This window comes from Sander vitreus, chromosome 16 (assembly GCF_031162955.1).
Source record: "Sander vitreus isolate 19-12246 chromosome 16, sanVit1, whole genome shotgun sequence".
Lineage (NCBI taxonomy): Eukaryota > Metazoa > Chordata > Actinopteri > Perciformes > Percidae > Sander > Sander vitreus.
The window spans coordinates 27,778,215-27,922,393 of NC_135870.1; the positions used below are offsets into that span (position 1 = coordinate 27,778,215).

The following is a 144,179-nucleotide window of genomic DNA, read 5'->3' on the forward strand; positions in this document are numbered from 1 at the left end:
ACATGTAAATGGGTAAATTAGGGGTTTATTTCAACCAAACTAGAGTGGTGATTTTTGAAACAATGGAAAGATGAACCAAGACGGCATGTTGATCATTTTATTTTGTTTCTGTCGACTTTGAATGAAGTGTGTTTTACAATGATAAAGTTACTGTTTATTTAAATAGAGTCTGGTGGGTTTGGCGATAGGGATTTTGGGGATGTTTTTAAAAAGGATCTCACTTTTTAAAAAAGATCAACCTCTGTAGGCATCCTTTCCATAATGTTGTCGGACACTAGATCATCATTAGAATAATAATCTGAGCATGTCAATGGTAAAACAAGCACTTTTTGTGGACATACATTTAATTTCCAATTAACTTACATTGTAGCTTGTTTCAGCAGCGGTCTTGCTTTATACTGGACCAATTTAAAAGATTGTTGTTCCCATCAGTCACTTAGACACAAAAGCATAGGAAAATAGGGTCCAGGTTGAAAAAAAATAACTGTAGTTAGCCTTTAAGTGACTTGGATGTCCACAGTAAATATCTGGGATTCTCTTATAGGGTCAATTTCTGCTACTACCGATAACAACCTAAATACATTCCTGTTACTTAAGTTTGATTTATTTTCACGATTCAGTTTTGACAGTAGTAAATCATTAGGGCCCGAGCTCCAACAACGTCAGTCAGCGAAGACCCTATTGAAACTGATAGGATTATTATAAGGGCCTGAGCATAAAAGTGCCAGAGGTCCAACGGTCCCTGCCATGAGACAGGAAGCTGTTGTAACTTGAATTTTACGTAGTCCAATCTCTCATGCTGGATAAGATTCCTGGCCTGAAAACATTTACACATCCATATTAAGTCATAGTCATGACGCCACCTACTGACAAGAAGACGTCAACCTTGTGGAACAAAGATAATCCAATTTACATGAAATTTACATTGTGTGGTCAACACATGATACACAGCAACATGACATATAATTAGTGTGTTTTCCATTGCCACATAGTGGACAGAGGAAGTGGTACCATTTTTTCAATAAGTAATTTCCAGTGCCACGCACTCCACAAAGGAAATAATGTCAGACTAGTCGATCCGCCAAGTAAGTAAGTAAAATGTATTTATACAGCACTTTTCACAGACAGGGTCACAAAGTGCTTTACAATGTGCATAGACAATAAAACATACTAGGAAAATAGTCTAAGAATAAAATAAAGTAAAAATACAACAGGTAAAATTATCAATAAATAAAAGACAGAGGTTACCCAAAAATAGCCTGAACAAGTGAGTTTTCACTTGTCCCTTAAAACAGTCCACATTCTCAGCAAACCTAATGCTGGTTGGCAGAGCATTCCAGAGTCTGGGTGCCATAGCGGCAAAGGCTCTATCCCCACATGTCTTCAGACAAGTGCGTGGCGTGGATAGCAGATTTTGGTTGATAGACCTGAGAGACCGGGAGGGGGTGTGTAGGTGAATTATGTTGGCAAGATAAGCAGGGGCCTGACCATGTAGATCCCTATAGGTTATGGTGAGACTTTTGAATTGGGTCCTGTAGGTTACAGGAAGCCAGTGAAGAGAGCAGAGTAGAGGGGTGATATGGGTGCGCCAAAGATGGCAGCGGACAATGACCTCCCATAAAGATTACACTCTCCTCTCTGGTCTACCTTTCAAACTTCTCCATAAACTCCAACTGGTCCAGAACTGCCCGGACCATTACCACAACTCCCTCCATAGATCACATCACCCCTGTCCTTCAACATCTCCACTGGCTCCCTATCAAATATCGCATTGACTATAAGATTCTCCTTATTTTTAAGGCTCTCCACAACCTCGCACCTCCGTACCTTTCTGATGTCCTGAACACCTTCAAATCACAGCTCAAAACATTTTTTTTTTTTAGATTAGCATATTCCGTCTGTCCACGCCATTCTCACTTCTCATATTTTGCTGTTTTTGTTCGTTTTGTTTTTATGCAGATGTCTGTGTTCTTGTTTTTAATTACTTTTTTTTTTACTGCTGTAAGGTAACTTTGAGTAACGTTAAAGGCGCCCATAAATAAAATGTATTATTATTATTATTATTATTATTATTATTATTAACTTGCACGTAAATGCACAGATGCATCAACCGGTGTCGCCAGCACTCCCGATGTGCGGGAGGGTGCGAGGGCCCAGTCATCACTGCTTGCAGCTTTAAATATTACTTTGCAAATAAATTGAATTTTACAGGGGCTAAAGGTGTGTTGAAATGTGAAAATCTGCACACCCATCAGAACCGGTAACATTTCTGATATTTTATGGGTGTTATGCTTTAGTATAGCCCCCCTACAAAGAAGTAGTCCTCACAGTAGTTTAACCTAGATGTATGAAATTTGGTAGGCATATGAATCATGTCCATAAAAAAAAGCCTCTTGGAGCTACAGCGGGGAAAATAAGTATTGAACGCGTCAACATTTTTCTCAGTAAAGATATTTCTGATGACATTTTCACCAGATGTCAATAACAACCCTAGTAATCCACACATACAAAGATATCAAAACAAATAAGTCCAGAAATTAAGTTGTGTGTAATAAAGTGAAATGACACAGGGAAAAAGTATTGAACATATATAAATGATGTTCTTTCCACTTCTGGATAATGGCCCCAACAGTGCTCACTGGAACTTTCAGAAGTTTTGATATTCGTCTGTAACCAATGCCATCTGTATGTTTTTCTACAATAAGCTTGCGAAGGTCTTGGCACAGTTTTTACTTTTACCCATCATGAAATGCTTCTTGAGTGACACCTTGGTAATGAGAATTATTTTTATAGGCCATCAATTAGGACTAACCAGCTGGTATTAATTCACACTAATAGGGGGCAGGATTGCTTCCTAAATACTGACAGATTTCAGCTGGTTTATTGGCTTCCCATGCCTTTTTACACCCCTTTTTCTTCATGTGTTCAATATTTCTTCCCATTATCATTCCAGTTTATTACACATAACTTTTGTCATGGACATACATGTTTTGATTTCTTGTATGTGTGGATTACTTGGGTTGTTACTGACATCTGGTGAAAATTTCATTCCAATAGCCCCATCGGAAATATATTTACTGGGATAAATGTTGACGCGTTCAATACTAATTTTCCCCGCTGGTATACCCTAAATGCAACAGTAAATCAACCATATTTAATTTACTGTCCAATCTTTGGATGTTTTTGACCATTTGCATGCATTGCAAGTATCAGGCCTTCTTAGAGTCTCTGGCTAGGGTCTTAAAAAAATACCACTCCGGTGGTCATTTGAAGATTCAAGATGTTTATTGTCACACCGGTTATACAAGTACAAACGTGTGAAAAGAGTATGCTGGGAGGCTCCATTTAAGAAAAACTGTAAATGTAAGGAACATATAACATAATAATAAATTGGGTTAAATCTCTAGGAAGAGTACTGTAAAAAAAAAAAAGCGCTTAGAAATGGTATAAAACGTCCAAAAATGGCACAGTAAAATGAATATGGCTGACCTTTTGTTGGGTTTAGGGGATGACTCCAAGAGGCTTTTTTGTCTGGACATGATACCTGGGACTACCACATATCGTACATCTAGGAGGGCTACTTCGTTGAAATTTTGTAGGAGGACTTTGGAGCCTATTTGCCACACCCAAGCCGGAAAACTCATGTCAGATTTAATTTCTACCACTTCTGATTTGTGTGCAAATTTGATTAAGCTGAGCATTTTAGGCCCTCAAGTGCAATTAATTTTGGTTAAAAACAATAAAGAACATAGCGATTTCAATAGGACCTTTACTGACCGACATTGTCGGTGCTCGGCCCTAACTATATGAAGCAATAAAAAAATAGAATTTATATATTTAAGGCATATTTAAAAACACAGTGACAATTGTACACAGAGTGAATATTGCACAAAAGGATGAAATATATATTCAAGATGGTGAGTACATAGGCAGAAATCGCCTACAATTGCAAGGCAAGGCAAGGCAGCTTTATTTGTATAGCACATTTCAGCAACAGGGCAATTCAAAGTGCTTTACATAAAAACATAAAAAAAAATGAAAAACAGATAAAATACGAGAATAAAAGTTGCGGTGCAGTATAAGAAATTAAAGATCAGTTAAAACAGTTAAATATATAAAGGCAGATAAAATAGGAATTTCTCTTTATATGCTTATATAGATTATCATACAGTTTGAACAATGCAACTTAAGAGATAAGAAATGAACAGTTATTTAAAGAAAGGCAACATCAAAAAGATAGGTCTTCAGCCTTGATTTAAAAGAACTGAGAGTTGCAGCAGACCTGCAGTTTTCTGGGAGTTTGTTCCAGATATGTGGAGCATAAAAACTAAATGCTGCTTCCCCCTGTTTTGTTCTGACTCTGGGGACAACAAGCAGACCTGTCCCAGACGACCTGAGAGGTCTGGGCGGATCATAGTGTAGCAGCAGATCAGAAATGTATTTTGGCCCTAAACCATAGTGATTTATAAACCAGCAAAAGTATTTTGAAATCAATTCTTTGAGGCACTGGAAGCCAGTGCAAAGACTTCAGTACTGGAGTGATGTGATCCAATTTCTTGGTCTTAGTGAGGACTCGAGCAGCAGGGTTCTGAATCAGCTGCAGCTGTCTGATTGATTTTTTAGGGAGACCTGTAAAGACACCGTTACAGTAGTCAAGTCTACTGAAGATAAAAGCATGGACAAGTTTTTCCAAATTCTGCTGAGACATAAGTCCTTTAACCCTTGATATATTTTTAAGGTGGTAATAGGGTGACTTTGTAATTGTCTTAATGTGGCTGTTAAAATTCAGACTTTAAGATTTCTGGCTTTGTCTGTTGTTTTTAACATTGTCGTTTGAAGCTGAGTGCTGACTTTTAATCGTTCCTCTTTTGCTCCAAAAACAACCACCTCAGTTTTTTCTTCATTTAATTTAAGAAAGTTCTGGTACATCCAGTCGTTAATTTGTTTAATGCACATATTCAGTTGTTGTATTGGACTATAGTCCCCTGGCGATAAGGTTATGTAAATTTGTGTGTCATCCGCATAACTATGGTAACTTATTTTGTTGTTTTCCATAATCTGAGCCAGTGGAAGCATGTAGATGTTAAACAGAAGAGGCCCCAGAACTGAGCCTTGGGGAACTCCGCACGTCATATTTGTATGCTCAGATGTATAATTACCTATAGACACAAAGTAGTCCCTATTCTTTAAATAGGATTCAAACCACTTTAGTACTGAGCCAGAAATGCCAACCCAGTTTTCCAATCAGTCTAGTAATATGTCATGGTTGACCGTATCAAATGCAGCACTGAGATCAAGTAATACTAAGACTGTAGTTTTGCCACTGTCTGTGTTTAAGTGGATGTCATTAAAGACTTTAACAAGAGCCGTCTCAGTACTGTGGTGTGGTCGAAAACCCGACTGGAAGGCATCAAAACTGTTGTTTAGTGACAAGAAAAGGTCGAGTTGTTGAAAAAACACTCTTTCAATAATTTTACTTAAAAATGGAAGGTTTGATATCGGCCTATAGTTGCTCATTAGTGACGTGTCTAGATTGTTCTTTTTTAGGAGTGGCTTGATGACTGCAGTTTTCAGGGCCTGTGGGAAGATACCTGCACAAAGAGACATGTTTACAATCTGTAGAAGATCAGAAGCCAAACAATTCGAAACATTTTTGAAAACACCCGTTGGTAGAATATCAAGACAACAGGAGGAGGTTTTCAGATGTTGTATAATGTCATCCAGGTTTTTATGGTTGATCGTATGAAATTGTGTCATATTGGAATTTGTTTTGCGTGAACACTGTGACAGCACATATCCTGTACTTGATACAGAGGCACTGACTCTAATTTTCTGAATTTTGTCTTTGAAGAAGGAGGCAAAGTCATTGCAAGCCTTGGTAGACAACAGTTCAGATGCTACTGGTACTGGAGGGTTTGTTAACCTATCGACAGTAGCAAACAAAGCAAGTGGATTATTATTGTTTCTGGCAATAATGTCAGAGAAGAAGGACCGTCTTGCATTCCTTAGTTCCAAATTATAAATGCGAAGTCTCTCTTTATAGGTGTTATAATGGACCTGGATATTAGTTTTTCGCCATCTGCGTTCAGCTTTTCGACACTCTCTTTTTTCTGTTCTCACCACTATAACATTTCTCCATGGAGATCTTTTCTTTCCAGAGACAGCTTTGACCTTAGTGGGAGCAATAGCATCAATAACATTTGTAATTTTACAGTTGAAATTATCTACAAGCTCAGTCCCAGTGAGGGCGGGTGTAGAGGAGAAAAGCTGAATGAATGTTTCACTGGTGCTTTCAGTGATATACCATTTTCTGATTAACTTAGTTTGAACACTTTTGGCCACAGAGATAGTGCCGTTAAAGAAAACACAGGAATGATTAGAGAGAGCAACATCAGTCACCACAACCTTGGAAATGTTTAGACCCTTGGAGATAATCAAGTCCAGAGTGTGCCCCTTATTGTGTGTGGGCTGTGTCACATGCTGAGTCAGTCCATAGTTCTCAAAAACACAACACAGTTCTGACAGCACAGGTTTCAGTTAAAAACATAAAATCAAGACTGTGCTTAATAATAAAATCATTGATTAAAAATGATTTTCCTGCCAAAGACCTGAAGTTTAGTAGGACTAGTGTTTTCATTTTTTGGGACAGGCTGTGGCTGACGAGGAATGGATGCTAAATTTGCTAAGTTTGCAGTTAAGTGCTTATTTGCCATTCTTTTTCTATTACCTATCACAACATAAATTGAGGAAGAATTTAATACACAGGGCCCAGGCTTGTCTTGGAAAGAGTCATGAGTGCTACTAGGCGTGCAACCTGGACCCGGCCTTGCATAGAAAACTATGCTTTGTATTGTAAATAACATAATGATATATACTTTAAATAATCGTGTAAGTAGTAAAACAATATTTGTATTGTTTTTGCTCTGCGTGAAGCCTCCGCAGAACCATAAATCACGCTTTACACCAAGGTGACCGCTGCGTCGGCCTTTTTTTGGCGAACTGGCGTCAGCTGCGTTTGGCCCTTGGCCGACTAGTAATGTAACTAGTAGTGTAACTAGGTACTTTCAGCAGTGAGTAATGTAGTAAAGTAAGGTATTACTTTTTTTTTAAGTAATTAGTAATGTGTACTTTATTACTTTAAAAAAAAAAACAGGAATCAGGAATCACAACTTGCCTAGTCGCTTTCCTCTAATTCTTGTGATGCTGAGGTCATTAGGACTGATACTTGTGCTGCTGCGTTTATAGGTCTATAGTCGATGACTTGGCTTTGTTAATCCTTGCTGTAGAGAGCTCAAGCATAACTATGTCCAGAGAATACACCAACCACTGTTTTATACAAAGCGGGTGTGGGGGGGGCAGCGCTGAGCTATCATTTTCTTGGTCGCGGTTGATCCAGCTAGACAAATTTTCTTCTGTCAAGTAGATGTAATTTAGAGTCATCATTAAGTAACAAAACAATCGGGTCAGTAGGAATTCGACATCCTATCACATCATATATTATTGATGTTGTTTTATTCCAAAACTCATGCACCTGTTCACACTCCCAGACCATGTGCAAGAAAGTTCCAGTTTGTTCAGGTTGGCAAAACGTGCAATAGGGAGTAGGAATGGCTCTTCTGAGGAGTCCAATATGTCCTATGGCATATGATGAAGTGAATCTGCTGTTGATTTGGGTTCTTGGAACAATGGGAAATGTTGTCCCAAACTGTCTCCCAATTAATTACGTTCCCCTCTGGGCTCAGCTCTCGCTCCCATTTCTGTATTGTATTGGGAGTTCTCCTACAGATACTTGCATCAGTTTAGCATAAATCCTGGACACTAAGCCTCTCACCGCAGAATCAACATGCCATTTAATGATTAGGTGCATCTCAAGACTGTTCCCCCATGGCACTCCATAACATTTTAGGGCTGATCTTAAGCGAAGATAAAGGAAGAAGGATGTCCTAAGGACCTGTAAAGCTAGCTCTCAGGTTTTCCAAACTTAACATACCTTCATCATTGAATAGCTCGTCTAAAGTATAAATACCTCTGTCACTCCACTGGTTATAAACAAAATGTTTGTTACCAGACATTAAGTGTATGTTGTGCCAAATTGGTGTGTTCAAATGCCACTTATTGGTGTAGCGTAGTTGCTCCTCGACCTGTTTAAAGTTGGTCAATGTGTTGGTGATAATAGGGCCATAGGCTAGCATACACTTTTTTGGACACACACCTGTAAAGGCAAGGTCTTGCAGTCTTAGACTGCTCTATTTCTCTCCATGGGACTGTAGATGAGGGGTCCATCCACACTCGGAGGGCCCATAGCTGAAAAGGTCTGTGGTACACTTTAAGGTTGGGGAGGGCCAGGCCTCCCGTATTTGTGGTACGTTGCAGGGTAGAGTATTTTAGCCTAGGTTGTTTATTATTCCAAATATACTGCCGAATTAAGGTATCAAGTTTCTTCCAGAAATTTATTGGTGGGGGTAAAGGGATCATTGTACTTAAGAAATTCACACAAGGAACTATGTCCATTTTAATGACAGCAATCCTGGACCGTAGCGATGCCGGCAGTGCAGACCAATTGGCCAGATCTCTTTGAACACTACTTAGTATAGTTTCATAGACAACTCGCTGTAGCGATGCGTGAATGGTGATGCCCAAATATGTAATTTTGCTTTGGGTTGGTATTGTATCACTAATAGCTGATGTCACCTGTCTGTTGTTCAACAGAAAAATATTAGATTTATTCCAATTGATTTTATAGCCGGAGATTGAGCCAAATTCGTTAAAGATCTTAAGAATTTTTGGGACAGAGTCCTCAAGGTCAGAGATGTACAGCAAAATATCATCTGCAAATAACGATATTGAGTTGTTATTGGATTTAATCTGGACATTACATATTTTATTTTGCCTTATGGCTTGGGCTAACGGTTCAAGAGAGATCGCAAATAGCATGGGAGATAGTGGGCATCCCTGTCTCGAGCCATTGGTTGAGACTATGGCTGTGGGATTCGCATATAAAGTACGTACCATGTCAATGAATTTGGCTCCCAAACCAAGCCTCTCCATTACTTGCCACAAGTCCACGCTAGGCAGTCAAAAGCCTTTTCCGCGTCAAGTGATAAAATTGCTGCTGTTGTTGGAAGGTTTTTTGCTTGTTCTATTACATAGAATAATCTGCGTATATTGTCTGCAGCGTGACGCTTTGGTATAAACCCTGATTGGTCGGTGTGGACTAGCTTCTCAATAAAGCATTCTAGGCGTAGTGCCAAGACTTTGGAATAGAGGTTAATATCCGTCCCAATGAGGCTGATGGGCCTGTAGTTTGAGCACTCCGTAGGATCTTTGCCCTTTTTGTGTATGACCGAAATTAGTGCAGTGTTGGTTTGTTGATGAAAGGTGCCCCTCTCTATGGCCGAGGTTAAAGTTTGTAAGATGGTAGGTCCTAGTATGTCAAAGTATTGTAGCAGAAGTCCTGATGGAATTCTGTCCAACCCCGGTGTTTTCCCATTCTAAGCTGTTTTTAACCCTGATTTAAGTTCCTCTAACGTTATAGGTTGACCCAGTTGTTCTGCCTCACTCTGTGCATTATGAATTCAGCTCTCCTTCTTAGCAAATCATTTAGCTCTGCTCGATTTGTGACTAAAAAAGTATGTATAGATTTAGAAAAACACGTCTTTAGAGACTGTTCTTTAAACGATTTACAACGTTCTTCAAACTCCACAATCCTTGCCTCTCTCTTTTTCTTCAAATTGACCGCAAAGGAAGATGTGAAATCTCTAATAAATCCTTTAGTGGCTTGCCAAATGTATGCTGGGTCCGAAACTGAGTCAGTATTAATTGATATAAACTCCGCCAACTTGGCTCTAAACTCTGTATCAAAAGCGGTGTTTTGGAGAAGGGAATTGTTAAATTGCCATCTCCTAGATCTTTCTCCTAACATATAACAACGAAATGTGGTTATCAGCGCATTGTGATCAGGCAGAATTGCTGGTTCTATTGCTATCGTGTGGAACATTGCCTTAAGCTCACTGGAGCACAAAATATAATCAATGCGGGAATGGGTGAGGTGACGTGTGGAAAAGAAGGTGTAATCCTTGCTAGTAGGATTGTGCATCCTCCATATGTCTGTAAAATGGTGAGATTCCACAACTGCTTTAAACATGTCCGATATGCGTTTTTGGGCTTTTGTGTGATTGACCCCTGATCTATCCTGGTTTAAATCTAGTACTGCATTCATATCTCCCCCTATAATTAGTGAATATTCATTGAGAAAGAGCAATTCATTGGTTAGGCGAGGGAAGAAACTTTCATCATATGTAGCCGGTGCATATACCGAGACAAAGGCTATTTTCATACTCCTTATCGTGGTACATATATAAGATATCCTGCCTGAAGAGTCTTTACTGCTTTTGTCTACGGTAAGTGCGGATTTCCGCAACAGCAGCATGATGATGCACTTGGTTTTGGTGTCATCACTAGATGAGGCAGCAACCTCAAAGTATTTATTTTGTAGATGATTTATATCTCTTTTACGTAGGTGTGACGCTTGTATAAGTGCCACGTCTATGTTTTTCCTTCTTAAATAATCGAGGAATTTAGCTCGTTTGATCGGCCCGTTTAGCCCCCTGATGTTAACTGAAAGGATTGAAAGCTCAGCCATCTTCAAAATTGAAACGCATACGTGTCTCAAGTACCCTACCGGATTTTGCTGACAAATCTGTAGCAAAGGTTGAACTGTTGAACTGAGCAAGGTGTGACAAAAACATAAAAAATAAAATAAATCCCCTAACCCTCTGAGACCGCAGACCCTCTCCCCTATTTGTAAGATGCGTGACCACATCAAACGCAGTTTGCACAAAACTCCAGCTCAAAACTACACCTCCTGTCTTAAGTCACAGTTTAATTGAAACAGGTCTAGTGAATTCTTATGTTAAACATGAACAATATTATAAACACCTTCAAACAATTTCTGGACTAAGCTGTGTGAAAAACAGACCAATCTAGTTGGAGCAATAAGCAGACTATGAGCTGAACAGACCGTATCGCTCATGTTCTTTCAGTCTAGCTTAATTGTTAACTATGTGTGAATTGATGATTGTCTGTGCGCCAGAGGACTTAACTTTTCTCTGCGTGACGCCGTTCTGTGTATAACGCATTTTATGTACCTAAAAATAAGGATGTACTGGCGGTCGCCGGGACCTGTGCAGTAGAGAAAGATGTTTATAAAAGTCGCTATGTGTACAGCTCAGTTATATGGAAGAGGATAAAGGCAACATGTGAAAAAATGTATTAGAGTTCTGAGTTTAAAGTCAGAATTCTGAGAATAAATTCAGAATGTGTCTCTGGTAAATGCTGCCTTTGTCAAGGTTGAAAGTAGCCTAATAAAGTTTGAAAGTTTCGGACAGCAGGCTCCTGTTGTATTATGATCCAAATAAGTAAAAATTACAATGTGATTGGTTGATGTCTTTATTCATGATGAAAGCTGAGAAAAATAAATAAATGGAATGCAATATAATCCCTGTCACTATCTCACTCGCTCTACCACACACACCCCAGCATCCCCTCTGCTGTTCTCTTAAAGAGGGCAGCGAAAGCTCTGGTAGAGAGTAGAGTCCCCAGAACCATAAATCCCGCTTTACCCACCTCTGCTCAGACTTTGTGGACGGTCCCTAAATGGCCCCATGAGATCTGAGACGTTGACGGAGCCGCTCTGTTGTTGAACTCTACTGGGGTGGGAAAAGTTGGTGAAGATGCACTGAAACCGACGAAACTGCCAAGAACCCAGACTTCAGTTATCTGCAGCGGTACACAGTTGTAGGCTACTATTTTACAAGTATGAGGAGCATTAGACCGACGAAACGGTAAGGTTTGTGAAAGTTTATACGAAAGATTATTCTAGTGAGCCGCCGAGTGGTGGTTTCGGTGTTTGCGTGGCAGCTATCTGCACTGAGAGAGTCTGTAAATGTTACCAACTTTAGAGAAAAGACAAGCAAACGATGTTTTGTATCAAAAACTATTAGAAAACACTAAATTCATTAATCAAAACTGTATGTATGTAGGAGGTGTTGTCTTAGGCTATATCTGCAACTGGGGGATAGAGAAATCTACGGACCACATGATTTCTACAGCTGTCATTGCTGCAAAAAACGTAACACGCAGTTGCGAATGAAACCGTGTTCATCTTTATGTATAACTTCAACAAGTGTATTCTTTTCAATTCCAGGTCTAAACAATTCTTTAGAGATGGCTGACGTTGAAGCAAAGAAGGATTTTCGGCGCCCACTTTAAAGCCAAAGAGAGTATATTTCTGTTTTGTCCATTCATTGGTGTTCATCATACCATGAGCACACTCCAGCAGCTGGGAACAATGTCTTTTTTGATAAAAAAGAAGAAGTTCAAGTTTCAAGTGCACTTTACATTGGAGGAGCTTACAGCAGTGCCTTTTGTTAATGGAGTGCTTTTCTGCAAGATCCGGCTGATTGATGGTGGGGACTTTGCCATTTCGTCATCCAGGTAGGCTATTTGGAACAACTTGCCACTTCCTTGTTGTAACCCACTAAAACCACTATTGCGTGCATTCGACACTTGTGGTTAATCTCCTTCCACACACTTACTGACCTTTCTTTTACAGATGTTAAATGTACTTGTTTTCCCATTTCTATAGTTGACACTCTGCTGGACTACATTATGTAAATAACTCTGTTACAAAGGAGTTGCCCTCTGTTGTTGGTGTTCCACCTCAGATAAGGGGTGGTTAAAGCCATAAAACTGGTATGAAACTGCATGTCCTGTTCTAGTAGTATACCACAGTGTTATTTCACCCTCATGTTTCCAGGGAAAGTTGCCTTTGTGCTGTTTCTCAGCTCCACCCTGGAGTACATTCACACTGGGAGCTGCCCAGCACTTCTGCTGCACCTCTTTGAACCTCACAGTATGTTGAGGTTAAGTGGTTTGCTCAAGGGCTCCTGGGCAAAGTTGTTGAGGGAGCAAATATCATTCACTATCCTGCTAGGATTCAAACTGTCCAGCTTCTCTTAACATCTAGATCTCTGCAGGGTTGCTTAACTTAAACTACAAAAACATAGGGACTCTATCTTTGGAAGAAAGTTGTTCTAATAAAAGCGGTCCAATGTGATGAGGTCTGTCGATTGTCTCAAGTAACTACGACAATGTGTCTAAAAAAAACAGGTTGCTGTTGTATTTTCTAAATCTAACTTTTTAAATATGGAATTCTGTTTGCACTGGCCTGACTTCAGTAAGACTCTAATTACATGTGTGGCTCAATATGAGTAAGCTGTGGGGAAGTGTCATGACAGGTCTGCAGGTTCCAAGAATAATAGACATGCCTACGGACCACACCAAGGTTTTGCATGTTTTAACCCATTTAGAGCATACCATCATGTTTAGGATTTTTCAACGTGTTTTTTTTCTCCCCTGGTTCTCATTCTTTTTAAACCAGCTTGCAGAGACTACATTTCATTACCTGAGATAGATAGGTATGAAAATAATCACTAATAACAACTTTTATGACAGTTTAAGAACAGCTCAACATTCAAGGAAATGCACGTATGTGCTTTCTTTCTGTAACTGAGATGAGAAAGTCAATATCAATTTTGTGTGTGGAGTTGGAGTCAGGTTATGTGGTTAGCTTATCTTAGAATAAAGACTGGAAGAAGGGGGAAACAGCTAGCATAGCTCTGTCTGAAGCTAGATACAAATTAAGTTGTTGTATTTAGGTTCTTTTGTTTTGTATGAAACAGAAATATAAAAATGACGTGTTTGTGGCAAAGTGGCACAGTCTGATGGTGAGACATACAGAATAAAGTAACAGATAAGGCAACATGGATGAAATGTAAAAATATTTTAGAATGGACTTGAATGAGTCTGAGTCTCTTCAAGCAAGCTGCAGAGTAGAAGTCCTGTCATTTGTAGCCTTTAACCTAGACACAGGAGTGGCCAGGAGGTTCCTGCATGGAATCAAAAGACAGATAACTGGGTCTGTAGGGCAGTGCATAAACAAACAGGCAAGCAGCCCATTTGCTTGCATGCAAATAACTCAGTTTCAGTGAACACCAGGTATTTTTGGCTGACAGTTACCTAACAAATGGCTCGAAGAATGTGCAGTGAATAAATGTGTTATTGTATATGGGAATAGGTTAATTTGATCCAGGAAGAATGTAGATGTGAGGAGCCCTCTGGGTACAGTGTTAACGCTAACTTTTTAAAGTGGTTGCCAGCTTGGCAACCAGACATCAGCTTTTGGTTGCCGAAATTAACAATAGGGTTGCCATGTTTGAAACTGCCTTTATTTGGAGCAATTCATTTCTTATGTAACTATCCCACATATTTTAATTATGAAACGACAGAATGGCTTGCAATATACAGTCATTTCCTAGCCCTCTCAATAGGTGTGCAACGGATCACAAAGCTCACGGTTCGGATCATGGTTTTGAGTCACGGATCGGATACATTTTCGGATCAGCACAAAAAAGGGGGGAATTTAAATGATAATTGAAAATGTAATAAGAACTTTTAACAATAATTACTTCTTTCACCAGTAAATTGCTGTTAAACGGCAAAAACAGATCAGAAAAGGGTATTTTACAATAACTTTGAATGCACCACGAGGTTTACCAGTTTTAAGTAAACGCAACATTTAGTCCCATCTATGTTGTTTCTCCGATAACAGCAGTGACCAAGTGCTAGTTTGTGTCTTTTAGCTCATAACTTTAGCGGCATCATGGTGGTACGTCCCGCTGTTGTAATCCTCTACAGTGAAATACAGTCACTCTTTTACACCATTTAACTGTCAGCATTTTAACCGTGTTTAATCCAGTTACTACTGTAGCTAATGGTAGGCTAATGTTACCTGCTGCCAAGTGTAACGTGTTATTAGTGTTTACTAGTGTGACATGCAGTGATGCTTCTGTTGCCTCTAACATCTGTTTCGGAGCATCAGAGAGCATCGCAGACAATGAAGTGGCACCGTAATGAGGCTCTGAAACCAGATTTTAACATGCGCTGTTAACGTGAACGGAAAAATGCGTTGACTGTATCTTTTGAAATAACATTTTCCAGTGTGGTTAAATTTTGATTTGTTTTTATATATTAAAAAAACACAAATATTGAACAGGCCATGAAACGGTTGCCAATTGACTCAATCCTGTTGCCAAGGGCAACCATTACTGTCGAGCCCTGCCTACTGCTATGGTTTACTGAAAAACATCTGTCTGTCTGTTATTCAACATTCCAACCAAGAACATAATCCACTAATCAAAATGGAAAGTGGCCAAGAATGGGCCACTTTATTACACTTCTGTATGTCTTTAGGATTTGTTTGTATTTAACATTATATAAAGACCATTGCTCACTAAATGCTTGTTGGAGGTAGTGCTAACAGTGATCTGTGCAATATTCCTTTACAGTGTTTTTGGTCAGCAACATTCTTCCTGTCACCAAGCCTTTCTTGCTTCAATGCCTCATGGTTTTGGATGTATCTAAGTACATCCTCCCTTTGGCCTAACATATATTGACGATTTCACACTATTTTTTTTTTTTTTTTTTTTTTACACACAATAATAGGAGTTCTTTGTATTTGAAGGCCTTGAGGAATTTGTTTATTGTGCAAGTAATCGTTCAAGGTGTAACCATGCAGTTGAAGATGAATTTCTTACTTCTTCAGGCATATATAATATACTTCCACTGCTAATGGGTGACTTTTAAGAGGATTAGGGCCAATGTGAAAACTGTATTTGAGTTCTGTTTTTAAAGTCAGATGTCAGAATTCTGACTTTAAACTGAGAACTTAAATAAATGTTTCACATGTGGCTTTAATCTTCTTCCGTAGACTTTCTTTTGTGGAAGCATGTCATGTTAATAACACAGATGAAAAGAGCAAACTAACGATTAAATTTAACCTATAAAGATGACAGATTATCAAATAAAGGCTTGTTTCACTCATGATTTTATCGACTAAACGATTAGTTGATTCAATCAACACTTCTGTAAAACTTATCTTGTGTTTACCAGAGATGTGCTCACAAATTTATTGGAAATAAATTATTTAGCATGAAAAAGCATAAAAACCATGACAAATCGTTGACTAAATATTTTTTGTTGACTAAGACCAAAATGAGCAATTGATAATCGACTAAGATTGGGCAGCTCTATAACATAACTACTACAGCTTTAGGCGATGTTTTAAAGACACACACAACAGATAAGAAATAATAAGCTCTTTCCACTCTTTCTTTAATGTACTTAATGAGCGATGATACTCTCCATTTGCTGCCAACAGCAAAGTCATAGATGCACTGATAGCAGCAATACTTGGAAAAATTCCTCTCCTATACTTTTAATAGAGCACAGGCTTTGCCTACGACATCAGGCACTGTTGCACAACGGACAAACAACAGCTGAGAGAGGTTCAGTAAAGAGCTCCAGCCCCACAGCTTAACACACCAAGTGACTAATTATATCAATAGTATCCTTCACAGTGTATGTTCTCAAAAGCCTGCAAGGTTCTTCTTTTCTTTGTTGCAAGACAGTACTGATTTAACCTACATTAAGTAGCTCACGGTGTCTAGTTTGCCAGTATAAAAGAGAACTGACATTCTTTATCTTATATTTGCCTGTTGATTCATATCTTATACCTGACTGTATATTTTCTTTTACATACGGCAAGGGCCTCCAAGCCACCATCAGGCCGCACACATTTCCACAAACAGGGTTAATGGAAATACTAATCACGGAGTTAATAAATAGTGCCTGGGATTGATAATTACTTTGAAAATGCTTTGGAAAACATGCTTATTTGCTTACTTTCCAAGAGTTAGATGAAAAGAATAGATCCACATTCATGTCTGTTTGCTAAAAACAGCAGACAATTATCATAGCCTAGCATAAAGACTGAAAGCAAGGGGAAACTGCTAGCCTGGCACTGTCCAAAGGTTAAAAAACCTCCACCTACCAGCACCTCTAAAGCTCACACACTGTGTTATATGTTGTTCGTTGTTCAAAAAACGAAATGTAAAAATGTATGTATGGGGAGTTTTGCTGGAAGTATTTCTTGGCCAGGCCAGTTGTAGAGTCTTGTAATCACTGCAATATTACCAGTCAAACAGTGGAGAGCTTTGGACAGACTAGCTGTTTCCCCTTATTTCCAGTATTTTATGCTAAACTAAGCTAATCACCAGCTTCATATAGCTTCATATTTTGCATACAGACATGAAAGTGTGCCGATATTCTCTCTCCGCAAATAAACCTATCACGGATCACCGGGGGAACTGTCGTTGCCAGCTGATTGGCCTTGAGTGTCAGACCGGTGTTAACCCCTGGAGACCCGCGGGACCGCTGTCGATTTCGGCCAACATTACTGTCTTTACCAGGCTATAGCAAGCTCTAAAGTGAACATATTGGTATCATATAAAACTAGACAAGCTAAGAATCCATTGCTACCAATCATGTCATGCTAGCGTGTCAGGGAATGGGCTATATAATGCTCCATTAGGCAAGACCAAAGGGTTCCTTGACCTCTCACCTCTGAATATCTGAATGAAAAAATGGATTCTATGGGTACCCACGCATCTCCCCTTTACAGACATGCCTACTTTATGCTAATCACATGCAGTTTAGGGCAAAAACCATGCGTTTTTTTATTTTCACCCACAGAGACAGTGTCATACTCGGAAAAGCTACGCCCACCGGAGGGGAAAACAACTCCGCTCTCCGTCGACTTGTATTGCGTGAAGGTGCCTTATCATCAATTCCGTCTGCTAGCAAACAGAAAAATGCCTAAAAGCTGCTGTGTGGTGGGATGCACTACCGACAATGTAAATAACCCATAACTTAAGTTTTTATAAGCTGTCAAACCTAAAAACTGGGCTTTTATGATGACAAAAGCTGATACAGACGTAATGAATCAGCAGGGAGAATGGGAAGACTGGGATCCTAACAACATGCACAACGTAACTTTTGCAGCAAGCATTTTGTTACCAATTCAAATATCCAAATGTCAGTTTAAGGCTAACTATATTTCTGTGAATTAAGCTAACACATAACGTTAGGCATATCGTTAGTTTAGTGTTAGGATCCCAGTCTCTCCAATCTTCCTGCTGATTACTCACGCCTGTATCCACTTTTGTCTTCATAAAAGCTCTGTTTTTCGGGTCGGCAGCTTATGAAAAATTAAGTTATGGGTTCTTTGCATTGTTAGTAGTGAAAATCATCACACAGCTGCTTTTGGGTATTTTTCTGTTGTTTGCTAGCAGACAAAATTGACGAGGAGGCACCTTCACGCAATACAAATCAATGGAGAGCGGCAAGCTGTTTTCCTCTCCAGTGGGGGCGGGACTTTTTCTATTTAAAAATTGTGTATTCGAATTTTACTGCATACTGGAGTCCCTAAACAGTCTTGGCATTGCATAAATTGGGTATGACTGCAAAACTGAGACTCTTGTGGATTCAATAAACCCAATTGTATTCACATGTGATGATATTAGTCCCCAAAGTAGCCATTTCATTATAGTGAATCAATTTTTTTTTGAACTTGGCCTCACTGTTAAAAATGTCCTGCTAGAGATGAGAATGGCCATCGTAAGAGTAAACCGAAGTTACAGTAAGCTATACGTTGGCTGTTGTGAATGTGTGGGTAATGGCCTGGACTGCTGTTAGATTTCCAGCCTGAATTATTATCCCAGTTTGGCCCTGCTGTAGAGTGAGGTTTTCTCCCCAGGAACACACATTTAGTGTAATGAACGGGCCTGTAATACTACAATAATTAATCAAGCTTGTGTTCATTTACATTATATACACTGCCATTGACTCTCCGTGTAACAATTTGGCCACCATTTAGCACACTGACCATACAGGGTCCAGCCATATACTAGCTTTCCACTTAATCTTGTTTACATTAGTCTCCACAGCGCTGTGTCAGCACTGGTGTATGGTTTGGCTTAACCACTTATCTATTTTGGGATAGGGGAAAAAAAACGCTCTGGCTTGTTTGTATTTCTTAAAACCAATCACAACTGTCCTGGGCCCCAGATGTAGTGTCGGTGGCATGCAAAATAGATAATGGACAGGTTAGGGACGGATGTCAGGCTTTATCCCAGCATATACTGTACATCTGTTTAGCCAGACTATGTTAAAACTTACTGTACCTTAGTTGACGTTCTTGCTGCAGCATGGTTTATTTGCCAATGTGGCATTGCTGTACTGTACTGTCTCCTATAGTGTAGCTAACTGTGTTGGGCAACTTTGCTCAGTGGTTTCTAGTTGCAGTATTGCTCTAGAAAAGGGAAGTGTAACCAGTTGGATGGTCTCTAACCAGTGCATCTGCCCAGAGTCTCCTGTCTGCTTTGACTGTAAATAATGTGATTTTTCTGCGTTCACTATTCAGTGTCAGGTGTGTTTACACTTTTTTGAAAGATCAGACTTTGAATATAATACCAAGATATCCTATATGGTTACAATCAGAAAGGTCATATTATGCTTAGTAGACATTTTGCAAAACTGTGCAATATCAATATTTCCTATACTGTGAATTCAACTGTTCAGTCACTTTACTTAAGTTTTACTGTTTACTGCTTATTTTTTTATTTTTTATAGGGGAAATGGTTTAATTTGGTTCAGAGGAAATGAAACGCACCACACATGTACAAACATTGACCAAAAAAGGTTTCAGCTACACACCCTGCTATTGGAAAAAACAGCAAACTCTACACAGGTAAAAAGCAAGGCTCAAACCAAACAGTTAACTCCTCAACTTAAGACCCTGACACACCAAGCTGTCGGTCCTAGTTGGGCCTTTTTTCGGCTGACACTGATTGGCTGTTCAGCTTGAAAACGAGAGTGAGGAAAACAAACATACGACTGTGAAAGGCACACACGAGGCTCCTTTCATTTTTCATCTCATCTGATCAATCCAATACACATATAAAAGCTGTCAAAACGTCAAATGACGTTTGAATGTTCCTGTACATTATGTCCATAAAATGGCACAACATACAACAAGATATACATAACAACATTGTGTAGGTATATTTATTCCAACAATAACATGTCTTTTAAAAGATCTCTACATACCTACACATTACAAAATAAACGTTAATAAACTAATATCCTATACCTAGATATTTAATATAAAGACCGTAATAGACCTCTCTCTCTGCGCCCTCTGCACTGCTAAACAATTAGCCTCCTAGCAATAGCAATCAAGCTAGCTTTCTAGCCAGCCGGCTAGCCTCTAAATTAGTTAAATGTAACAACTCAATGTTTAATTGACATGCTCTTGTCACATCGTAGGAAAGCACATTGCTATCGCCAGATGAGTGACAAATTTTCTAACCAGTGTATGGTGAATGCATGATGTAAAAATGCATTGCCCCTTGGGGATTACATTTGTTTTCTGTATCTGTTGGGTGGATGAAATTAGCAAGCTAACGTTAGCTAACGAGCCAGTAACGGGCCAGTCGGTCGCTCCGCTCCCATTGTAGGGAGACTTATTTGCAGAGAAAACGGATGACAGCCCGGAAGAGGGACAGTCCAGTTAGCCATGTGTATGCTATCTTCCTGGTGGGGAGTGAAGCAGAGGGACCATAGGCTCTGTTCTGTTCTGCTGCTGCTCAAGCAAACGCTGTTTGTTGTGGGTATCATAGCAATGTTGTCCGGTTTCCCTTGTTAAATGTTGAATAGATTACCGCCGCCTGCTGGTATGGAGAGTTATTTCCTCTCACGCAGGCGCAGAACGTACGTGGTAGTTGGCCGTCGGCTGTAGTCTCTGCTGTGTGTTCCAGTGATAATTTTTGGCCAAGACAAGGGCAACAAGGGCTGATGTGAGGCGACGCCACTAGTCCCCGGCGGTCAAACTGGTGTGTCAGGGCCTTAAGACAATTATCCACAGAAGTTTTTGAAATCCTGATGACCATTAAACTATGTGGACAGCACAAAAACTAACATGAAACTTAACACGATTTACAGATGTTGATACCACTCTGTTACTCCCTCTTGCTGCTGGCTTAACAGCAGAACAACTCTTTGCCCCTATTCCGTGTCTGTACCTTTTATACAGAACGATGAGTCGGAATAACGGCACAACATTCCTACCTTGAACAGGCTGTGTAAAAGGGATTCATGTGTTAGCCCTGTAATAGTCTGGCGACTTGTTCAGGGTGTACCCCGCCTTAGTTGGTAGTTACATTTCTGGGGAGTTGCACGCCAGGGTACGGTGTAGGGTACAGCGTAGAGTCCGTATACACGTACCTATGTAAGAACCTACGTAAGTACCTACTAAAGTACCTACAGGGTAGATTTAGTGCAGAACCATAAATCAGGCTTTACCTTGTCTGCTATTATCAGTAATAACAGAAGTCAACTTTCACAGCCATGTGGAAAAAGGAACTTAACACAGCAAGTTTAATATGTTGGATCAAATGTTGTTACTTATCTTGATTGTTGTTATAAATCACATGTTCTATAAAACAAGAAATTAATTGAAATTACAAGGAGATAACGTATGTGAGTTACAAACTTTTATCTTTGGATTGCTTTCCACTTTTTCTTTTCTGTTTTCAGAACTGGAAATCTCTTGTGTAAATCTTGTTTGTGTAAATCAGTAAAAGAGTGAACTTTGCCATCATGCATACCCTGTTAACGTTCCCACCCGAAATGTGTCATATACTGTAGGCTTGACAGGTGGCTTTAAAAACATTAATCTGCAGCTGTAGTCAGCGTGGATTCACATAATTTACAGTAGATTTCAATGGTCACCCAGCTCACTTAAAAAAGATTCTCAAACCACTCCTGCAACATAGTTTACTTCTCTTTTGTCCATCTGTGTGTTCATTATGTACGGAACTCAAATATAGCTAAATAATTCTTTATCATTTATTGTACCAGCAGCTTTAGCTCAAAATAATTCTGGTGGGGAGAGACTTATGGACCTGTGTGTGTGTGTGTGTGTGTGTGTGTGTGTGTGTGTGTGAGAGCATAATTGTCATTTAAATTTGCTCCAGCTCGGGCGCCCTGGTAGCTCACCTGGTGCAGCGTGCGCCCCATGTACTAAGGCCTAGTCCACAAGAACACGGGTATTTTTATAAACGGAGTTTTTCCTCCTTTGATTTAAAAAAAATAAATAAATAAATCTCGTCCACACAAGCAAGGTTTAAAAAAAACAACTGTTCACATGAAAACGTAAAAACAGAATATCAAGTGCTGTCAAGAGCATGCCAAACCAACAGGTGGCGATATAACCCTAACTGTTAAGCCATGTTGGCCAATCAGAAGCCTGAAGTTCCTGTAGAGGTCCGACCGGGTCTCGTCCGTCTCGTCCAAGGGGGTAAGCTTCTCCCGGGACCGCGTAGCTCCTATGGCGCCATTTTGATGCTAACAAGCCATCACCTCCCGTTAGCATTCCATTGACTGCCATTCAGTTTGGCGCCATTTTGGTGCCACTTTGACAGCGAATAACTTTACATCTGAAGCGTTTCAAGACTATATTTGTCCATTGTTTATTTCTAAAGAAACACGACAATGTATAAAAGGCTCCATTACCTTGTACCTCACGTTATGGCTCCGTAGTAGACGTTTTTGTAAAAATAGGCTAACGATTGTGTCATAACCACGCGACTTACTGTCGCACAGTAGAGAAATAACGTACAGTACAGGAGAAGCATGCAGGCATCTCACATTAGCTGTTTAAGTGTAATTACTAATGTTAACTAGCATTTTAGTTAGCAATAATTAGCCTGTGTCCATGTTATCTCCTTACATATACCTACGCTCTCCGTCGCTGCAAGATTGGGAATGATTGAGATTTCTCTTGGCACAGCTACCAGAAGACTTACAACTTTCAGACAGGTTGCTCACGTCACATTTACGTCATCTCTCTCATTTGGAGGCTGCGCAGTAACGCCCAGCCATTACCGGAAATGTGCTTCTAATATCCTTCACTGGTCTCCGTCCAGAGCAACGGGATCTGTGAGAAATAATAGTTGCAGCAGTTTAGGGCCTAGCGTAGTGGGGCGATGCGGGGCGTAGCCTGGGCGTTGTGGGGCATAGTAGGGCGTAGCAGGGCATAGTAGGGCGAAGCGGGGCGTTGCGGAGCGTAGAAGGACACAGCAGGGTGTCGAGCAAGACCACGGCAGCTACAACCATGATTTAGGTGCCACCCCATTCCAAGGAAAACTGCGAGGCAAGAAAACATAAGGACTCCGGGGAATTAGCTCCCCGGGGATAAGTTAGTAACAAGCATTTCTGGAACATGGATGCATGCATATGGAAAGAGAGAGGAGATGAATGTGCTTAATTGTAGCCACATTGTTACAGGGATAGTCAGCGGTGGTGTCAATTAGAGCAGCAAAGATGAATCAATTAGTTGTCAACTATTAAATTAATGGCCAACTATTTTGATAATTGATTAATTGGTTTGAGTAATTTTTTTATTAAAAATTAAACATTCTCTGATTCCAGCTTCTTAATGTGAATATTTTGTAGTTGATTTACTTCTCTACAACAGTAAACTGAATATATTTGAGTTGTGGTGCAAGAAAATCATTTGAGGATGCCATATTGGGCTTTTAAAAACACTGATTGACATTTTTCACAGTTTTCTGACATTTTATAGACCAAACAACTAATCAATTAATCGAGAAAATAATTGACAAATTAATCAACAATTAAATGATTGTTAATTGCACCCCTAGTTTCTATAAATTGAAAATAGATATTAAATGATCATCTGTAGTGGTCCCAGTATTATTTGTTGTTCTGTACTGAAGTAGTATATCACATGAAAAGGTAAAGATATGTTTGAGACAATCTTGCCCATACAGTAGATACTACAGTAGAGACCACACTTTACAAAGACCCAACAATTCCCCCCAATATGGAGAAATATGATACATCATAATTATAGCAGTTGGTATGGTGAACAGTGGCAATTGTAGTACCAATAAAGATAATAGAACTATGACTAGAAATAATAGTAGTAGCATAGCAGGGCGTCGAGCAGGACCACGGCTACAGCTGCAAAAAACAATCCAGGGGATGATACAAGCTCGTCACCAAGCTCAGAGACCTGGGAACAACACCGCCTTCTGTGATTGGATCCTGAGCTTCCTGACGGGCAGACCCCAGGCAGTGCAGATAGGCTCCACTACATCCTCCATCCTGACCCTCAAGACCGGCGCCCCTCAGGGCTGCGTGCTCAGCACTCTCCTGTATTCCCTGTTTACACACGACTTCATTTAGCTCCAACACCATCATAAATTTTGCTGACAACATGTTGGTCATCGGCCTGATCACCGATAGCGACAAGACAGCGTACAGAGAGGAGGTCAGACCCCTGACATCTTGGTGCCCAGAAAACAACTTCATCTCAGCATCAGCAAAACAAAGGAGCTGATTGTGGACTACAGGAAGCAACAGAGAGAAGGACACCCCCCCCCCCATCTGTATCAACAGGACTACAGTGGAGAGAGTCAGCAGCTTCAGGTTCCTTGTTCCAGTGAGGAACTGACCTAAACTCACCACACTGACACTATGGATGTAACTCAAGTCAATATTCAATACGATTTTAAGTTCACAATACTTACTTTTTTAACAGAATGAGCTGCAGACAAATGACTGAAAAGTATTATTTATATAAATGGTGCAAAACAACAGATCCTCTTATCAAAATCTTAAATAACAAACATTTAATAAAAAATTAATTATTAAATTTTTAAAAACAAGTCAAATCAAAAGTAGATTACGCCCTAGGCCATTCAAATATTGCATCACAATTCATTATTTATCTCAACCGGTTGTAATCTTGACACATTTATATAGATTTTTAAACAATTCACGATGCATTGTTACATCCCTAACCAGCATTATTACAAATACTGCTAGACTGCGGCTCTTCTTCTTCTGCAGGCTGAGGAAGATACTCTGCAACTTCTACAGGTGCACCACCGAGAGTATCCTGACTGACATAACCACCTGATATGGCAGTTGTAGCGCCCTCAACCGTAAGGCTCTACAGAGGGTGGTGAAATGGGCTCAGCACATCACCAGAACAGAGCCAGGACACATCTTTGGGGGACCTCTACAATCAGCGGTGCAGGAAGAAAGCCATATGGATTATCAAAGACGCAAACTACCCCAGTCTGCTGCCGTCCGGCAGACAGTACTGTAGCACTTGGTCCCGCACCACCTGGCTCAGGGACAGCTTCATTCCAGACATAAGACTTTGTAACTCTTGAACTCTGAGCTCATCACGTAATTTTACCTCTAAACCGTCACTTTAGCTTATCACTTAACTTAGGAACTGAAGAAACACACACACACACACACACACACACACACACACACACACACACACACACACACAGTGGTGTGCCGTTCATCGGCTAAGCCCATGCATTAAAACGGATGGCAGCAACAACAACTACATGTATTGTATTGAGGAAGTTAATCAGCTGATTGATGGGTGATAGGGAAGGTGGACAGCTGCTATTGGAGAAACACCAACATTCAGTTGTAGCTATAGTTTTTCTTTTGGTGATAATTTCCGCTGGTCACTCACAGAGCTGTTAATTTCCCCCGCTCCATTCAAATTGCTCATTGTTGGCTCCAAAATGAATGAGAGTGTAGCTTAAACCTGTGGTTCCCAAACGTTTTCACATGTTAAAGTTGTATTAATGAGGATTGAAGCAAAGTGTTTCAAAGTTAAGGCCGACTTAAAACAACCTGTACAGGTGCGTCAATCTCACCACGCTTGCCACCATTTTGTGGCTCTGGCATAAGAATGCTGACATCCCCATTCTTAATCCTTCCACATTTCTGTTGTTTACTTCATTTCTGTGTAATTACCATATTTTTTTCAGCCAACAATGTCTACTGATATTTAAAATCATGTATTGGTCACTAAGTTACCTGACTACTACGTGACCCTTACGAACGTCGCTTTGAGGCTTTGACCAACTAGCTACATAAAGCAAAGCTTCATTGTGAGAGAAAGCGTTGCTTGTATCTACCTGCTGGACAATGGTGTGTTTGTAAAGGCAGGTAAGTCTGGCTGAAGAAGTGGTAGAACCTGTCTGGCCATTTTCTGCCTCAGCTAGCAGCCCCCAGGCTTGTTTTTTAAGAGCTGTAAACTTCAGGTCAGCCTGTTCCGCTGATAATTGAAAATAAGAGACACATAACTGTTTACTGTTCAGCAAGTTGAGTATCTACACGAGACCGTTAATGCAGCTTTAAAGCTTTAGTGCCTAACTTTTTTTATATTAATGAACGTCCGTTACATTTAAGCCATTGCCAAATGAGTTGCTACAAAGATAATTAAAACTATTTATTGATAGGACAGATTAAATCAGGAAAGTGGGAGAGAGAAGGGGATGACATGCAGCAAAGGGCTGCAGTTGGATGCGAACCCACAGCCTCTGCGACAAGGACTGAGCTCCTGTCCCGGAGTCTCGTCTTTCCCAAACTTCAGAGTGGGCCAAGGCCCAAATCGCAGAACAAGCATAAAAAAAAATTATTGCATTAATTTTGACAGGTTTAGCTTTCAAAAATTCAGTAGTATCACAGTGTGTATGTGGATTTGCATTTTGACATCACATTCCAAACAGCAAGTATGTAGGACTATCTGTTATCAGCAATGCAGCAGGCTGAGTCTGCACGTGTGTTGTGTAACTGAAGATCTGATCATATACAGAGCTGGGCGATTCTCATGTAATGTTTCCTCTGACATGAACTGGGCAGGGACCGATAACATCTAAATTTACCAGTCAAGTCGGGACAAGCCAAGCATGCTGATGGCATGTGTGTGTTGTGGTATTAAAGTGTGGAAAAATGTTAGTAACCCTGACAGCGTTAGTATAAGTTCCCTGATGATACTGCTGTGGTCTAAGCTGTTATGGCTTACCTTTGCTTTTTATTCATTAGTTCAGTAAGAAAAGCCTGTTTATAGACCGAGGGAGGGACACACTGGATCAATCCCATGAGTCCTCATTTCCCTCTGTGGCCTCCTAGATTCTACAAAAGAAGAGATAAAGAGCACACTCTTTTATTTCTCCAGCTAAAGTAGTCTTAGCTCCAGACTGGCTTCACTCTGCTTCACATTCACAGAACACTTTTAGGTTCACTGCCTTGCACAAGGAGCCGAAGAGTTACAGGAAGCATCTATGTTCAGTAAAGCAAAGCCTCTTTCAGACATGCACCTCATATGTAAATACGATTCTGAGTAAAATGTCAGCCTCATGTCTGAATTAGCTCCTGAGTCACTTTCACATAAAACTAGGTCGGACCTAATAACATAGGACGTCGTATGATAGCTTTTTATTGTATTGAATTCAAATCAAATACGGAATCCACTTATTGAATTTGTTTAATCCTTTATTGAATCTTATTATTATTATTATTATTATTATTATTATTATTATTATTATTATTATTATTATTATTATGTGTATGTACTGTAACTAAATGCTAAAATAACTCCAACTCAAAGATGTCAAATTGACATTTGGTGCTGAAAAGGCAGAAACACTCCCGCTTTTAATGTTAACATATGAAATGTTCGTTAAACTGTATGGTTTGTCAGATAGACAGTCGTGTGTGTGTGTGTGTGTGTGTGTGTGTGTAGGGAGGAGGTGCAGCAGAACTGTGTTCGATGGAGGAAGAAGTTCTCTTTCGTGTGTAAAATGATTGCTAATCCAATCACTGGAGTGTTGGACCCCTGCATCTGCCGGGTCTCTGTACGTAAGGTAAACTACAATTCCCAGCAGCCACATTTAAAGGCAATGCCATTTTACCCTACCCAATAATACAGGAAGGTTTCGGCTGCATGATGAAAGTAATGCACCGTATACTTGGTTTGTCCCACAGCACCTGTCCCAGGTCACATATCAGTTCACACTTATAATGTGATGTAATATGTTTATGGATATGACTGTGTTAGCAGTCTGACATAGACAGTTTTGTTTTCTATCTCTCCAGGAGCTCAAAGGAGGAAAAGCCTTTTCAAAGGTAAGATTATTTTCTGATGATGTAATTAGCAACTACTAAAATACAGATTGAAGAGCCCCTCCCCTCTCTACTCTCTCCTCATGTGCAGCAGGCAGGTAGAAGGGGTGGGGGGACAAGGTGCGGGGGCCGGTGTAGGTAAAAGAGACAGCAGGACGCGACGGGAGAAAGACGCCACTGAGCTGGCCTGGCCCTGGGCAAGCCAGCCTTCTTTGAGAATTCTTTATTGTTTTGTTTTTTTTAACTTCAAATATAGGCTGTCTAGTAATAATTATAAAATAAATTCCCATAGTGAGTTTGTGATTATTTGGCTAAAGATTTCTATTTCTTTCTATCTGCCTTGCTGACACAACCACTAAGCTTTATGCAAATTATTGCGTAATGACGTCACACATATGCAAATGAGCGTATGACGTCATCTAGCTACTTTTAGCGACTTTTGGAGCTGGTGCTAGCTACTAGTGGTGTGCGATACTGCAAAATTTGGTATCGATCCGATACCAAATAAATACAGGGCCAGTATCACCAATACCAATACATATCACCTAATGTGTGTCACATTAGCAGCACTTAGACAGACACCGACTGCCAGCCGCCTCTTTGATGAAACCGCAGCAGTGCATACTGGAGAGAAACTGAAACTAAAGTATCGATATCATTACACTGGTATTGCTCAATATCAATACAAACGTTAGTATCGATATTATCCATATTTGGATTGATCCGCCCACCACTACTAGCTACTTTCATTGGAAAAGAGTTGGCAACACTAGTTTCGATTACTTAACCGTAATCTCCGCCAAAATGACTGGCAGCTTGCGATGCTCTGTAACGTTACCCGCTCACAGTCACCTATTCTCGAATAACTGAACCACCAACTAACGCTGACCTGATGGAGCACCATGCAGAGCACCATGCAGAGCACCATGCAGAGCATCGGAGCCGGTGTTGCAGAGCTCTGTAGCGTCTCAACACATCTACTAAATGCCGCGGATACGACCGAGCTGTGACGGAGGTCTTAAACAACTAGCAACCGCCGCTTTGTAGCACGGAGCTCCTCGTCGACGTTTTTTACCGCTTGTTACTACGAAGTAGCTTGCTACAGGTATGCTACATTCACGAGACCATGGGATGTTAAAAATGTAGGGGAAACAGTCAAACCAATATATAGTTCCACAAAATTGGCATGGATAATCATAATGGTGTACATGCCCCATGTGTATGTGTGTGCGTGTGTGTATGAGTCAAAACAAAATAAAGTTAAAACTTGTTTTGAACAATTTCTTTGTCATCTGCAGGCTGATTTTAAGTAAAGGGGGGGGGGGGGTGAATCGAGTCCATTTCGCCCAGCACAAAATAATATATTATACTGTATATAAAACAGACTTTTACAGTGTCAGTGATGGTAAAAGCTGTGTTAAATATCAACCAGGGCTTTGTTACAGGGGCATGTGACAGGGCACAATCAGGGGGTAATGACCATAGAAATAAAATGGATAGAAAGGCCATTGAAGTGTTTGCTGTGGTCATTTGATTAGTACAAAACAAAATGGTGATTGTTGTTAGTTGTCACGGTAACAACACGCGTCAGTAGGGCCGTAAAGTGTCGCAGCTCGCTGGGAGGAAAGCCGGCCGAAGCAGCTCGGTAGACGTTCTCCGGAGCAGCGGACAGTGAGGAGGGACAGTTAGACCCAGAGGCAGCAGGTTAGCGGAATGTTAGCCCACTGGGTCTCATTTTCTGCATTCGCGCATTGCCAGACCTTCCTCCACAGCGCTGCAGACGAGGGTCTGGCTAGTCGACACAGCATTCTGGGATGGGAGAAAAACGTGCTCTGGTTTATTGGCATTTCTTTAAACCAATCACAATTGTCTTGGGCGGGCGCTAAGTGTGGAATGGAGCAACGGGGGGGGGGGGGGCGACAATAAACGTAACATTTCTTAAGAGCAATTATTGAAGGGGACACAGATAATACAGTCACAATTGTACTTGTATAGGAACTGTGTAGTTGTGGAACTCCAGTAAAGAGGCTGGGAAGACTATTTTGTTCACTTAAAACATCTACTGAAGTGATTTTTTTTCCTCTAATACAGATGTTACTGACCTGAGAACTGAGCCTCCTAGCAAGCAAGCTAACTAACTAGCCAGCCAGCCGGCCGCTAAATTAGTAAAGTTTAACTTAAATGGTTGATTCACACACTCTTGTCACAGCTTAGAAGAGCACAACGCTCTCGCCAAATGAGTGACTTTGTTCGGCTCATTTTCTGTAACCAGTGTTACCAAACAAGCTAAGTAACTTTATAACTGCTAACCTAGCGTACTCGTGGAAAATACATCATTTTTTTTTGTCATGACTAATTTATTAATGACTTAGCATCATCTGTAGAAAAAAAAAATCACTTGATCCGATGTTTAAAGGGAATAAAACAGCCTTGCCAGCCTACTTACTGACTACTTACTACAACTTCTGTGTACTGTTAACGTAAAGGAGGAAACCAAGCAAGTGGACCAAACCACAGTGAGGCAAGGGAGGGAGGACTCAAAATGTTTTTTTTTTGCCCCGTTTTTATTGTTTTACTACTTACACAATTATTTGAAGTATATATTAGGTACAATACACAGCCTGGTTTTAATGATATTTCTATGAGAGGACAACCAGTGGCGTAGGCAGAAATTGTATTTTGGGTGGGCCAGTACAAAAGTGAATGGGCCATCTTTTCCCAGAAAAAAAAGACTAAAATTAGAAGTAGCAAAAAGGACAAACATAGACAAACTGAAAATACAGCAAAAACAGCAAAACACTGTCTTTACAACATGCTCAACCAACAAAGCTCAATCTATAAAGGCTGTATACAACAGTATAGACAAAACCTGTCTATTCCTACTGTATTCAGGCTAAAATATATTTGCACTGGCAGAACCAGCAGCATTGTCTCTACAGTGCACGGCACTGTTAATAATTAACCATTTTATTGCACAAAGTGGCAACTAAACATAAATCCAAACAACAGAGAATGTGTTGACATACTGCATTACATAGGATACATCAGACAGAAATCGCACATGTAACATATCCCTCGTGCATTCATTACAGCCATTGTTGCATCAGAACTATGGTCAGCTCACAAGCAGCAAATGCGCTACCAGCTGAAAAACAAAGAATGAAAACTTTCAGCAGAGCATTGTTTGAATTAAGAAAGAGAGAATGAAAAGTAATCCACACAGCATCTGTGTATCGACTACATGGCAGTGACAGGATCAAAGAAAACAAAAACTTACAGATGAGTTATCTTCTTATTTAAGTTAGGACATTGTGTAAAACATAAATACAAGCAGAATACAATGATTTGCTAATCCTTTTCAACCTATATTCAATTGAATACACTACAAAGACAAGATATTTAATATATATTTATTGTTTTTTTGGAAATATTCACTCATTTTGAATTTGATGCTTGCAACACGGTCCAAAAAAGCTGGGACAGGGGCAACAAAAGACTGGGAAAGTTCCATCCATCCATCCATCTTCATCCGCTTATCCGGGGTCGGGTCGCGGGGGTAGCAGCTCCAGCAGGGGACCCCAAACTTCCCTTTCCCGGGCCACATTAACCAGCTCCGACTGGGGGATCCCGAGGCGTTCCCAGGCCAGGTTAGAGATATAATCCCTCCACCTAGTCCTGGGTCTCCTCCGAGGCCTCCTCCCAGCTGGACGTGCCTGGAACACCTCCCTAGGGAGGCGCCCAGGGGGCATCCTTACTAGATGCCCGAACCACCTCAACTGGCTCCTTTCGACGCAAAGGAGCAGCGGCTCTACTCCGAGCTCCTCACGGATAACTGAGCTTCTCACCCTATCTCTAAGGGAGACGCCAGCTACCCTCCTGAGGAAACCCATTTTGGCCGCTTGTACCCTGGATCTTGTTCTTTCAGTCATGACCCAGCCGGTCATGACCATAGGTGAGGGTAGGAACAAAAACTGACCGGTAGATTGAGAGCTTTGCCTTCTGGCTCAGCTCTCTTTTCGTCACAACGGTCTGGGAAAGTTGAGAAATGCTAAAAAAAACACCTGTTTGGGACATTCCACAGGTGAACAGGTTAATTGGTCATGATTGGGTATAAAAGGAGCGTCCCCAAAAGGCTCAGTTGTTCTCAAGCAAGAACGGGGCGAGGTTCACCACTTCTGCGTAAGCAAATAGTCCAACAGTTTAAGAACAACATTTCTCGATGTACAAGTGCAAGGAATGTAGGGATTTCATCATTTGCAGTCCATAATATCATCAAAAGATTAAGAGAATCTGGAGAAATCTCTGCACGTATCTTCAGCCTTGCCGCTTACCAACATTGAATGTCCGTGACCTTTGATCCCTCAGGCATTAAAAACCAACATCATTATGTAAAGGCTATTACCACCTGGGCTCAGGAACACTTCGGAAAACCATTGTCAGTTAATACAATTCGTCGCTACATCTACAAGTGCAAGTTAAAACTCTACCATGCAAAGCAAAAAAGCCATATATCAACAACACCTAGAAACTGGGCCTCTGGGCCGAGCTCATCTGAGATGGTCTGACGCAAAGTGGAAAAGTGAGCTGTGGTCTGACGAGTCCACATTTCAAATTGTTTTTGGAAATCATGGACGTCATGTCCTCTGGACCAAAGAGGACAAGGACCATCCAGATTGTTATTATAAAGCGATAAACAACGGCGACCCTGGACTGTTGAGTAACTGAAGTCGTACATCTGCTTTTATACAATCAGAATTTTCAGTCAGACTTACCTGCTATTTTTTTCTCACTTTTTTTCAAATTTTATTTCTGCTTATTAGAAATTTGCATAATAAAATACAACAAAGAAAAAATATTTTTTTGGTTAAGGCACTGGAGGAAAACTCATGAAAATGTCCAGAATCAAAAAGGTTTAGGCTCTGAGGAGCATGAATGAGCTCAGGAAATGTTGTGGCAATCTGTCTAATACTATACATAGGGTATTTGGCTTTTGTAACGACATGGGAGGAAAGGTCAAGGAGTCATTAACCCTTCCCGTCGACCATGCAACTTTTTGTTTTTCTGGGTCAAAATTTAACGTTGTTGTTTTAATTGGAGTATGCATTGGAGGGTGCCCAGATTAAGCCCCTCTGAGGTTTTTTTGCATCTCTCCATCACATCTTTTAATTAAATTTTATTTATAGTATCAAATCATAACAAGAGTTATCTCAAGACACTTTACAGATAGAGTAGGTCTAGACCACACTCTATAATTTACAAAGACCCAACAATTCCAGTAATTCCCCCGAGAGCAAGCATTATGTATGGCGAGGAAAAACTCCCTTTTAGGCAGAAACCTCGGGTGGTGGGGAAAACTTGGTAGGCGGTGTCTTAACGGTGCCGGTTGGGGGTGTAATGAACAGTGGCAATTATAGTAACAATAAAGATAATGTACACATTGATTATGTGTTTATTGATCTGTAGTATTTGTATATGTGTAAACCACTAAACTAAACTAAATGTGATGCCCGCGTTTTACAAATTAACTTTCAACTGGGTGTTGATGCTATTTGACATTGAACCGACTGAAAGTGAAAAGGAGCAAGCTGGCCGCAGAGTGGACATACCAACCAGCTTTTGGCACCCTTTGCACAAAAAAGGACAACCTTTTCAGGAAAGAATATTCAGTTTAATGACATTTTTAGATTCACTGAAAGCACAGATGGGACAAATCTGCACAAAATATGTTAATAGGATCGGCAATGATATACACTTCACACAGGCTCACACACACACACACACTATCACCACCATAAACTGTGACTTCTCAAGTGAGAAGCAGTGCTGACTGGGCAGAATAATCATGGATGAGGTTAAAGGAGGTTGTTGACTTCTACATTACATAAAGCCACTCTCCTGTTTCCTTCATTCACTTCCTATAAAAAACAAGTGGACCAGAGTTGACCTACAATGTATTCTTAATCTGTGTCTAACTTTTCACTTCCCACCTTAAATGTTTATTTTTTACTGTTTTTAAGTTTTCTGTTGTTTTCTCATGTCTGTCTGTCTGTCTCTGTCTGTCTCCAGCTAGGTTTTGCTGATCTCAACATTGCAGAGTTTGCTGGTTCGGGCTCCGCAGTTCGTTGCTGCATCCTGGAGGGTTATGACACCAAAAACACTCGACAGGACAACTCTATTCTCAAGGCAGGGCACACACACACACACACACACACACACACACACACACACACACACACACACACACACTCTGAATTGATCAGAACAGAGGTTTAGTAACACATTTGTTTTTTTATAGGTTACAATTGGGATGACTCTTCTGTCTGGGGATCCCTGCTTTAAAACGTGAGTTCCTCTTTTTCAGGGATTCGGACAGAGTGCCCCCCCTCAGACAAAATTAAGAGAACTGCTCTGTCTCACCCATGTCACCCCCTCCATGGGCATTGTCTGTGTCCACAGTTTTCAACACAGGGCAAGTCTGTCTTACTTTGATTTGGGGGATAATCAAGCTTTAGGTTGTGTAACTAGAGCATCCGTAATTTGCCCAAGAGTGTTTGGGGACTTTGGGGCATGTAAACAGGATTTTGGCAAAAATAATCTAAAAACAAAAAACTAAACAAAGTATATTGTATCCATGGGTGGATAGACAGACAACTATCACTGGAATATTGTGATACTGAAGAAAACTTAAAAATCGTGTCGTGATTAGTCTTGCATTGCCAGACCTATCTCCACAGCACTGTGTAGTAAGGTCTGGCTACACCACACATACATTCCAGGATAGGAGAAAAAAACACTCTGGGTTGTTTGCATTTCTTTAAACCAATCACAATTGTCTTGGGCGGCGCTAAGCTCCGTATGCAGAGACGGTGGCTCTGCAAAATAGTCTTGTATAACTAAAAAATAATAAATAACTAAAAACTTGTTTTGGTGGAAGATTTGCACCCCGCAAAAGAATGTGCCACATAAAATATGAAATGAAGTTAACTGTTCACACAAAACAGTAATGTGAGCTAATTAAATTAGCTGGATACATAATAAAACGTCATTTGCTCTTACCAGTGCATGGCCGTGTGTACTTCCTCCACAGCAATCCCACTAATCAGCCCCTATACGTCCCAGTTAGATAGTAAATAAACATATTCTTTGTAAATCTTTATAATCCTTCCCCAAAAGAACCAAGCAGGCCTGCCTTGTTGAACTGTCCAAATTATCTTCAAAACTTGCCATTTTCAAGATTATTTTTTGGGCATTTTAGGCCTTTATTTATATAGGACAGCTGAAGACATGAAAGGGGAGAGAGAGGGGGAATGACATGCAGCAAAGGGCTGCAAGGCGGAGTTGAACCTGCTGCTGCTGCGTCGAGGAGTAAACCTCTATATATGGGCGCCTGCTCTACCAGGCGAGCCACCCAGATGCCCAAAATTTGCCATTTTCAGCGGATAGCTTGCAACAACAAAAGGTGAGGGACATCAGGATCTGCCGGATGTGAGGCAATTGTCCTGGAAATGTACTGTTGTGGATCCAGACTAAGTTGTGATAGACATCAGAGATAACTATATCCTTAGATAGTGTATGTCACATTGAATTTAAAGCTCTCTGCGCACCGCTAGGTAGGGCGCAGAGAGCAAAGCAGAGAGCAAAGTGCAGAGAGCAAAGTGCAGAGAGCAAAGCGCAGCACAGGTATTTGTAATCAAGGGTGGCAAGGAAGCTATTTCCCTGTTGCTAGGTAACAACATGCTGTTATCTCATTGGTTGCACTTTTGAAAGGTCAGCGGCAACTAGGTTTAAGTAAGTTTAACTTTGATCCGAGCCAGGGGTAGTGCAGCGCCTAGTTCCTACTTCCCGTAGGAAATCAATGGAACAGCCGGCGCAAAGCGGTTTTGCCACCTATTGTGTGTAGTCGGCTTAAATATATGTGTTCAGATTTGACTAATTTATGATAAATAACCTCCATGAGTTTTGTGTCACAGCTGCTGTTGCTGCAACAACAGCTGACCTTGTTAATAATCGGGCCTAATTAGCAGCCAATCTTCAATATATAACTTTCTGTTTTTCGAACCCCAGCCTGCACCTGTTCCTTATCCCTCTCAGACTGACCCAAAAAAGTGAATGTGACTGTGGTGACTTTTTTTAATACTCATTGTTTGTTTTGTGCCTGTGTTTTTACCATTAGGCCTCCCAGCACGGCCAAATCTCTCTCCATTGGGGACGAGGACCCCACCCTGCAGCTGGACTGTAAGGGTGAGAGCACTGATTCCAAAGTGCAGCCACTAGGAGGCATCATGGAGGGTCCTCGCGCCTTCAAACCCAGACAGTCGTCAGTACGTAGCTCAGGTAACTGCTCAGTATTATTGTTCCCTGTCCTCTTTAACCAACTGGAATTGAAATGCGATTCTAACTCTTTACAACTTGGGTCTTATTTTTGTAGTTTTTCTATCAGTTTTGAGATTTGGGCACACAGTGACATGTCAACAGTGATGGGGAAAGAAACATGAGCAGTCAGACCATTATGCTATGTTTCCACTCTTATGTTAAGGCTCTGCTCTGCTCTGCTTGACTTGACTGAACTTTTTGGTACCAGTACTGCGGATAGTACCCTCTCAGTGCAGGCGAGAGTCTCAGCTGACCGGCATGATGCATGAAACTGCTGTGACATTATCTTCAACACAACACTCGCTGAATCTTTTAATTGGCAACTAAACAGACATTTTCGGGGGCAGGTGTTTAAATGAAAAAAAAGTGCACGTTTTAAGACCTTTTGAAAACACAGAAAGAAACATCTACAGTACATACTGATAATTAGCTCACCGTAATTTATAAATGCAACATTTTAGCCAGAAAATACCAGGCATTCCTTTTCATCTTTTTTAAATAAGTTCTGTTCACACAATTTGGTCTAAACCTTTGTAACAATGGTTGGCTGCAATGAGCTTACAACATCAAGTTTTTAGTTTTATTTATATATATATATATATATATAAAAAGTGACAGAGACAGTCTTTAGTATCTGGACAGTCTGACCAGATACTCTGTCTGAATTAGATCCTGCAGTCAGGTGTGTGTTGTTCCACTGCTGGAAATTCCGCCGGATGTCACTCTTTTCGGATGTCCGTTTTCGGATGTCCCGTTACCTTCCACTTTCTTTGTGTTGTCATTCTAAACTCTGGTGGATTTGTGAGGACTATGGTTAACTGCTCCTCAGATCTCTGCAGGGTAAATCCAGACAGCTAGCTAGACTATCTGTCCAATCTGAGTTTTCTGTTGGACGACTAAAACAACCTTTGAACGTACACGTTCTACCAAAACAAGTTCCTTCCCGAGGCTATTTTGCAGCAGCACTGTGGCTCCGCTCTGCGCTTAGCACCACCCAAGACAATTGTGATTGGTTTAAAGAAATGCCTGCACCACCCAAGACGATTGTGATTAGTTTAAAGAAAAGACAATAAACCCATCCCGGAATGCTGTGTGGACTTGCCAGGCGCAAGTTTTTTTAGCGCTGCAGAGTCTCCTCCGCAGCGCTGTGGAGGAAGGTCTGGCAATGCGAGACTAGGTGTGTGTGTGTGTTTACTGTGTGTTCCGCAGGGCTTCCTGAGGAGGGAGAGAGTGTGTCCAGCCCAGATGAGGTCTTTCACTCTGGACATTTCCGCAGCTCCAGCTATGCCAGCCAGCACAGCAAGATTTCAGGTCAGAGAGCTTCCTCATGCTACAACCAAAGTCAGGAGGGTTTACTTTCTTGTGCTAAGACCAGGGAGATGCTCTGATAGAACAACCTCAGTATTTGACCTGGGCCCTAAAAACTGAGATTGGGTGGACTAATAGAGGATAAATATAAACAAATGGTCGTACTGTGCATCCGTCTGTACACAAGGCTGGATTCGAACTGGGCCAGGGCACCGTAAGTCCAGGAGCCCTGAAAGCTCTAATGTTCGAGTTTTCGCTGTTGATTAGTACCGAAGCTCTGAAGCTCAAAAAATGGTATTCGGGACAGCCATGTACACTGTGTGACCAGTGGAGTGAAGAGTGCGAGTACAGTTTCCTTCTCTCTCTATCACTCCAGCTGTTGGAAAGTGGCAGAAAGGAGGAGATCAGCTGCTGCCTTTAAAAACCCACCTGGATGCAAATTTACCGTTCCTATGATGGTGAAGGCATGACCTTACCTACTCTGCCTCTGATTGGCTAGTACTCATTGCCTTCGCTGGTTGGATTGATTAGGTTTAGACACGAGGAGTGAGATTGGTTAGGTTTAGGGTAAGAATACCAGGGTAAGCCAATCAGAGGTGGATAGGGCAGGTTGTGCCTTTTTCATCCTAGAAATTTCCACCTGAACAAGTTTCAGGCTGCAGGGAAAGAAGCAGTCTACCAAATTTGCGTTACAGTTCTCAACATGCGCTCTTTGGCAGGGATAAAGTCAAGGTGTACTGAGTAGAGCCCGACCGATATATCGGCGGGCCGATATTATCGGCCGATATTAGGCATTTTCCAAACTATCGGTATCGGCATTTATAATGGCTGATTAAAAAAAAAAAAGAAATATTCATTCATCAGAATCATTTATAATGACAAATGACAAATGATTCTGATAATTTCATATTAAAAAAATAAAATAAAAACGGACGAAACACCCTTCAACCATGTTCTGAGTGTTGGCGTTGCATAGTTTGGCGTTGCATAGTTTGTCCACCCCTCTGGTGGACAAACTATGCAACGCCAACTACAACGTCCCTGTTGGCAACACTCTTTGAATTTTGTTTTGTTGTTATTGTCTTTTTGTTCAAAGGACTTCAAGTTTCATATCTTAAGTTTGTATTTTTATACATTTTATTTATCAGAACTTGTATATATTTTGATGTTCCTCTGTTCTGTTGAGACAGTAAAACAAATTTTTAAACTGCATTATCATATTATTTTAGTGAGTCTCATAAGTGGACTCATAAATAACTACAAATAACTAATGTTAAGGAAATCTGTTTTTCTGCATTTCTGGATTTAAAAAAAATATATATATCGGCTGATATATCGGATTTTTAAATCATCAAATATTTGTGGTCGGTATGTATCGGTATCGGCCTTAAAAATCCTTTATCGGTCGGGCTCTCGAGTTTTTTGGCCTAGACATTTCCCGGACAGCAGACCTGGATGCAGTGCACCTGGATTTTTGTGCTCCTTTCCTCTCCTCTCCTCTCCTCTCCTCTCCTCTCCTCTCTTCTCTCCTCTCATCTCCTCTGATCTCCTCTCCTCCCCTCCAGGCTACAGCACAGCTCACTCTCGCTGCTCCAGCCTGACAGACCTCAGTCACCATAGGAACGCCTCCTCCAGCAGCAATGTCTCCTGTGGGCTTGCCTCCAGCCCCACAGAGCCACACCGACAAGCAACTCCAACCAAACCAGAGAGACCTCCTCTACCCTCTGCAGCAGCCCTCATGTCCAACAGATCCTCCAGGTATATACACACACACACCTGTGCTTTTGACAAAACACATTTGCCCCTGCCAGTCAGTCAACAGGGACCTACCAGGAAGAGAGATGTAAACTATGACATGATATTACTAAAAGGCTGTGGGAGCACAAGCTGACAGAGGAGAGGAAATAGCTGTCAGTAAGAAAGATATCAAATCGGGAGAAAGTACCACGGACAGAATAAAAGAAAGTGAACTACTTGGCACTAGGATTGAAAAAGTAGATCTGAGACTGCATATTGCTCCATAAACAGCTGAATGACTTTAAATGATTTAGATCGAGCAGAGGCCTGAAAGGTAAAGTGAAGGCTCAAGACAGCAGTTAAAGCTGGCAGGAATTTAAGTCTTTGAAAAATATCCTATTGTCCCAATTTGGACAATACAAATTCGCCAACATCAGATTATTGCCCCAGATTTCCCCTGTATTGATAATAAAGCACCCATTGGAAAATGTGCTTACAAAATGTATGTTTAAGTGAAATGTGGGACAACAACGGGACACGCACTTCGGTCTCCTGGGTGAAAGTCTTGTGTTGTTTGACCCATCCACCACCTCAACCTGACTCCTTATGCGGATTTTCGGGCCCTTGATACTAATCGCTGCCGTTGTTGCTTTTCATCAACTACGTCATCTTACAGCGCCGGGGTCGAGCTGCTGCATCCCATACAGACGCTAAAGTATGCTGTTTGCGTCGGTATCTGAGGCGGAGAGCCACTGAACAAGCGGAATTTAATGGAACAGAGGAAGATACACAATACAGTACTTGTTGTAGGAGATACATATTGTTGGTTTGGGTATGCACATGGGTTTTGTTAATAAGAAAAATACAAAATATCACCCAACCAATCCTGATGAATTTCTGTATGAAGCAAAACCTTTAATATGTATGTCAAACATTAATCTCTCTCTGGTGGTATCCATCTTGCCCAACAACAGGAGAAAGAAGGACACTGTGGAGAGGCAGCCCAGCTGTGTGGACGACACCCGCATTGATGCAGATGACATTGTGGAGAAAATTGTACAGAGTCAGAACTTTTCTGACAGCAGCAACAAGGAAGGTAGGACAGAGTTAAGTTTTGGGGATTTAGTTTCAGCTCAACATTTGTGTTATCACAGCAGTACCTTCTCTTCCGGATTCCCTTCAGACAGCAACTTGAGACTGTTTGTGAGCAAAGATGGGACCACTGCCCTCAGCGGGACACAGCTCGCCAACAGGTACAGTTTTACAACAGGTACATTGATTTGCTGTCTTTTTACCAACCCACTTTTAACTAACTGATCTTGTGTTTCTGTGTTTTACCAGAGGAACACCTGGTATTTTTGAGCCGGTGGTCATCGAGACTCACTGAAAGATACTGTTCTTTAACATGTCTCCAGCCTCATCAACTGGTTAATGATTCTGTGACATCAGATTGTCTGTGACTGTATGTGCAAGTATGTGCATACTTTATCTTCAGTGCACACAGCTTTAAATAAGACTACTATGAGATATATATATATACACACACACACACACACACACACACACACACACACACACACATATGGAACCCTTTTTTAGTATATATTTAATTGGGTGGTGGGAGGTGTGTTACACATGATTACTGTATTTTCTCAAATAATGGACGGGCCTTTTTTTCTTTTTTACTTTAAATGAAAAAAGAATCAGGCCTTTATTTCTATATTATATTATGTATATTAGGTAAATTTGAAAATATTCCCATCTGCTCCCGGTTGCTATGTTAATTTACAGGTCTTGTTGTTTGCTGTTAATACAGGTTTAACACGTCCTCTACATATCTGTTTTACATTAAAACAATGCCATCAGTCCAAGGGGAATATTCCTCCTCTTTTATTGTGGACCATCTGCAGGAAGTGTTGAGTTTTACAGCAGCTTAACAGTGGCAAAGTACAGCAAAGTAGAATCAATCCAAATTAATTCAACGGTCAGTGAGAATTTCAGAGCCTGGCAGTCTGGAGCAACACATTTTTTTATCCTCATGCACAGGAATTAGTAATCTCTAAAATTACCTAATTTATGTGCACATATAAGCAATTTGTACTCAAGTTAGAATTAATATCAAGTTACTTTAACAGCTGGAATATGAGATGCCTAAAAATACTGAATGCATTTCTTCATATTCTTCATATTGGGAGGACATTACATTCATTTCAGTTGTCCTTGTCCCCTCACCACTCTTTTTTTATACAGTTGTGGTGCTACATCTAATCAATACTGGCATTGCAATTTTCAGCAATTATCCTCCGTTGCCTTAGAACATGCCAGGTCACTGATTTATCAATGTCCTAAATTTCAATAAAGCACTGACCCTATTCACTGTATAGGGTTTTACTACCTGCATTACTCAATAAAGGACCAGTCTGAAACACACCCAGTGAAACTTTGACCGTGCTAGGTGCACAAAATACTTGAACAATACCCTAAAAACCACTGCATTGTGGGAATTGTAGTGCAACACTGAAATATTTGTGCGTTCAGAAGGGCCTCGTCAACTCGTGAAACTGAACATTTCTGAGTTTGCCACCAGGAAGTAGCACCTGAGCAGCTTGCTAAATACAGGACAGACTATGATACCCAGTGTTTCACTTTAACACATGACGGACAACTGGAAACATTGTAGAAAAAGTGTATCAGGTTGATATCCATATAACTTGGATTTCTCTATCATAACAGTAACAGCCTGGTCAGTGTTTCTTTAGTCTGGATCAACGACAGTTCATTTCCAGGGGGTGTTCCGGCGATGTGTGTTGCCGTTGCCGTCTAACTCTGTTCTCTTTGAGGAAAAAACAACAAACTTCGAGCTTGCAAACTAAACGCTGAAAATGGCAAAGATGGAAGAAAATTTGGATCGTGCAACAAGGCAGGACTGCTTGGTTCTTTCAGGGCATGATTGTAAAGATTTACAAAGAATATGTTTACAGCATTTCCAATCTAACTGGGACGTTTTGGGACCGATTGGTGGGATTGCTGTGGACAAATACAAACGGAGATACACTGGTAAGAGCAAATGACTTTAACCATGTATCCAGCTAATTTAAATAGCTTACATAACTGTATTATGTTAAGTTCATTTAATATTGTATGTGACGTTCTTTTGCGGGGTGCAAATATTCCACCAAAACAAGTTCTTTCCTGAGACTATTTTTGCAGAGCTACTGTCGCTGCGTCCGGAGCTTATCGCCGCCCAAGACGATTGTGATTGGTTTAAAGAAATGCAAACATCCCCAGGGCGTTTTTTTCTTCTATCCTGAAATGTATCTGTGGAAGAGCCAGACCTTACTCCCAAGCGCAGTGAAGGTAGGTCTGGCAATGTGAGACTAGTGTTTCTCAAACCTTTTCAGACCAAGGACCACTTACCCAATAAAAAAAACCTCATGGATCTAACTGCCAGAATATCATATAACATATATAACAATAGGCCTCCTACTTTAACAGTATATTACAAATTAAATGACAGTTTTTACAAAAAAGCTTACTAACTTATTGTCTATGTTGCCATCTTGATGAGGAAGAATGCTGCTTCTTATGCTGAGACATCAGGGAAGCAATGTTTGTCTTAAGCCATCAATCCATCTTGTCAGTTGACAGTAACCGTAAACTTTATTCCTCCGTATTTCTTTCAAATGTCGTATCATTTGCGATGTAAATTGGAGGCAGCGTCGCAAAACGTTCAGTTTCATTGCTGAAGTCCAACAACACAGAAAAAACAGCCAATTCAAATAATAATTTAAGTAAGTTTGAATTTACGTATGAGTTTATTTTTTATTGAAAATGACACATCTATGCTCCTCACTATTAGGCTTTGGAGTTGCTGGCAGACTGTTTAGAATTTTAATTTAAAAACATGATATTTACCAAATGTACTCGTGGACCACTCTGAGAAATACTGGCCTATATCATGCTCAGGCTAATAATAGGAGAGTTTATGTCTAGTGTCCATTATTAACATCCCACTGTGGCTTTTTTACTAGTCCAGTTCATGTAAGATTTACTACTGACTACACAAGTCAAATATGATTTAATATGATTTCATCATGTCATCATTTTCTGGCTTTACGAGTTGATGAGGTCCCACCAAATGCAGCACAAGAGTTAGGAAAGGCTCTTACTGAGGGCAGACGTCCTCTGGACAGACTGAATCAAAATCAGACTGGAACTGAAATATAAGCTTTTATCCTCTTATTATATTTTGATGACTGTCTATTAATATACTATTTTGCACATGTGTACTCTATGAGGAGGATTGTTAGCTACCACTAAAAGGAAATTGCACGGTTGTCGAAAATGACATGACATGTTCAGTTTTAAAATGTCTTTCTTCGTTTCATTCCAATGCTCTTGTTATAGAACAAAATGTAATTTGGTGAATCTGTCGAAGGCTGCTCTAATGAGACAGCACAAAGCCTGATATATATATATATATATATATATATATATATATATATATATATATATATAATATATATGGCCATATGTAACCGTCCATTCTCTGCACTTCCTAAGTACTTTGAATTTGAATGTTCTTGTAAAATAATCAAGAATGTAAGATTTTGTGGTGATGTACTTGCTTGCTCACCTAGGAGCTCTTTCAAACTTTGGCCAGATTAACATATGTTTATTATCTATGTCACAACCAAAGCTAAATTGCAAAGGCTAATATGTTAGCAAACAGTTTTCTATTTTCACATTCAACAGACACAGAGCAACATCAACATTCAGTCAGAGTCTTGTTTCTGACCTTGTCTCACGTACCCCCTGCAGTACTCTAAAGTACCCCTAGGAGTACGCATACCCCAATTTGAGAAACACTGCTCTACAGTATACATGGGCCCAGTCCCTCTCTGTACTGATAGAGTATGTGGAGTTTCATTCAAAAACCATGGTTACACATGTAACCATCCAATATATTTTCAGACCAGCAGGCTGGTCTACAGATGTGTACAGACTTATATGTAAAAGCTAATATTTTATGTGAGAAAGGATAAGGAGCCATTAGGGTGTGGTCATGAGAGATATACAGTAAAGGGAACCGTTGTATTGGTGAATTGTCTACTACTGTGATTTCTTCTAAAATACTTTTGTACTGGACCGTGTGTAACCTGTGACCTTATTAATTACATTTATACAAATGTCTCTTTGCATGTGGTGAAAATGTTTTCCCCTACCTGATCATTTGAAATTAAACAGAATTGTTGCATAATAACATTAGGATTGTATTGCATTTATAGCTGTAATACTGATTTAATTTGCATAGGAATGAGATTTTGGTAAAAAGAATAAACATTATTTTAAGTTTTGTAACTTATTAAATACAAATTGGACCTACACTTGTCAAATTAGTAGAATTATAATAAATGCATATATAAAACACTTCTCTTAGCATGAATATGTTAAATAAACACCTTTCTGTCTACATGTTTGGTACACTTTTGTTGTCCTCAAAAGTTATTGGTTGTGATTATGTATGTACATGAACATATACATATTGTAACTCCAGATTTGTTTTCTCTCCTTGTATTGAAATGCAGGGAAATGTATATAAAAGGCACATCAAGAGTGGAGCAATGAATTATGATTTGCGTAAACCAAATAAAATGGTAAAGCATGGAATCTGAGTGGTGGAAGTAACAAAAGTTAATTGATAAAAATGGAGATGAAGAAAATGCATGTGAAATGAAAAATTACATTATGAATTAATTTGATCATTTTAAAGCTGATTTGATTGAAACAGAAGATAAAATGACAACAGCGCATCCATGACCAAGCCTTCTGTGATCGCGCACAGCCCCCACCCCTCTTCCATGCAGTTGCTTGTAACCAAAGAGGACACAGAGGATTAAAAACATATGATGGACTCTTTAGAAAACGTAATTATCTTATCTCGAGTTTAGTTGAGTGAGTTGAGTTTACCTGTCTTGTGTTACCTCGTTAACCTGTGTATTTAGTTTTTGTGTTCCCCTTGTCCTGAGTCAGATCATTGTGTGTGTCTTGTAGCCAGTTTTGCATTCCCGTGTGTTTTGTCTTCAGTTTGTTTGCGTGTTTTAGTTTCTGTTTTACTTGTATACTTTTATTTTTATTAAATCATCTAACGTTCCTCAGTTTCCGCCTCTGCATTTTGGGTCCACATTTTCTCCAGCTTTCCCTAACAGAATGATCTGACCTCTGTTAGGGAAAGCTGACAGGTGACGCAAGGGCTGGGAAACAGGTGAAACACATTAGGGCTGGGCAGAACAATCAAAAAAGGTGGGAAAACACAAGACAAAGTAAAACCAGACTAGACAAGACAGAAAACTAAACTATCAAAATAAAACAGGAAACTGAGCAAAATACAGAACAGAAACAGACTACCAAAATAAGATAAAACACACCAACCCCATAACAGGAACAATCTAACGTCTAATGTATCAACAACCACGCAACTAACTTTATGCACTCATAACAAAATGTTTGAGGCGTGGGCTGCATGCGTTTGGACTAAACACAGTGGTACATGATCTTGGAAAGCAATTTGACAACATTGTAGTTAATATATTTTGGTGTTGGCCCACCTGAAGGACATCACAGTCCCCTTGCTGGACCCCCTGCAGTTTGCCTACAGGGCTAACAGGTCTGTGGATGATGCAGTCAACTTGGGACTGCATTACATCCTGCAACACCTCGACTCTCCAGGGGCATGTGCAAGGATCCTGTTCGTGGACGTCAGCTCGGCGTTCAACACCATCATCCCAGACATCCTCAGCACCAAACTCACCCAGCTCACTGTGCCAGCCTCCACCTGTCAGTGGATCACAAACTTCCTGACTGACAGGAGTCAGCAGGTGAGGCTGAGAAACATCACATCCAGCTCCCGGACTATTAGCACTGGCGCCCCCCAAGGGGTGTGTGCTCTCCCCACTGCTCTTCTCCCTCTACACCAATGACTGCACCTCAGGAGACCCATCTGTTAAACTCCTGAAGTTCGCTGACGACACAACGGTCATCGGCCTCATCCGGGACAAGCTCAAAACAAGCTCAAAACTGTGGAGATGATCGAGCCCCCCTACACTCTTCCCCCCCCATCACCATACTCAACAGCCCTGTGTCTGCTGTGGAATCCTTCAGGTTTCTGGGATCCACTATATCCCAGGACCTAAAGAAAGTGGGAGCCCAACACTGACACCATCATCAAGAAGACCCAGCAGAGGATGTACTTCCTGCAACAGCTCAGGAAGCTCAACCTGCCTAAGGAGCTGCTGATCCACTTCTACACAGCCATCATCCAGTCTATCCTCTGCACGTCCATCACTGTCTGGTTCGGATCTGCCACCAAAAAGGACAGGAGCAGACTACAACGGACAGTTAGGACTGCAGAAAAAAATCATCGGTGCCAACCTGCCCTCCATTCATGACTTATACACTTCCAGAGTCAGGAAACGGGCAGGAAACATCACTGCAGACCTATCTCACCCCGGACACAACCTGTTCCAGCTTCTCCCCTCTGGTAGGCGCTACAGAGCACTGTACGCCAAAACCAACAGACTCAGGAACAGTTTCTTTCCACAAGCCATCACTCTGATGAACAGCTGACTTCTGACTCACAGTGTCAGGTTCAATTCCTGTGCAATAACCCAGCAACACTGTCTCTAATCAGCACCTGTTTACTGGTTCCACTTATTATTTATTAATCATTCTCTATTTCAGAGCTGTTCATACTGTTCATATTGTAATAGAATACTTATATAATAACATAATACTTATTTATTCCAGCATCCTTTGCACTATGCTCCATAATTAAAATAATAATAATTTATCACAAAAATAATTTACTCCTGCACACTTTGCACTCTTCATTGCACTACTGCCTCAACCTGTCTGTATTGTTTCTGTTTATAGTGTGTATATATTGTTTGTTTTTGTTGTTTGTTTTGTATGAGTAAGCACATTGTGAGCAATGTATAATTCCTCGTATGTGTCCTCATACCTGGCAAATAAAGCTGATTCTGATTCTGATATTCAGTGCATCAAAAAGCGTACTTGTTAAGATACCATCAGACAAGCTAATCCAGCACAAATTAGTGTATAAGAAGTCACCAAAATAAAGTATTTGAAACTCATAAGTAAATACAAATAGAGGGAAACTGCAATAAGGTCCACTTTTAAAAAAAACAACAACCTTCTACTAGTCTGGCTACGGGTCTGTATCATACATAGGCCACTGTACATGAAGTTGCAGTAGCTTCATTATCATTATAAAGTGTTTTTGCAGGTCAACCAGTAGGGGGCAGCAGAGACCCTCCGATCCATCTTGTCAGCCGGATTTATCAACAGGAAGAAGAACAGCAGGAAACGTCAGCAAACAGAAATGGTAAGAAAGATAAACTGATTAAACTTAAACAAGTGGATGTATTGCAGCTCTTTGAAGCTATAACGTTAACTGACTGATAAGCAGACTAAATCTTTGGCCTGTTTCATCCGATAATGAAGCTACGCTGGCTAAAGCATAGTTAACTAGCTAACGTTATAGACAGTAACTGTTAGCTAGCTAACGTTAATCTTCACGTTTATGAGAAACATCTTATATACAATAATGTTAGTTTATAACGTCAACGTTGGCTCTGTAGTTGGCGTTAAATCAATTATAATTCGCGTTTTAGTTTATAGCAAATGTAATTAACTAACTAACTTGCACTTGTACATAACCCGTAAACAACTTGTTAATCACGATTCCCTCAACTTTACAACAGGTTTTCCCAAAACGTTCCTTCGCAAGTCATTCATGTAACATAAACTAACATTAATAGATTTGACGCCGTTTCAATGTAGCATTGTTAATTCATGAACTAAATGTATCTGATGTTGTGCGACATGCGTATGTTTGCAAATTTATAAGCAAATCAACTGTTAACTAACAGATATGTGAATGGAGTTTGTTCTATAGTTTAGGACATCACGGATAGCGGCGTTTTTCAATCCATCTCAGTGTTTCCTTTAGGATTTTTTTTTTTAGCAGTGAGGGCAGGTCTGTCCGAACAACAACCCCCCTAAGAAAAATGTTTACCTGACAATATATTTACTATCATTACATCTATGATTATGTAAGGTAGTAGCCTTAAGTAGGCCACTAGGCGGCACTGTTGCCATCACTGTAACAGATGCATTTAGCAATTTTCGCTTCTTTGTACCTTACGAGACACCGTAGTTTACACTTGATCTGTGTAGGCCGCCGTGTTTGTTTTAAAACTATATGTACTCCGTTTAGGGGATGAGGGAACCAGCCTTCTCTGTGACAATAAAACCAGATGGTCTCAGCCACAATCTTCAACCCAGCGTCCCGTGCCCCCTTCTCTCTGCACTTCACCCCTAACATCTAACACAACGCAGCGTATCGCAGCAGTGCCGAGGGGTACCTCCAGGCGGCAGACGCACAGAGGGAGTGGGTTACCTCCTGTAGATAGATAACTATTTCCAATTTATATTATATTACATTGACTCACTTACCATTTTAATGTTTCAAGAGGTTTGATATCAGGACGATGAGCTGACAGAACTGACAAGTTGAACGTTGTCCAATTAGAACGGACCCACTGCGGTGACGTTTTTTGGTGGAGCTGTTCGTTTAATAGTCGACTTGGAAGAAAGCGAACATTTTGACAATAAACTACATCAACACAACAGTATGTGGAGTTAAACTGGACGGGCCCAATAACCTCTGAATAGTTCTACTTGTTGTTAAATTGCAATGTGAGCAGCAGCCAACGGCAGTGCATTGCGTCTAGTGTATAAGAGCCTTTATACACTAGATGCAGCCCAGCTTGCGCTGAGGCAAATGCCAAGGCCCTAATGGAGCTCCAGGGCCTGCAGCTAGCCCATAGGATGGAAGGGACACCAGCAGCTAACGAAACCCCTCAAATTCACAAAAATGCATTAAATTGAAATCGGACACAAGCGTTAGCTTTGTAAGACCTTAGGGTAGCTGTTATATAAGTGGCGTGACGAAATTCAAACTGTAAATATACTATAGTTATGCCGGCCAGCTCCGCGGAGCCCCGAGCCCCAGTTGTCCAGTAACCCAGAAACGGTGACTTTCTCCTGGGTATGGAGCGCAGCGGGGCTGCCGCTGTCTCGTCAGACTGTGGACCTCCTGAAGTCCGACACGTCTTCCCAAATTTGCAATTAGCCATCAGTTGTCGTGAAACGGCCCATATGTGAGCTTTATATTGATTTCTCGCATAAAAAAAGTCTCAGAAGTGAAGTTAGTAACGAAACATTGCAGTGTCTGAAATATGAGACCTGCTGTCTCGTCTCCAATGTATGTGTATGTGGTTCCTCAACCAATCAGCGCGCAGCTCATCTAAATATTCATGAGCATACCATATTTGGAAGAAAAGCTCTCGTTCCAAATAGAGCCAAAACACAGGGATGCATAAGGGCCCATAAAATAGCAACCGGGCAATTTTCAGCCCAACCAATGTTACATACCCTATTAGGAGACCTTAAGGAACAGTGTGAAATACCCTATATAATCATTCTATCACCCCTTTAAGTTAAAGATTATTCAGCTAGTAGCACCTAGGGCTGCTCGATTATGGGAAAAAAAAAACAACCTGTTATGTTGGTCAATATTGAAATCAGGATTATTTAACACAATATCATTGACTACTCATTGACTTTTGGAAAGATGCCTTTATTGAACTTGAAAAAGAGTAAAACAGGGCACCTGGGTAGCTTACCTTGTAGAGCGTGCGTCCATATATAGAGGTGTACTCCTGGACGCAGCAGCTGCGGGTTCGACTCCGACCTGCGGCCCTTTGCTGCATGTCGTTCCCCCCCTCTCTCTGCATGTCTTCAGCTGTACTGTACAAATAAACGCCTAAAATGCCCAAAACATTATCTTAAAAAGAAGTAGAAAAACAGTTAAACAAATCAACAGTGAAAACACCTTGAAATGTAATACTTTTCCCGTTGAATAAATAATCTAACATTGACTTTCTGAGTAAGTTTAGCCTTCGGTAGGGGCGAAAGTGTGTGTGTCATTCAGAAAACAAGACAAAATAAGAGTTTACTTGCAGATGTAATGTGTGAAATGTTTTTCTGGATTATATGGTTTTTGTGATCGCTTGGAGCCAAAATCGAAAATGCGATCAAAATTCGATTAATTGCTCAGCCCTAGTTATCTACACTGTTGTCCCACATTCATTCAAGTTCATCTGGACAATATTTCAAATAATTGATTTAAAGTTATGCCGCATATAACAACACCCAAATGCCTTCTGCTCAGTTTTTCTTTTGATCTTTTTTTACATTCAGGCTACAGGAGTGGATCAAGCAGTTGGCATGAGTCTTGTTGTCTTCAGCCTCCTGTTGTTCACATACTACTCTGTCTGGGTCATCATCCTGGTAGGTTCTGTTTACGTCCCTAAAACCCTTATAAGAGACCTCAACCTTTTTTTTCTTCCTTCTAAAACCATTCTGCTGTGTCCACACAGTACAGTTTATAGAACAACCAAAAGGAGGGAGGCTGTCAAAATACATGTCAAAATGATTTAAGTAAGCACATTTTTACCCCTGCAGTAGTCTATATCCACGACGTTCGACTTCCGGGATTGCTCCATTGCCGCCGGAAATTCCACCGGATTTCACTCTTTTCGGCCGGACGTTACCTTCTTCTTTCTTTGTGTTGGAATTTCAAACTCCGGTGGATTTATGAGGATTATGGTTAACTGCTCCTCAGATCCCTGCAGGGTAAATCCAGACAGCTAGCTAGACTATCTGTCCAATCTGAGTTTTCTGTAGCAACTTTTGAACGTACATGTTCCACCGAAACAAGTTCCTTCCCAAGGCTATTTTGCAGTGGCACCGTGGCTTAGTGCCACCCATGACAATTGTGATTGGTTTAAAGAAATGCCAATAAACCAGAGCACGTTTTTCTCCCATCACACAACGCTGTGTGGACTAGCCAGACCCTCCTCCACAGCGCTGTGGAGGAAGGTCTGGCAAAGCGAGACTACCCTTGCAGGATCATTTGAAAGGCCACCACCACCTTAATGCTTTTACTGTCTCACTTAATATTATTATTACATGCATAATTACCCTACATGTTTTATATGATTGCATTTTAATAGCAATTTCAGTCTTTTAAAAGCATGTTTAAGAAAACTTTTTAAATGATATATATATATATATGATGTGCTTTTTTTTTTTTCAGCCTTTCGTGGACAGTGATCACGTACTGCACAAATATTTTCTTCCTCGGGAATACTCAGTCATTCTGCCTGGCATTGCAGCAGTAATACTGCTCCTCTGTATAGGTGAGTAGACTGTCTAAAACAAAGCAGTCTGCAGATAACCCTCTAAATGCTCTACATATTAAACGTGGCGTGACAATGTGTGTAGTGTCAATGTTATTACCACTCTTATCTTCTCCACAGGGGCCTTCACTGCAGTTATCATGTGGAAGAATCGCAAGCCAAAAAAAGTGGACTAATCTCAGGATGTTGGCGTGACTGCTAAACCGTCTCTAGTGGCCCTGACGTTAATGCTCACAGAATGAGAATTGTACAGAAGAAAGTTTCCTGATATTTATTTTATATTTTGGTTCTATTTTCAGTTCTGTTCAAGTTGATAATTAGAAATCAGCTACTGTGTTTTAAAGCTGCTATGTGTCGAATTTGAAAACCTTCGACTTCAGTGAGTGGTAGATTATAAAAAGACACTGAGAATGAATATTGTGAAACAAAATATAGACTGCAACAATGACAATAACTTAAAAGATCCCATTAAAAAAAAAAAAAAAAAGACACAAAATGACTTTAAATGTGTCCAAAGCTTATGCGATTGCTCAGTGAATCACTGTTACTATGACTGGTCTGTACTGTAGTGTTCAGATCAGTCACAGTGTTCTCTCCTTTAGTAGGCAGTACACAGTGTTAACAGGAGTTCATTTAGCTGAAGGGTTTATGTCAATGACATATTTAATAGACCATTAGGATTTCATTGGGATCAAGTAGATAATGCCTCATAGAAACAAACTACTGTAAAAGGGAGATCTTATGTCAGTATCTTGAACTTCACAGGTGTCTCAATAGACTTTTACCTAATCAGATAGCATATCGGCTCCAAATTTTAGAAAACCCTGATTATAAGAAGACAGTCCCCTTGACAGTGAACATTAAGGCTTCAAACAACCCATAATGCATCACTCTCTGTAGGAGCCAGCATTACACCAGTACTCTCCCCATTCTAAAAAAACAATCTGACGCGAATACGTAAATGTCTTGTCCTCAATATATATAATACAACCCTCCCTATTTAAAACGTACTTTCCAGAATGTATTATGTTTGGGCCAATATGACAATTGACAGTAATATGGCAGGATGGAAGGAGGTGGAATATATGTCACTGTGTAAAGAAATGACAGAATTCCGACTTTATTGAAAGCAGTATGGGTCTTAAATTCTGTAAATACTGTGACAATGTGTCCATTTTTGTAGTCTGTGAAAGTATGAATGATGTTAATTGTATTTTTTTTTGGCTGCAAACCAGCATTTTATTTGATACAAACCAACAGTAAGGCTGGTAATGGGGCCAATGGTCCATTTTCTTTGATAAATAAAATGTTGATGCTGGGAAACAGTGTTTTTTTGAATTACAAATGCTTTGTTTATCTTGATAATTGCAGATCTGCAGTACAGTAGATGCTGTAGCTCTAATTGTAAAAGTCATCGTATTAGTAACACTAGCAAATAATACATATGTTAGTAGTAGGAGTAGGCTTATAAGTAACTAGTAGCAGTAAACTACTACTGGGAATAGTGGCTTATCCAAGTACTGTATCTTCCAGTGTTACATTTTCCTCCTGACTGCTGCCCTCTGTGGAAAATAATTACTGAAACAGTTTATGGACAGTCACACAATAATGGAGTTTATGTTTAGTTTTCAAACAGTATGTTTCTCGTGTACCATAGAACAGTTGTTCTCAACCTTTTCGAGGTTACCCCCCAGAGTAATGAGGTTTGTGTTTAGACCCCCCTCACCCCTATCGACAACGAAAGGGAGCTGCAAACCGTTGGAAACAGCTGTTTCTACACGTCTCCCCCTGCTGAATTTGAGTGATTTGATTTGACAAATGCTCTGATTAATACAAATAATGCTTTGCTTTAACAGAAGTTTAGTTTTAGCAGCTAGCACCTAGCCTTTCTCCCCAACCATCTGGTAACCCCCAGAAATGTACTTGCGACCCCCTTGGGGGTCCTGACCCCCAGGTTGAGAACCACTGCCATAGAAAATGATTCATGAGTGATGACAACTAACCAATGAGTTTTGCAAATACATTTTGTGATCTTTCCCAATTGCATACATTTTTGGACACTCAAATAAACTGGTGGACAGGAAATGTAGTGCACTATATAGGAAACAGGGAGTGATTTGGACACAGTCATGGCAAACATAGCTGCTAAACATCAGCATGTTAACATTGTCACTGTGAGCATGTTACCATTCTGACATCACCGTGCCTATAAGTAAGGCCTCCACGCTTTTATTTCAGCAAATGAATTCTGAGCGTATCTGCTGTGTAGTGCCCTCAAAAATTCCAATGATAGAACTAAAAAGCTAACAATCCCACAATGCATTTCATCATATTTTATAAATGCAAAAAATTACCTTTGTGCCAATCTACACTAGCCTGGCTTCGCCCTCCTACGTACTTCCGTTCAATTTTCATTTTCCTTCAGTACTACGTCTGGGCTTTCAGTATATTCTTGGGTATTCTCCAGCCAAACCTTTACCGGTCTAATCAGCGAACAGAGGGAGTGGATGAGAACGATGACATTGAGGATGTGTGCTAGTTTGAGTTGTTGTTCCGTAATTGCGGCGGAGAAAGATGCGAGCGAAGCCATTCGGTCCGTTGTGGCAACGCTGCCAAATATCCAGACGTTAAAGCCCGAGCAAGAACAATCTTTGAGTTTTGTTGGTGGCCATGACGTTGTGGCCATCCTCCCCACGGGGTTTGGGAAAAGTTTGATTTTCCAGCTCGCTCCGTTAGTAGTGAAGGAGTTGGCGAAGGCAAACGCTAGCGATGCTAAGCCAACGTCACGACCAAACGTTAGTGATTGGTTATGGCAGATCCAGAGTGGCTCTGGGCAGATCCAATAGTTTTAAACTTCAACAGAGTACCCGCCTTCAAGGAAGTTAACACTTGTCTATGGAGAGTGGCCAGACTCATATTTATGTGGTAAGAGTGGCCTTACCACATAAATAAGTGTCTGAAATATTGACGTAGTGCTCACCATAGAGTAAACTACTGTGTCCATTTTATAGGGAGTAGTGCATTAGTGAATGGTGAGTGATGTCTGACACAGCCTTTTTTCCTGTTTTCAAGAAAGAGGTCATTTTGTTATATCGTCAAACCAGTTGGTACACCTTCACCTTCTCACCCATCCTTATCTACTGCTAGGAAAATGTCACCTCTTCATCCTGTTTCCTTGTTTGTTCTCTACTCCAAACAAGGAGATGGGATAAAGAGTTAAGGTCTCAAAAAACCACCATTCTGTCTGCTGTGTCTTTGTTTGTTCTCTCCAAACAAGTTCATGGGTGTACAATAGCTGTTGAGTCAGATTACAAAGACAAATACAGAACAACAACACAAAGTTCAATCATAAGAAATATAGAAAGACAATAAACATTCAGAATTGGAAAGTTATTTGATAAATAAATTAGGATAATATGGATGCAAAAGAAAATATAATTATGTAAAGCAGGTGCAACAAGAAGTTTGCAGGTTTAAAACCAGATTGCTACATTGTCCAAGAGGCACAATTGAGTTGATTTTAAGAAAGTGCTGTAATTTTTTCCAGGAGTCGGTGTACTAAAACGAAGCAGTTTTTCCAAGTTCAGACCGAGCTTGTTGAACATGACGTAACAGCCAGTCAGCAGAGCAAGTCTGATAATGTTCCGCTGAGTAACAGAGAAGTTTCATAAGGTAAGATGGTTTTCCAATAACAGCCTTACAGATAAAGAGATACCAGTGAGTATCATGTCTTTCTTGGAGAGAAGACCACCCAACACTTTCATATAAAATACAATGATGTATACCATAGGCATGAACCTTAATAAAACCTTAATAAAAACTACCTAGAACACTGAACAAATCACTACCTCCCCTAAATCCCAGAGACTTTGTGCATTCTCATCTTGCAGATTTCCTCGGATTGTGTTGGCACCGTGATTGCATCTGCTGTTGTGGTTTCCTCGACGCCCACTGCTACTATTATTATTATTATTATTATTATTATTTATTATTATAAATCCAGACAGCTAGCTAGACTATCTGTCCAATCTGAGTTTTCTGTTGCACAACTAAAACAACCTTTCAGCATACACATGTTCCACCAAAACAAGTTCCTTCCTGAGGCTATTTTGTAGCGGCACAGGGGCTTAGCTCCGCCCATGACAATTGTGATTGGTTTAAAGAAAAGCCAGTAAACCAGAGCATGTTGTTCTACCATCCCGGAATGCTGTGTGGACTAGCCAGACCCTCGGCTGCAGCGCTGTGGAGGAAGGTCTGGCAATGCGAGACTAATTATCCACTAGCTAATGATAGCTCTCTAACTTGCTTATCTTTTATATGCTAGTTCAGATCTACAAACTAATGTTTTTTTTAAGATTATTTTTTGGGGGCCTTTCCCTTTATTCAATAGTGACAGTGATAGACAGGAAAGGGCGGAGAGAGAATGGATGACACGCAGAAAAGGGCTTCTGGTCGGATTCAAACCCGGGCCACTGCAAAGGACTCAGCCTACATGGGGCGCACACTCTAATGGGTGAGCTAGAGGTCGCCCCTACAAACTAATGTTTTGTTAATGCCTTGTGCAATTCCTATTATATTTGTATAGACCTTTTTCATATGGGTATGTTTACAAATGTTGGAGTTTAATATTCAGAATTTTTATCAGGTAAGCCTAACTGAGTTTATTACATGAATGTAGTTTTTTAACATGCTGGTTGCATCCAGCTTTATTAAGTATTTTGTTAGAGCAGGTGCACTGAAGTGAGTTCAGTTTTCTGCATTTGGAAGAATAAGGCCCTGTTCACACAGAGTGCCTTTGCAGAAAAAAATGCCCTCTGGCTGATCGGGGCCTAAGTAGACTAGTAGATTACAAACCCTATTTTCTTTATGTCATAGCAGGTCCATCAACTTGCTGCTGCAACACTGCTGCTGGTGATGACAGGACAGTCAAAAACGAATAAGAACTTACTTGAGATCCTCTATGGCCTAGGTAGCCATAGAGGACCACCTCAGTGGCAGTAATAAGCATCAACCTCCAGGTTGGTAGCCAGATCTGTTATGATGATGTTATAAATGTCTTTGCCAGCAGGAAGGCACCTCGCTAACTGCTGATTTAGGCCACGATCAGACAGCACTTTTTCAGGTTGCAAAATGGGAGGCGCATCCACTGCGTTTTTTGTTAGGCTTGCTAGGCAACCAACGAATCACCTGTCCTTAGCCAACCATTATTTTGCTGTAAAGTTAATTATTTTGGGCGCCTTTCAGGTTTGAGTTGACGTTTTTTCAAACGTTAAGGGAGCTGTTGCAAAAATGTGAGGCGCTCAGCAATGCACAAAGCAGAGAGCGAAACTCTTAACTCTCATTGAAAATACAATGAATGTAATACAATTACAAAAAGCCGCCCCAAGCTGCTAAAATGCGCTCCGTTGGATCAGGGCCTTAGGGGCTAACACACCAAAAAGGTTTTGTTTTAGTTCCTTTAAAATGTTATTTTTGTGCCTGTTACTAGACATTTTGCCCTTTTCTTGGGCAATTTTGTATTAACGTTTTATTCAAATAGTGCTCTTTTTTATTCAAATAGTGCTCCTTCTTTCTTTCTCATTTCATCACTGTACAGACTTTGAACAATATTATTAGTTATTTGTAATAAATGTATGTCTTCACCATATGGTTGCCTGTGCATCATATCTTTTTGGTTGTGTCTAGAGCTGCAAAGATTAATCGATTAATCAATTCGTTGTCAACTATTAAACTAATCGTCAACTATTTTGATAATCAGTTAATCGGTTTGCGTAATTTATTTGAAAAAAAGCATAAATTCTCTGATTCTAGCTTCTTAATTGTGAATATTTTCTAATTTCTTCACTCCTCTGTGACAGAAAGCTAAATATCTTTGTTATGATTGTGTATTTGTTCTGTTTCCTGTTTCATTTTGGTAGTCTGTTTTTCTCCCTTGTCATGTCTTGTTTTACTTCCTACATTGTGTTTTCCCGCCTTTTGTTATTGTCTGCCCCACCCTGATTGGTTTCACCTGTTACTGAGTGCTCATGTCACCTGTCTCTTGTTTCCTCGTTACCTCTTGTATTTAGTCTCTGTTTTTCTTTATCTGTTGTCTGGTTATTATTTCTCTGTTGGAGTTTGTGTGGTGGTCTATCTGTTTTGTCTCTGTCTTGCTGTTTTCTGTGATTCCTGTTTTTTGGCTGCTGTTTTCTGGACACCTTTTGTTTGTATGGATTTTCATTTATTAAATCTTCAAGCTCACTAATTTTGCCTGGCTGTCTGGGTCCAACATTCTCTGAACCATGACAATCTTTGAGTTGTTGACAAAACGAGACATTTGAAGACGTCATCTAGGGCTTTGGGAAACACGTTTTCCACCATTTTCTAACATCCAGACCAAACAACTTATAGATTGATCGAGAAAATAATCGACAGAATAGAACACTAAAATATGCATCAAGCAAGAGGCTCTGAGAAGGACCATTCGTAATAGACAAATCAAATACTGTACTGTATTTATTGTAGTCTATTTAATGTTGCTGCCAGTAGCAAACCGTGACTCCTAAACCTTGGCCCTCTGACACCCCTTCCCTCATCAGAAAAGATAGCAAACTACCAGCCTTCTGTATCTTCTGTTATAGCACTGCAAACGTTGCTTACGACAATTCTAGCTCTGATACAAAAATTAAGACTACTCCAGTCTCAGAAATGCAACAGGTAAACAGCACGAGAGAGTTATCACCAAAAAGAAAGTCGCTAATTTCTTAAGCAAAATGCAAATCCTCCTCACAAATAATCGCATCATCACACAAGCTGTGTGTGCACTGAAGCGGAAGTCAGCAGCTGGGGTGCAGAACACATGACAGCCACTCCCTCCTGGCACACAAATGTCCTGTGCCTACACATCATGACGGCATGCACACCATTCGTTTTTTTGGAAAGCACCACCACAAACAATAATATACAGTAAAAAGGGCTGGGCAATATATCGATATATCTATCGTGATATGAGACTAGGTATCGTCTTAGATTTTGGATATCGTAAAATCGTTATATGACATTATTGTCTTTTCCTGATTTTAAAGGCTCCATTACAGTAATGTGATGTAATTTTTAGGGCTGTCAAATGATTATTTTTTTTTAATTGCAATTAATCGCTGAATTTCTATAGTTAATCGCGATTAATCACATGTGTTATCACATGATTAAAATTCTATTATTTTGCATTTCAGAACTGTTTTTAAGTACATATTAACAATGGAAATCAATTCTTACCAGTGTATCTTGATTGGGAAACAAATGAATGCAAAGAAAGTGACTTTATGAACTTGATTTTAAGATTTGTATTTGTTTATTATTTATTTATTTACTGTAAACAAAAGAAAATGTGTGAATCTAGTCACACATTTGAATCTAGAGTCAATATAGTGTGCAGTAACTCCTAAATAATTTTGATTACTCACTGACGTCCAGTGATCACCTTGCATCACTTTGCAGCAGTTCCAGTTGGGCTGCTTTCTCCGTGTCGTACAGGCTGTGTATGCGTGCGTGAAACTACTGTCCGCCTCGACGGCAATGTATAAGACGGGTCTTCTACGATGCTTCTACGATGCTGACAGTTAGTTGCCACCCATTTTGCAAGAACGGTAGTATTTTTTTGGGATTTGTTTTCATCCGCAGGTCGGCAAGTAGCACTCTCCAAAATAGTGCTTTGCCTGAGCTTGCTAGCATCAACTTGTCACCAGTCACGTTAACTGTAGGCTATTATGCTTAGCTCGTAGGAGGTAGCTCAAGCTTGATGTGCTTCGGTGATATTTTAATTCGGCTTTACACAATGTGCATATGGCTTTCGACCCGTCCGGGAGTTTTGGAAAATAAAAAGCGCCATTCAGATTGTGTTGCTGCTGTCTTTCTCCATCATGCCTGCAGCCTGCAGCAGTAGGATGTGTTACGAGGAAGTATGGCAAAGTGCGGCAAAGGGTCAAAATAGTAGCCTGTTAGGCACAACGCGAAGCCGAGTGAAGTGAAAATAAATTAATAAATGGCGGCATGCGATTAAAACAAATTAACGCATTATGCTCGGCCCTTAACGTGTTAATGCTGACAGCCCTAGTAATTTTTTGAACTTACCAGATCTAGCTGTTCTATTATTTGCCTTTAATGTCGTTGCAATATCAATACCAAGGTATTTGGTCAAAAATATGGTGATGTTGGATTTTCTCCATTTTGCCCAGCCCTAACGGTAATAATATTATTAGACTGACACAATTCAATTCAATTTTATTTATAGTATCAAATCATAACAAGAGTTATCTCAAGACACTTTACAGATAGAGTAGGTCTAGACCACACTATAATTTACAAAGACCCAAGTAATTCCCCCAAGAGCAAGCATTTAGTGTGACAGTGGTGAGGAAAACTTACTCTTAGGGAGAAAACCCAGGCTCTTGGTAGGCGGTGTTTGACGGTGCTGGTTGGGGGTGTAATGAACAGTGGCAATTATAGTCACAATAAAGATAATGGAACTATGACTAGAAATTGTAGTTGCATGGCGTAGCAGGGCACTGCAGGGCATAGCAGGGCACTGCAGGGCACTGCAGGGTGTAGCAGGGCGTGGAGCAGCAGCCTATTCAATATATGTTATGTTTCATTCGGGAAAACACTCATATGCATAATAATCAATACATTTGCACCGATGTCCTACTTGCGGCTTCCATCGTAAACCAACAGGCTAATATCTGTGCCGTTTTTCCCCTGCCACTAGCTTGTGATTTTTGTACCCCACAGCAAACATATCATAAGGGTAAGTGAAAGCAAAGCCCACCCATTTAGTGTGAAGATATGGTTGGGCAATTTTTCTGTCAGTTGAATGTAGTCCACTCATTGAATTACTATAGCTCGGCCCTGTTAATGTGTAGCTGGACCACCAATCACAGAGCTGAAAGCATTTCAACATTTTCTTCCCAGCAACTGCAGAGGCAGCAACATTCTGACAGGGAGACAAAGGGGCTTATTCATTTAACCATTTGCATTCCAACACAAACTGAATAGTCAGGTTTAACCCTTGTGTTGACTTCGGGTCACATTGACCCATTTTAAATTTTTGTTTTATATCAGAAAATATGGGACGTAGAAATAAAAAATCGTCAAAAAAAGTGTTTTTTTCAAGGTTGAAAGGAAGACAACATTATTTCCTCAGAAACATTTTGTTTAGATGGTGATTGTCAAATTATGATATGATAAAATAAAATCAGAACTTTTAAATATTAGGCTATTTTCTTTTTATTAAATTTTTTTTTAGAATAGCTTAGGCCCTCTCTCCCCTCTGGTTGCTGCTAATGGGTCTAACTTTAGTCTTTACGTGCTTATTTCTACATTATGTGTGCTTAAACTAATATTTACAATACAATCTAGGGTGCGCCCTGGATCTTTGTTTGTCAGAAGATTTAAATTAGAAATTGGACTGGAGACTGCAGATGCAACACACTGTATTCCGACTGATGATGACAATAGGTATTTGACAGCAAAATAACTATACATTCTTACAGCGTGACGTTCTTACAAGTGACATTATTATTTTTTTGCCGATTTTAGAGAGTACTGACAATGTGCCTCAGCCAACAAGGCATACAGTTAGGTGGTCTCAGAGCAGATGGAAAATGCAGTAAACAATATTAACACACACTCCATTATTTTCACAAATTGTAATGTTATGCACTTTGATGCCCTTAGCATTCTTTTTGCCTTGCATATTGTATGATCATTTAAGGTCTATACCTTTTTTAGTATTTATCTTCTGATTGTACACTTACAAAAATCTTGTGCTGTGTTTTAGACAGGGGGAACCTTTATGTGGCTGATTTAATTTGTACAGCTGGGAGAGGAGAAAGTTCTCTGTTTTGCAATGCGATGTGTGAAGTTATGTTTTCTGACAAATGTTTTATCACTTCGCGTATTTTTGCTGCTCTTACCAGGGAAAGGATGAAGAATAATATCTGGAGCCCAGATAGCTGGACCACAGCCATGACCGCATGAGTCAGCAGGGCTTGTTTTGTGGCATCATCCTAACAAACCCATTTGACGACATAAATGTTTTAGATTGTAGGCCTATTATTTAAACATTTTATTCATATATCTATTTAGTGTATGATATTCAATTCCCCTTTTTCCCCAGTCACATAATTCCTGCAGATGACTGTACAGTATTTCTGTGGTGTTAGTCAGAGTGCGTGAATAATAGCGCGCGCGCGCGCAGGGTGCAGTGCAGCTGGCAGTCAGTGCATGGGTGTGACCGCAGAGTAGCCAGCAAGGCTCCGCCGGGCTCCGCGAGGCTTGGTGTCATCACACGGTCACTTTGCGCGCTGACATGTGATGTGACACTCACACACACACACACACACACACACACACACACACACGAATAGACCGAGCCCAGCCTCCACGCACCGACCTGCTCTTCTCTGCGTCCCCGAACCACACTGAGGCAAGTAAAACGCTTTAATTTGAAAATGACAACTTTCATATGCAACTGTAGGCTACAATTGATGAGTAAAGTCAGGCTACTTTGGGAGCTCCAATGCTTTCATTGTTTCCCATCACTGCTACTGGATTACAGAATTAGACGTTATAGGGATGGATGTTTTTTTTAATTACATTTCCTTTTTTAATCCTGCTCTTTTTTTTCACTCATTCACTGTGTCACAGTGTGGGATGCCAGTCATTAAACATAATCTGTTTTTTGATTTGTTAATCTTCACCAGCTATAGGATGCAGTTCACTAGGCTACAATTTAAAGCTAAAAATCCCCCTCTGAAACAATCACTATTATCTACATATACAATACATCTAATAGCCTACAAGTGAAACTTGCCACATTGTGAAAAAACTCCTGCAGCACATAGTTATCTTAAATGAAGAAGTTAAATGAGTTGTGATGGATATCTTGAGTATAGATACATGTTTGAAAATCGTTTATATCGTGATTTTTTTTTCAGACGTTTTTTTTAATTGATTCTTTTTCCTAGAATTGATAAAGATATATATATATGTTTTTATATATTTACCAATGATTCACCCAAATATTTCTGTTCATACGGTACCACTGATGGCAACTAAATCATATCCATTTCCAGCAAAACAGAGTGAAAGCAGGAAATGCAGAAAATACATTATGTTCTTCAGTTACACTTTACTTGAAGGTATCTACATAAGAGTGACATGACACTATCATGAACGTGTCATAAACATTATAAACAAGTCATAAACGTTTATGACATCATGCTTCTTTTAGTAAGTGTCATTTGGTTTTGTCATGACAAGTTATGGTTATGGTTATGGTTAGGGTGACTGTGTCATGACAGTGTCATGTCACTCTTATGTAGATACCTTCAAGTAAAGTGTTACCTGTTCTTCTTTACAAATGTAATAAGTGTCAGACTGACTGACTGCCATGTGATGTGCATTCTTTTTTTAGAAAACAGTTAGTTTTTAGAAATGTCTCATGATATATTGCCTCTAGAAGTGTATTATTCAACTGTTGTTTTTGTTAAAGAAGAAAATCGCACTTCTAGAATTGCAATAAATGAAAATCGCAATACAAATCGAATTGGCATCCATGTATCGTGAAAGAATCGAATCAGGACAAAAGCATATCATCCCAGCCCTAGTCCAAACTATTTTTCCCAAGTATAGTGGTTAGGGGCCTGACCTATATTAAACCTGTGATCCAGGACTGGAAAACACAGGCTTTGTTGTGCTTGTGTCAACACGCTGCATACTCAGAATCAGTGGTTTGACATGAATGCCATGTGAAAGGGATGTTACTGGACCTAACGTCAAACAGTGGGGTTGAAAAAGATGCAAATGTCACATTTGATCAAAAATGTCTGTATTTGCCAATATGTGACATCATATTCAAGCACCCACCTACTCCCCCACTTGGCCAGGTCCCATCATTTGAATAATAGGCCAATTGTATGAAATGTATGAATGACATGAAGTGCTAACCATGGCCGGATTGGCCTGTTTGAAGGACCCAGGGCAATAAAATCATTGTTGAGTCCACAACCCCCAACATACATTCACATATGTATTTAGATACATTTCATTCATTCAAAGAACTGGAGTTACATCCAGTAACTGGTATTTACGTGACAGATGTATACAGCCGATGTCAGGTGTCAGTAGGTTTCTTTTTGTTAGCTTGTCTACTGTAAACAGGTCTGCTTGCACTGTAATTAGTACATAACACAACTAACCTTGACATATGAGTTAAACTCACAAAGAAAGCAGGCCCTTATTATTGTGATTTCAAAGTAATTAAGGCAAAAATGTTTAAATGTAAAAACGCAGATTATGAGAGGAACTAAAGACTTGAAGACAATATACCCTTGAATTCTTGGGTGGAGAAAAATCTCATTAAAAAGAGGGCACAGCTTAATGTCACCACAGGGCTCGACAGTGCGAGCGTTCCACCCGCATGTGCGACTAAAGATAGATGTGTGTGATTTGTGAAATCTATTCATATAATCAATAACAGGGTATTTTCACACTTTCCGTTTTTTTGCAGATGTGGCACCCAGTAGCTCCCATAAACTTTGCTACATTCTTGTTTTAATTGTTTGTCTTTTTGCCTTTGTTACTGGAGCATGTGCGTGTCTCAGAGGTAGTGTAACCACACTGCGGCTGCTTTTGGCTCTTCATTGCAACGAATGTTGTCTGCGTGGAGTTTTGACAAAATACCCCAAAGTAACCACACTTGTGACTGCTTTATTGGTATTGCCCTGACTCTCTGTAACCTGAACATGCTGCAGAGGCGACGTAGTCTTGCTCCATCTCCTCAGCAGCTCTGCTGCGCCCTGTTCACATAACAGCGGCAGTGAAACTGTATTTCAAACTATGATGGTTCATTTAGCAATTCATCCATGGTTCACGTGTGCCGAATTGTGAGGGAAGTTTTTTAAACCACTTCTGTATATTCAACATCACTAACAATTTATTGATCAAGAGATCATGCGATAGAGTCTGCATCACATGGAAGCCAATAATAGCCTAATATATATGTTAACAGATAAAAGCAAAGCAAATTCTCTTTCCCATCCCAAATACTTGTGTAGGCCTACTACACATATAGCCTGTATTCTGTATAAGTTTAATGGACAAATGTTTACATCAATGATGCTAAAACTATAACGAAGTTGATAGATAATGTTTCCCTGATGAAGAATTTTTAATGCCAAATTATCTGCCCAGAGAATTCACCAGTGTTTTTGTTGCCGCTTTTTACATTTCTCCTTATGCGCATTGAAAACATACACTAAATGCGCTACTGCTTTTGTGTTGTTTTTCTTGTGTACCATAAAGGGACAACAACTGCATTTTGTTGTGCAACCCTGTTTTGTACAATGACAATAGATACACTTTGAACCATATGCAGTTTAAAGTATAAATAATTTCATAATTATTAAATAAATACAGTTTGAAGCAGAAATAATTAATAACCTTAGATATTTTTGGAATTCAAATCAATGTTATCACTAAATGTCTCTTCGTATCCCTTTTATTAAAGAAAAACACATTATTAAAATCCTTTGAGGATGTGGTACAGCAATTTGGAATCCCTAAGGCTCAATTATCAGATATTTGCAACTTGGCCATCTGTGGATTCAGTTCATCAGCATGAAGGCACCAGAATGTTTAGATAAGGTGTTGTTGAAATATGGTATAAGGTCATGAGGCTTCTGGGTATTATTCTATGCTTATGCAGAACCTGGGGGATGGAGCCTGGACAGCCATCAAAAAGACATTGGAAAGGGATCTGAGTAGTACACTGGATGATAAGGAGTGGGACAGAATCTGTAGGAATATTAAAACTCGCTCAATTGGAGTCCCTCCAGATTGTTTAGACTTGGTTTAAGAGCCAAACCAAATTGTTGGAAATGTAAGACAGAGGACGGACAATTACTTCATGTCCTACGGTCCTGTGATAAGGTCCAGGAATCTTGGACCGGGATACATGATAACCTATGTCAGATTGCAGGGACCCAGGTTCCATTCAGCCCAAGACTATTTGTTCTGGTAGATGGGTCAATCCTAAATGGAATACATAAGCACATAAGAAGCTGGGTTCAGACAGGTTTAATGACAGCCAGACAGATTATTTGAAGAGGATGGAAGAATGAAGGGGTGCCATCAATCCAAGAGTGGTCTTGTGAGATGGCTAGGGTGGCGGAGTTTAAAAAAATTTAATATAAACGGTTTGCCAGATTGAATGTCTATACTAGAAATGTGGAAGGTACTTGAGCTTTTCTGGAGGGCTCCTAAGAAGTTTTGTGCTGGGGAGGGACATGTACTGTATGATGGGCTTATGGTGTTGTCATTATACACAGGTTTATTTGGTTAGCTGTTTGTCTATTTTGTGTGTGTGTATGTTTAAAAAATGAATACCATTTTTTTAATCACAAAAAAATGTAAACGCTTTATTTGATACATTTTCATTGCACCCCTAAAGTTCTTTACGCGCTCCAAACATTTTCAACTTAGGAGCAAACATGCTCCTTGAGAAAAAAAGTTATTATCAAGCATTACACTAAGACACCAATTGTAATTGTACACCAATTTTAACATTTATTGTGGTCTGAGATAATTGTAGTAATAGCTTGCAACATGTATGCATGCAGCATATTAGCTCACTAGCAGTAGTGCTGCCCAGCTATACCGTCATGTCAGTCATGTAACTCCGTCTTGTAGGACATAGTAGTAGAAATGTATATATATATATATATATATATATATATATATATATATATATATATATATGTGTATATATATATATAAATAAATAAGGGCTGTCAATCGATTAAAAAAATTAATCTAATTAATTACATACATTAAAAAGAAAAGAAAAAAGGGTACTAAACAACAGTTGGTGGCATTAAAGAACAGCTTGTTTATTGCTAAGGCCATATGGTCAAAATGAAATGATTTAATAATAATGTATAATAACAATAACTCATTTCAGTAGTAAATTGCTGTTGAACCATCAGATGGGAAAAGGACATTTACAATAACTTCAAATGCACCACAAGGCTGTAGTTTACCAGTTTCATTGAACGCACCGTCTGTGTTGTTTTTCCGACGGCAGCTGCAGATTGTTACATACCGGTGTTGAATCCTCTACAGTAAAACACAGTCAAACTTTACACCGTTAGCTGTCAGCATTTTAACCGTGTTTAATCCAGCTACTAGCTAGCGGTAGGCTAACGTTAGCTGCTGTCGAGTATAGTGTTAACTAGTGTCATGTGCAGCGGTGTTTGTGTTTTAGAGCATCAGAGAGAAGCGCAGACATATCAGTGGCACCAGATTTCGGTAGCCAGGGTTAGCAGGAAGAAGATTTTTACAAGTAAATGTTCCAATTAATGATCCAGGCAGCACATTCTCTTCTCCCTCCTTGGCTAGAATGGCTCCGGGTTAATCTGCGTTATTTTTTTTAACGCGTTATTTGTTCTCAGATTAATTCATCAAAATTAACGCGTTATTTTGACAGCCCTAATATATATATAGTGGATCTCGCACCTGTAACGTTCATTTGTTAAAGCATTGACATTTTGGTCAATTTCGGGCACCAGAACAAGCTATAAACACAACAAAGACATATTACTAAGTTGGACCATTTTATCAAACAGTTGCCTGTTTAAATATCCAGCAGCATTAGCATTTGTTTGAAGTTGTGTTTCTGGCCCCCTGACGAATAAGTCCAATTTTTACTCTCCTTTTAGCTCTGTTTTGGTTTCTACCAACCACTGAGGGCCTTCACTTTGCTCATACAGTTAAACAGTAAAGTTGCAGGCTGTAAAACCAAAAACAAAGAGGTGAAAGACACTAAAAACCTTCTTAGAGCGGAGGGTACCTATAGAATCGAGTGACAACTCTTTATGACTATCTGCAACACTTATCACATTACACATTTCAATTTCATCTATTGTTATTATGAATACATTGATCAGTGCCACTTTAAATTTAACACTTAATTTAGTTTTTTTTCAACCTGGACCCTATTTTCCCATGCATTGGTGTCTAATTGACTAATGTGAGCAAAAATCTTTGAAATTGGTCCTGTATTGAGCGAGAACACTGTAACATGCAGCCGCGAATGGGGCTTTAATGTAATCCTATAGGGCAAATGTGCATCATCACTTTTGTCCACTAAAAGTGCTGTTTTTGCCACTGACAGGCTCAGATTGTTATTATAAGTGTCTGACAACATTATGGAAAGAATCCCTACAGAGATAGACCTTTTTGTTAAAAGAGTAAGATCCTTTTTGTTTAACCAAAAAAAGCCCTTATGGACGTTTGGTATTTATGGGATGGACCACCGGAAGAAAATAGGTGTGTGTCTTTTTATTCTTTGTTGGGGGGAGGGTCACCCAACATTTTGTATTCATAAAAACAGCAACATTTCAAAGTGGCTTGTTTGGTGCATATTTTTCCATGTAGCTCTTAGTCTCGGCCCTCCTTCGCTACCAGATGGGTCTGACCCATGAGTTTGCTGGGGGGCAGGGGAACACTGTCCCCCTGGTGGCTGAAACGGGTAATTGCATTGTTTAACAAATGAGTGGAATAACTACATCTGGCATGACCAGATATTTTAACAATATCTTAAATAACACAAAACAACTCAATGGTGGTAGGTAATACATCCGATTTCATATACTGCTTTAGTAAAAAAATATTACCTGGCTGACGATGGGAGCAGGACGCAAAAAATGAAAATTACTGTTGCACTAGTCTGGACATCTTGCCGTGCCAACCTTGCAATAAAGGTTTCCTAAATGCCATGTATATAAATGTGATGTCAGCTTACTAATTGAGTGCGGGTTTTGTGTAGATTTGGACTTTTATACGTTTATTCCACTTTGTTTAAACGGCGAAGTGGAGAGGCCTCGTTCACCTGTTTGGAGCTGGCTGGTGAATGTGATGCTCGTATAGGCCTTGCTGGATGCACCGTGACCCTTTTTGTGGATCTACTGATTGCTGTGGATTAGTTTTTTTTCCGTGTCATTGGATTTCTCAACGTGTCTTAACAATTTATGGTGTGACTGCGCTTTGTTTCTGCGTTTGGATAGGCATCTCAACAGACTGTAGGTCGAACACTGATTGTTCACTGTTACATTTTAGTTGAATTTAAGTTGAATTTAAGTGTCGGGGCATTCCGCCACCGTCTGTCTATTGCGTTCCAAGACAGCTGTGCCACGATTGGATTTCATAAGGGCGAATTGTTAAATTGTTACAATGTAATTTAAAATCTGCTTTAAAAATAAATGTAAAAATATATATATTAATAAAAATATATGTTTTGGAATATAATGTTCAGCTTCGGCAGCTTTACCTGTGTGCTAAAATATACAATGACTGAGGAAGCCTAGTGACGAGTTCATAGCAACCAGTGTTGAATTTGTTATTTCCCAGTGTCCTTTGCTGAATGGTCTCAATGTTTTATTGTTTTATTTAATGTGAATACTAGTTTACTAAAGGAGTAACTTAGTATTTGAAGTAATGCAGTAATGCAGGAAGTGTTCATTTAGTTTCCATGCTTATTGTGTTTCCACAACAATGTTAGTGAGTAAATCTACTGAAATGGCCACCACACCATAACAGAGGAGTGTGATGTGTAAGATGAGAATGCAGAGGTTTAGTCACATATGGCATGGCTGTAAAAAATCAAAAGACATCTGTACATCTTTGCTAAGTGCAAACTAGCACATAGGGGCAGGGTCATTCCTCTTTTTCAAATCATTTTGGAGGGTCATAGAAAAAATATTACTGGCGAGGGGAGGATCAAGTCTTTTTAGCCTAAAGGTCCCAAAACTCCTCCGGTGGCCCTTTGAATAAATAATGAACAGTCCCTTAGCGAGCTGTCGCTAAACCCACCAGATTCCATTTAAATAAACAATACTTTTAGCATGTATAGATCCAGTATATTTCCACATGTAAATCGGTAAGTCATGTGTTTATTTTAACCAAACCAGAACAGTGATTGTTGGAACAATGGAAAGATGAACCAGGACGGCTTTTGATAGTTTGTTTCTATTTACTTTGAATGACGTGCAATTTATGACAATAGAATTATGGTTTATTTAAATGGAGTCTGGTTGATTTGGTGATAGCAATTTTGGGGATGTTTTTATGTTAAAAAGGATCTTATTCTTTAACAAAAAGGTTGACCTCTGTAGGGATCATTTCCACAATGTTGTCAGACACTTTGAAAAATAATCTGCGCTGTCAGTGGCAAAACAAGCACTTCTGTGGACGGAAATTGAAGGTGTGCAATTAACTTACATTGTAGCCTGTTTCGCTGCTGCCGACTGCAGCAATCTTGCAATTTCAGAGATTGTTGTTCCCATCAGTCACCTAGACACAAAAACCTGGGAAAAAAAGAGTTATCCCTATAAAGCTTTAACATAGTGAGTTTGTACACCTGCTTAAATGTCTGTTAGCCAGACTTGTTATATTCAAGTTAAAGTACACACTGTGCATCCAACCAAGATTTGATCAAACCCCGGCAGCCTGAACACTTAAGTGGACTGTCAGAAGCAGTGAGGAGAACAGGACTTTTCTTAAAAAAGTTTTTTTTTATATTTACCCAAAAAGTGCTAAACAATACCATATAAACCAAGAATTAACCATTGGCCACGCCTTTATCTCCACCAGAAAAGACCTAAAAAATTATGATTTAACCCTACAATGTAAAAAGTATGCCCCCCATTTAAACAGTGTAAGGCTAAAAGCAAATAAATATGTAGATTACAAATCAAATAATGTGTGCTTTTGTGAGCATGAATTGTTTGGATGTGATTGACTGCAAAAGAAATGTGCACTTAACAAAATGAGGTGAAATTATGTACAATAATACCATTGCTGGCTGTTACCATGTGCGGCTTTGGCCATCTCCCCAACCATCAAACAGGGTCACAGCTTTTGTTTCATGGTCAAATGCAAAGTGCAGCTGTGAGCGTCCCTAGTAACAGAGACAAGAGCTTAAAAGGTGCAAGAAGCTTTGCATCATGCTTGTTGCTATGGAACTACCCAATAGCATGGCTGCCTAACTTACAAAAGAGGTTAATGTTGCAATGTAATTGCAGTGGCAGATGAAGATGTGGAACAGGGAGTACAGGCTGGAGGTTGAGTTTTAGTCAGACATGAGCTCTGCTTGTTGCGAAGTTAGATGATTAGTAGAAATTATAATTAAATGTTATTACGTTAAGAGGAACAAAATCAATAACTTGGACCTGGCTTCTTTTTTAAAAATTTACCATAGTTGCAATCTGTGGTTGCAAAGAATGCAGAAATAATACAAGATTTATAAAATTTGGACATACAACAAATCAAGACTTTAAATGCATCTGTAAGTGTAACAAAGACTTCAACATCCCCCTTTATCAGTATAAAAAAAAAATGAGCCACTGAATTGTGCAGCGTACAACTTTTTCCAGGCACATGCAATGGATATAAATGAGACCAAAAATGTTCCAACTAAAGGTATAAACCTTATAAAGTATAAGGTAAGTAAGTATGAGGTATCATTATTGAAAAAGGCTAATAGTTTCCTAAAACAGCTGGTCACTGCATGCAAATAGTAGCATGCTAACCAGTTGGGCTGTCCTGAATACAAATTTGATTCCCGAGCTTTGGTAGTAAGCAACGGCGGCGGGTCACAACACCACATTTGAATTTCAGCCTGCATGCTTGTTTTTTTTCAGCCTAACATTGGTGAACACAGCAGCTAATATTAGTAGCAAGAGCAACAAGTTAGTTGCAGAGTCCTTATGTTTGTGTGCGCAAAGCCCTGCCCTCGGTGAAAAACAGAGATCAAAGGAGAGGGAAGAAAGACAGCAAAACAATGAAGACTCACTGAGCTGAAATGGAAACACTGTGCTGCAACACCTGTTTTTTGATTTAATTAAAGGCATACATTTTTAAGGAATCTGTTATTTTACAGTATTAAAAAAACACAAATATCCTAATCCCGAAAACCTACCCAACAATTGAATACCGGCCCCTAAACTAAGATGTTAAACACAAATTTGTTAAGTTCTGGGAAGTTGAGGACCCAAAGGCAGAGAGCAGGTAGGCAGGAGAAAGTTGAAGTTGAGGATTTATTAAACCAAAACACAAAAAATAACCAAGGGAGTTCAGAGAATAGCTGACACAGAGAAACACGACCGGAACAAACACACATACAATGATCTGACACAGGACAAGCGGAACACAAAGACTAAATACAGAGGGTAACGAGGTAACAAGATGAAGGTGACACAAGGGCTGGGAAACAGGTGGAAAACATCAGGCAATCACAAGAGGGGGAAAACACAGGGAGTAAAACTAGACAAGACAAGACAGAGAACAGACTATCAAAATAAAACAGGAAACAGAACATAAAACAAGACCAATAATCACACAACAGAAGGAAACAAGACATGACAGAAAACCAGGCTACAAAAATGACAAGAAAACAGACTACAATAAGACAAGACAAAACACCAAAACCATAACAAAATTAGTACCTGCTTAAAATCATCATGTCATAGTCATTGTGAACATGTTGGCATGCTAACATTTCCGCTGTCACAGAGCTGCTAGTGTGGCTGAAGAGTTTTAGGCTGAATCCCATTTCTCTGTCTTACCCTTACCCTTTCGTCTTACCCCTAGCCCTTGTCCCTCGAAACAGAGTGGTAAGGGCTAGGGGTAAAAACATACCCCTATGAAATGAGACGCCACTTGGTTACATCATCATACATACTTAGGTCTGTTTGCAATAAATATTTGTATACACACTGCATGGTGTGTTGTATATCTGTTTCAGTTATCACTGTTTTGAATGTCATTGATGTTCAGAATGTCATTGATGTTCAGAAACACTTTCTTTGTTAACAAAAAGCTGTTTTTATCGCCCAATAAAGTAAACATTATTACAACTATTAGAACCATAACTTACATGTCACACACACATACAAAAGGCACTCAAATGTATAAAACAAATAAAAGACACACAAGACCACAAACAAACAAAAAAACTACAGCTATTCTAAAATTCCAGACCACAGTCTGATGTCTGTTGGCCAGTAACCGTTCCCTCCAACCCCATTTCTTTCATCCTGTCCTGTATCATAACCAACGACAATGTACAGGTGCATGAACAGGAATGAATAGAGGGTTTTCACGATCATCAGATCTGAAGTCGCCATGTTGGAGGTACTCCGCATCGCAACAAAGCACAGGCACTGAAGTAGATCCCGAACGATGTCAAGGAAAATGGTTAATTATTGCCGTGTTTTAGGTTGTACCAATAGGTCAGACCGAGAAAACACATTTGGAATATTATCAACTTCCAAAAGTTATTAAAAATCAGGGAGAGGAATGCCAGAAGTTATCAGAGGAAAGGAGGCGCTTGTGGTTGGCAAAGCTCAACCAGGATCTACGAGGGAAAAATCTGTCTTGTTCGGTCTTTGAAATGAAAAAAAAACAACTATTGAGAGTCACTTGACTACACCTTGAGTATCGCAATTATATCATACAGTTAAGGTTAGGTTGATTAAAGACGTTATTGCATTACCTACTTTGGCCTTCACAACACAACGGTCGTTAATGATGTTGGTACTCACCCATCCACACACCATCTGGTTATAAGCCTCCAAACTTTTGTAGGATTTAAGGTCTTCCGCTGTGTATGGGCTTGGCGAGAAAACCAGGTAGTTGACTATATCGAGATATGCAACTGAAGGAAGAATCACCGGGTCGCCATGGATCCAAGAAGAGGGAGCCAACTTGTAGCGATCTGCACCGCCAGTAAACTGTAATTTTTCTAAATATCGCGCCTTTTTTGTGGTCCAAGTCCTTCCATGCCTTTGCATCTTGGACGCGTTTTTGATGAGCTTTTCTGTTGTTTAGACATAAAGTATTAAAGTATCCAAAGTGCACAATACTCCATTACTCCATTCAGTTGTTTACACCGAGTGCCTCCAATATGGAGGCGTCCAGGTTACCGCCCAGAACGTGACGTCGGTGAAAACCCTCTATTACACATGATTACCATAATACAGTATCAATACAATAATGAATGGCTACAACATGAACGCAGAAACTTCTGCTCGTTTTCTGCCCGAAAGTGGATCAGCTGCCGGGTTTCCTCAGGCGTCCCTGTGTGATACAGTACGGTATATGTAAAGCATGTATTGATGTCTCCAAAGCAAGTAGTGTTATTCACTGATATCAAACGAAATAGGCTGCTAATGGAGTTTAGTTAACACTGTAGACATGCATGGAGTCCATTCAAGGCAGAGAAATGTGGGACTGTTAGCGTTAGCGTTAGCATAGCAAGCTAGCGATTTTTAAAAATGATTCAATTACAAATATGGTTGCAAATATATATGTACAGGACTGCGTAGAGCACAAAACAAGACAGTCATAATTTTTAAATCAATTATTTAAGCCGAAAATACTTACATTTATGGATTGATCTGGCAGCCATTGTTCCTTGTTGCGCAATGTTGCTTTTCAAGTAAGTAAGTGTCTTGACCCTTCCCCTTACCCCTTAGTTTTGCGCGCTCACGTGAGACTAAGTGCCGTCCCAATACTCATTTTGGTCAAGGGGTAGGGCTAAGGGCCGCCAAGCAAGCTTACTTGAAAAGCAAGGGGTATCCAGATTCATTGCGCAACAAGGAAAATGGCTGCCAGGTCGACCAGAGAGACCCATAAATGTAAGTATCTTCGGCTTAAAGAATTGATTTAAAAATTACGAGTCTTGTTTTGTGCTCTACACAGTCCTGTACATATATATTTGCAAACATATTTGTAATTGAAACGTTTTTAAAAATCGCTAGCTTGCTATGCTAACGCTAAAGTTAACGTTAACATTAGCTACGTTAGCGTTAGCATAGCAAGCTAGCGATTTTGTGACTGTGTAGAGCACAAAACAAGACCGTCGTAATTTTTAAATCAATTCTTTAAGCCAAAAATACTTACATTTATGGGTCTCTCTGGTCGACCTGGCAGCAATTTTCCTTGTTGTGCAATGTATCTGGATACCCCTTGCTTTTCAAGTAAGCTTGCGTCCTTGCTTGGCGTTATGCGTGGTATATAGCCCTTACCCTTAGCCTACCCCTCGACCAAAATGAGTATTGGGACAGCACTTACTCTCACGTGAGCGCGCAAAACTAAGGGGTAGGGGTAAGGGGAAGGGTTAAGACAGAGAAATGAGATGCAGCCTTAACGTTAACGTTAGCTACATTGCTTATTTGCACAACAGTCCTGCATTTCATTACATTGATACGTGCTTTACATATACCGTCCTGTATCGCACAGGGACGCCGGAGGAAACCCAGCAGCTGATCCACTTTCTGGGCTGAAAACAAAGTTTCTGCGTTCATGTTGTAGCCATTCATTATTGTATTGGTACTGTATTATTGTAAACGTGTAATTCTTTCCTGTTCATGCACCTGTACATTGTTGTTGGTTATGATACAGGACACTAATGAAAGCAATGGGGTATGGAGGGAAAGGTTACTGGGCAACAGGCATTAGAATGGGGTCTGGAATTTCAGAATAGCTGTAGTTTTTTGTTTGTTTGTGGTCTTGTGTGTCTTTTTTTAATTTTATACATTTGAGTGCCTTTTTTATATGTGTGTGACATGTAAGTTATGGTTCTAATAGTTGTAATAGTAATAACGTTTACTTTATTGGGCAATAAAGACAGCTTTTTGTTAACAAAGAAAGTGTTTCTGAACATCAATGACATTCAAAACAGTGATAACTGAAACAGATATACAACACACCATGCAGTGTGTATACAAATATTTATTGCAAACAGACCTAAGTATGTATGATGATGTAACCAAGTGGCGTCTCATTTCATAGGGGTATGTTTTCACCCCTACCCCTTACCACTCGTTTTCGAGGGCCAATGGCTAGGGGTATACTAAGGGGTAGGGGTAAGACAGAGAAATGGGATTCAGCCTAAGTAAGCTTCCGTCCTTGCTTGGCGTTAAGGGGTATCTAGCCCTTCCCCTTAGCCCTACCCCTCGACCAAAATGAGTATTGGGACAGCCCTTACTCTCACGTGAACACACAAAACTAAGGGGAAGGGGTAAGGGTAAGGGGTAAGACAGAGAAATGAGACGCAGCCTTAGTCTTGTTTTACATTCAATGCCAATGTTTTTAAAACTTCTTGTTTTTATATGTTATGTCCAGGTGGCAACTACAGTACGGTGAAAGTTAGGGAAAGATTGTGGTTATGAAAAAAGTTAGTTGTAACAGGTCACAAAGTGGTTTATCCTGCAAGAAGTCAAACATGCTACTTGCTGACATAAAGGACACAATACTTACTGCATTGGCATTGGACATAAATTGTGAGGTTCAGATCGTTCAAATATAGATGTAATTCTGGGGATACTGGGATGCAGTGGGTAGAGGAGAGACCAGTTCAGACCCACGGTCAGAAGGGCTCTTGAGTCTTGGTCTGCTGAGATGATTTTTGTCTACAATCATAAAATCCACATGGAGATGGAGGCTGCTGATCCAGATTTTAATCATGTAAATATGTTTAAACTATTTTACTGTCGGCTGTAGGCGACTTGTACACCTGTGCAGCACCTGTGCACCTTTGTAAGCGACAGCATCTTATATAAGATAACAATAATATACAACAATGTGTCCTGGGTTTACTGCTAACTGGGTGCAGAGTGTGGTTTCTTGAGTTTTTTCAAAGAGGCTGCTGTGCGATGTAAACAATAAGGTTATCTGCCATTGCTGTAACACCACACAATGGCGCTAACACACAAGCTGAATGAAGGAAGTTACACTGCCCCTCTGAACATTGTTTCATAGCGATCATCTCTCATCCAGGTCGCTGTTCAACTCGCGACTTCAGGCTGCAGCTGATAGTTTACATGGTGGATCATGGCTGGATAGCTTGCTTGTCTTGTTATTAAACATAATGTCAAATTATATTTCCTGATTTTCAGCCATACACAATGTTATTGACGTTGAATCTTGCCAGCATAACATTAGCTTTGTGGCTCATGACGTTAGCTGTCTGAGCCAAAGTGCTCTATGAGCTGAGCGGACTATAAATATCTCCCCATGCTAAGTGTGGGAAGTCGTATCTAAGGTCTGTCCTATTTACTGAACAACGCTTGCATTGCATAAGAACCTTACTGGATAGGAATGATTGTTCCAGGTATTAGTCAAATCATCAAGTGTGACCAGGGAAACAGAGTTAGTGTTTGAAAAAACTTTAGATTTTGGTAGTAAAACGCAATGAATGGTCCTAAAGAAGAAGAAAAAAATTTGCCAAGTGACCATGGTATAAGCAGGCTAATGCCCTTTGAGGTGTCCATTGTCAGGAATTAATGGACTTCGTCAGGGGCAACCTCCGTCCTCCATTAATTCCTGACAAGTTGGCAATTATGTTGGGTCGGGCATTAACCCCAACATAATTGCCAACTATTTTGATAATTGATTAATCGGTTTAAATCATTTTTATGGAAAAAAGGTAAAAATTATTTGATTCCAGCTTCTTAAATGGGAATATTTTCTAATTTCTTCACTTCTCTTTGACAGTAAACTGAATATCTTTGAGTTGTGGATTAAACAAGACATTGGAGGATGTCAATTTGGGCTTTGGGAAACACTGATCGTCATTTTTCACGACCAAACAACGAATCGAGAAAATAATCAAGAGATTAATCAACAACGTAAATAATAGTTAGTTGCATCCCTATGGGACGCAGAGTCCAACATTGCAGATTGATGTGTATTTCATAGTTTATTGATAACGTGGTAGCTTTATAGCACAGAGAAACGGACATTAACTAATGTGCGTTATTATTGTACTTTTGCTGTTTGTTTTTTCATTTACTGTAACAAATGTAGACATAGTTGAACATTTAAAATGTGTTTTAATGAAGAGATGTGGTAGTTGAAGGACCCACAGCACAGCCCATGAGGCTATCATGCCTTGGTGTTTTCATAATTACCCTGTTAAAGACTCAACTGACAGTCAGCTGTCTTTTGTGTTTGTCATTGGCCTCTCTGGCCTCTACTTACTCTTTGATTTCTTTTTGCTTGAGCTTTGAAAACCTCTTCCGCGTTTACAGTAGCAGGTGAATGTAGCAGTCATACATTTTGGATTTGTGTATTTTTCTGTACCCCAGATGGAGATGTCAGCAGCTGCAGGTAGTCTGGGTATGTCTGGTCACCGTCAGCACTCGGTAAAGAGGAGGAGGTGGGGAGGTTTGAGGCAGCAGTGGAAGCTTCTGGGCTTGTTTGAGATCGATCAGCAGCACGAGTTCTACAGCCTGACTTGCATGATGAAGGAGGGATTGGCAGCAGCCACCCAAAACACCATAGACAATGCACCTACAGTGAGTACTGGTCAGCAGAGGCACCATTTTAATCACCTATACATATGCACATTCAAATTTCAAATTTAACCACTTAGTATTCAAATGGAAGTGTAGTTTTATTTAGGATCATAAGATTACCGACAGGGCTTCACTTTTACTGTAAGAGTGTATCTGTGTGTGTGTGCATTAAAACATAATGCACGTTTCAAAGTAAATGAATCCAAATTGAATATATGAAAAATAAATATGTTTTAATAGCTTGTAGCCTACTCCAATGAAAAGATAAAAATAAAATCATAGAAAACACAAAAACAAACAAACAGGTTAACATTGTGATACTGACTCATTTTTCTTAGCCTTCATTAGTCTCACATTGCCAACTCTATAGAATAAGATCTGGCTACACCACATATACATTCCAGGATACGAAAAAAAAAAAAACTCTCTGGGTTGTTTGCATTTCTTTAAACCAATCACAATTGTCTTGGTAACTTCCGGACACAGCGGCTATGGCGCTGCAAAATAGTCTTGGGAAGCAACTTGTTTTTGATGGAACTTTTGACACAATACAGTAACATTAGCTATTCAAATTAGCTAGATACATGGTTAAAAGTAATTTGCAATTTATGTCGCTGTGTGAAAATCATAATAAAAAACTTAATGTGTACACCATCCTACTCAACGGTTAGGGCAAAACGAAAGTGCTTTACAGATGACTGATAAGCTGAAAATAAGATAAACAATGAAGTAGTAAAAAAAAAAAAAAAAATAGGTAAGATAAGGTAACAAACAAAACAGATAAGAGGGAATAAACAAATAAATAAAACATGAATGCAATACAATAAAACATTGCCATAAAACATACTAATTAAAAGCGAGGCTTAAATGGTAGGTTTGAAGTCTATGTTTAAATATATCAAACCTTTCAGCTGCTCTCAGCCTCATTGAAAGACTTGTGCCAAAATTTATTTAAAATCAATAGAAAACTGGGAGGCAATTAATACAAGGGCTTTTAATGTAATGTGTCCTCTCCTTCTGGGCTTAGTCAGCACTCGGGCAGCAGAGTTCTGAATCAGTTTTAACTGATTTATAACTTTTTTCGGGTAGACCAGACAGGAGAGCATTACAATAGTCTAGCCTGCTGGAATTAAAAAAAATAGTCTCTCTGTGTTTCACAGAGGGAGAAATGAAACTTCGATGTTTATCCCAGATTATGAGAAGGAGATTTGGTGACATACCCCACATTAGTATAGATTAGGTAAGTTTAGGTCTGCGTCAAAGATGACACCAAAGTTTCTTGTCCTACAAAATTGAATGTTATTTTGCTATTTTCTCTCTCTGAGTCACACAACCGATAACTAAAATTACTGTTTTATCCTGGTTGCACTGTAAAAGGTTTTGTGACATCCAGGCACTAATATCTAAAATACATTTAAAAAGAGCTTCATCTAAAAAGAGCACCAATTGTTAATTGATTGCTTTCCTCCTTCATGTGAAAATGCCACAGCTGAAAGGGAATCCCCTTCTAAACAAGGGCTTAACATAAACATGGTATGTGGTATGCAATGTCCACCGTGCTGCTGCTGAATGAACAGTCACAGAGCAGTTCAACACACAGCCGTGTGCTGCTGCTTAACCCTAATCCCAGTCAAACACACTGCTGACTCAGCAGGCTGATGCATAACTGTCCTGTCTGTTGTGTTGTCTCTACAGAGACAACACAACAAAAACACAGCACACACACACACACACACACACACACACACACACACACACACACACACACCTTTTACGTAGAACATACAGTGGCTTGAGACACATTCTTTACCCTCTACTTTTCCCATATGTTGCTGTTTATAATGTTATTATAAATGAAACAGAATTGATTAAATGTTTTTTTTTGCCATACATTCACACACATTGTCTGATAATGACAATAATGACAGATATTTCATTTCAGACCCTTTTATTTGGCATTTTACACACACTCTCTACTTTATTTCCATCTCTTTATAGACTTGGCTTTGTGCAGGCATTGTACACTTTAGCATTGAGATTTCCCTTCATTTTTTATTTAAACAAATGTTTGTCTTTTTAGGAACAACATATAAGTAAGGGACCGTTCGGTATTTATGGAATAGACCACCGGAGGAAAATAGGGGAGGGTCATGTCTTTTTATTCTTTGCTGAGGTGTAGCTCTCTCAGTCTCTGCCCTCCTTCGCTACCAGATGGGTCTGACCCATGAGTTTGCTGTGGGGCAGGGCATAGACATATGGGGCAGGGGGAGCTGCCCCCCTGGTGGCTGAAACGGATAATTGCATTGTTTAAAAAATTAGTGGAATAATTCTGGCATGATCAGATATTTTATAAATATCTTAAATAACACAAAACTAAATGGTGGTAGGTAATACATCAGATTTCATATACAGCTTTAGTAAAAAAAATATGACCTGGCTTACGATGGAAGCAGCAGGACACAAAAAACGAAAATGACTGTTGTACTATGTCTGGACATCTTACCGTGCCAAGGTTGCAATAAAGGTTTCCTAAATGCCACATTTGATGTCAGCTTACTAATTGATTGCGGGTTTTGTGTAGATTTGGACTTTTATACGTTTATTCCACTTTGTTTAAACGGCGAAGTTGAGAAAGCCTAGTGACGAGTCCATAGCAACCAGTTTGTATGTTGAATATTACCCAGAGTGCCTTGCTGAATGGTCTCAATATTTTATTGTTTTATTTCATTTAGTTTCCATGCTCATTTTGTTTCCACAACAATGTTAGTGAGTAAATCTACTGAAATGGCCACCACACCATAACAGAGGAGTGTGATGCGTCAGATTAGAATGCAGAGGTTTAGTCTCATATGTCATACCTGTGAAAAAAACAAACAAACAATGGAAATCTGTATATATTTGCCAAATGCAAACCAGTACAGAATGTATTGATAAATTGTTGGGGGAGGGTCATGCCTTTTTTCCAAATTGTTTTGGAGGGTCATAGAATTTTTTTTACTGGCGAGCGGAGGGTCATGTCTTTTTTTGGCTAAAGGTCCCAAAACTCCTCCGGTGGCCCCTTAAATAAATAACGAACAGTCCCTAAGTAAGTAAGTAAGTAAGTGAAGTTTATTTGTATAATATACAGAGTATATGGATGAATACGATGACCAAACAAGCAAAAATGGCAAGAAAATTCAAACAACATAAAAATGTGGTGGGAGTGGCAGCTGAGGTTAAAGGATTTAATCTATAGATTTTTAAGGAATAGATTATCCACACCCTCATCGTTTTAGGGTGCGCTTTATTCATTTTAGCTGTTCCAGATTTGCTAAAGGTCAGAATCCAGTAAGACTGCAAAGAGAGACTTAGGGTGTACCACAAAAAAAGAAGTTAAAAAGAATTTTGCAGTTGTAAAGACTGCAAACAACAACCTACGTTGATAAAGAGTTAGGGATGAATTGTAATTTAGAAGACAGAGAGAGAGATTTAATCACAGCTCGACCCAGTCTTGTCTGATAGAGAATCCTTAACACGTTTCCAAAAAATAGCAATAGGATATGGCAATTCCAAAACATACACTATGTCAAAATGTCCCTGGAGCATTAAACTTTTATTCCGTAAGATTTGAGTTAGGTCGTTTCTAGTACTGTACATCCATGAAGATGCGAGCCGTCTGGGGACACACACAGCCGTGGAGATGATAGAGCCGGAGAGTCAGTGGCTAGCTTACGTGGCTAACAGTGCTAATGGAGCTATCGGGATTATTCACTGAGGCTAACGGGGAGGCGTGATGTTTTCAGCACTGTTTACCGTTTTAGCACCCTAAAACGTGTGGCGACGTCAGTCAGTGCACGCCCAGCCCGGGTAAAGTTAGTGCACTTAGCCGAACAGTGGCTGGCATCTAACCAATGTGACACAAATACCCTACTAGCCACTGAGACAGAATGTGATATAAACCTTAGCTGATGAAGTGGAGGCCTAGGAAGAGCGTGCAGCACTGCTTTCCCTTTATTTGCCTCACTTGGGGAGGAAAGGTCCGAACATCCCCTCCTACCCGAGTGCGGCGCCTCACATTGCTAAAATTATTAGCTGACACAACATGGCTAACAGTGCTAACATCTAAACCAACCTGAGCATCAGAAAGGGCAGGGAAGAAAAACTCTTGAGCCCATACAAAATTGATGCCGGGAGCAATTCAGGGTTCAGTGTCTTGCCCACTTCGACATGGGACTGCAGGGCCAGGGATCAAACCACTGACCTTCCAATTGGTAGACAACCGCTCTACCACCAGAGCCACAGCCGCCATGTGAGCAGGTCCAGGATGGCAAGTGATGGTCCTATCCTTGAAGCTCTCGGCGGGGTTACGTTAGCGGAGCTGCCGAACTCGCTGGCTGCACCCTGACTGCTGCTGCTACAGGCGGAGATGAGAGCCAAGCTGCTTTCAGGCTTTACGGGTGGTTAACAGTAAACCTGTTTGAGTCCACTTGGATCGTTCACCCATGTCTTTAAATTAACCCATGAGTCGCGAGTCTCTAGTATCATTAACTCGGATCAGTTGAGTCCTACTACAATTCAATCTAAAATTCAATTCAATTTTATTTATAGTATCAAATCATAACAAGAGTTATCTCTAGACACTTTACAGATAGAGTAGGTCTAGACCACACTCTATAATTTACAAAGACCCAACAATTCCAGCAATTCCCCCAAGAGCAAGCATTTAGTGCGACAGTGGCAAGGAAAAACTCCCTTTTAGGAAGAAACCTTGGACAGACCCAGGCTCTTGGTAGGCGGTGTCTGACGGTGCCAGTTGGGGGTGTGATGAACAGTGGCAATAACAGTAACAAGTAACTCTACAATTCTTTGAAATCAGTCCTGGATTTTACAGGAAGCCAATGCAGTAGCTAATACAGGAGAAATATGATCTCTTTTCTTAGTTCTTGTCAGAACACGCGCTGCAGCATTCTGGATCAGCTGGAGAGTCTTAAGGGACTTATTTGGGCAACCTGACAGTAAGGAATTACAGTAGTCCAGCCTGGAAGTAACGAATGCATGGACTAGTTTTTCAGCATCGTTTTGAGACAGGATGTGCCTAATTTTGGCAAGGTTATGAAGATGAAAAAAGGCTGTGTTTGAGATTTGTTTTAAGTGGGCGTTAAAGGATATATCCTGATCAAAAATAACTCCTAGATTTCTGACAGTAGTGCTGGAAGCAAGGGCAATACCATCCAGAGTAATTATATCTTTGGATAATGAGGTTCGGAGGTGTTTAGGGCCGAGCACAATAACTTCAGTTTTGTTTGAGTTTAACATCAGAAAATTGTAGGTTATCCATGATTTTATATCTTTAATGCATACTTGAAGTTTAGCTAACTGACTGGTTTCCTCTGGCTTGATTGATAAGTATAATTGGGTGTCATCCGCATAACAGTGAAAATTAATTGAGTGTTTCCTAATAATATTGCCTAGAGGAAGCATATATAAGGAGAACAAAATTGGTCCAAGCACTGAGCCTTGTGGCCCATGGCTAACTTTAGTGTACCTGGAGGATTTATCGTTAACATTAACAAATTGAGATCGATCAGAGAAATAGGACTTAAACAAGCTTAGTGCGATTCCTTTAATGCCAACTAAATGTTCCAATCTCTGTAACAGGATGGTATGGTCAATAGTGTCGAATGCAGCACTAAGATCTAATAGGACAAGTACAGAGGCAAGGCTTTGTCAGCAGCAGTTAGAAGGTCGTTAGTAATTTGCTGTCTCTGTGCTATGATGCATTCTAAATCCTGACTGAAAGTCCTTAAATAAACTATTGCTATGTAGAAAATCACATAACTGATTAGCGACTACCTTCTCAAGGATCTTGGAGAGAAAGGGAAGGTTACATATAGGTCTATAGTTGGCTAAGACATCAGGATCGAGGGTGGGTTTTTTCAGAAGAGGTTTTATCACAGCTACTTTAAAATGACTGCGGTACATAACCTGTTATTAAAGACATATTGATCATATCTAGTAATAAAGTGTTAACCATGGGTTACGCTTCTTTAAGTAGCCTCGTTGGGATGGGGTCTAAGAGACAGGTAGATGGCTTAGCTGAAGAGACAAGTCATCACTACTCAGAGTTATAGGAATAGATGGCTCAAAACTGTCAGCCTGGCTACAGTGCTGAAAAGAAACCTTGGGTTCTTATTTTATTCTATTAGTGATGAGTAATAGTTTGTTCTGGCATTTCTGAGGGCCTTCCTATAGGTTTTCAGACTGTCTTGCCAATCTAAACGAGATTCTTCCAGTTTGGTGGAACGCCATTTACTTTCAAGTTTTTGCGAGATTTATTTTAATTTGCTAGTTTGGGAGTTGTACCAAGGTGCTAGTTTCCTTTGCTTCATCATCTTCTTTTTGAGGGGAGCAACAGAGTCTAAAGTCGTCTGTAGGCAGGCCGTAGCACCGTCTACAAAATCATCTCTGTTATATTAAAACGACATTCAGTTAAATGCTGTTGGCATATATTCCTTAAATTTAGCTATAGCACTGTCAGATAAACATCTAGTGTAGAAGCTTTTAATCTAATTTCGTATAGTTGCGTAGTAAGAATTCGAAAGTTATTAAAAAATGGTCTGATAAAGAATTCTGCGGAAATATTAAATCTTCAATTTCAATGCCATATGCCAGCACAAGGTCGAGGGTGTGGTTAAAACAGTGCGTGGCCTTATGCACACTCTGACTATAACCAATTGAATCTAATAAAATGATAACAGCGCAACACAAACATTAGCTACTACTAGTCCTAGCCACCGTAGCTGCCAAAAGCTTTAAAACTTACAATTTCATAGGCAACCACAACTCCACATGTAAACTCAAGCGACTGAGTGAGCAGAGACAGTCCGAGATTAGGAACTTCCCGCAGACCATGGGACTCATGAGTCATGAGCTCTTGAGTCCTCGAGTCAGTCAGTCAGTCAGTCAGTCGGTCGCGTGAATCAGCTGGCTACGTTGTCATGAGTAGATCTGTAGAGCGAGTGAAGTCTCTCCTCGAGTCAGTGTGAAAAGCAAATCCACAACAAAAGCCATTCTTTCACTTCTGAAATAACATACAATGTTCTGCACGTAGCCTAGGCCTACTGTAGGTTTGGTGTATAGATGTAGTATATTAAAATGCAATTAGGTCGAGCAGACAGTCCGAAACATTGCAAGCTCGACCATGGGACTCATGAGCTCTTGAGTCCTCAAGTCAGTCGAATCAGCCAGCTACGTTGTCATGAGTGGATCTGTAGCAGATGAGCGAGTATAGTTTCTCCTCGAGTCAGGGTGAAAAGCAAATCCACAACAAAAGCCATTCTTTCACTTCTGACATAACATGCTTATAGGTTATAGGTTTTGTATAGATGTAGCATATCAAAATTAGGTTGATCGATTTAAAACATTTTTAATTTTTTTTACTCACTGCGGGCATTTCTCCGTTCCTGTTTCTATGTCTACATTGAAAGCCTATATATCAGATCTGAAACAGCGAGTCTGCACCGAGTGAATCCACAGAACTTCCTACTACGTTAGTGGTTAGAGAAAATGGGCTAGGACTGAGTTTCCTTGGCGATTTAGCAATACTGACTCAAGTGACTCAAGTGACTCGCACAACCCGGATCAGTTTAGTGAGTGACTCAGAATAATTCAATTCAATTCAATTTTATTTATAGTATTAAATCATAACAAGAGTTATCTCAAGACACTTTACAGATAGAGTAGGTCTAGACCACACTCTATAATTTACAAAGACCAGTGGGGAGGAAAAACTTCCTATTAAGGAGAAACCTCGGGTGGTGAGGAAAACTTCCTTTTAGGGAGAAACCTCGGACAGACCCAGGCTCTTGGTAGGCGGTGTCTGACGGTGCCAGTTGGGGGTGTAACCGGAATCCTTAAAGGAGAATTCCGGCCAATTTTTACGTTAATCTTGATCGCTATAGCTACGCGAGTACTACACCCGAATCAGTGCAGGTAACACGGAGAAGCTGCAACTATGTACTACAAGCGTCCCCTGAGCTAAAACGGCAGTGGTCGGGGCAAGTTTTAGAGTGCCTTTGTGCCTTTTACCAGACACAAAATACAATGAATATGTCTGTGCCACATGAACAGGGCCCTTACGTGTCAACAAGATGCGTTTTCAACTCAGACAGTGTTTAAATTCACCTACCCATGTCCCTGTCTCGATCCTGCCGGTAGCTAGCTTGCCCTGCTAGCTGATAGCCGTTAGCCGTTAGCTGCTAGCTGCCGTCCAGTGAGTGTATTTAGCCAGGCTTCTGTGATAATCATCCCAATAACAATCCACGGAGCGGCGGTGGTGTGGCTATGTCTGTATCTGATTGACTTAAGTATTTGTTATAACACTAGTATCTGATTGACTTAAAGTCTTTGTTATAACAAACATGGTTCCATTTGGCTGATGTATATGGTTAGAGGGCACATTCCAGAGGAAGTGGCTCTGTGGGAGCAAATGGGGTTACTGATTGATTGACCCCAGGACCTGGATTCACCTACCCCCATCACAATGTCTCATGTTACACACAGCTCAGGGTACATGTCTTCAGGTTTGAACAGCAGAACCTCAGAGCGACAATATTTGAGGATTGGGTTGGTTGTCTCTCCGAGCTCCTGCAGAAGCTTGTAAATTGAGGCTGAAATCTTTGATATAATAAACCTTTTTATAATCAAGGACAGTGTCAACGAAGTTCCTTCTCCACTCATCGGCAACGCAGTGCTGCAATTTAATTTACCACAAATCTGGCGTCACGAGATTCGGCTTTGACGGCCACAGACGCATCGCTTGTGGGGCTTCGGTGTGCGACTTCTGCTTCAAAGGCCGGCTGAAAAGGGTGAGTGTTCCTCACATTTTTGGGGTGGCAGTCGTTCATGGGAGCCACGTGCGGGGCCGCATTGAAAAGAAACCTGTGTGTGGCTGCGGTGCTGTGTGTATTGATGTGGGGGCTGGGACTTTGTTTTAAATTTCTTTGCATTGTTATAAAAAAAGGGGGAGTGTATGAGTGTACTTACGATAGAGAAATAAAGGAAAAGAAAATTAAAGTGAAGAACAGTTTAAAAGAGTGTTAACCCTGGGCCCAAGGGAATTTGGCTTAAAGAGAAAAAAAACAACAACAGAGAAATAGAAGAAAAGGAAAATAAAGCAAAAGCTTGAGGAAAATAAAGCAAAGGCTTAAGGACGTTAAAGAAATAAGAGGAAATAAAAGGAAATAAAAGGAAGAAAGAAATAAGGATTAGGACTACTTAGGACGTCGTTAATTAGAGATTAAAGCCCTTAAAGAAGATTTGAGGCGATCTTAGATGGGCCGTAAATCCTGGAAATTCACTAGGTGGGATTTTGGGGTCCACTCTTGGAATATGTAGCTTCCAAGATGCTGGGAGTTTGTAGGATTATATTCAGTGTATGCACTTACATGATTGACGAATCATGTCGGTGGCCTTACATTGGAATCTACATCTCAAAGGTAGCGAAACATTTAGGGAAAATAAAGGAAAAAAGAAAAAGGAACAACGAATACGACGGAAAACATGCTCATTAAGAAAAAAGGATCCAGAGTGAGGCTTTGTGAGGGTTTGTGTTTTTGAATGGAGTTGACTTTTTGTGTGTTGTGAACTTTTCTCTGTGGGAGAGAAGTGAGAGAGTGTGTGTGAACAGCGGTGTTTTTGATGTGTGTGATAGGCTGTACATGTGTGATTTATGTAATGAGGAGTCCTCTATTAGATATATATAGATATGTGTTTTGGTTGAAAACAGGAGTTTTGGTTATCTATAAAGATATTCTGTTCATTACGGTTAAAACTATGAGTCTCATTTGAAGAGAACGTTGTCAAATTGTTAAAACGTATGAGCCTTTTAGGAAGGACTTTGTTTAATCAGGTAAAAAACATAAAATGATACGAGTCTTCTTTGGAGGAGAACGTTTAAATAAATTGCTAAAAACGTATGAGCCCCCTTTGGAGGACGCGAAAATAGATTAGGCGATAGTAAGAAGAAGCTTCAAATAAGAATTTGTGTTTTATGTTTTGTGATGGTTTGTTCATTTTGTTCAGTGTCACTGTTGTTTTATAAATGTGGTCTGTTGGGAAAAAATGGAGAGGCAGCTGGTCTGTCTGCTGAGGATCATTAAAGTTCTCTATGATTTCTTTGTGATCGCTTAAACTGCTTTGTGATAGTGTATTGTTGTTTGTAATATCTGCCATTTTGAAACGGGTAAGACTAAGAGATTCTATGTCGAAGTGGGCTTGAATTAGTCTTTAGTTATTGGTTGGTCAGTTGTGTGCTTCAGTGCTGTGGAGCTCTGCTCTCGACAGAATTGCACTCTAAAATCCTAGGAATTCAAGTCTTCACAGAAAGTTTAGGCTACTCCTTGCCTGCACTTGGGTGCAGAGGCAGAATGGTGAAAAAAGGAAGGGGGAGATTTTGAGTGCAGCCCAGTAAAATATTCAGTGACTGTTGCTTGACTGTGAATTAAGATCCATTAAATTTATAAATGAGAGTTATGTTGACAGAAGAAAAAAAGAAAAGAAAAATGTTATTATAGTGATTAAAAGTGTTCTCGAGTTAAGTTGATTGATTATTTCTTAAGCTTGAAAGTAAACACAGGTATGTTTAAAAAGATAGGAAAATATATTGTGATTACTCAAATAGTTAACAACTGTACTTTCAAAAAAGATATGGTTACATTTTAGTTGATGATATAGATAATCAATGTGCAAGGTGGAATAAGTTTGTATGAAGCAAGTGTGTTCAACAAGACATTGAATCTTTATTCTTTCATTTATATCTGTACGTGAGTACTAAAGAGGCAGTTGGAGCTGAGTTTGTCAGTTTCTGAGGAGAATTGGTGTTGTTGCCGAAACCATTAAAGTAAAGTAAAAGATAAAAGAAGAATAAAATAGAAAAAAGAAAAGAGAACGATTAAAATAGGGACAATATATACACAAAAAGGATAACTAGAAATGTGGACTAAATATAAAAGAAGTAACTAAGAAAAGAATGCGAGGTAAATTCCACTAATGACTATGAGGGCATATGTGTGAAGGAAGTAAAAATATATTGGGTATACTATAAGAATGTGCTGCTGGGGGCAATAGGTGTCATAAAAGCCACCTGGCTGATCTAAAACGCCCAAAGGATTTGTGTGTATGATAAGATCAGACCATACTTGGTATGGAAGATCCGTGAGATTGGGAATGGTGTGTGAACAATAAGTCTATTGAAGTTAAAGGCAAACCAGTTCAAGTGAGTTTATGGTAGAAATAGGGATCAAATTGGAGAAATTAAATTACTTACTTTATTCTCTTAAAGACATTGCTGAAAGTTTAGAAAAAGTTAGAAACAATGTTGAATGATGGTGATTACATTTGATATTGTGTAACTGGATTAGTGTTATCTATCATAGACACACATAGAAGGGATTGTTTAAAGATGGTGTAAAGTAGCATTTGAAAGAGGATAAAAGTAGGATAAACAAGGCTCAGGCATGAAGAAGAAAAAAAAAAATAATAAATGAAAAGTAGGAAGGAAAGGAAAGAGATGGCATAGGTGATTTGCTGGAACCCATACAGTGATTGATCTCCTTGGATTAAGAAAATCCCAGCCTCTATAGCTCTATTGAAAGTAAGAGATGAGAGGACTGATTGATGGGCTTCAGGATTGTCACCTCTGCCATTCTAAAATATTGGACCACTTGTTTTGAGTGGCGAGGCATCTAAAATGATTTCATTTTGAATAAAATAATTTAACATTTGATAATTTTATAAGGTTTTTGACTTTGCTAAGTTTCCCCACTGTCACATGTGGTCACGTCATTGTGTCAAGGAAATTAGTGACATTTGTGAAGATGGGAAACAAAACGAATGAACAGCAAGTTAATTCAATCTAATAAAACAGACTGAGTTAATTCATATACGTTGTATATTAAATGGGTAACAATTGTTACAAAAGATAGTCAGGAAAGTTGAGAGAAGATGGTAAGTGTATGCTGTAGAAAGGGAAAAGAAAGTTTTATGAGACAATGGGAAGAAAAAAAGTATGACTTTAAGGGAAAGTTAAGTGTACAAGAATGGTTGGTTTTAGACAGAAAGAGAGCGTTAAGTGACAGAAAGACAAAGAAAGAGACAAATTATGTAATTTTCAGGAATGACTAATGGTAATTTCTAAGATGAATTGCTCTTAGATATTATTGTGATCTGACATATAAAATACAAAATGAATTAGGATTTGTGAAGAACAAACATATGTTTATGAAATATGATGTTTTATTGTTGTTAAACTGCCCAACAAATATATAGGCCTACAAGTTTGGTTGAAATGATTAGCTGCTTAAATACTTAGTTGATTGATAGAACTACTGTGATCATTTCCAGTTTAAAAATGTGGGGACTTTTCTGTGTTGTTACTTTTAGTATTTGAAGTACATAGTTTATGATATTTCCTTACTTATGTAATATTTTTGTATGGTTAAAGTACAAGTAATGCTTCTCGGAGGTGTTGTGTTTTGTGTTTATTCAGTGTGCCTCGATGGATGTCAGAGCGGACCTGTCTCACTCCCCTATAAGCTGATTCAGCGTTCCATTCTGTGGGCAACTTTGGCCCCATCCTACACACTTACACCAGAAACGCATCTGGAGCTGGAGCAGCAGAGAAGGAGGGGTGACAGATTTATAACTGCCCATGATTGAGTGGTTGAAGTGGACACCCAGATGGCTTTCAGGGCATGACCAGAGACTGACCTTAAAGAAGTAACATCACACATGACTACAAAGTACTCACAGATGACCTAATAATTGAGAGAGGATAAGCAGAAACGACCATAAAGATGAATCCAAGCTCCAAAAGTAAGAAGAAAAGGAAACGCCGGTAAACTAAGAACAAACAGAGGTTCAGGAGGATGGAATTTGAAGATGATGATGGTGATGATCAGAGTGAATTAGAAGAGATTATGGATGGATATGACCCTGTGATCAGACGAAGGCTGGCTAGAGCGGAAAAAAGAGGTGATGAAAAATGGAGGAAACGAAAAGAGACAAGAGATCAGACCTCTGATGAAAGTGAAGATGGAGATAGCGATGAAGATTTGGAGAGTAGAGGAGCTACGAGATCATGTTCTACAACAACTGAGTTAGAAGAAATTGAAAGAGACATGGAGCGATGCGTGTCATACTTGGAGAAGCTGAAGATACAGAGGGATAAATTGCTGAAAAAAAGGATCCCAGAAAGCGGAGAAGAAGTATACGTTGCGCTCAAGAGAAGGAAAGACAAGTCAGAAGATGCTTCCAGTGATCATTCTAGGACAGAATTTGGAGTATAAACCTTTGCAGAACACCGATATGTCAGATATTCTTGAGAAGTTGCCTACTCTTCAAGAGGGAGCACATCCTTGGATTGCAAAGTTGGAAGAAATGTCGATAGGGACACAGTTTATCATAGGAGATATTAAGAGACTTTTGGCTAATCTTGTTGGGATTCCAGCCATGGAAGAAATCTTGCAGAGAGCTGGACTTAATCGATATGTGGGGACTTCTGTATATGATCCTGAGTTGTTGGCCGCAAGTAGAGGACGTCTGTGGAGAGCGCTGAGAGATGCATATCCAACAAATGTGCATCCAAACAACATTCTGATTGAACCACTGGGACAGGAAGAAAATCCGAGAGTTTATGTGTCAAGAGCTCACCAGGTGTGGAGAAACACTATAGGAAATGATCCAGATCTGAGCCAACTGGAGCAGTCAATTTTGCGAACCAAACTGCAGAGGGGGCTGTCCCTACCAGTGAGGAGTAAGCTAGCAGAAGTGGTTGGACTTGGAAGCATGGAAAAAACTGTCTATACAGATCATATAGTCCATCAAGTGAAGCTATATAGAAATGAGCAGAAAGAACAAGACCGAGAAACTACCAGAAAACTCAATCAAATACAACGGGTGGAGAATAAGAAGGAGAAAAAACAGGCTTTGGTTATGCAAAATCAATGTTCACCAAATCAACAATCACCACCACAACTGAAGCCAAATCAGGTCCAACCTCAAGTGTCCCAATCACCATTAGTGATTCCAGTTGTTTTATATTCACAGCCAGTTTTTGGACAGTTACAGAACTGGAGAGGAAGAGGACGAGGAAGCTCAGGCAGAGGAAGAAGAGGAAGATTTGATCCATACTTTATGCAATCTCCACAAGCGTGTTATAATTGTGGACAGGATGGACACTTTGCCCGTAGTTGTAATAGACCAGGAGGAAATTACAGAGGAAACTCCAGAGGAAATTACAGAGGAAGATACAGGGGCCAGTCGAGGCCATTTGGAGGACCGGTGAACCCTTATAGGAGCCTGGAGCCAGGATTCTAGAGGTGCCCAGAAGATCTAAAAGGGGGGTGTCAGCTGGTGTCATCAGGGCTGGAAAGAGATCAAGGACAAGGACAGTCACAAGTTGGTACAGATCTCCATAGATGAGTGTTGACATCAGCAGACTGACCAGAGAAGGAGGGGGGAGTGAGAAATTTGCTTTGACGCATCGATGCATAGACATATAAAAATGAGAGCATATGGGGGAATGTGCAGAGGGGATACTGATGTGAATATGGACAATAAAATGGATTGAGAACTCTGAGAACCAGGACAGTGTGGAAACGTTCAGATTTAATCACACCAATACTGCATTGATAATCAACACTGCTGAGAAACTGCAGTGTAGTGGACTACATTCCTGTGTTTGTCTGAGATATATATACACGTTTGTATGAGTAATGCATAATTTGTGTCATAGTCTTTTTGCATTAATTGATTGAAGGATGATGTTTACTGACATGAAGTGAATATACGAGAACCTCAGATGTTCTTTTTTTTCTTTCTTTTTGACGCTTAGGGAGATGAGATCTAGGCAGGGACAGGTCCATTGGATGGTCCGATGGGTTGACCTGCCTGAATTTGGACATTGTTTTGATTTTATTTCGTTTTCTGAGGTTTTCATATGTATTTGCTTAAACCATATCTCTACATGAATTGATAAAGATTTATTTTCTAATTGATCTGGAGTACTGAGGTGGTCGCCTGGGGCAGAGGGGCCATGAGAGAGTTTTCCTATCTAGATTGATTGATGGTTATTTGGAAAGAAAGCTGCCAGATGGGTTTTTCGCTCTCGCACTCCATAAATTAAGTTTTGTTACACTCTATAAATTTGTTTACACTCCAAAAAGTATATCATAAGGGACCTGATGTAATGAGAAGTGTTATTCTGTTGTAATCCTACTCTCTTTGTTTTTCGAGACTTTATTAAGTCTCGAAGGGGGGAATATGAAGTATCTGATTGACTTAAGTATTTGTTATAACACTAGTATCTGATTCTGAAGTCTTTGTTATAACAAACATGGTTCCATTTGGCTGAGGTATATGGTTAGAGGGCACATTCCAGAGGAAGTGGCTCTGTGGGAGCAAATGGGGTTACTGATTGATTGACCCCAAGACCTGGATTCACCTACCCCCATCACAACGTCTCATGTTACACACAGCTCAGGGTACATGTCTTTAGGTTTGAACAGCAAAAGTTCCTTCTCCACACATTGGCAATGCAGTGCTGCAACTTAATTTACCACATCCTCAAGAGGACAGGTCATGTCACATCTTGAAGTTTATTCCCCCTAAAAAAAAACAGTAGTGCGGTAGTAGCTGTTAGCTGCCCTCCGGTGAGTGTGTACAGCCAGATAGCCGTTAGCTGCTAGCTGCCGTCCGGTGAGTGTATTCAGCTAGGCTGCTGTGATAATCATCCCAACAACAATCCATGGAGCGGCAGTGGTCTGCATAGGACAGATCATGCCTTCGCAGCGAAAAGTTTAGATTATTTCCCCCTCAAAATAGGTAATTGAGCACTGTAGTGGTTATGACCATATCAGTGACTATGTAACTACATGGAAACGGGATAAAGATGTCTGTGGCTTGCACAGTAATAGCGTTACTGAAGCTTAGCTGTAGCATCGTCTCCTGGGAATTCAGTTGTAGCAGGAAAAGGTAGAGTAGTGTGTGAAGAGTGGAGTTGTTCACAAGGGAATAAGCTTGGAATAACGTAACTATGGAGAACATAGCACCATAAAACCATCGTCGAAGCCTGGCTGAATACACTCACCGGACGGCAGCTAGCAGCTAACGGCTGTCTGGCTGTACACACTCATCGGAGGGCAGCTAGCAGCTAATGGCTATCTGGCTGTACACACTCACCAGAGGGCAGCTAGCAGCTAACAGCTACTACCGCACTACTGGGTTTTTTTTTAGGGGGGAATAAACTTCAAGACGTGACATGACCTGTCCTCTGGAGGACATAGCCACACCACCGCCGCTCTGTGGATTGTTATTGGGATGATTAGCACAGAAGCCTGGCTGAATACACTCACCGGACGGCAGCAGGCAGCTAACGGCTATCAGCTAGCAGGGCAAGCTAGCTACCGGCAGGATAGAGACAGGGACCAGGGTAGGTGAATTTAAACAATGTCTGAGTTGAAAACGCATCTTGTTGACACGTAAGGGCCCTGTTCATGTGGCACAGACATATTAGTTGCATTTTGTGTCTGTTAAGAGGCACAAAGGCATGAACACCTGTTGTCATTCAGGTCTGATAATGCCTCTCTGAACACTGGTCTGTCCTACAGGTGAACATAGTGTTATGTGCAGGTGCTGGTCATATAATTAGAATATCATGAAAAAGTTGATTTATGTCAGTAATTCCATTAAAAAAGTGAAATTTGTATATTATATTAATTCATCACACACAGAGTGATATTTCAAATGTTCATTTCTTTTAATTGTGATGATTATAACTGACATAGTTGTCAGAAAATGACAAATCCCAAATTCATTATCTCCGAAAATTAGAATATTACTTAAGACCAATACAAAAAAGGATTTTTAGAAATGTTGGCCAACTGAAAAGTTGAACATGAAAAGTATGAGCATGTACAGCACTCAATACTTAGTTGGGGCTCCTTTTGCCTGAATTACTGCAGCAATGCGGCGTGGCATGGAGTCGATCAGTCTGTGGCACTGCTCAGGTGTTAGGAGAGCCCAGGTTGCTCTGATAATGGCCTTCAGCTCTTCTGCATTGTTGGGTCTGGCGCATCGCATCATCCTCTTCACAATACCCCATAGATTTTCTATAGGGTTAAGGTCTGGCGAGTTTGCTGGCCAATTAAGAACAGGGATACCATGGTCCTTAAACCAGGTACTGGTAGTCCCGTTGGAAAATGAAATCTGCATCTCCATAAAGTTGGTCAGCAGCAGGAAGCATGAAGTGCTCTAAAACTTCCTGGTAGATGGCTGCGTTGATCCTGGACCTTAGAAAACACAGCGCAACACCAGCAGATGACATGGCACCCCAAACCATCACTGACTGTGAAAACTTTACATTGGACTTCAAGCAATGTGGATTCTGTGCCTCTCCTCTCTTCCTCCAGACTCGGGGACCTTGATTTCCAAAGGAAATGCAAAATCTATTTTCATCAGAGAACATAACTTTGGACCACTCAGCAGCAGTCCAGTCCTTTTTGTCTTTAGCCCAGGCGAGATGCTTCTGACGCTGTGTCTTGTTCAAGAGTGGCTTGACACAAGGAATGGGACAGCTAAAACCCATGTCTTGCATATGTCTGTGCGTGGTGGTTCTTGAAGCACTGACTCCAGCTGCAGTCCACTCTTTGTGAATCTCCCCCACATTTTTGAATGGGTTTTGTTTCATAATCCTCTCCAGGGTGCGGTTATCCCTATTGCTTGTACACTTTTTTCTACCACATCTTTTCCTTCCCTTCGCCTCTCTATTAATGTGCTTGGACACAGAGCTCTGTGAACAGCCAGCCTCTTTAGCAATGACCTTTTGTGTCTTGCCCTCCTTGTGCAAGGTGTTAGTGGTCGTCTTTTGGACAGCTGTCAAGTCAGCAGTCTTCCGCATGATTGTGTAGCCTACAGAACTAGACTGAGGGACCATTTAAAGGCCTTTGCAGGTGTTTTGATGAATGAATGAATGAATGTATACATTATACAAGTTTCACTTTTTGAATGGAATTACTGAAATAAATCAACTTTTTCATGATATTCTAATTATATGACCAGCACCTGTATTTTTTATATAGCCTAGATGTGCACTTATAGCCTCTTCCCAGAGACAACAGATGGGAATTATCATTGTGATAGCCTATATCTGGTGCAATACATTTATTGTCCCTGTTTTAAGCCAGTGAATGAAAATTATAAGCTTTGGTGTCTCCCCTTAAGTCTAAATAACATGCCATTATTTATTATTTACACATAGGCTATGTTAAAGAGAGACCTATCTGTCTGCCCTTTCACACGTTGCTCTCCTACTCCTCTGACTCCTGCTCTGGCTGCCCAGCGAGCTCGTAAATGTTACGCCCGCAATCGCTTGTGGAGCTGATAGGCTGATAACCGCAGGTTTAATGGATAATTGTGTTTTGTTATTTAAACAAACGATTGAGGAAATAAACTTGTCCATGAGTCTACTGAGAGACTTCCAGCTGACGGGGTGGGGTCTATGAGCATCACTGGTCGGCCAGCGTGCCTGCCACCAGCTGGCTGTCACATTAGACAGGAGCTTCTTAAGTCCGACAACATCAGAACAAATGTGCAATTCGCCATCAGTTTTTGTAAAAATGCCCATATTCAAAGTGAATTTAGTGGTGAAATAGCAAACGATAATTGTAAAAAGTTTCCAGTTGTTGGCTGCTGCTAGTATGGCACACTCCCGATCTAGATTCTAGAATCAATTGCTTTTCCTTGGGTTCCCGGATGTTAACACTTAATTTTAAACATTATATTTTGCAACAGAATTTGGCCTGTTGAAGTTGAAAATATATTAGTTGTATTTTAAACATTGTATTTTGCATCTGAATTTGTTATATTGAATTTCTTTACGTTGAATTTTTGATTCTGAATTTATGAACTTAAATAAAATAAAGGTGAAAATTAGTTGTTTGAAAATTTGAAGAGTAAAATTCAGAGGCAAAAAATTCAGATACATAATTTAAATGCATAAATATTTCCATACTTTCATCAGTGGGTAATTTGCTCAATCACCATTGTTTTAACATTCTTTGATAAATAGGAACTTAACAGACAATTAACTAGATGAAAATCTTACGGACAATAACTTTAACAAAAAGTACAGTTATGAGAAGTAACTACAAGTCTTTTATATTGTCTATAATACGTAGCATAGGCAGTTGGTGTGCTAAATATTTTGTACGTGATAGATCAGACCATAGTGGTCAACAATCAGAAATCACAAGCTCTCTATCTTTACATATATAACCCCGTAATCCAGGGTTTGAATTACGTGGGAGCCAGTGGGAGCTGAGCTCCCATAGAGAGGATGAGCTCCCATGAAAGCAGTAAAATCATACACCTGTGGGGGTCTATAAAAATCATCAGCACCATTATTTAAATCACAAATAAAGCACTTTTCCCAAACACAAATTCTTGTAATAGCCTATTATAACTTTATTTTTCTCAAAATATCACGACTCCTCCAAATCTCAGAGAGCACAGATGAGTTATATTTTGAATGTGCACAAAGTTTTGAACATAAGCAGAAATCTTGCTCAAACATCTGAAATATTACAGTCCAGGGGTTTATTAATTCATTAAAATGAATTCATGTATCCTTGAGGTGAATAATTGCCATGTGCACATTTAAGGAGGTTACTTCCCCAACAAAAGACGCAAAAGAGGAGGGAGGAGTAAATTATGCCTCTAGAGGCTACATGTGTGTTGACTCAGATATAATTTGGACAGTCGATCTACAGGAGAATAAATAGCAATACAGAATGCCTGACAGCCTTTTGTAATATATTCCATTATGTTTTTATATTTGGATTGTAATCTGTTTCCCTTTACATAAAGATATTTCCAGCATACATTGATTCAGAAAAAGGTAAATAGGTGCATACAAATTCACCAGAATGCAGGAAATGAAATGTTTAATGCTCAAAATTTGCTGCTCCTTTGAAAAGAGACCCCCGCAAAGATGAAATCATAATTCGAACCCTGCCATAATCTAGTGGTTCCCAAAGAGGGGGGCACTTAAACAAATAATGCATGGTTCTGATACTCTGCTGTCATGGACAAGTTTGTGAAAGCATTGCCAGGTAAACATAAAGCAGACGATGAAGATAACGCAAACACCACAACTACCAAAACAAAGACAAGAAAATACGGAGCGGTGACCACAATTCGATCAACGAAGCCGACTGCCAATCTCCCAGTCAAATCGCATTGTGTCTCGTTGACTGTCTCTTTGCGGAAAAACAACTAATTGTTGCTCACCGCTCTCTCTCTCTCTCTCTCTCTCTCTCTCTCTCTCTCACACACACACTGAAAAACAGCTGATCTCAATTCAACTCAATTCAAAATAATTGTATCTACAAAAGCCCTGCAGAAAAAGTGAGACACTGTCTCACAGTATATATAACTAGCATATAATATACTCAGTATACAGTATTATACAATGTACATCTATTTGTTTAGATTTCTATCTGTATCTAAATAATACATATGTGATTTATAAATATATATATACATATACATTACACTCGCTAATATACATTAAGCTTAGTTAATGAATAATTAGCCCTTCTTGTCCTCAACGACATCTTTCCTCTTTCTCCTGCTCTAGAATGAGCTGTCAGATGATGATTTCAGATTAAAGGTCACTCAGATTCATAAGGTTGGTGGATATTTCAATAACTAACAAGACTCAAATTAAATTACTGTGTTGAATGCTTCCACCTGCATATTTAGTTGCATGTGTATGTGTTTGTGTGTTTGTGTGCGTGTGTGTGTGTGTGTGTGTGTGTGTGTATATGTGTGTGTAGGATTTTACAATGGAGACGTTTGCAGGCCCGGTGTTTTCCAGCCTGCGTGGCTCTTTAGGAATGACAGAGCAGGAATATCAGCAGTCTCTCTGCTCTGAAAACTGCTACCTCCAGTTCATTAGCAACTCCAAGAGCAAGGCCGACTTCTTCCTGACGTAAGCTGCACCACTAACCACTTACCCTAACCCACCAACTCACTCACACACATGATCATTCCTCATTTGAACATTTGTTTTGGATTGAAATCATATTTGCCTAACCATAAGCCCTAAATGTTTCTCTAACCATAACTTTAAACCTAACCCCAACTGTAACCTTAGCCCTAAACCTTACACATTACACAGGAATAACTCAATTTACACACAATCAATGAGAGGTGTACTCAGGTGTGCATATGCTGCGGCTATTATTTAACAATTTAAGAAAGCAAGTTGTTGCAGCTCAAAGCTGAATGACAAATGTAATGACTACCTCCAGCCTTTTGTGTTAGGAATTGGTAAATTGTTGGCAAAATCTAGAATCAAAACAACTTTTCATTAAAATGGTCAGAGTGTGATTTGTTGTATTATTGATAGAATAGAGATCTTCTTACTCTGTGCTTTTGAACTTCTAGAAATGATAAACGCTTCTTTTTGAAGACCCAGAACAAAAGGGAAATCAAATTCCTTCTGTCCAACCTGAAGATCTACATGGAACATCTGAGGAAATACCCCCATTCGTTGCTGGTCAAGTTCCTAGGTACACACATCACACACAGACACACACACTTCCACACAATGACAAATTGTATTTGGCCAAGATATCTAAATGTAACTGGCTTTTCATAGGTTCGCCTAACTGGGTTTTATGGGTTCTCAATATAGTATGTCAGTCCAGTTTCCCCCCCAGAGTCCATAATTTGATCCATTACCCAAATCCACCCTGTTTCAATATAATGTCATTCATGGTTGGATTGAGGACATGGGCCACAATGACGGCATTCTCTTCCTTATGAGCAATCACCAATTCTGCAGTCTCTGGCACATTTAACTACAAATAGCTGACAAAGTTGGAGCAAGGCCGGTCCGCAGTGTTAGGGGAGCACATGTTGACCAATACAAAGGCCTCACTGAGGGGCAGGATGGTCATAGTCTAGGCCAGGGACATGTTGCAGCATTCAGGGACTAACGTAGACTCACTGTATTCTACTCCGACACAGTAAGCACAGTAAAAATCCCATAAAATACCATTGCGTTGAAAGATAAGCCTGATTGTGATGCTCATCCTCCTGCCGAGCATGCCATCCTGTTGTCCTGGGCGAAGAGGACCCCCCAGTTGGCCACTGACAGTGCTGATGTTTGGTGGAAAGGCCCTCAGTCAGGAGAGCGACCCCTCTGTGTGTTACAAAAGCCCTGTGACTGGCACCCAGGCATTTACAGCAAGCCCTTGAGTGTGAGAGGGAACCCTGTCCCTTGTCATCGGAACCCTCCTGATTTAAGGCTCTGATTCTCTAGAGGCTGCCATCATTGGACACCGACTGCCATTTTCTGTACTGACAGAGTCCATCCTCAGAGCCTCACTGGCATTCTCACTTCGCCCCGCTGGTCAAAGCATCCTCAGTCGGTAGCCCCATGCTGTCAGTGCTGGGTCCAGGCCAGCGAGAGAGCGACGAAACTTCTTCCTCTGTGTAACACTTCTGTAATCTGGGAAAGCTTCATGAGCAGCCTGGCAATTTTAGCAGCGTACACCTAAACGCTTTCATGGGGAGCATGTGGGCAAGCAGATAGACTGGCTTTAAAATGGTCAACTATTTCTTGCCAAAAGCCTGCTTAAGCCCCTCTTTAACTGCTGTATTTACTGCAGTGGGAAGACTGTCCCATAACAAACAACAATGCTGCTTTGCTCAGAAGAGTGGAGAGAATCCTCACCAGTTCACAGTAACTGTCAACCTTAAAGGACAATTCTGGCGGAAAATCTGAATCAGAATCAGAAAAGCTTTATTGCCAAGTACGTTTTTTACACATACAAAGAATTTGTTTTGGTGTTGTAGGTGCATGTCACACATTCTCTAAAATAAGTTAAACAAACAGGTTAAACAGAACAAACACTATAAGTATAAATACATGTATATATATATATATATATATATATATACACACACAGAATGTATTAAAAATAAGAGAGAAAGAATTAAGATAAAAAGAGCAGAACAGTAGATAAAGTACAGTGGCATGTGTGTGTGTGTGTGTGTGTGTGTGTGTGTGTGTGTGTGTGTGTGTGTGTGTGTGTGTGTGTGTGTGTGTGTGTGTGTGTGTGTGTAGGATTTTACAATGGAGACGTTTGCAGGCCCGGTGTTTTCCAGCCTGCGTGGCTCTTTAGGAATGACAGGAATATCAGCAGTTTCTCTGCTCTGAGGCAGAGGCAAACTGTACAACAAATTGCCTCTCGGGGACATTAAAGTTTTCTAAGAGCCAGAGGTCGGGTGTGGAGAGATTCAGGGTGGTTTCCGGGCCTTGTTAATAAAGCTAGTGGCGAAGGGGGAAAAACTTTCCTTGTGTCGTGAGGTTTTGGTCCTGATGGACCTCAATGATGGCTGTGTAGAAGTGCACCATCATTGTCTTTGGCAGGTTGAATTTCTTCAGCTGCCGCAGGAAGTACATCCTCTGTTGTGCTTTCTTGACGAGGGAGCTGATGTTAAGCTCCCACTTGAGGTCCTGGGAGATGATAGTTCCCAGGAAGCGGAAAGAGGGTGATGGGGGCAGGTGGGGCTGAATTCTTCCTGAAGTCCACAACCATCTCCACTGTCTTTAGAGCGTTGAGCTTTAGGTTGTTTTGCTTGCACCACTTCACTAGGTGGTCAGCCTCCGACCTGTAAGGGGACTCGTCACCATCAGAGATGAGTCCGATGAGGGAGGTGTCGTCCGCGAACACTGGAGACAGCTGGTCAGCGCTTCAATATGGATGGGGAGACAGCATCTGGTCCAGCAGCTTTCCTGGGGTTCTGTCTCCTGAACAGTCTGTTGACATCTTCCTCATTGATGGAGAGAGTCGTCACTGAGGTGGGTGGGGAGGAGGAGGGGGGGACCTTTAAGGTGGGGGAGGTGGAGGTGATGCACTGTAGCTGGAGCTGTTGGGAGGTGTCACGGGGGATGGTATCAGGGAAGACCCTTTGTTGGGGGGATGGTTATAGGACTGACCCATTGTCTATCAAAGCGACAGTAGAACTCGTTAAGGTTGTTGGCTAGGCGTCGGTCGTTGGTGGAGTGGGAGACTGTGGGCTTGAAGCTGGTGATCTGTTTGAGCCCTCTCCAGACAGAAGTAGAGTCGTTCGCTGAGAACTGATTTTGGAGTTTTTCAGAGTACCGTTGTTTAGCCTCTTTCACCGCCTTGCTAAACTTGTACTTTGCTTCTTCTTCTTTGTCCCCACTCTTGAACGCCTCTGCCTTATCCAACCTTAGCCTTCTGAGTTTGGCTGAGATGATATATGACGTCACAGCCTCTGTGTACTCATCCAGACTGTTGGTAGCAGTCCTGAACACATCCCAGTCAGTAGAGTCCAAGCACGTCTGGAGATCCTCTACAGCTACACTGATCCACTTCCTTGATGTCCTCACTACAGGTTTGCAGAGCTTTAGTTTCTGCCTGTAGGCGGGGATCAGGTGAACCATGACGTGGTCAGAGAGGCCCAAAGCAGCACGGGGGACGGCGTGATAAGCATCCCTGACTGTGGTGTAACAGTGATCCAGAATGTTCTCCACTCTGGTCGGGCATTTAATATGCTGTCTGTATTTAGGTAGTACATGAGTGAGGTTTCCTTTGTTAAAATCTCCAAGGACAATTACTAAGGAGTCCAGGTTGGTCCTCTCCACACATAGTATCTGTTCGGCGAGCATGCGCTGTGTGACCTGCACATTGGCCTGCGGCGGGATGTAAACACCGACCAGAATGAATGAATGGAACTCACGGGGTGAATAAAAAGGCTTACAGTTTATGATTAAAGATTCCAGGTCAGGAGAACAATGGTGCTGTCACGTCGTTGCACCAACCGCTGTTGATGTAGAAACAGATTCCTCCACCTTTAGTTTTGCCGGAGAGGTCCGTGTCTCTGTCCGCTCTGTAGAGTCCGGTATTAATCCACAGAGCCACGTCTCCGTGAAGCACAAAACAGTAGATGAAGAAAAGTCCCTGTTTTTCCCCAACAGCAGTTGTAATTCTTTAAGTTTGTTGGGCAGTGAACGCATGTTAGAGAAAAATATGCCCAGTAATGGTGTGGGTAATCCTTGCTGGCGGAGACGCACCAGCCCGTTTCCCTCTCCTCCGACGTTTCGCTGCGTGAGCAAAGGTGAGCGCACCTTTGACTAAAATGTCCAAAATTTCCAGTGTAGGGAGAAGAAAAGTAGGAAATAAATCCTCTGGCATTGTTCTCCTGATGTTCAAGAGCTCTTCTCTGGAGAAAGAGATCCGGGTACAAATCGGAAAAAACAAAGTTAAAAGACAAAACAAAACAACGCACACAGACACGACCGTCGACCGTCTGCGGCGCCATCTTAGATCTTGGATCTAATGAACCTAGGGGTTAATAACATGTGTACCTAGTCGACCGTTCTCTGGGATATGTTTTCATGCTAATCGAATGTGTCTCTAGCTTTCATGTTTACATGCGGACGCCATCCTGGAAAACAGTCATGACCAGTCGAACGCCGTGCAACCAGTAAACAGTAACATAGCTCAAACACAGCATTCGTGGTTCGACTGGTCATGACTGTTTACGCTGCTGTCTCTATAATCTTTTTAATAAACTGTCTGTACACTTACTAAGTTCTCAATGCTTCGGTTTACATGTAGGGACCCTCATTATGATACCGTTGAAGTGTGGTGCTATTTTGAGCCTTGTTAGTGATAAATAATAATAAATAAATAATAAAATAGTGATTTACCCTCTGCCCTGAAAGCAAGCGTTACAAGCTAATCACTGGTTTGCGCTTGCTTGTTTCAAGCTAGAGACACATTCGATTAGCATGAAAACGTATCCCAGAGAACGGTCGACTCTGTACGCATATGTTATTAACAGGTTCTATGCAGGTATTCCCTAGGTTCATTTTGCCCCGGAATTGTCCTTTAACTCCTATAAGCACACTGAATGCCACCTCCAGTTGTCCTTGCCTAGCTGAGGAAGCTCTGACTTCCATCTCCAGTGAAGGAAGAAGGCAGGTCAATCTACTCACCGTAGCGAGTGAATTCTCCAGATCCTTTGCTATTTTTCGGCTGGTCTTCATCTTCAAACCACATGACTGCACACGTTCGCACGTGAAACTGACCTCTAGCTACTGAGAGAAGCTAACTTAAAACAAGCCACAACACGAAAATACGGGACTCAACTGTTAATGACATTTGAACATATTAATTACGTGAATCCACCGCTGCTACCAATGTTTCATAGGTTCATCTTACTGGGTTGTAATAACAAAATAATAGACCAGTAGAGTTGGGTTGATTTCTGGTTTCCCTCGTCCGGTCCGGTGTATGAGGCTAAACCGGTTTGATTTTATGCTAACCAGTTGAACCAGCATTTGTCACTATGACACCTTCTGGCAATTTAAAAAGTAGCCTACATTAGCAACCTTTGCCGACGGCGTCACAACACTAAATCCAACTTGTATTGCAAGTAGTGTTGGGCAGTAGCATAAACTTAAAACTAAAACTGCACCGCCAAAATGGAAACATTTGCGATTTCAAGCCAATGAAAGAAGTGAGCTGAAAAGTCTCACTTCATACATGAGTGTATACAAGTGTATACACCTAAACCAAAGAGGTTATTATAAGTTTTATAAGTAAAAAGTCATGTTTAAGACTTAAGAGGTACATTACTGCCACCATGTGGTCTGGAGTTGCTATACTCTCACTATGGGACAGACATCAGTCTCACTTGGGAGTGGCTTTGACAAGTGTGACACCTAGTGCTAAAATTTTGTGGTCTGGTCCGGTGTTTGGCTTGATATCAAACCGGCCAAGCCTAGCACACAGAGTATCCAGTTAAACACAAACCAAACGCTTCATTTAACACTTCTTTTTACTTTCTCCCTCTCTTCCTGCCCCGGTAGAGGATCTCTTTATGCTTGCATGCAATTGCAATTTCTTTTAAATTAATTTCTTTAATGTTATCAAATTAATGAGAAATGTAGAGAGGACAACTGTCAAAGTGCACCTATGTTTTCTCCAATAAACTAAATTCATCTTCCAATAATTTCTACTACTATATGAAGAATCACCTTTGCTTACACACACATTTTTATACACATAACACTGCTACTGAAGAGGCACTCCACTAGTGATGCATGGGTCGACCCACGGGTTTGGGTTAGCTTACTAGAAACTATCACATGCTAAGGTGGTTGGCTCAAAAAGTGAAAGAGCAGTGTTCTGAATAAATTATTAATAACTTGGGTGCAGTAGTCCACCCTTTATCTTCTCTCCGTCACTCTGTCACTGTGTCTCTCTCTCTCTCTCTCTCTCTCTCACATGCACGCACGCACACACTTTGGAGAGCCATGCGGTGCTCTGTCATCTCTGTCCTGACAGTCCTTAGTTCTAACAGTTGTGCTAGTAATGCATAAAGTTGGAAGGTTTGTGGGTCGGGTCGGGTTCAGGTGGTTGATTAACATAGCATATTTTTTTGCTGGTTGGCTCTTATAACCCTGACCTGCGCATTACTACACTCCACATAAATATTTAGGGCAACATGCCATGACAAAAGGCTACAATATCACAACAATCGGCCACCTTTCATGATAGTCTTGAATTCATTAGTGGCATAGGTTTGAGGAGCGTGTGTGAGCACATCTGTGCTCGTGTGTAGAATATGTGTGTGCGTGCTATGAGAATCTGCCTGGGTGCAAGGTAGCAGTGAAAACGTGGTATGAAATTTTATTGATTTTGTGCATTCTCTCAAAAAGCAAGATAAATGGATTTGATAATAAATCACTGACACAGCTCTTTGTTAAGAGCGCAGAGTGGATAGACAATGCATTCATTTTCAACATGGTTCAAGTGACTATATGTAACTTTTTAATGTTTCTGAAGCTCTGTTGTTTTTTATACAATGGTCTAAAATGACCTGTAACAGCAAATGAGACTAACAGACAACAGGAAATAACGCAAGTCACACTCGGTCGGGCTTTCAACAGATGGAGGCAATTACGAGATTGTAAATTATTCAAAACCCACCCCGAATTGGCCCTCAGGTATGTAAAATGTCTATTTCACTAAAATAACTTACATCCTCCTTCCATTTAGCACGGACGTTTAATTCCTTTTACTCCGTGTTTGTGTTGGCCTACTATTTTCTTTCCCCTTGTCCCTCTGTAAAGTTACTTGTGTTAAGCGTCCATGGGTTTCATGAAATGTGTTATATTAATCTAAGTTATTATAACGTTGTTTGCTACAACAATATTCATCGCAACTATACGACCTCCCTGTAACGCTTACTCGGTAATACATTGGGCAATAAAGCACCGTAACATAAAAAAGACCTTTACGACGGCAGGTGTAGTAAAAACACTACGGACTTTTGTCCAAAGCGGCCGCTAGAATCAACACAAACTAAAAGTTACATATAGCCACTTTAAAACATGGGAAAAGTGGGGAAGGGGGTGATAATGTATAACGTGTAATGTGAAAGGAATCGCTTGTAGTGACAAACCCCCAGAGAACTGTCACCCGACCTTGCTACTCCCTTCAGCAGCATTTAGCAGCTAAAGAGCCAGAGACCAAGAGACCAAAAACAGAGCTAAAGGCCAGAACATTTTTTGACCATTAATTGAATGGTCAGAAACATTACTAAAATGAATGCTAATGTTACTGTGTCTATTGGATGTATAAAGAGACAAGTGTCTGCCAAAATGCCCGCCATAACAACATTATAATATGACAATATGTCAAATAACATGTTGTATAGGACTAAGTGATTTGTCATTATTTTTCAAGGTGTTCACAGGATCAAAATCCCACACAGGCGGAAGGTACAGATCAAATTTTAAAACTGTTCTAGTTGGCATTATAATTAATGGATGTAACAAAGCATTATATAGCTCATTTACTTTTTCACTTGTCCTTTGCAGAAATACTTCATTGTTATGCAAAGTGTGTTTTATCCTGATGATCGAATCATTGCCAGGTAAGCTTTTTTATTTTTATTTTTTTTTTATACTTTATTTTTCAAGTTTTTGTACAAAGAATGGGAACAAAAACAGAAGAAATACACACATATGCCTGCACACCTGAACACATACATGCACGTGTTCAATTACTACCATATGTCCAAAAAGTTGAAACATACTCATGTACATAATTGCACACATACGCTTGCAAGAACGAAACAAGAACGAAACATGAGAGAACTGTGGGGATGCGAGTAGGTCGCCATTGATTACAACGATATGGCCATTGCTCTCCTTAACCAAAATATACAAGGCATTAAGACAGGCTATCACCCCTTCTTATAATATAGGCGTTCCATTTTTCCCAGAGGGCATCACCTTTGTCCCTTTGTAATCTGAGGCTAAAAGTCAGTAGCTCCATAGTTTGGATATCTTTAATTATGACTCTCCACTGGTCAACCGTGGGAGGTTCCGTGTTGAGCCATCTTCTTGTTATGGCTTTTTTTGCTCGCAGCCATAAAGATTTTTAGGAGGTATCAGTCTTTCTTTGGTAATTCAGTGTCCTATTACACAGGTAGAATGATAAGCAAGTCAAATTAAAATTATACTGCAAGACTTCTCTAATTATGCTTTCCACTCCTCCCCAAAAGGGTTTAAGAGTGGGGCAGCACCAAAATATGTGTGTATGAGCCGCCATACTGTGTCCACATCCTCTCCAACATGTAGGTAGTAGTCCTGTCTGCCTAGACTTTTGCTTTGGTGTTATAAAGAATCTGATACAATATTTCCAGGAAAAATCTCTCCACAGTTGTGAGGCCGTAGTGGTGATTTGTGTGTTCATTATATTTGCCCAGTCTTCAGAAGTAATTACTGTTCCCAATTCTTTTTCCCATTTCGCCTTGATATAGTTTGTTGAGTGGTCTCTTAATTCAGCTATATATCTGTATAGTTCTCCAATGATCTTTCTGGACAGTTTTGTATTATAGGCTTTGATAAAAATTTTGGTAATGCCTGATATATTTTCCTGTATAAGTTTATAAGTTTATAAGTGTATAAGTTTTCAACTAATAGGCATAGCGTGGAGAGTCCTTTCCACGCCCATTGAGTGAAGCCTCCATCACTCATACCTGGTTGGAAAACTAGGTTGTGGGTTGGCCACATTAAAACTCGAATTTCTTTCTGAATGTTAAGTTGTTTCACCAGGCCAAACCAGGTTTCTAAAGAGAATCTAACCCACTGGCTCGGGATATCATACTGTTTAGCCAACATTGGGCATCCTAATAAACTCTGTATAGACAGTGATAACGCCACCTCCTTCCATTTTGCAAAGTAGTCTTTATTGCACCAGAGCAACAGTGGTCTTATTTGTGCCGCTAAATAGTAATCTTTGAGTCTTGGTAAGCCCAGCCCCCCACTGCACTTTGGCAGTTGTAAAGTCTTATACATGGATTTCTCTGAAACGTCATCACTGCTTGCGCACGCAACTGGGGGGCAGAAAGAAGACGTGTTTCGTGTAGCTAGTAGTAGTAGCAACAGCATAGCGTAAGTCAAAATGCCAAGGAGTTGTTGCGTGGTTAATTGTACAAACAGAGCCAGTGATGGGTGCCTGATGTTTAACATACCTAGGGGGAAGCATGCTTTTGCCAAAAAACGGCGGAGGTTATGGCCTCAAGCCATAAGAAGGGCAGATTGGGGTCATATGCAAGAATCAGGCTCCCATTGTATCAATCAGAAAAGTTGCAGCTTGTTCAGTTGTTCAGCTATGTGATATCTACCTGTCAGGGCTGTAGTACTCGAGTCCAGACCATAGACAGTTAAAGGTCCGGACTCGAGATGAGTTTAGACTGCTGGCTAAAGCTACGCCGATGTTTTGCTAACGTTAGCGCAACAGCGTTAGCCTAGCCTGCTACGAAAATATTACGACTGCCTTTGGAGTTTCTTATATCTGCGTCCACGTTGTCAACATAAGACCTGTGGCGTTAGTGCTCCTTTTGTACCATCATTTTATAATATTTTATTAAAGGTTTTTATTACGTTACACACGAAGCTAACTGGCTATAGTTAGCCTGTACGTATGCTAGCGGACATTAGCTAACGTTGCCAAGACAGCGGCAGTAGAGTTTCGGCGAGCTAACCACGACAGTGTTGTCGCCCTCTCGCCCACAATCAACCTCTGCTGCTAAAAACAGTCAACCTGCAGTGATGTTTTGAAATGGAGACACACGTATCGTACCTTTTCCCGGAAATCCTGGCCATTATTTTAAGGCATAAACCAACCATAGGGGTACACTCAGAGGTAACCCTGCTGCTAACATAGGCTATTACATTAGCCTAAAATGACAATTATAGCCATACATATATATCACAGTAACACTGCAAAATTAAAGACAAACAGATCCAACTAAAATCACGTTTTATTGAGTCAGCAGTTATATACAAACAATAAGGAAAGCCTCAATACTTAAGGTTGTTACAGTAGCGGACCTGCTCACCAATCTGGCTTTCCGCCCCTGTAATGTTTGCAAACAGGAAACCCGTGTATATCTCACCCTGGGGGCTTTGCTATTCCAGATAAAACGGGATATCATCTTATCCCATTCTCTAAACTGACTATCAGGGACACAAATGGGTAGGGACTGGAACAGATAAAGTAATCTGGGAAAGATATTTGTCTTTATTGTCAGGATTCTGTTGCCAAGTTCCAGGGGAAGGGAGGCCCATCTGTCTAGGTCTTCCCTTATCCGTGAATTAATACTTACATAATTTTCCAAGAATAACTGTGGTATGTCCTGTGTTAACGCCCAGGTATTTAAGTCCCAGCTGTCCCAGCTGAACTTGCACTTATCCTTAAGATTTAATGATGGCAAAAAATTGAACGTCAAGGCTTGTGTTTTATCAACATTAAGGTTGTAGCCTGACAGGGTTCCATACAACTGCAGGAAATCCATCGGTATTCCCGACTCTGGATTCTTTAGGCTGACCAGACACGTAACTATCGGTAAGCAGGGTAAGCGGTGCTTACGGGCCCGGACCAATCAGGGGCCCGCGTGACTGGAAGATATTGATTGACAGCCGGGGACCCCTATCGCATTTGGCCACTGACCAAGCGAGAGTGAGAACGGGTCAAATTGATTTCCTTGTTTCAGAGACCGTTCTCTTCACGTGTGTGACTCGAACATCTCACATTTACCAACAAAACGTACAACGAAAGACCGTGCAGAACATTTCAGACCGTCCTGCCAACCTTTAAACATTTTAACATCAATGTACGCGGTAACGTTTTTTCACTCTAAAGTCACTGAAAGCTGCTGCTGTTTACATCCTGTCTGATCTCTGCAGCGGGCGGGGCTGCTGAGTTCCCCCCGCGACTGACACACACACACACACACACACACACACACACACACACACACACACGGTGGATGCAGGAAAAACCGGAGATGAGACGTACAGGATGACCTAAATTGAGGACAGCTACACTCGTTTTTTTTTATTTGATTCATTCAATAAATTATTACTTTTTGTCTTAAATCCACCAGCCATTTTCATATTATACCAACATTTGCAGCATCCTGAGCCTTTTTGGTAAAGTTCCTAAGGAAATCTCAGCCCAGAGTAATTAATTAATAGTAATAATTATTATTCTCCCCAAAACAAGTTTCCTAAAGAACTATACAAAAAACTTTTTTTGCAACTTTCACTGTCTTCTGCAACTTCATTGCAACAAACATACAAAAGACATCGCAACTTTTATTGCAAAATCAGGCATTTTGGGCCGCAACAAGGGGGACTGCCCTTGTGTGTTTTTTCATGTGTTATGGTCAGTGTTTTTTTTGTTGTTGTTGTGGTGCGCGTAGGCTACTCCTGATTTTGTCAGTCATCTCATCTCTTATATGCTGTGTCTCTATGATCCTATCCTGTCCTATTGATGGTAGCCTACTCGTGGACATTGCGGCGTCATCACGTGCTGTAGTAGGGGGGCCCGCCTTGATAATCCTGCTTAGGGGCCCGGTCTTGGCTCGTTACGCCACTGAGGCTGACCAAGACGTCGTCCGCATAGAGACATATTTTGTATTCTCTATCTTTTATTGTAATGCCCTCCAAGTTGGGATTCTGCCTTATGGCTTGAGCAAGAGGTTCAATAAAAAGATTAAAGAGCGTTGGGCTGGCTGGGCAGCCCTGGCGGCAGCTGCGTTGCAGATGAATAGTTCCTGACAGGCCTCCGTTTACCTTAATTCTGGCTATGGGGGACGTTTATAATGTTTCGATGCATTTAATGAACTTATCATGGAAGCCAAATTTTCCCATAACTATATAAAGAAACCCCCACCCCACCGAGTCAAATGCTTTTTCCGCATCCATACTAAGTAGGATAGCTCCAATTTTCTCCTTTTTTATATATTCAATAGTGTGGAGGGTCCTCCTTATATTGTCCTGAATCTGTCTACCTTTAATAAACCCGGTTTGGTCTTCATTAATCAAAAAAGGCATCACTTCCTCCATTCTTTTGGTTAAAATAGCTGCATATAATTTGTAATCTTGGTTTAAAACACTGATAGGTCTATATGATCCACATTCCTTCGGGTCCTTGCCCTCTTTGGAATCACTGAGATAGTAGTCTCCCTCCAAGATGGGGGGAGCCAGGTAAGCTTGATTTGCTTGCCCCCCGAATCACAAAGCATGAGTAGTATAACTACTTTATGTTAACACACAAAAAACAAAAGACTGTGCGGCCTCTTTGTGTGGTTTGATGTGTGTTTTGTATTGCCAGGTATGACATTAAGGGCTGTGAGGTGAGTCGTTGGACGGAGCCTGCACCAGAGGGAAGCCAGATTATTGTGGTTCTCAAAGACCTCAACTTTGAAGGCCAGTCCATCACTCTGGGTAAGGAAACAAAATGTGATGTTTATGTGTGCTGTGAGTCATATAAAGCAGTGTAATAACACAGATAACATAGTTGCACCCCCTTCAGGCCAATCAGCATATTGTTTCTTTTCTTTTACAGTTACAAAATCCATGCAAGAAATTAATCTGTTATTATAATATGTATGTAATAGTATACATATATGCTATTCAGATTTACAATACAGTCTAATAAAAAAAAGACATCAATAAAGAAAGACAATTATAAACCACACCCACATCTTCCCCACCCACCCACCCACCCACCCAGCTTAGGCTGTGCTAATCAATAAAAGAAGTTAAAGTTAAGAAGTAAAATATAACTATACAGGGGACAAAAAACAGATCAAAACAAAACAGCGACAGCAACAACCAAAAAAAAAATGGTTATGGTCTTAGGTCAAAAACAAGTGTGTAAAGGATAAGGTTAAGGATAAATATTACCAGGCTATAGGCTACATCATGGCAGTTACTGGATTATGAAGCCTCTGGAGGCTGCAGAGCATAATGTTTCTAACACTGTGCCAAAATGCATTCTTCTAGCTCAGGGTTCAGCAACCATGTGTTAGCTCAACCAGTGGCACAGTGGTTTTCCCTATCCACATTCAGCGAATACCTGCCTTATATGATGGGCTAGTACTCGTTGCCTTCTTCAAAGAATACAGCCGAAAGGAAAACAAATAACACTGCCATCTTCTTTTGTCCACAACTCAAAGATATTCAGTTTACTGTCATAGAGGACTGAATAAACTAGAAAATAAATATTTAAGAAGCTGTTTCTTTTTATATATATATATATATATATATATATATATATATATATATATATATATATATATAAAGACTAAAACCAATTCATTAATTATTAAAATAGTTGCTGATTCATTTAATAGTTGACGCTGACTTATCGATTAATCTTTGCAGCTCTAGATATGGAACACTGATTAACAAGAACATTTTAAAATAGCACTTCATATTAAAAAGGTTGCCGAACCCTGCTTTACCTTAAATGAACCATATGGAAACATCTTATTCAAATAAATCTAACTCAAATAAAAAACAATGCCAATGGTGTGTGTAAATGCCAGTGGTAATATCGACATGTACACATTTGCTGTGTATTTCTGTACAGCCATGTTTGAGTTGTAATGTTATGTGGTGTGTGTATGTGTGCAGACCAGCAGCGTCCCTGGCTCCTGCGGCAGGTAGAGATCGACACACACTTCCTCCGGAGGCTCAACGTGTTGGACTACAGTCTCCTCGTGGCCCATCAGCCCTTACACCACGATGAACGCCACCAGAGTCTCTCCTTCGCTACTCTAATTATGAGAACCAAAAAGTCAGGGTCTTGACATTTCATGACAGGGTTTCATAAGTTATAGATAGCTATGTTGATAATCAGTTAATCATTTAGCCCTATTTCGCTCTATCTTTTAAAAAAACGTTCCTGGTTGTTTGCATCGCTTTAAACCTAGTCTCGCTTTGCCAGACCATCCTCCACAGCACTGCGGAGGAGGGTCTGGCTAGTCCACAGCATTCCGGGATGGGAGAAAAACGTGCTCTGGTTTATTGGCATTTCTTTAAACCAATCACAATCGTTATGGGCGGCGCTAAGCTCAGAACAAAGACGGTGCAAAATAGCCTCGGGAAGGAACATGTTTTGGTGGAAAGTGTACGTTCAAAAGTTGTTTTAGTCATGCGAGCGAGAACTCAGATTGGACAGATAGTCAGTGGTGGAGGAAGTACTGAATCTTAATACTTAAGTAAAAGTACAAATAACCAGAGACATATTTACTTTAGTAAAAATAGAAGTACCACAATGACAAACCCTACTTAAGTAAAAGTAAAAAGTACCTGATTTTAAATGTACTTTAAGTATTAAAAGTAAAAGTACTTGCATAACGATTTATTCTCTTAATCTTATTTGCATATTACCAAAAAAAAAAAGGTTAATTCGTTAGTTTGCACCTTGGTCAGTGAGGGCACTGTGTCTAGCGACCTTTGATTTACAAAGGGCTGGTTCAGTTATTTTGATGCTGAGATTCGACAGTATCCATACTGTCCACTACCACAAATAAGGCCTGGCTTTTAAAAAAAAGTTCCTATCCTAACCAGCATAAAACGGAAATATGTTGTTAGAATTGGAATGTGGTTGCTTTTATTCATGGATGTATTTTAAGACGTTTTTATTTTTAATTTTTATTTCACTTCAAATAAAGTGTGTGAAGCAGCGGAAATGGGGAGGCGGATGTGAACAGGTCCATATATAGATATGAACGCGTCTTACGCAGCCTGGCGGAAAAGTAAACGTCTGGACAGAAATAGATGGGAACTATGATTTAAAAACGGGAATAATAAAAAACAGACATTTTCACTTTTACCGGAGGCTGTATTACCAAGGGTCATCGGCGCTGCGCCCGGGCTCTGGAGCACCGGAGCCAGCTTGGAAGCTGATGAAGGATCGGCGGTGCCCCATATACAGTATCTATGGCAACCAAACTTCACTGGTGAGACAAACGTGTGACGGTCAGGAAGACGTTTTGGCAGGGGGAAAACTGATCAGAAAATGTAACGAAAATATAACGTTGTAGAAATGTAGTGGAGTAGAAAGTAGTCAATTGCTGCAAAATGTAACGAAGTAAAAGTCAAAAGTATGCACTATTGATTCTACTTAAGTTAAGTACAGATACGTGAAGAATGTACTTAAGTACAGTAACAAAGTATTTGTACTTAGTTACATTCCACCACTGCAGATAGTCTAGCTAGCTGTCTGGATTTACCCTGCAGAAATCTGAGGAGCAGTTAACCATAGTCCTCAAAAATCCACTGGAGTTTAAAATTCCAACACAAAGAAAGCGGAAGGTAACGGACATCGATGAAAAGACATGCACTACTTTAAACCAATCACAATTGTCTTAGGCGTGGCTAAACTCCAGACGCAGTGGCTCGGCAAAACAGTCTTGGAAAGGTAATTGTTTTGGTGGAACATTTGCACTACGAAAAAGAAAACGCCACATAAAATATTAAATAAAGTTAACTGTTCACACAATACAGTAACTTGAGCTGTTAAAATTAGCCGGATACACCGTTAAACGTAATTTGCTCTTACCGGTGTATCGCCGTGTGTACTTCGTCCACAGCAATCCCACCAATGGGTCCCAAAACATCCCACTTAGAGAGTAAATGCCATAAACATAGTCTTTGTAAATCTTTACAATCATTCACCGAAAGAACCTAGCAGGCCTCTTGTTGCACGATCCAAGTTTTCTTCAAAAGTTGACATTTTCACCGTGTAGTTTGCTAGCTCGTTTGTTTGTTGTTGATTCCCCAGAGCAAAGGGATTTTGAGAACCGCAACATACAGAAAGCAGAAAGTGAGGGGCAAAGTGCCAGATGTCAGGCAATTATCCTGGAAATGTACTTCCTGGACTTGGGGCTGTGAGACATAAAAAAGGTAGTGAAAGTAGGCAGTATTGACAGATTGACTCGTTACGGGATTTCCTGACAGTAAGAAAAATATATCTACACCATTCACCTTCAATAACAATGAATTGAATTTATAAACCTTTTAATTGTGCTCATATGAGAAGTGAGTGGGTGGAGAAAGAAAAACTGCAACTTGTTCCAAACAATTCTGTGGTTTAGCAGATCTGTGAATGCTGACAACCAGAGATTACATTTTGACAACAGTATCGATAAAAGGGTTTTACACAGCTCAAACCTTTTAAGCTGTGTAAAACAAATCGGTTTAAGTGAACCAACACAAAAGGATCTGCATCAGATCCCATTACATACAGTGAATAGTCTGTAGTCTCATGTCACATGAGTCTTGTCAGCCTGGTCTCACAGAATTCCGTGAAATGATCACGAACTGTTAACACCGCATTATGTGGTGGTGGCACGGAATGTGTGAAAATTCTGTGTGGCCACCACAGAAAACAATGCCAATGTAAAGTCAATGAGAAGGTGACGTAGCATTAGGAGCGACTACGGTAGCAAGTAGTATGAAAGCCCGAAAATCCGCGTAGGGAGGTTAGCTGGGGTGGTGGATGGGTCAAACACAGGACTTTCACCCAGGAGACTGGGGATTATGTCCCGCGTGTCAAGTATCCTAAACACAACCGTAACTATCCTGCTCTTCTTTTCCTAAACCCAACCGTTTATTGTTTTCCTAAACCCAACCATCCCGTTCTTCTTTTCCTAAACCCAACCATCCCGTTGTTGTCCCGCGTGTCATGGAAACGTAAGCCCACCCACGATCTTTTCCTTAACTTAAGGGGCCGTATTCATTTTACGGAATTCTTCCGTGGGCCCATCACGGAATTTTTTGCGATTCCGCAAAACTGCCACAGATTTTGGGGGTTAAGGGGCCGTGTTCATTTCACGGAATTCTGTGAGATCAGGTTGGTCTTGTTTATGTTCCTCTTATTGTGATGATTTTGTCTAATTTCTTAAAATAAAAATGGTTTATATGATACATGACATGTTCAAGTGTCAGGAGCCCAATTCTAAGCCAGAAATTGTGATTCCCACTTACAGTCATGTGAACAAATTAGGACACCCATGCTAAAGTTGACTAAAAGAGGAATAAAAAAATCATCTTTAGGAAATTGATCTTAATGTCTTAATTAAAAAAATTAGGAAAAATACAATCTTTAAGGACACCATTTTTCTTTGTGAATGAATAATATATCGTAAATAAATAAATGTTTTTCCTTAAAATACAAGGGGCATAAGTAAGTACACCCCTATGTTAAATTCCCATAGAGGCAGGCAGATTTTTATTTTTTAAGGCCAGTTATTTCATGGATCCAGGATACTATGCATCCTGATAAAGTTCCCTTGGCCTTTGGAATTAAAATAGCCTAATAGCTGATTTGATTTGCATTGAGAGATGATTTTATGGAAAGTACGCCATACCAATCTCTAGGTATGGTGAAGGGTATGTGATGATATGGGGCTATTTTAATTCCAAAGGCCAAGGGAACTTTATCAGGATGCATAGTATCCTGGATCCATGAAATAACTGGCCTATAAAAATAAAAAGCTGCCTGCCTTTATGGGAATTTAACATAGGAGTGTACTTACTTATGCCCCCTGTATTTCTGTTGATGAAAACAGGGTCTGTTCTCTTGGACCTCCTAAAATTCACTACAATCTCTTGGTATAAGCTTGGTTTTGCTGTTGTTCAGAATGAGATTGTTAGTGCAACACCAGGAAGTCAGGATTTGTACCTCATCTCAGCTCATCATTGAAAATCAGCCCCACAACTGTTGTGTCGTCTGTGAACTTAATGATGGAGTTTGTTGCATGGGCAGGCTGACAGACGTGGGTGAAGATGGACAGGAGAGGACTCAGCAAACATCTTTAGGGCCCACTGGTGTTTAGGGTGATGGTAGCCGATATATGTTTTCCTAACCTGGAAGCCGGAAGGTGGTTGGTACCCAAATCGGTAAGAGTTAAGTTGCAGAGGGTCGAGTTCAGGCAGAGGCTGTGCAGTTTAGACACCAATCGGCTTGGAATGACAGTATTAAAGGCCAATCTGGAATCCAGAAAGAGCATCCTGATGTATGTATTTGGCTTTGCCAAGTGCTCCAGGGCAGTCTGAAGAGCTATGCTGATGACTCTGTTCAACCTGTTTGCACGGTATGCAAACTGATGTTCCAGAGTAGCAGGGATGGTGTGTTTAATGTTGGCCAAAATTAACCTTTCCAATAATTTTGCAATCCCTGTCACCTATTATTGTCCAATACTTTGGTTTATAACCAAATACCTGCTTTTCCATCAGCCAGTTGCCTGTTGTGTTTAATGTCAACTTTTCATCTGATTTACATCATATTAGTATTGTCATTATGGGTACTGCATTTTGACATACTATTTAGCTCAAAGCATTATACTGTGCCTGACTTGCCTCACAGACCTGTTAGCATGGCTGTAGACTCTTAGTATTAGTATTGCACAATAGACGAATAGATAATGTACTGTATGTCTGTATAGATAGATCAGAACACTTTACAACACAGATTAAAAGCTACATCTAGAAACTGCTGTGGCTCATACCCATTCTGTTCCCTGTGACTCTAATTTTAGATCTGTGAATCCAGGCTCCAGCCCTGTCCACGCAGGCATAGCTGCTGTGCCTGGGTCAGTTCCAGAAGATGACGCCACCTTACTGTTGTGTAAAACAGATGGAAGCTGTTTGATGCAATCACAAGCAGAAGTTGCATCAAGTGATGGTACGCTTCAAATGTACTCAGAGCATGCAGGGCCAGGCAGTGACGCAGCTGAGCTTCCTGACTTCCAAGCCCAAAACCGACGTTTGCTACCCAACTTAAAGAATCCTCTGCACGTCATTGATGGGCCTGAGCAGCGCTACTTCATCGGCATCATTGATATTTTTACAGTTTACAGTTTTAAAAAGAGGCTGGAGTATTTGTGGAAGAGGCTGAGATATCCAGGCCGATCCTTCTCTACCGTCAGTCCACAGACTTACTGCCTCAGGCTAAGTCACTGGGTACAGGACCATACTAAGTAGGCCCTGGATGAGTGGTGGAGACTTTCAATGAGCATGTCTAAACAACTAAATGGTCAACCAAAGTCCACACACATGCACACATATGAAACAAGTTTATCTACATTTGTTCCATGGTTCCAATCCTTTTATTTTTCCACATGCTCAAAATACATCTATGGCATTATATTTGTGTAATGTAGACATTTTGAGCACAGTATGAGAGTGCATAGAGCAGGAGGATTTAAACAAGGCAAAATTTGTCAAACAAATTAATATTGTGAGTTTATGTGGATAACGGAAAACCTGCAATTATATTTATTGAGCACACAATTTTTACCAAAAATGTTCTGTTTTCAAAATGTCTCATTGTGCACTCATACATTTGAAACAAATGTAATTCCATAGATGACATATTTTTCTGTCAGAGCAGTTTTTTCCAAATACTGATCCAAACATGCCTAGTGTGATGCATTATAAAGAGGATAGGAAGCTCCTTGCTTAAAGAAATGTGTGTGTGTGTGTGTGTGTGTGTGTGTGTGTGTGTATATATATATATATATATATATTGCTCATGATGTGCCTTCGTAAAGAAAATCTTAAAACGAAAAACATCAACTAGGCTTCAGCTACATGCAGATGTCTGCCTTCATGTACTTTGGAACCCTCTTTCATGGTCATTAAAGGGTTTCACAAATATTGTACCTTCTTTCTTTGCAAGCAAAGAGCGTTCTGAAGAAAAAGTATTGTTAGCACTGGAAGCCTGAAGTTGACTTATACAAACAATGTAACCAATGTTCCAGATGTTCCAGCATCATGACATAAAGTCTTTTTAGTACATTTTAATTTTTCCAGGCGTGTGCAATGGAAATAATTCCAATGCTGTCTGGTTTGCCCAGAAACCTTCAGTTTAGCTTTAATTCTCTTAGTATTTCTGAATATTAACCTTTTGTGTGTTTATTATACAGTTTTATTGGATACAACTGTAAAAACTTGTGCTTTTATCTTTTATTATTTGTCATTTTGACATGGTCTAATGGTCCAACATGTATTGTCCCCTGAAATTCAGCAGTGCCTCTTTAGAATGTTACTTGGTGAGAATTTACCTTTGGCCTAGAAATGCTATGACAAAGAAAACAACCTTAATTAAAACATTTTGTGTGCTTTACTGACCAGTAAGATTTTTATGCGCATGTATGAATGTCTTAATACAAAGAATGAAACTGTGATAATACTCTGAAGCTGCATATTAGTTTTGATGATGCCACCAACTTGCACTTGTCACTCAGCTTTACAGAACTCTTTGCTTGCTATTTCACTTTTACACAATATATATTTCCCTATGTCTGCAAATATTGGGAAAGGTATAGCTGTAACATTTGCTTAATGAATAAATGACATGTAAGAGCTAAGATGTTTGTTTGGTGTCCTTTCACTTTGACATTTCCTCCACTCACACTGACATCACATTCACTGATGAGTCAACCTGGCACAGAATGTTTAGTGTCAAGACTTCCTCAACAAGGGAGGTGTGTTCAGGGTTATCTCAGTGTTTGCCTCAAACAAGAAAGATTAGTCTTTGACTAAACAACACTTGTGAAATCTATTTATGTAAAGCTACATGAGTAAAATAACTCGAGTGTATATTACATCAATGGTGCAACACTGCATTTTTCTCTGTTAATAACTTTATTTGTACATTATGTTTATGTAATTGTGCAGTGTACACAAATATATTTTTGGAAAAGGTCTTACTGAAAACATTGCCTACAACTGATTACAATGAGAAAAACTACTACTAAAGGCAAGAGAATGTTCGGATAGTGTTACAACCCTGTTCCTATAGGCTGTGACAAAAAATAGAGAACACAGGGGTAGGCTGCCAAAGGATATTATCTATTATCCTTTTTACAACCAACTTAATAATCAAAAAGGAAACAACATAACTTAAACAATATAACTAAATAAGCAATCCAAAATGCAGTTCACAAGTTTAGAGAAAGTTTAAGAATTTACTGCTTGTAAATACACATTGTGAGTCCCTACACGATGTGAGTCGCGCATGTGTAGAAATATGTTGGTTCTATACACGCTAAGAGTATTGTTTTTTTAAATGGAGTCTGGTGGGGTTAGCGCTAGCAACTTCAGAGCTGAGGTCTCAAAGAGGTTTTAAAGGTCTATCTCTTTAGGGATCCTTTCCATAATGTTGTCAGACAATTAGAATAATAATCTGAGCCTGTCAGTGGCAAAACGAGCTGGACAATTGCCCTATTAACTTACATTGTAGCTTGTTCGCCGCTGCCTACTGCAGCGGTCTCGCTTAATACTGGACCAATGTCAAAGATTGTTGTTCCCATCAGTAATTTAGACACAAAAACATGGGAAAATCCAGGTTGAAAAAAACAGTAGTTATCCTTTAAAGCCCCCCATTAAAGGTTAGTTAATTAGTAAGTAATTGTAAGTAAGTTATTGTAATAAATTGATTTGTTTGATATTGGTTTTTTTTTATTGCTTCATATGTTGTTTTTAATTGATTTTGTTATTTCCTAGATTTTATTTCTATGCTGCTTAGAATTATTTGTAAAATTGTTAAGAGATTTAAAAATGCCTGTTTTGTATTTGAAGACATTGTAAAAAAAAACACACACACAAAAACAAGAGACTGCAGCAGAAAGAAAGTAGGGATGCCTTAATGGCAGGGAGGCTGGGGTTGCACAATAGGACCAACACTGAACAAAAATGAAATGAAATGGGGTGGGTGTATTTGGTGTGAAGGGTGTGCAGGTTAAACCATATGAACTGTGTAGTCTAATAACATTTCCTGACCTGTGAACATGATTTTAATGCTACGTAACATAAGCACAGAAGGCTGGACAGTTGGGTAAATTAAAGCTATAGTGCGTAGTTTCTGTTGCCCCCATGAGGAATTCTAAGTAATGACACCAACACGGTCGCACACCTTCGGTGATCACGGACCACCCCCACCCCTCTTCTACACAGTTGCTAGTAGCGTTTATCTCATCAAATCGAGGATACGAGGATATTAAAAACATGATGGACTCTTCAGAAGAGATAATTATCTTGTAATTTGTATGCAATAGAAATGTGGTGAGTCAGTTGGTCACTTTCTTTTTTGGATTTGAATCCTGAAACGGACACTTTTTGCTAAGAAAAGACTAAATGCTGCTGTTGTCCTTTCTCAGCAGTGACGTATAATGCATCACTCGAGTTGCTGCACGCGAATAAAAGTTGCTAGACATAGCCATACTGAGAAACGTAGAGAGTGTTTTGTGGAGCTGATAAGCTTAATTTGCTTTGTCTTAACTCATTTGGCAATAGCTTGAATGTAACAGACGTTCTTTAACATAAAATGGTCAAACACTACAGCGTGTAGTTCAGACCCAGCGCCAGACACAAATTCACGGACGGGCATGCCATTATTTTTGGGGTGGCACAAATTAAATAAATCTCATCATGTAACATTATCTTAATTATCTTCCAAATGAGCATTGAATGAATTCATACAGGTCTACACGTATAACAGATTTTATTTGGTATTGAAACAGCATAACAGCAGAGTGACTTAATTTTCACTGCACAGTATGTACACTGAACATACAACTATTGCGCACAACCACCATAGGGCTATACAGCGTATACAAAGAGGGATAATTGCGTTAGCCTAAATCATGGACAACATTGCGAACAAAATAAAAACAGGGATAATGTAGGCCTTGGCAATCATTAAGCACGAGTATTAACGTTACATTTTTATTACATTTTGGGTGTTTTTGAGGGTGTTTATTTTACTGTCCCGCAGCCTCTAATGTGGGCTACAGGGAGCCAGCATAAAATACAAGCTCACCGTTAGTAGAGCCGCAGGTGACGCTTTGCTGCAGAGTGAAATCTTCTCAAAAGGCTGTCCTTCCACTCCTCCCTAAATTTCTTTGTTAAGTCCTTTTCAAATGCCAATTTAATTAAATTGGCCTTTCTTCGATGAAGCATGCTGATCTGTAAGAATGTCACAGAGTGCAGTGCTTGCACAAAAAGTAAAAGCGTGTTTCAGCGCTGTCATCACGCTCGACATTGCTTTGAGAGGTTTGTGGAAGTGTTTTAGAACTTTTTTCATTGTCCATTTACCCCCTTTAGGTGGGGACGAGACCTTCATTTGCTCACTTAGGAACCAGCGAGCCACTGTATATTCCGACTCCACAATGGCTGTAATAGAAAGGTCCAGTAAAAGTTTCACTTTGGACACATCCAAAAAAGTAGAATCCTCCGGGTCGAGAGATTTGAGCATATCCATTAGCAGACAGTTGCGCTCCCCAAAATGTTCCTTCATTTCCCCACAAACCAGCATCAATACAACCGGCGCAGCTCAGTTTCGATGTTGGAATCTTTGTGTTTAATTCTTTCCTCAACTACATACATAGCAAAGGATGTGTTTGGTGTGCGCTGTCTCTTTGGTGCGGGCTCCTCTGTTGCATCCCTGCAGCACTGGAAGAGTGCTATGAATTCTGTCTCAGAGCGCAGATCTTCAACACATGTACATGCTGAATTTACAAGATGCAAACCCGTAAACAGATCCATGTCCTCTGCCTGTGCCATTGTGTTAGGAGGGGCGAGATATGACAAGATTTTGTGCGCCATCTCAGCGATAAATCTGAAACTTGGTTCAGACATGGTCTGCAGTAAACCTGTTGCTTCAACTCGCATGTCTTTGGGATAGGCTGTGGTGCTGTTGACTTCGTGCAAAAGGGTGGTAAGGTCATCAAATGATCTTAAAATAACGGAGTCCGTGCCAAGATTACCAGTCCAGCGTTGATCTAAGAGTCACTTCAGGGTCTGTCCCTTATAGAGAAGGGAGACTGTAGGTTTTCTGCAGAACTTGTAGAGCATGTTGCACATTGTGAAAAAATCCAAAAAGGCTTGCTCAGTTGCCAAAGCATGAATGACCACCAAATGAAGTTGATGATTGAAACAGTGGACATATGGTATGTCTCTGTGCAGTTTCTTTTGCAGAAGTTTCTGCACTCCTCCGTGTTTGCCCGACATCAGGGAGGCGCCATCATACACCTGACTTATCAGTCCCTCCAGGATTTCGCGATGTCGCGATCGCGCCAATTCACGCAAATTCAATTTGGTGCGACTCGCAATTTTGACCAATCACCGCAACTTTTCCACACATTTGACCAATAACCTGAAGTTTCCCGCGACTTCAACCAATCACAGCAGTCCCACGTGCACTCTGAGAGCCAATGACCAATCGGGAGTGAGAACGGGTTGATCATTTCCTTGTTTTTGATATGAAAACGAGATGTGTGTGTGACTCATTTACCAACAAAACGTAGCGAAAGACCGTGCAAACATTTCAGACCGTCCAATACATTTTAACATCAATGTAGACTTTAACGATTTAAAAGTCGCTGAAGTTGCTGCTGTTTCCATCCTGGCTGTCGGCTCTCTGCAGCGGGTGGGGCTACTGCTCCGTACCCCCCGCGACTGACGCTTGCACACACACAAACAACACACACACGGTGGATGCAGGAGAAAAAGGAGATGAGACGACACGATGACCTAAATTGAGGACAGCTACGCTCGTTATTGTAAGTGCAATGATAAGTTAAAGTCAGTACTTTATCAAACCGTATGAATATGTGTCCCAGCCCAGGCCACCATATGAAAATAACTAACAATGTAAAGATCAACAAGCCACTGACAGATATGTTCAAATTTGATTGATTCAATAAATTATTATTTTTGTCTTAAATCCACCAGCCATTTTCATATTATACCAACATTTACAGCATCCTGAGCCTTTTTGGTAAGGTTACTAGGAAAACTCAGCCCAGAGTAATTTTATTGTCCCCAAAACAAGTTTCCTTTTTATTTTTAAAGAACTATACAAAAATAAAAAATTGCAACTTTTTTGCAACTTTCACTGTCTCCCGCAACTTCATTGCAACAAACATACAAAAGACATCGCAACTTGTATCGCAATTTTTTACAAAAGCTCCCGCGAAATCAGGCATTTTGGGCTGCAACAATCTCAAAAAGTGTTAATTCCTCAATAATTGCATCAGTCAATGTAGCTGCATCCCCCTTGTCAGTTGTGAAAATGGTCAGAAGACGCTCAGTTGGCTTGTACAGGTCATTGACAAAATGCACAATTATGGAAATATTTTCTGTTCCTATAGGGTCTCTAGTTTTTTATAGTGTAAAACAACTCGCCAACCTCTTTCACAATCTGCTCTGTGACCATAGTACTCATAATGTCTATTATGTTGTTCTTAACATCATGGCTAGTGTATCTAGCGTTGTGTTCACACCTAGCCACCTACGTAGGGCCTACATACTGTTGCAGCCAATGAGCAGCCGACGGGAGCTGGCTACAGGAGGACTCAATTACCATGAACAGTTTTTATTAAACGTTTTTACAGGTATATCTGGCAACCCGGCCTGGCAGTCAAACTGGGCAGTTGATAACACACAGGCCAAAACACAACCATAATTCCGTCACGGAAATTTCAAAAGGAGAAAATACTGGCATAGCATTGTTGTCAGAAAAGATAGTATTTCAACTTAGCACGTTTCCTTAATATCTGATGAACGATTGGAATCATTTTGGGATTTATTACAGTAAATATATTACAGATTGGACCTTTAACCTAGGAAAATCTGTCGCACTGGCTTTCAATATTCCCCAGAATATGACCATACTACATCTCCTTTTCGGGTATCGAAGAATGAATAATAATAAAAATACGTGTCCATACACTGTGGAAAATGAAGGTGAACACAGACAGAAAACCAGAACACACCAAACACACTGCAGGCATAACAAAATGAAGAAATAACACAAAACGCATTCACACACACACACCAGACTGTCACCTTGAGGAAGTCGCGGCAGGTGGGGGCGTGACAGGAAATAGTTTACATTATCCTCATCAGTTTATCTGTTAAACCATACTTAAACCATTCATCTTTTTGACACAGACACCAAACCATCTGTTGATAATTCTTTTATTTCTAGCTAAAAAAAATATTCTACTGAGGTGGTCTGCCCTGCAAGTCCCAACGGTCGGTATGCGGTTGTCACAGATATTGTCTCTTCTCCCTTTGGAGAAACTGACTTATGACCTCAATCATAATTCTGACAGAATATATATATATATATATATATATATATATATATATATATATATATATATACTATATTTTATATCGTGTGTGTGTGTATATATATATATATATATATATATATATATATATATATATATATATATATATATAATTATTATTATTATTATTTATTTTTTTCCTTTCTTCCCCCCGCCCCCCCCCCATACTTCTTTGAACTTAGTTTGAAGACAATGCAGCGTCTTCTGTTCGTTTTGGTTGGGATTTTTCTGTTTTTCTGTTTTTGTGTTTATAAATTTAGCACAAAAAGTAAGGAAATTTGTGTTTGGTAGATTATTTCTCTGTGGTAACAATGCTTTTTGGCAATAAATCTTATACCGTTGGAAAGCCTGTTTAGTTCCCTTTTAAATGGTGCCCCATTTGTAAGGAACATGCATTTGTGGGATGAGCAGCAGCGCTGAGTATGTGGTTGCGGCCATGAGAAATTTGCTAAATCTTCTCTGCCAATGCCAAACAACTTATTCTGCCATTGACTCGTTTGGTATTTGGTGGATTGGATGATTGGAGTTTGAATAAACAAGACATATTGGCAATTGAACAATTTATTCATTTCACAAACAGGAGCCTCAGTAGCGTATGGAAGAACCACACACAGCCACAACAGCCTGGCACCTCCTCCTCATGCTGGTCACCAGCTTGGTCACACACTGATGTGGGATGGCATCCCATTCTTCAACCAGCAGTCCTGACCTCAACTCCATTGGGATTAGCTTGGGCTGTTCGTGCCAGAGTAACCAACACAACCACGTTGGCTGACTTGCGACAAATGCTGGTTAGAATGGGATGCCATCCCACAGCAGTGTGTGACCAGGCTGGTACCAGCATGAGGAGGAGGTGCCAGGCTGTTGTATGGTTCTTCCACACGCTACTGAGGCTCCTGTTTGTGAAATGAATAAATTGTTCAATTGCCAATATGTCTTGTTTCTTCAAACTTCAACTATCCAATCCACCAAACACCAAACTTGTCAATGGCAGAATAAGCTGTTTTGACTCTGACTTTCTTTGTGCGATAGACTACAGACTCTGTACTACATTTAACAATTATTTATTAAACACTAAATATAAAGTTTAAATAATAATATATATAATAATAAATAAGAAAGTGCAAAACAACATTAAAAATGTGCAAAGGTGATCACAGTCACTGCTTATGGCAGAGCTGACATCTAGCATTGCTACAGGCTATCCTTGGTTTTAAAAAGATCAATTCAAGGGCCCTTTGGTAATTGCACTCTTTTACAAGTGGACCATTGATGCTTATTTTCGTTACAAACACCATACAAACTATACAACACTATACAAATGGTTAAAAACATTTTTCCTTAAAGGGGTGATAGAATGCAAAACCGATTTTACCTTGTTATAGTTGAATAACGACAGTTCGGTGGGTAAATAGGACATACATAGAAGCTCAAAATCCCATTGATACCCCTATCCTCTGCAAATCTCACATTTTGAAACTGCCTCTGAAAACGGGCGAATCTCAACAAAGCTGGAAGCCCTGGAAGCGAAAATTGATGGCTAATTGCAAATGTTGTGCGACTGTGTGTCGCAGTTCAGCAGGAGTTCACCAGGCTACGTGACAGTGGCTGGTGCTGCCTCACCGCCCGGCGTGTCCTACTTCATAGACTCCGGCTCGCTGTGAGCTAGCTGGATCTCCATCACGAAGGGAAGCCCGCGGCGCTCCATACCCGTGCAAAGTTACCGGTTCTGGGTTACTGGACTACAAAATGCCGAGGCCCTGATGGAAACCCCTAATGTTCACAAAAATTCATTAAATTCAAATCGGACACCATTGTTAGCTTTATAAGACCTTGGGGTACATGTTATGTAAGTGGCGTGACAAAATTCAAACTGTCAATATACGAAAGTTATGCCGAAAGTGTAGCAACAATCTTTTCCCATAGGATTAAATGGGACACATAGCCTAACTTGCAGCTCCGGAGCTCCGCGGAGCCCCGAGCCCCGGTCGTCCAGTAACCGAGAAACGGTGACTTTAACTGGGTATGGAGGTGTCCGCTTTCTCGTCAGACTGTGTGGAGCTCCTAAAGTCCGACACGTCTTACTAAATTTCGTAAAACGGCCCATATTTGAGCTTTATGTAGTTGATTTCTCGCTTAAAAAAGTCTCAGAAGTGAATTTAATAACGATAATAAGAGCCCGACAAACAATGTATAATGTTGCAGTGTCTGAAATATGAGACCTGCTATCTCGTCTCCAATGTGTTTCTATGGGGTTCGCTCAAACCAATCAGCGCGTAGCTCATCTAAATATTCATGAGCATACCATATTTGGAAGAAAAGTTCTTAAATAGAGCCATATTCACAGGGTAGTTAAGGGCCTAATAAAATAGCATTGGGCAATTTTCAGCCCAACCAATGTTACATACCCTATTAGGAGACCTTAAGGAACAGTGTAAAATACCCTATATAATCATTCTATCACCCCTTTAACAACTGAAACAATTTTAACAAACAGTATACAAACTATACAACACTAAAGTGCAAAACAAAGTGCAAAACAACATTGTCAAAATGTGCAAAGGTGATCACAGTCACTGCTTATGGCAGAGCTGACATCTAGCATCGCTACAGCCTATGTAAATAATGCACATAAAATACAAGCGTGCGCAAGGGCGTTCAACAATCACCACTGTATCGAATCAACAGGCACTTGCAACCTAGCTAGCAGGTGAAGAACCCAAACGACAAAATCACCAGCTAACTTACTTTAAATTTGCAAGAACTATAGACTAATACAATAACAGGCTTAAATAAACCCAAAACATAAGTTATACGACTTACAGTTCTCACGGACACACACGCGCAATATCAACTGGCTAGTTGTCCTCCGGACAGCGACGGACCATGTCCGTCCCTTTTTCAGAAGACAGACACTTTTTCTTTCTCTCATTTCGGCCGTGTGACGTGCGTGTGAAGCGCGTCCGCGCTATTCTCCGAGATGCACTTGACGGCCTTTTGTGCAGCATTTTATTTTTATTTTTTGATGACCTAGTTAGGGCGGTAGGGTTCCCCAGCTTAGGCGGGCCGCCCAAACTGCAAAGTGCTGCAGCGCGGGAAACCCTGTATTGTTTGCCCATCTTGTGTCAGTATAAAACAAGGAAATAAACATAATAAAAAACACATAAAATACAGCATATAGACTTTAGGAGGAGCTTGGGCACAGAGTATTAAAGTGCAGTGGAGAGTAGCAGCTTGTACAGAATAGCAGCACAGTATGTAAAGTGCAAGTGCAATGCAGTCATGTGTTTACCCAGGTAAAATGTTTGGTTCCCAGAACGTTCTGATTGCGGGAACGTTCCCTGAAGGTTAGTTTTTGGTTAGTTTTTGGTTCCCATGGAAAGTTTTCCTGGCGTTTAGGGAACGTTAGTTTTTGGTTACATCGACCGTTCTCAGAACTTCCCAGAACGTTCGCCTAACATTGCAACCTTTAGAGAACGTTCCCCTACCGTTGTAACCTTTAGAGAACATTCCCCTAACGTTGCAATCTTTAGGGAATTTTCCCCTACCGTTGTAACCTTTAGAGAACGTTCCCCTAACGTCCCCCTACCGTTGTAACATTCCCCTAACCTTTAAATAACTAACGACTGTGGTACCAATTTTATTATTAGTTTAAACTGTCTGTGCATGAGCAGGAATGAATTATTATATAGTGGCAGGAAAGAATGAACAGGCAACAGGCAAACTTGATGGGATTTAAAACTTTAATATAAAATTAACAAAATACAAAAAATATAAAAGGCCTAAAAAAAAATTATATAACAATCAGAAACTATACAAATAAGAAAAAAAAACAATGGAGTGGGATGTAGAGCACAAATGTAGTGTGCAAGATGCTTATTGGAATGATAAAGTATGTAATGTGTAGGTAAATGACCCCACTTATCAGCAGTTCAGGAGAGTGATGGCAGTGGGAAAGAAGCTGTTCTTGTGTCTGGTTGTTTTTCTGTGCAGGGATCTGTAGTGCCTGCCAGCGGGGAGGAGGCAGGAGGATAGCAGCACTGTAGAAGATGGCCAATAGCTCTTGTGGTAGGCCATGCTTCCGCAGTTGCCGTAGGAAGTACATCCTCTGTTGAGCCTTTTTAAGGATGGCGTTGATGTCGGACTCCCACTTCAGGTCCTGGGAAATTAAAAAAGTTAAGTTACTCTCAAGTTCCTTGTCATGAAATTGTATTGAATTGAAAATGGAAAAATCAAAGCCACTGTACCCTCAAGATGAAGTGACAGGCCGAGCTTGCGTTACAATAGACCCATCCAGCTCTGGGCGACCGGCTGGTTTCCTGTGTGGTGTTGACTCATCTAAAAAGAAAGTAGATATGAATATTGGTCAGTTCATTTATGGTAGGTTTCTTGCACATGCCATTGCAAAAAATTAACCTATGCTGTTACATTAGACATCGCTAAAAACGTACTGGAGGCAGTGATGTCTGCTGACCTAAAAAAAGAGGAAGAGACAAACACATCAGAACAGTCATGTGATATGCACCAGGTTGAGTGTCAGTAGTTCCATGGTAGGAAATGTGACTCTGGTTTCTTAATCGCATGCATAAATGTTAACTTCCGGACAGGGCTTCCGGACACACGCTCCGTCCTGGAATGCTTTCTTGCTTGTGGAACGGATTGATCTGAAATAAAAGACCATACAATTTGTACTGATTGCAAAAACAATATTTGAATTGTGTAAATAAAAGTAGTCTGTACTTAAGAGGTCTTACCATTACCATTATCTAAATAAACGATAGATGTATTTAGACAACCAAGGAGGTGTAATCATTATGTCATGCTAGGTTAGCCTGCAGTTTCGTTAACAGAACTTCTCTTAATACATCCATGGCTTTATCTCTCATCCACATTTCAGGCTTTACAGCATACAGCCCTCGGATGTATCGTAAGACATAAGATATTACATTAACGTTAGCTAGCTACCTAGCTCCATTATTTAGCTTGAGCCGATAGCCCCGGCAGTTTTGGGAAACGCTAATGACGTTACATCCATGTAACAGGCTTTACAGCATGCATACATCCATACATCCCTCGGATGTATCATAAGATAATACCATGGATTTATTCAATTTGGACTTGCATTCAGTGAGTCCGACTGAGTTCAGCTTGACTCGCTGTATAATGCTGGCAACCATGTCGGAGCTTTCTTTAAGTTGTTTACCAAAATCTCCCACCTTGTCCAGGTTCCTTATGGCGGCTAAAACATGTCTGAGGGAAGGCTCGGTCTCTGTCTCTATTGTATCCATAGGGCTAGCAGCGCTCACGGCATAGCTAGCTGTGGAAAGCTAACTTGTTTCCCGCCTTAGCATTCGGGCTAGTAGTCTTGAGCGGAGGAAAGTCTTTACTGTTGACAGCCGACAATGTCTTTCTTGGTATCTTGTCCTACCTTGCGTTATAACACTGTTGGTGAATTGTAGTCAGCAAATGTTTTAGTCAATGGCAGTATTTCAGTTCGAATTTGGGACCAAACGAACGGATCTTAAAACCTTTTGTTTGCCCTGTTCGCCAGGTGTATACCGGTGTTGTGTACGGAAGTCAGGACAGGACTTCAATCGGTCACCTGAAAGCAGAGGCACTGTCTTCCCCCTACTGGCGTGTGGGTGTAAAATTTGGATTTGTACCTTGAACTGAACCACTTGTTAGTTATACGTGAAATGAAAGAAAAATCGTTCTATTGATAGATTCTTGTTTTAAGTATTTTCGCCTAATACAGTTAAAAAAACGAAATCAAGCACAAAAGTATTGTTTTTAACAAAATTGTTATCAGCCTAAAAATAAATATATTCTCTTGCTATGTTGTTTATCTTACTTAGATTTTATAAGACCAATCATTTTTGAGTGAATCTAAATCAAGTTACTGTAAACCTTTTATATGCTACTTCAAAAACTTAAATGGAGCTGTTTTTTTTCAAAAATGCACTCAGAACATCCAAAAACAACCAAAAACAACCAAACGGGAACGTAGTGTGGAGGTACAGTGCAACCACAGGAGAACTTTTCATTTGGTTGGTTCCCTTAACGTTTAGGGAACGTTATAACCATGAGGGAACGTTCTCTACACGTTAGTTTTTGGTTTGGTTTGAACTAATATTTAGGGAACCAGAAACTAACGTTCCCCAACGTTCTGTGTTAGTGGGGTATTCCAAACAAAGTGCAGTTCAGGCAGGTAGCTGCACAGTAGGGAAGCATGTGTGGTATATTTAAGTTGCAGCGCTGCGTTGCCGATGTGTGGAGAAGGAACTTCGTTGACACTGTTCTTGATTATAAAAAGGTTTATTACATCAAAGATTCCAGCATCAATTTACAAGCTTCTGCAGGAGCTCGGAGAGACGACCAACCCAATCTTCAAATATTGTCGCTCTGAAGTTCTGCGGCTATCTCATTGTATATATTCTGTGCATTTAGTGGGGGTGTGAGTATATGCTTGGAGTAGGGAACTGACCATTTAAGGCCCCATACATGGTATAGCTCCAACAAAATATCTTCTGTCTTAGGGGGCCCCTTCTAATGTTAACAGTTTCTAAATGTTTCAGCAACAGTAGGATAAAGTTCATAGGAACTCCCTTATATGGCAATCCTTAAGTCAAAGTTGTAAATCTTCAGATACCACACATGGCAGTGGGAGGGGGCACAGTCCATTTCCTAACAGCCTGTGGAAAGTAGCTGTTCAGCATCTTGCTAGATGAAAAGCAGATAGTCCTGAGTAACAAACTACATCCAACCAGAAATGTCTGATGTACAGGAACCCACATGTAATTATTGCTTTTTACTTTCATGCTGACTGAAAACACGGAGATAAGCATGACACACCAAACAGAGTAATCTCGCACTGCCAGACCTACTTTCCGAGAAGAGTTGAGAAGTACAGATTTAGGAATTGACAAAGGCCTTCTATCGACAGAGTGTCTCTCTCTCTCTCTCTGTTTTATAGTACTCAAGTCTGACCTCTGGCCTGATTTAATGACTAACTTGTTTTCTTTTTGGTATTAGCTACATTACCATCTGGCTTAGAGTTTCTCCTGTGGAGTGGCTGTCGTCAGCAACAGAAATTAATTACAGAATTCCCATTGGGTTTATTATTTCAACATTAGACCAACCCTTCAAAAATATGAGGTGTAGTGTTAATTTCGTCAGACGAGATGAGACTAAATATGTTTGTCAACGACCTTTTTTTTCCATGACAGACTTTTTCATCATGAGATAGAATATTCAGCTGTTACTAGGGTCAGTAGGGTTGGGCACCAGTGCCTTAACGACCGATCGACATGAAACTCGCCTCGCCAGCCTCGAGCTGCATTCATAGGTATTGTAAAATACCCTTTTCCCATCCAGTGGTTGTTTGTCATTTAACAGGAATTTACTGGTGAAATAAGGAAGAGGCTCGATATTTGGTTGCATTTTACGTACAATGATATTGACAAAAAAAATCGGAATGTGTAGAAGTAGAAGGTGAGTTTGTTTATTAATTAATAAACAATCCAGGCAACAGCACAAATCTAACAACCAGAAGACGTGGTCGAAAATACAGGCAATAGATCAGGAAACACTGGAAACAAACACTAGATGGCTGGAGAGTGAGACACACGAGGAGTAACAACAATCTGGCAGGGAACAAGTGAAACAAGGGGGGTATATATCCACGGGGAAATGGGAAGACAACTACACACAGGTGAATCACATTAGGTTGGGGACAGGTAATCATAAAAGGCGGGACACAAACAAAGACAGGAAGACAAGTGACCAGGGATGTAACCAAACAGTGGATTACAAAATAAAACAGGAACTCCAAGAAAACAAACAGAAAACATGAAACCAACTAAAACACAGAAACTTGACACAAGGACAAAAACATGACATAGAGGGTCAAACTGGAAATACTGTCTGAAATATAATAATGTATTGAGCATGCATGAATGTATGATGATGATGGTGAAAGGACGTTTTGAAACAAACCTCACACCTCATTTTGACATTTGTCTGGTGGGATTCTACTGTTTCAGACAATGATGTGATGGCCTGCATAATCAGGAACTTTTACAAAAAATGTTGCACTGTAATACAGCATGTTTACACTGTGGTATATGCACTTTTATTTCTAAATACTTCTTTCACCACTACCTTGTCAGAGCACAAGCTGGTCTCTTTTTTTGTCTTAGTGATTATCCTGTGGATCATGTGCATCTCCTTTGTGTTTAGCACTTCCTTTGTTATGTTTTGCATCATGTAGGGTATTGTTGTAATTCTTACTTACTTGTAGTAAGCAACTACTTACTTGTAGTTTCTTTCTTGAAACAACAGTATTAGCTAACAGACATACGTCTGACCTTTTTACAGACATTTATCTAATCCCTTTTTCAAACCAAACAAAGATTGTAGCCAGAAGATGTCTCCTTGCTTGACTCATACATCAACAAAATCAAAGTTTAAAGTTGCTTGATTCATACAACAACAAAATTAAAGTTTATTATGACGGAGTAGCTGTCAAAATGCTCTACATGCGATCTGTTGTTGATGTTAACAACAGACTGTAGATGATCTGTAATCTGAACGGATTTAGTCTCTCTGACTTCTAAACGTAACTATCAGCCACACAACATGTGTTCTGTACAGAATAAGCCTTTGAAGGGGCGCTATGCAGTTTTGCAACGCTTTTTGCTCGCAGGTTTCTCTATAGAGCTCCCCCTACAGCTTCGGAATAGATATTTGGCAGCTCCTATGTATACTCGTGTCTGACTCCTCGCTCGGTCAGTCTGCCGTTTCCTCTTTCTCTGTTCCTCCGACAATGCTTTCCTAGCTTTCTGCTTCTTTTTTGCCGGCTCAGCCATGACGATAGTGTGAAAAACTCCATTGCTACCTTGTTCTTATAGCTAGCTGGTTCATGTATGTGTGCAGTGCTGTAAAGCAATTCGTTACATCGCAAGACCTGATATCACGCGATACTTCCTGACGCTGAGGCCGGCAGCTCGCCAGCCAAAAGTTGCAAGAGTGGTTTTTCCACTCACAGGCGCTAGGGGGAAGCGAGACAACCACCATTCAACCCGAAAACAGTCAGATAACCATTCCAATGACTCTGAAGCTGTTCAGTTAAGGTAAATTAAGCTAAAAAAACGGCATAGTTCCCCTTTAAATCAGACAAATAGCAATTAAAATCCGTCCAATTCACGAACTATAAAAAGTTTATAGTATAAAACGTGATCATGTTGTTTCGATTCTTAACCAATCAGTTGTTAGATCAGCTGAGTGCCAGGCGTTTCCCAGCATGCCCCTGGGTCCGCCTGGGTCTTGCAGTTGGGGAAAAGCAACTGTGCTGCCTGCGTCTCAAACCTGCGGCCGTCTTGATCTTGTGAGGTTATCATTGCCCACGTGTGTCAGAGCAAGTCGGGATCAAGTCGGACACAAATCTAACCGGCATGCATTGGCTGGCAATCACCGGTTATCGATTCTGCGCAGAAATGGCTCATCTCAAACGAGCCTATTGTTTAACTATTGCTGATTGATTTACTGCTGAATATGGTCTGTTATGTGACTACCTGTCCACAACAATCATGTGACTCTTTGCCTACTGACCATGTGACTACTGGCCAATAGGCTATAAGATACAGTTCAAATGCAAACATTTTATACTTGCCTTGATGAAGGCCTCACGGCTGAAACGCGTTGCTTTGAAAAAATATAATAAAGGCTTTTTAAACTTTACCCTCCCGAGTGCCTTAGTGTCCTTGAACCCGATTAATCAATTCATTGTCAACTACTAAATTAACCGCCAACTATTTTGATAATTGATTATTTGGTTTGAGTAATTTTTTAAAGTGACTATATGTAACTTTTAAATGTTTCTGAAACTGTGTCAGTTTTCATCTCATGATCAGAAATGACCTGTAACAGCAAACGAGACTAACAGTGAAAAGAATGCTATTTTCACATAGTTTTTTTTTTATTAACGGAGAATATTGTTTAATGATTTTCTGTTTTTCTTTTTTTTAGGAGATCCCCAGGGATTTATCTTTGAGAAAAAGGGATGCATGGTTCTATAACTGGAATGTAATGATAATACTTGAGAGTAAAGAGTTTATATGTTTTGAACAATTAGGACTCTGGTATAAGCTCCTCCTCTCTCTCTTCTCCCATCTGTATGAATGAACAGATAAGGTCATTCTAGACTGAAGATTTCAGTGTAGGCGTTTGGGTACGGCCCCACTTTTCAACTGCAAATAAAAGACTCTGCATGTATCACTGGTAAACAGAGGACCAGCCAACTTTGCAGATACCAGGCTTGCCGACATGGGAGAGAAACTGTTTAGGCAGACTCTGCCAACTGAAGCTGTGTGTGGGGATGCGATTATAGATATGGGCCAGGACAAGTCTGTGCTCATCCTCATCCAACACTGCCGGGACATGAAGCAACAGGAAACGCGCCTCAGACTCGTCACTCTGCTCTTGCTGCTCAGCTGTACGGCACTGTTCATTTTTACCATCTGTGCAAATTTATGGCAACATGGAAACTCTGGATCCAGCGGACAAGAGGTAAGTTCCAAAACTTTTTCTTTATGATTATGGGCAGTGGTGGAATGTAACTAAGGACATTGACTTAAGTACTGTACTAAAGTACAAATTTGAGGTACTTGTACTTTAGTTGAGTCTTTTCTTTGCATACCACTACTCCACTACATTAATCTGACAGCTTTAGTTACTAGTTACTTTACAAATTAAAATTTGTACACACACCACACATGTAGTTTATAAAATACAATGTTTTATTACAAGTTATACTACCCAACAATATAACGGCCTACAAGTCCAGCTGTAATGATAAATACTTAGTTGATTGACAGAACTGTTTGGTTTGTTTCCAGTTTCTAAAATTTGAGGATTTTTCTGCATTGAGTACTTTTACTTTTATTACTTCAAGTGCATTTTCTTGATGATACGTACATACTTTTACTTAAGTAACATTTTCAATGCAGGACTTTTACTTGTAACAGAGTATTTTGACAGTGTGGTATTAGTACCTTTCCTTAAGTAAAGGATCTGAATACTTCTTCCATCACTGGTTATGGGCTAAGGTTTCCTTGTCTTCTCAGAGAGCTTTGGCTGGGTGTTCACATTGATGATGTGAACATGTAAACCTCATTGTCAGCTTATATGCAATCCTAGGATATAGTAGGAATATTTTACTCCCTTTGAGGGGTGTTGCAGAGTTTTAAACTACCTTAACTACCTAACTTGATCAAACTTTTGGGTTGATTTAAGGCTGGTGCAATGCACATATTGTATATCTAATGATAAACACAGTTGTTGGAGATGGGGTGCCACAGGTTAAGATGTATGAACTTGAGTACATTGTGCCATAAGATCTTAAAAGGGATGACAACATTTGGAGATGGAGGTAATGCTATATTTATTTAGTCAGAATGCAAGATGTGTGCTTTATTTATCTTTATTTTTGTACTCCATCTTCTTTTATGTTGATTTATTACAACTTTTGTTGAGAAAGGACACCAATGTAAGTGCATTTTGGACTGTGTTATGTTTATGATTATACTTTTTTACATATATGGTTACCCTCAATACTGAGTGAAAAATTAAAAACCAAACTTGGTCACAAAAAAAGGATGACAATTTTTCTAATAAATATATCAGATTTACATTTAAATAAGAGGTTGTGTCCACATTTTTATTAGTGCTACCTTAATTCACTGCATATCCCAGTAGCATCATTATAAACAACAAACCCTCCAGTCCAAATATATTTACTCACTGATAGTGAAGCAACAATTTTCTCCAACATAACCTGTTGCGTCCACATTTCAGCCCCTTTTGCTTGCCCTTTGCCACTGGTATCACTGTAAAGACAAGATCACATTGGGACTCACTTTGTGTTTCCAACAAGCTGTCATATAATCCATATAATGGCCACAACTTCAGGTATCCGAGTAAAGCGCTACAAGTCATGATGAAACTGAAAATGTGTTCTTCCTTATTCCTAGTGCGCAGTAGAGCCAAGTCCAGCATATTCCAAGCAAGAGAGCCCTACAGGTATGCTGTGTCATTACCTTCATGTTTAATGAAATGTCTATGGAGTTGGGAGGATTTCAATGTACAAGTGAAAGTTTACAAGTTTAAGTACTATTCATTACTGCTCTCCACTCCCAAAGCTCCATATACAGTAGGTAATTGTGTGTCCTACAGTAGTTCACAACTCAGGCAGTTTTCTTCATCTTCCAGATCAGGGTTTTCCCTGAAATATTATTAGCAAGCAAGCATTGTTTTCAACATCTCTCTCCTCTCTTTCTCAATCCACAGCTAATCCTCAAACAAACACCCAAAAACTGCACATTGATCTCAGTAAGTGTTTTTTTCAGTACTATTCACTAGTCAACTTCACACTTTCTTTGTATTGAGTTTTCTGCAGATAAGGCAAAACCAGTAGTCAAATGCAGCACATGACAAGGTATAAAAAATAAGCAAGTAAATAAAATGAAATGCCTGGTCAGGTCCGGTAAAATAGCTTGGTCTGGCAAACTCTCTGTGCAGTTGAAAAATAAACTGTTGCGATCATTGGTGTTAAAGAGCACTTATCCATGCAAAGTATTTATGCACAGGCTACTTTTAGACAAGCCAATAGAATTGTCTCATGTTCTACACACAGAATATAAGCTGCTGCCGAGAAACGATCGCAGTTTGGTTATGTTCAAGCACCCAAACTACTTAATGAAGTTTAGAAAAAGATCATGGTTTGGGTTAAAATCAGACTTAAAATCAGACGTAACTTCCAGTTACACATGTGACACTGAAGGTGACATTTGTAACGTTTTTTTTTTTTTAAATCACCGTTTTCATGCAAAACTTACTACAAACAGGACTCAAACTCCACTCTCCTGGGTGAAAGTCCTGTGTTTGTTTGACCCATGCACCACCCAACATGCTTCCTTATGAGGAACAAATGACCTCTGAGAGCATTTTTTGTAGGACAGTCTCCAGGAAACACCAATCAGCATCAGGAGTGATAGTAAGGTTGTTAATAAAAGCTAGTGGGGGACTCCGAGTTTTGTGGAATCCTTTTAGTGATAATCTTAACATTTCCAGATGTATGCATTGTAAAACTTCTTGCATCCACCTATCCATTCAAGAAGGATGAAGCTTCTGGCTAACACAGTGGTAAAGGCAATGACACGCTTTTTTAAAGTGGGTACATTTTGAGTTGGGGGAAGGCTAGTCTCGCATTGCCAGACCTTCCTCCACAGCGCTGCAGAGGAGGGTCTGGCTAGTCCACACAGCATTCCAGGATGGGAGAGAAACATGCACTGGTTTATTGGCATTTCTTTAAACCAATCCCAATCGTCATCAACGGCAAAATAGCCTCGGGAAGGAACTTGTTTTGGTGGAACATGGTTGTTTTAGTCGTGCAACAGAAAACTCAGATTGGACAGATAGTCTAGCTAGCTGTCTGGATTTACCCTGCAGAGATCTGAGGCACAGTTTACCATAATCCTCATAAATTGACTGGAGTTTGAAATTCCAACACAAAGAAAGTGTAAGTTACAGACATCCGACTGAAAAGAAGGACATACGGCGGCAATAGAGCAATCCCGGAAGTGGAAGGTCATGGACTAGAGGGAGGCTAGAGGGAGGCTGAACAGAGCAGTCAGGGGGTTGAGGTCTATATTTGTGTTAAGGGCCTGTTCAAGAGTTTTAAATACATTGGACTGAAAGTTAGTCGGCCATGGGCGTGTCCAGGGGCTGAATAGGGGATTGCTTGGGCTGCATTAGACCATGCCTGGCACATATAGATAACGAGTGGACCACCAGACCGATAATGTCACTCCTCTGTTTGTTAGAAATGTCAGTCCCCATGTCATGCTCCCAGGAGTCCTTGAGAGGTAAAGTGGAGGCTGCATTCAAGGAGTCAATTTTGCCAAAGATAATGGATATCAGCCGTTTTTGATCAACGTAAAGGATGAGAAACAACTGAAACGGTCAATTTCTCATATTTCTGATATGTGGAAAACTGCTTTTAAAAAATGCCTTCTTTTTTTTAAACCCTAGAAGAGATGGCTACTGGGCAGGTTTCATTGAACTGACAGGGATGCAGGATGGGGTGAAAAGACACCATCCTGTTATAGGTCATTAAGTGTGATAAGACAATTGTTTCACAAACTACGGAAGGTGGGCTCCAAGCAGGACGATGAGAATAAGTGATTATTTAAAATTGGCCTGTGTATCGAAGCTCTGTGTAGACCATGCTGTTTCCTGAATTCGAGCCAAATCTTGACAGTACTATTTTGTTGTTTGAAACGTTATAGGCCACAATGGGAAGCTTAGAGCACAGTGTAAAGGTAACTATGAAGATATTATCTCGGTATGAACCCAGGGTGGGCCAGATTGTTGCTGGCCCAAAAAGTTTTATGCAGCTTATTAATGTAACAGCCCCAAAAGTAGTAGACGAGAAGATCCAAATGTGCTACGTCTCCTCAGACTTGGGGAGCTAAAGAATTGATCTCCTAAACACCCACACTTGTTATTTTTAGATGAACGCATTGTTCTCAATGCTGCAGCACTTGTTGGAGTGCACATGAAGGCCAGATGAGTCTTGAACATGCGGTTGCATGGGAAACAGCCAGGCCCACATTATGAACGTATTTTATTTGAACTCTGTTGCTTTGATTGGGAATTCTATGTTTCAACAATGCCCCTCTTACATTTAAACGTTTTAAAAGATGTGACTTTTAAAAAGCTACAGTATTTAAACATAGTGATAATTGTAAAATTTAAGATAAGACAAAATAAAAGAGGAATTTATTTGTTTAAATAAAACATGTGACTTACTGTACGTCTCTCTTCCTACAGCGTCTCTAGGTGCAGCCAACAAGACTGATGGACTATACATGAAATGGCATGTCAATTTTGGTGACCAAGACAACAAAGAGAAAAGTGCCATTGTGATTCCTGAGGATGGTTTCTATTTTGTCTATGTGAGCATTGCATTAAGCTGCAATGAGGGAGACTTCAACAGGTTCTACGTAGAGCTGCGCAACTGGAATGAAGCTTATCCCTCGACTAGACCTGTGATGAAGACCTGGGATGGATGCACTTCAGAAGGGGCAAAGAGTGTGTTTCTGGGGCAGCTTTTTGAGTTGTCTAAAGGAGATAATTTGAGCGTGTGGATTGGTGAGGGCTACGAACTGATCTCCACATCATCATTTGGTGCTTATCTCGCATAGAGAATATGCCTCTTTGGTTTCCAATGTCTCAATCTCAATAATCTATTTTTAAAGTATTTTTTCTACTAATCTAACTAATTTTGGGTTATTTATCGTCACTCATTTCTATGCTTTGTCTGTTTTACAGTACTTCTGGTTCAGAATTAAAGGGGCTCTATTATGCTAACTTTTAGGTTCATACTTGTACTTTTTTGTTCAAAAAACACTCATAATGCCCAAGGCTGCTGCACCTTGGAGTGCCTGTCTTTTTAAGCCCCCCTTCTGCAAAAGCCTAGTCTGCTCCGATTGGTCAGCAGTTCCGGGTTTTCCACATCTATGCTCTCCTCGTCTGTGTCTGGTCCATCAATGCTGCCAGGGGAATGACTGACTACATTTACTTACACATAATATTGCAGTTTTTGCCCTTATTCCGAAAAAGACAATATTCCGACTAAGCTGTTCACATGGCTAATGAATGTGAAAATTCCACTAATATTCCCGTTTACATGTAGCCTTTCAAAATAAAATTTTTCAAAGTTTACCAGCTGTGGCGGACTTGTTGGACCGTGTGAACACAGCCTCGCCCTCTTTCATTCCTTCAAACAGCTTCTTGAAAAGGTCAGCGTAGCGATGTTTGCGCATATCCGAAAACCTTCCCAAAAAGGGAAAGGTACAAGACCGTGTATAGAAACTATCATGGACTTCAATGGCAGAAGCTTGCGTCGCTCTAGCCGTTCACAGTTTCGTGGGTACGGTAAACATTTCTATGGTAACAGCGAGTTGGACCAATCAGAGATGTTGCTCTAACACTTAGGATTGTGGGTACTGTAGCTTTTCTCCATAAGATCGCAAATAAAACATGTTTTTATTAAAACAAGGTTGATTTCATACAGACTTCTAGCTTCTACAGGAGCAGAAACTTCCGTTTCACAACCATGTAGCTCATGGTCAGTCTACCTTGGATGGTTTAGACATTATGGCTGATAATCTAAATCCTTATGGAGAAAAATCTATGGGATTTTTACTCCCGGAACCAAACTGTTGAGCTCTATACAACAGGGATGATTAGAATTTAGTTTGATGTGTTCAGCATGGACACATTAAAAATTCTCTGAATAATTCACGTACCTTTTTGTCAACAGTTATCAGTGAAAACTATTCTCTTGTCAATATACTGGGGCATTGCCTCAGGAAAGACATACTATTGACATATTCACATGTTATTTCTCAATACAGAGAACAAATTCCATTCACCCCTATTGTACTGAGGTATGTTCTAAGGTTTCTAAATTTAACAGCATAGTGTTAGCTTAAAGTTAGCTTTGATAGTGGTAGTGACTATGAATGAAGCAACTGCCACTGCTGTTTATCTATTATATTATTTATTTATTATAACGCTAGGTTTTTAGAAACCTAGCGTGAACTGCTCATTTGTCAAATCTTTACTCCAGCTTAACAACATGTATAAATACATTAGAGACAGCACATTTTTAGCATCAATTCAAAACTACGTTCAAAAACATGCCAACCTTATAAGGGGGCTTCGGTCAGCAATCCATTCAAATTCAAAGTTAGTAAAAAAAAAATATGTCAACAGTGTAAGGATTTTTTCATTGTATTACATTGTAAAAGGTATTTTGTGTTTTTCCCATCCCACTTTCTCTGTCCTTACAATAAGTATTAGAGTAAGATCAGAATTCAAACTAAAATTCTAGTCATAGTTCTATTATCTTTGTTGTGACTATAATTGCCACTGTTCATCACACCCCCAACTGGCACCGTCACACCGCCTACCAAGAGCCTGGGTCTGTCCGAGGTTTCTCCCTAAAAGGGAGGTTTTTTTTCTCACACTAAATGCTTGCTCTTGGGGGAATTACTGAAATTGTTGTCTTTGTACATTATAGTGTGGTCTAGACCTACTCTATCTGTAAAGTGTCTTGAGATAACTCTTGTTATGATTTGATACAGTAAATAAAATTGAATTTAATCAAATAATACCACAATAAATATGCTACAACCAAGGGTCCAAGCCCATGACACACATATAACGTTAAGAAAAACAAAGTAATAATAACACAATTATTTGAGTGGGACATTGTTTCATTTTACTTAACATAAAAATGAGGTTATTTTACATTTGTCTTTTAATAATTTGTATTATTATTACAGAATTATAGAAGTAACGGGGTTGACAACAGCATCCCCATTTGGAAGACATATTTATTTTGGAAACAGATTTCAGTGGTTTTAGAATTGAAGATTATGGAAATAAATGATGATAATGCAGACAGTTGTGTTATTCTGATTGATTGATTTATTTCATTTATTTGTTTCACAATAAAATCATTTATTGAACATGGTTGGCCTTAAAGGTGCTCTAAGCGATTCTGGGTGACGTTACGTCTTGTATTTTCAAACAAAACTGAGACTAGCTCACTCCTCCCCCTCCTTTCCGTGCTTACGCGCACTAACTCCCCAACCCCCACCCCCAAAATATTTCTTGTTGGTTATTGGCTAGAACGTTGGAACACTGTTTGTGTATGTTTCATGGTGCAGGTTGGCCAGTTTGTTTTTGTTGCCGCTTGTGGAGCCTGGGCTGTCTACAGAGACCGCTTTTTTTTTTTTTTACAGTGTGTAAGTCTTCTGCTGGACTCTTCAAATGGGACTACTGGGAAACTGTCATGACCAACAGCAGAGCATTAAAAATTTGGCCTGTGAACTCACTAGATTCACTGCAGTCTACTCAACAAGTTCAGACCAGATATATTTTCTGATTTCCATGTGACATTTTGAGGTGCAGGAATCAATCTGATGATGTCGTCAAACATATACCAGATACTGTCATCGCGAATCGGCCAGAAAAATCAGTTCTTGCCAGCATGGCTCATACATTTGACTTGGACATATCCTTCATTTTTTGCCATGATGATGAAGAAGAGGCATCCTAACAGATAAAAATCAGCAAAAACAGGCATTTTAAGTAAATAATAATAGTGCTAATAATGTGCTAATAATACATTCATTCCACACAGACTGATATATTTCAAGTGTTTATTTCTTTTACTTTTGATGATTAGAACTGACAACTAATGAAAACCCCAAATTCAGTATCTCAGAAAATTAGAATATTGTGAAAAGGTTCAATATTGAAGACACCTGGTGCTACACTCTAATCAGATAAT

General features: G+C 40.1%; 4 protein-coding genes and 1 long non-coding RNA gene across 8 annotated transcripts; 4 read left to right on the forward strand and 1 right to left on the reverse strand.

The window, feature by feature from the left end:
- The first annotated feature begins 11,630 nt into the window (after nt 1-11,630).
- On the forward strand, nt 11,631-40,970 carry eeig1b (estrogen-induced osteoclastogenesis regulator 1b). Of its 2 annotated transcripts, XM_078271207.1 has the most exons (12): nt 11,633-11,843; nt 12,206-12,495; nt 27,611-27,731; nt 27,964-27,993; nt 34,057-34,173; nt 34,286-34,332; nt 36,164-36,324; nt 37,573-37,674; nt 39,237-39,429; nt 40,383-40,504; nt 40,592-40,661; nt 40,750-40,970. In XM_078271207.1, the coding sequence occupies exons 2-12, from the start codon at nt 12,323-12,325 to the stop codon at nt 40,793-40,795; spliced, it is 1,182 nt and encodes a 393-aa protein (XP_078127333.1). In that variant the 5' UTR covers nt 11,633-11,843; nt 12,206-12,322; the 3' UTR covers nt 40,796-40,970. The 2 variants fall into 2 exon arrangements, with proteins under 2 accessions (XP_078127334.1, XP_078127333.1); XM_078271208.1 differs by lacking the exon at nt 27,964-27,993 and having other exon boundaries at nt 11,631-11,843.
- Nucleotides 40,971-47,736: 6,766 nt separating this feature from the next.
- dpm2 (dolichyl-phosphate mannosyltransferase subunit 2, regulatory) lies at nt 47,737-53,078 on the forward strand. 2 transcript variants are annotated; one of them, XM_078271934.1, is made up of 5 exons: nt 47,781-47,812; nt 48,707-48,880; nt 50,755-50,844; nt 51,653-51,755; nt 51,876-53,078. In XM_078271934.1, exons 3-5 carry the CDS (start codon nt 50,782-50,784, stop codon nt 51,929-51,931), a joined length of 222 nt encoding a protein of 73 aa, XP_078128060.1. In that variant the 5' UTR covers nt 47,781-47,812; nt 48,707-48,880; nt 50,755-50,781; the 3' UTR covers nt 51,932-53,078. The 2 variants fall into 2 exon arrangements, with proteins under 2 accessions (XP_078128058.1, XP_078128060.1); XM_078271932.1 differs by lacking the exon at nt 48,707-48,880 and having other exon boundaries at nt 47,737-47,812.
- An 8,954-nt stretch (nt 53,079-62,032) lies between these two features.
- Nucleotides 62,033-119,975, forward strand: pip5kl1 (phosphatidylinositol-4-phosphate 5-kinase-like 1). Of its 2 annotated transcripts, XM_078272014.1 has the most exons (10): nt 62,033-62,217; nt 77,942-78,151; nt 98,826-98,876; nt 99,025-99,179; nt 99,638-99,762; nt 106,987-107,021; nt 107,121-107,176; nt 111,931-112,043; nt 113,238-113,400; nt 118,151-119,975. In XM_078272014.1, exons 2-10 carry the CDS (start codon nt 77,942-77,944, stop codon nt 118,593-118,595), a joined length of 1,353 nt encoding a protein of 450 aa, XP_078128140.1. In that variant the 5' UTR covers nt 62,033-62,217; the 3' UTR covers nt 118,596-119,975. The 2 variants fall into 2 exon arrangements, with proteins under 2 accessions (XP_078128140.1, XP_078128142.1); XM_078272016.1 differs by lacking the exons at nt 62,033-62,217; nt 77,942-78,151; nt 98,826-98,876; nt 99,025-99,179; nt 99,638-99,762 and adding an exon at nt 106,144-106,244.
- A 9,509-nt stretch (nt 119,976-129,484) lies between these two features.
- LOC144531815 (uncharacterized) lies at nt 129,485-130,149 on the reverse strand. Its single transcript, XR_013503258.1, has 2 exons — nt 130,003-130,149; nt 129,485-129,914 (listed from the first exon to the last, which is right to left on the reverse strand). It is a non-coding gene; the product is annotated as an uncharacterized LOC144531815 (long non-coding RNA).
- Nucleotides 130,150-135,982: 5,833 nt separating this feature from the next.
- Nucleotides 135,983-143,356, forward strand: LOC144531252 (uncharacterized). Its single transcript, XM_078271290.1, has 4 exons — nt 135,983-136,321; nt 137,785-137,833; nt 138,101-138,142; nt 140,645-143,356. Exons 1-4 carry the CDS (start codon nt 136,079-136,081, stop codon nt 141,016-141,018), a joined length of 708 nt encoding a protein of 235 aa, XP_078127416.1. The 5' UTR covers nt 135,983-136,078; the 3' UTR covers nt 141,019-143,356.
- Nucleotides 143,357-144,179: the final 823 nt, after the last annotated feature.

Bases quoted from the DNA above. Each gene is read 5' to 3' on its own strand.
- pip5kl1 (XM_078272014.1), top strand. From the start codon at position 77,942: ATGGAGATGTCAGCAGCTGCAGGTAGTCTGGGTATGTCTGGTCACCGT. The intron at 78,152-98,825 runs GTGAGTACTGGT...CTCCTGCTCTAG, and splicing joins CCATAGACAATGCACCTACA to AATGAGCTGTCAGATGATGA. The intron at 99,180-99,637 runs GTAAGCTGCACC...TTGAACTTCTAG, and splicing joins AAGGCCGACTTCTTCCTGAC to AAATGATAAACGCTTCTTTT.
- dpm2 (XM_078271932.1), top strand. The intron at 50,845-51,652 runs GTAGGTTCTGTT...TTTTTTTTTCAG, and splicing joins CTGTCTGGGTCATCATCCTG to CCTTTCGTGGACAGTGATCA. The intron at 51,756-51,875 runs GTGAGTAGACTG...TCTTCTCCACAG, and splicing joins AATACTGCTCCTCTGTATAG to GGGCCTTCACTGCAGTTATC.
- eeig1b (XM_078271207.1), top strand. From the start codon at position 12,323: ATGAGCACACTCCAGCAGCTGGGAACAATGTCTTTTTTGATAAAAAAG. The intron at 34,333-36,163 runs GTGAGTTCCTCT...TTTTACCATTAG, and splicing joins GGGGATCCCTGCTTTAAAAC to GCCTCCCAGCACGGCCAAAT. The intron at 40,505-40,591 runs GTAGGACAGAGT...GATTCCCTTCAG, and splicing joins TGACAGCAGCAACAAGGAAG to ACAGCAACTTGAGACTGTTT.
- LOC144531252 (XM_078271290.1), top strand. From the start codon at position 136,079: ATGGGAGAGAAACTGTTTAGGCAGACTCTGCCAACTGAAGCTGTGTGT. The intron at 136,322-137,784 runs GTAAGTTCCAAA...CCTTATTCCTAG, and splicing joins CTGGATCCAGCGGACAAGAG to TGCGCAGTAGAGCCAAGTCC. The intron at 137,834-138,100 runs GTATGCTGTGTC...CTCAATCCACAG, and splicing joins CAAGCAAGAGAGCCCTACAG to CTAATCCTCAAACAAACACC.